The sequence below is a fragment of the Myxocyprinus asiaticus genome, chromosome 29, assembly GCF_019703515.2.
Source record: "Myxocyprinus asiaticus isolate MX2 ecotype Aquarium Trade chromosome 29, UBuf_Myxa_2, whole genome shotgun sequence".
Taxonomy (NCBI): Eukaryota; Metazoa; Chordata; class Actinopteri; order Cypriniformes; family Catostomidae; genus Myxocyprinus; species Myxocyprinus asiaticus.
The window spans coordinates 21,965,077-22,107,600 of record NC_059372.1 but is presented as its reverse complement, the minus strand read 5'-3'; the positions used below and the strand labels follow the sequence as shown (position 1 = coordinate 22,107,600).

The 142,524-nt window shown below is 40.0% G+C and overlaps 2 protein-coding genes and 1 long non-coding RNA gene across 3 annotated transcripts; 1 reads left to right on the top strand and 2 right to left on the bottom strand.

Annotated features, from left to right (window-relative positions):
• The first annotated feature begins 40,452 nt into the window (after positions 1-40,452).
• On the top strand, positions 40,453-58,597 carry olfml3a (olfactomedin-like 3a). Its single transcript, XM_051662071.1, has 3 exons — positions 40,453-40,697; positions 53,985-54,267; positions 56,515-58,597. Exons 1-3 carry the CDS (start codon positions 40,584-40,586, stop codon positions 57,303-57,305), a joined length of 1,188 nt encoding a protein of 395 aa, XP_051518031.1. The 5' UTR covers positions 40,453-40,583; the 3' UTR covers positions 57,306-58,597.
• Positions 41,330-44,375, bottom strand: LOC127420103 (uncharacterized). Its single transcript, XR_007893772.1, has 3 exons — positions 44,183-44,375; positions 43,894-44,061; positions 41,330-41,957 (listed from the first exon to the last, which is right to left on the bottom strand). It is a non-coding gene; the product is annotated as an uncharacterized LOC127420103 (long non-coding RNA).
• A 2,769-nt stretch (positions 58,598-61,366) lies between the features above and the next one.
• Positions 61,367-140,637, bottom strand: LOC127420084 (synaptotagmin-6-like). The gene is made up of 7 exons (XM_051662065.1): positions 140,465-140,637; positions 93,649-94,033; positions 89,107-89,665; positions 80,687-80,807; positions 73,126-73,297; positions 70,211-70,361; positions 61,367-62,147 (listed from the first exon to the last, which is right to left on the bottom strand). The coding sequence occupies exons 1-7, from the start codon at positions 140,481-140,483 to the stop codon at positions 62,076-62,078; spliced, it is 1,479 nt and encodes a 492-aa protein (XP_051518025.1). The 5' UTR covers positions 140,484-140,637; the 3' UTR covers positions 61,367-62,075.
• Positions 140,638-142,524: the final 1,887 nt, after the last annotated feature.

Here is a 142,524-nt window from a genome sequence, read left to right as displayed (position 1 = left end):
CTGGGCAAGCATGGCGGTCAGCTCTGCGGCGGCCTCAGACTGGGCGGGCAGACCCGAAGGTGGCCGCCCAGTCGAGTCCTCGGCATCCGACATCGCCAGTGCGCTCTCTGATGCAGCAATCAAAGATTGCTGCTCGCGGGCCCCGAAAGAGACGTCAAGGGAGCAAATGAGCGTGCTGGGGAACGGGAGGTCTGCGGGGAATTACCCGGCGAGACTGCACCCATTGAACTCCCCAAATCGACTCCAGCGCCAGCCGGGCCACCGTGGGTAGAAGGCACAGCACGGGGGGCGGCTACAGTGGCTTTCCCTCGGAAGAAGGAAAGCCGTGACCGCAACGTTGCCATGGTCATATCCTCGCAATGAGAACATGAACCATCCACAAACGCTGCCTCAGTGTGATCGCTGCCCAGACACGTGAGGCAGCGCCCGTGGCCATCGGAGGCGGAGAGATAACGACCGCATCCAGGAATCACACAAAAGCAGAAAGGCATCTTTATAAAGACTCGTCTTTAAAAAAACGCTCAACATCAATGTGTGTGCTCTAATAGAGAAAATATACTCTTTAGCAGGAATATACACTCTTTTAGCACTGTCGAAGTGCCCAGGGGCGAAATCTGCACTTGTTGTGCAGAAGGAGTGAAAGCTGCTGGAAATGCACCATATATCCAACAGCATATGCTTCTTAAGAGGTGAATGGAACAGCAGTAGAAGAAAAAATCTGAATGAATCCTGCATTCCAGCATTTTATACCTGTACGTCCAGGGGAGTGGCATGCAAATTCGACTTGCCAATTCTCATTGGCCTTTTCTCAAAGATTTGAGCTGATCGAGGCTCTCGAGAGCGACCCTTAGTGTCACTACATCGACACAACGTCGAGTGAGTGACAGAAGGGGAACACCAGCTTCGAAAAGTTAAGTGAAATTTATTATTTCATTTACCTGGGAAATTTTCTCAAATTAGCAAATAAATATGACAATGTTTTCTAATTTAGGATTGATACAAGGTAATGGATTGTAAAGATAAACAATCATAAATAATACAGTTGAAGTCAGATGTTTACATACACTGTAGCCAAATACATTTAAACTCAGTTTTGTCCTGACATTTAATCTTAGAAAACACTGTCTGTCTTAGGTCAGTTAGTATCAGTACTTTATTTTAAGAATATGAAATGTTATGATAATTGTAGAGAGAATGATTTATTTCAGCTTTTATTTCTTTCATCACATTCCCAGTGGGTAAGAAGTTTACATACACTTTGTTAGTATTTGGTAGCATTGCCTTTAAATTGTTTAACTTGGGTCAAACGTTTTGGGTAGCCTTCCACAAGCTTCTCGCAATAAGTTGCTGGAATTTTGGCCCATTCCTCCTGACAGAACTGGTGTAACTGAGTCAGGTTTGTAGGCCTCCTGGCTCGCACATGCTTTTCAGTTCTTCCCACAAATTTTCTATCGGATTGAGGTCAGGGCTTTGTGATGGCCACTCCAATACCTTGACTTTGATATCCTTAAGCCATTTTGCCACAACTTTGGAGGTACACTTGGGGACATTGTCCATTTGGAAGACCCATTTGTAACCGAGCTTTAACTTCATGGCTGATGTCTTGAAATTGTTCTTCAATATATCCACATAACATTCCTTCCTCATGATGCCATCTATTTTGTGAAGTGCACCAGTCCCTCCTGCAGCAAAGCACCCCCACAACATTTTGCTGCCACTCGCATGCTTCACGGTTGGGATTGTGTCCTTTGGCTTGCAAGCCTCACCATTTTTTTCTCCAAACATAACGATGGTCATTATGGCAAAAAAGTTCAATATTTGTTTCATCAGACTGTAGTAAATTTTTTCAAAAAGTTAGATCTTTGTCCCCATGAGCACTTGCAAACTGTAGTCTGGCTTTTTTATGGTGGTTTTGGAGCAGTGGCTTCTTCCTTGCTGAGCAGCCTATCAGGTTATGTCAATATAGGTCTCATTTTACTGAAGATATAGATACTTGTCTACCTGTTTCCTCCAGCATGCTGTTGTTCTGAGATTGATTTGCACTTTTTGCACCAAACTATGTTCATCCCTAGGCGAGAGAATGCGTCTACTTCCTGAGCGGTATGATGGCTGCGTGGTCCCATGGTGTTTATACTTGCATACTGTTGTTTGTACAGATGAACGTGGTACCTTAAGGCATTTGAAAATGGCTCCCAAGGATGAACCAGACTTGTGGAGGTCCACAGTTTCTTTTTCTGAGGTCTTGGCTGATTTCTTTTGATTTTCCCATGATGTCAAGCAAAGAGGCACTGAGTTTGAAGGTAGGCCTTAAAATACATCCACAGGTACACCTCCAAATGACTCAAGTTAGCCAATTAGCCTATCAGAAGCTAATTTGCTACTTGTCTAAAGGCTTGTCATCATTTTCTGGAATTTCCCAAGCTGCTTAAAGGCACAGTTAACTTAGTGAATGTAAATGTCTGACCCACTGGAATTGTGATATAGTGAATTAAAAGTGAAACAATCTGTCTGTAAACAATTGTTGGAAAAATTACACGTGTCATGCACAAAGTAGATGTCCTAAATGACTTGCCAAAACTATAGTTTGCTAATATGAAATCTGTGGAGTGGTTAAAAAATGAGCTCAACCTAAGTGTTTGTAAACTTCAGGCTTCAACTGTATTTACTTATAAGCTAGAGCATTATTTGTTTTACATGTTTGAATTAAGTACAAATGTAGAATTTACTTTTTCAAGTTCATGCTTAAACTAATTTATTCACTGTAGAAAGTACTTAATTTTTTTTTGCAATATTTACTTCACCACAATATATATATATATATATATATATATATATATATATATATATATATATATATATATATATATATATATATATATATTCAGGTAATGTACAAAAGATGATTAAAAAAGTTGAAAATAAATAAATAAAATTACTGATGACCAGTCACAGCACCTAAAGTACTTTCCCTTATAAATTCATATACAGTACATTTGTACCTAACCATGCTCATGGACAAGATATACACTGATCAGCCACAACATTAAAACCACCTGCCTAATATTGTGTAGGTCCCCCTTGTGCCACCAAAACAGCGCCAACCCCCATCTCAGAATAGCATTCTGTGATGATATTCTTCTCACCACAACTGTACAGATCGGTTATCTGAGTTACTGTAGACTTTGTCAGTTCGACCCAGGCTGGCCATTCTCTCCACAGAACTGCCGCTCACTGGATGTTTTTGGAACAATTCGGAATAAATTCTAGAGACTGCTGTGTGTGAAAATCCCAGGAGATCAGCAGTTACAGAAATACTCAAACCAGCCCCTCTGGCACCAACAATCATCCATGCGATTATGTAATCAGCCAATCGTGTGGCAGCAGTGCAGTGCATAAAATTATTCAGATATGGGTCAGGAGCTTCAGTTAATGTTCACATCCACCATCAGAATGGGAAATTTTTTTTATCTCAGTGATTTGGAACGTGTCATGATTGTTGATGCCAGATGGGCTGGTTTGAGTTTTTCTGTAACTGCTGATCTCCTGAGATTTTTACACACAACAGTCTCTAGAATTTACTTAGAATGGTGCCAAAAACAGGTCAACAGAGAAAAAGATCAACAGAGAATGCGGGTTTGTGCTGTTTTGGTTGCACAAAGGGGACCTACACAATATTAGGCAGGTGGTTTCAATGTTGTTGCTGATCGGTGTGTCACCTACCCCTAAATATATAATTTTTCCATCTAAATATGAAAGATTCCCCCTGCCATTATGACATAAAGATTAGCATCAATCAGCTAAAAATGAATCATCAGTTCAGTTGATGTTTGGAAAACTGTCATGGCCTTCTTACAGAATCTAATTAGTGATAATATTGCTGTGCTTGTGTGGTCCATATATCTAAAGATATCATTAAGGCATGTAAAGTCTCCGGAGAGTGGTTTGGTGTATTTTTACAAGGCTGTTCAATTAAATACATGTAAATGTGACTATGCACCTAAGCACACCCTTGATGTTGTGTCAAACACAAAAAACCATATATCAAAAACCCTTCATATCTGTGAAAATTGTAGCTTTGTTTGTTTTATTTTCACTCTTAAAAAGGCTATTTAATTTGTGTAACTGTCTCATGTTCTAGACATGATTACTAGACACGACTGAAATGTTTGAAAACATAGACAGCTAAACTCCACAATTTTGCTGCAAATTTATACTGCGGTTTTTGGAACATGTGGTTTTCAAAACTAACTATGCTTTGCCTGGCATAAAAACTCTTGGCTCAAGGGCTGCATGGCCATTTTCTTAGAATAACATTAATTGGAGCACTGAAACATGTGGTTAAGGACACTAAGATCTTTCAGTGCACTTTCAACAGTGTTAATTATAGATAATTAACTTATTAACTCTTTTTTAACTCTTTTATTAGATTTTAGAATGGACTGAAAGGTTAAACAGGAGTATTTACAGTAGCAATGCTAGCTACTAATCGAATTAGGCAAATGTACACTAAAACCTGAATATTAACAATAAACATGGTCGTAACAGGATGGTGCCTTGATCCCGCAATGGAAGAAAAAAATAAAAGGTATCTTTGTATCTTGAAATTGCGACTTTATTTCTCGTAATTACAAGATACGTACTCACAATTGCAAGAAATTACATTGCAATTGCGAGATATAAACTCAGTTATGAGAAATATTATTGCAGTTGCAAGATATAAAGTCGGAAATGAAAGATAAAAAGTCAGAATCGTGAGAAATAAAGTTGCAATTGCGAGATATAGCCTAAAGTCACAACTGCGAGAAGTTGCAATTACGGTGCAAAAAGTGCAAATCAATCCCTGAACAACAGCAAAGGACCCTGTGAAAATGCTGGAGGAAACAGGTAGACAAGTATCTATATCCACAGTAAAATGAGTCCTATTATAACATAACCTGATAGGCTGCTCAGCAAGGAAGAAGCCAATGCTCCAAAACCACCACAAAAAAGCCAGATTACAGTTTGCAAGTGCACATGGGGACAAAGATCTAACTTTTTGGAGAAATTTACTATGGTCTGATGAAACAAAAATTTAACTTTTTAGCCATAATGACCATCGTTATGTTTGGAGGAAAAATGGTGAGGCTTGCAAGCCAAAGAACACCTTCCCAACCGTGAAGCATGGGGTGGCAGCATCATGTTGTGGGGGTGCTTTGCTGCAAGAGGGACTGGTGCACTTCACAAAATAGATGGCATCATGATGAAGGAAAATTATGTGGATATATTGAAGAAACATTTCAAGACATCAGCCATGAAGTTAAAGCTTGGTCACAAATGGGTCTTCCAAATGGACAATGACCCCAAGCATACCTCCAAAGTTGTGGCAAAATGGCTTAAGGATGACAAAGTCAAGGTATTGGAGTGGCCATCACAAAGCCCTGACCTCAATCCGATAGAAAATTTGTGGGAAGAATTGAAAAGGCTTGTGCAAGCAAGGAGGCCTACAAACCTGACTCAGTTACACCAGTTCTGTCAGGAGGAATGGGCCAAAATTCCAGCAAATTATTGTGAGAAGCTTGTGGAAGGCTACCCAAAAAGTTTGACCCAAGTTAAACAATTTAAAGGCAAAATAATTCATTATCTCTACTAATATCATGACATTTCACATTCTTAAAATAAAGTAGTGATCCTAACTGACCTAAGACAGACAATGTTTTCTACAATTAAATGTCAGGACTTGTGAAAAACTGAGTTTAAATGTATTTGGCTACATTGTATGTAAACTTCTGGCTTCAACTGTAGAACAGTAAGTTCTAAGTGTTAATTGGTCTAAATCTTAAGCGTACTGCCCAGCGATGGCTTTTCAGCCAGGCGTCTTCCAGTGGCTCAAACAGGGCATTAAGTATTTGGGCATTTTATTCCCAGAAAATGTGTATGATTTAGTTAAAGTTAATTTTGACCCTTAATAAAAAGTTTTTCATGCGATGTGGGCAGGTGGGCTTCATTACATATATCTATGATTGGGAAGGTTAATGTTATAAAAATGAATTGTTTTCCAAAATTCAACTACCTGCTACAATATCTTCCTGCAGATGTCCCTCTCTCTTATTTCAAGCAATTTATAACATAGCGAAGTCCTTCATTGGGAATGGTAAGCGTCGCAGATTACATTTCAATAAGTTGCGTAGACTGACTGACAAAGGTGGGCTAGGCCTACCCAAGATTTTGTTTTATTATTATGCATTCGGTCTCATACATTTGGCTCATTGGTCACTTTCACCTGAGAAAGCCCCTCCCTGGTTTTGTATTGAACCAGAAGTTCTTGCCCCTATTTCGTCATTGCAAAACCTTTCTATCAAACTAACCAGAGAAGTTAAGTTACACCCCGTTTTCTCGCATTTGCACTTGGTATGGACAAAAGTGTCCAGAGTGTTTAATTTGGACATTTATTTAAATGTTGCCTCGAGCATATGGCTGAACCCAAAATTATGTATTAATAAATCCCCTTTCTGCTGGTCAGAGTGGATTGTGAGGGGGGTTGCTACACTCGGTGACCTATATGAGAGTGGAGTGTTGATATCCTTTGAAAATTTGGTTCAACATTTTGGGATTCCCAAATCTCCGTTTTTAGGTATTTACAGCTGCGCCACCTGCTCTGTACTAATTTTGGGAGTAGCTTACACCCCCTAAAGCGGCAGACTCTCTGGGAGTGGTGACTAATGCTTTTGGAAAAAGTCATGAGGCATCAGTGTATTACTCCCTGCTAATTCAGAGTCTGGGGGATGGAGCTTTAACTTCTATCAAGAGATTATGGGAGAAAGATTTTAACTATTGGAGGAGGGAGTGTGGGTAGGATTATAGAAATCGTCAAGTCTGTATCTAGAGATGCAAGGGTGCACCTTATGCAATTCAAGATTTTACACAGATTCTATTGGACCCCCTCTAGATTGTATAGGCTTGGTCTTTTTTTTCTCCACTTTTCTTCCCAATTTGGAATACCCAATTCCCAATGCGCTCTAAGTCATCATGGTGGCGTAGTGACTCACCTCAATCTGGGTGGCGTAGGATGAATCTCAGTTATGAATCTGAGACCATCAATCTGCGCATCTTATCACGTGTTACCCCATGTGACTCTACCCTCCCTAGCAACTGGGCCAATTTAGTTGCTTAGGAGACCTGGCTGGAGTCACTCAGCATGCCCTGGATTCATACTTGCGACTCCAGGGGTGGTAGTCAGCATCAATACTCGCTGAGCTACCCAGGACCCCTAGGCTTGGTCTTAAAAGACACACCCACCTGTTGGTGATGCCAATCGGAGGATGGAGACATGGCCCATGTTTTTTGGTGGTGTGCTGAGATCCAGGAATTTTGGTTGAAGGTTCAGAGTTTTGTGTGTGACGTGTTGGGCACTAGGGTTTCGTTTTGCCCCAGACTCTGTTATGACAGGCAGGCAGATTGTTTTAAGGGGATGGAAGTCAGCTGGAGCACCCTCAGTTCGGGAGTGGTGCAAGGAGATGGGGAAGGTGGCAGCTGTTGAGGAGGTGTCGTGTAGAAGGCTGGGGATCTGGGATTCATTTGATGGGAAATGGGGTAGTTATTTGATGTTTTTGGGGGACTCTTGGGGAGGGACTGTGGAGAGAGAGGCACAGTTTTAGATGTGTATGATTATTATATATATATTATTATTTTATTATATATTTATTTATTTATTTTTTCCCTTTTTCTCCCAATTTGGAATGACCAATTCCCAATGTGCTTTTTTAAGTCCTTGTGGTCTCATAGTGATTCACCTCAGTCCGGGTGGCGGATGACGAATCCCAGTTGCCTCCGCGTCTGAGACCGTCAACCCACGCATCTTATCACGTGGCTTGTTAATCACGTTGCCATGGAGACATAGCGTGTGTGGAGGCTTCACGCCATCCACCGCGACAACCACGCTCAACTCACCACGCGCCCCACCGAGATCGAACCACATTATAGCGACTACGAGGAGGTTACCCCATGTGACTCTACACTCACTAGCAACCGGGCCAATTTGGTTGCTTAGGAGACCTGGCTGGAGTCACTCAGCACGCCCTGGGATTTGAACTAATGAACTCCAGGGGTGGTAGCCAGCGTCTTTACCACTGAGCTACCCAGGCCCCCTATATATTTTATTATTAACTTTTTTAAACATTTGTGTGTGTGTACTTATGTGAGACCACAGGGATGTTCGTTGGGGGTCGGGGTGGGGTTGTTGATTGGGGAGGGGTAGTTGTATCATTTGGAAGGAAGTCACAAGAGCTGGATCTAGATGCAGCTAAAGTTTAACAGAAAATAAAGCAAAGTACAAAAACACGGTAAACACTGGAACAAGGTAGAACTAGGAAATAAAACAAACGGTACATCCACGATGGGAACCAATTCATGAACAACTGACAAAGACTGAACAGAAATCAGGGCATTATATACACAAGGACTAATGAGGGAATGGAACACAGGTGAGAACAATTGGGAACAGCTGACAGAGATGAGGGCAGTGCATTTTGGGAAGTGTAGTCTAGGGAAAACAGAAGACAGAGGATAAACACAAGGCAACACAACAGTGAATCATGACAGTAGTAGTGGGAGTTAAATACTGGTGGGAATCAGGAGTACAACCTCTCCCTCAACGTCAGCAAGACAAAGGAGCTTGTGGTGGACTTCAGGAGAAAAGACAGAGAACACAGTCCCATCACCATCAATGGAGCACTGGTGGAGAGAGTCAGCAGCTTCAAGTTCCTCGGTGTCCACATCACTGAGGAACTCACATGGTCTGTCCACAATGAGGCCATTGTGAAGAAGGCTCATCAGCGCCTCTTCTTCCTGAGACGGCTGAGGAAGTTTGGAATGTACCGCCACATCCTCACACGGTTCAACACCAGCACTGTAGAGAGCATCCTGACTGGCTGCATCACTGCCTGGTACGGCAATAGCACCGCCCACAACTGCAAAGCCCTGCAAAGGGTGGTGTAAACTGCCAGACACATCATCGGAGGTGAGCTTCCCTCCCTCCAGGACATATATACCAGGCGGTGTGTGAAAAAAGCTCGGAGAACCATCAGAGACTCCAGCCACCCAAGCCATGGGCTGCTCTCACTGCTACCATCAGGCAGGCGGTATCGCAGCATCAGCACCCGCACCAGCAGACTTAATGACAGCTTCTTCCCCTAAGCAATCATCTGAACTCTTGATCTCTCACGATCAATATACATCAGCACTGCACTTTATTAATCTAATTATCTCACACTGGACTGTCTTAAATTATATTCTCTCTCAACAACACACTGGCAACTGACTATCAACCGTCAGCCTGAATGTCAATACAGTACAATACAACCTACTGTATATTTTATATATACTATATATACTTTTATTTATTGTATAATGTGTATTCTATATTGTGTGTATGTGTATTCTATATTGTGTGTATTGTATACTGTACAATATTCTATATTGTGTGTATTGTATATTGTATACTATTATTTGTATATTGTGTTGTGTGTAATTATGTGTATATTAGATATGTAAATTGTGATGTGTAAATCTGTTTATTGTAAGTTGGTATATGTCTCATCTATGTCTCATCACTGTCACGACTGCTATGTTGCTCGGAACTGCACCCAAGACTTTCACCCACTATTGCACAAGTATATATGGTTGTGTGACAATAAAAGTGAAGTGAAGTAAATGTTGATTCATTGTATATATGTTTTGTTTTTGTTTCTCATCTCTATGAATCAATAAATATGTTAATCTTAAAAAAAATAATAAAAAAATGTGCAATTGTGAAATATAGCCTAAAGTCACAATTACAAGATTTTTTTTTTTTTTTTTTTTGCAATTGCGAGAAATAAATTCGCAATTACAAGTTATTAAGTTACAATTGTGTGATATAAAATCAGAATTATGATAAATAAAGTTGCAGTTGTGAGATATAGCCTTAAGTCGCAATTAAATGAAATAAAGTTGCAAAAACAAGATACCTGTATAAAATCACAGTTGCAAGAAAGTCATAATTGTGATATATAAAGTTAAAATGTACCATTTTGTAATTTTATTTATTACATGTCGGGATCAAAGCACCATATAATAAACATACATGTGTTGTGGATCTAAAGAAAATGTACACACAAAAGCTTTTTCTTTCAGGTTCCTGTGCACTTTTGTGCATTTAGGCTGGATTTAGGAATTTCATACCCATGAAATGAGTCACATGGTTGGCCAACAGCACTTGTCAAATGTTCTGTTATCTAAATTTTAATATCTGACATTTTAATAATATGTAACTTGGCAGGGGTCCTTAGTTTTTCTCTTATTTACATTCATGTCTCATTCACATTGGACACAACATTTAAATAAATATAACTAATTAAAAAGTGCCTCTAACAACAACTGCAGGTGCTAAACACATTTACCCCATATGTTCATGTTATGGAGCATACGGAAAGATTTTCCCCTTCATAATGACGATGTATTACCTATAGCCAACAGCAGTTAATATTGATCATCCGCTATTAACATAGTCAGAATAGTAAAGTAGTAGGAGAACTCACAGCTTTGTCCTTTTTATGGTGTTATGTTGTTGTTTTAAATATGTTTAATGATAGCTATGCGAGCATGCTTCAACTCATACACCGTCCTAGTGTGGAGTGTACAAAGCCTGCCAAGGTGGTTGCGAAACCGCCTTGCACCACAAACTCTCTGACAGGAATTTCCCATTGCCCCATTATCAGCATCAGACGAGCTGAGTGATCCCAATTACCTCTTGCCCAAATGCTAAGAGCAACTTTCTTTTTTTCAGAGAGAAGAGTGAACGTTTATGAATGGTTCCATTGTGAATGTGCGAGTTTCCTTGTTCGCTCAGCGCTGTATAAACAACCCTAGCATATGGCTGTAGCCTATAGGTTGAACAGAGTTTTTAATTAATAGATTCCTTATCCCCAACAACTGGACAGGTAGACAGATAACAGCATGGACTCACAGGGATTAACTCTCAAGATTAAATCAGGCACCGTTAGATGCTAAGTACCGACCCATAACCGACTTCCTCTTCATGAATCTATGCCTTCATTGTGGTACTGTACAATGCAAAAAATGTTCTTGGATAAGATCTGAATGGCAACCCTTATCAAATCCAACCAAAAGTGGCCAAACTAGACCTTTCAAAAATATTCTTATAAGTAAAACCCTAATTGACTTTTAGAAATTTTGTTATTGCATTTTTGATACACTATATGGGGTAAGTTGTCACAAGGGGGACCAGCTGTTTACTGACACTGATAGAATACATTTGTCTGAGATGAATACCTAAAATACTAAACAGAGTAAACAAAACTATTTTCTTCAACATGTATCTGCATTTAAACTTTATTAAAGGCTATCTGATACCTTTTCAGCTAAAATGAAACAATAAAACAACTATGACACCCAAAACAATAAAGTGAAACAGCAAAATGAAAAAAGGTAGCATACAAAAACACATTTAACAACTTGCCTCTTCCTGACATTTATGAAAAACTTCTTAAAATTTACTTTCAGAAGTACTTGAACCTTGCCTTATATACAATATTTTGTATGTATAATATATACCAGTGTGGTTTGCATTGTGTTCAGCTTTTTCAAATACTGGATTTTTTTGTTTTAAGAATAAAAATAAATAAATAAAAGCTAGGTCTTTGAAACCGAGATAATGGAAAAACTTGAGAAAACAATTTGATTTATACATTTCAAAACCTTATAGTTACTGAGATATAGCCATTGTGACAACTTCCTCATGTGACAACTAGTCCCGGCCTCCCCTACTATAGTGCATACTGCTAACTGTGGGCTTTTCAGAAAACACAAATAATTAATTCCTCCTATATATGCTCTCAGATCTGTAACCCAATGACCAAACCCTTCTAAATTAAAACACACAAAGTGTTTGTCTAAGAAACCTGGACATTATACAAAACCATCACGGCGGACTTTGCTTTTAGAATGAGCCATAATTCTCAACTATTGCTCCAAATTTCCTATTTGTCAGCATTTCCAAACAAGGCCACCTGTTGAGAGCAGAGCAGACAGAGAGACTCTCTCCCTGGGTGACGCTGAATCCCTGTATATTATGTTTTGTGCATGCTTAGGATTTTTTCGTGGCAACCCGAGTTACTCTAAACATCTCTGTGCAGCCACAGCCCCACTGATACCAGTCGCCACCAAACAAAACAGTTGCCATAGCAGCAGCTCAATCCTGTCTCTTTCCGGTCTAATGGACAAAAAACTGGGCAAAGCAAAATGTCTAAAACCTTAAAGCTGATGTGCGTAATTTTTTTGATGTTAAAATTCTTTCTCGTATCCCAGCTTAATATGCAGAGTCAAATCCTGTTCAACCATTTGTAGATTAATTTCACCTCAGAGTCTAACACTGAATCTGTAGTGCTATCAAAACTTCCCTCTGTTTGTTTGAGAAGCCCATCCAGCCCGACACAGCAACATTGGCTCAATCAATGGTGTGAGTTAAGGGCGTGGCTATCTTTTTGTACAACCAATAGGAGGCAGGGGAGATTGTTTTTGTTTTTGGAATCTGTTTGAAAATAGTGATTATTTTTGTAATTTCAATTGGTGACGCTAGTGATGCAGAAAATTGCTTCAGCTTTTAATGTCTCAATCATGCTGTCTATTTTACAGTAAGGATATTTTAAGTAACTCCTTGTCTAAAAATGTGCTCTATAAAATAAGTTTATTATTACTGGCATTATTATTATTTCACTGCCTGTCTCTAAGCCCCACCTGGCAAAATTTTTTCTTTCTTTCATCCTACTCTTCTTTTTAACCCCAGTTGTATTTGTGGTGTTCTGGATAATAAATTAGCCTGACAAGTCTCTCCAAGCTTACGTTACAATGTGCAGTACCGTAAAGCTTTGGAATGAGCAAAGTACACAGACAGTGAGCAACGATTGATTTTCCTATAAATTGTGAGCAGCTATTGCTCAGACACGGAGGCTCTGGTAAGACACAGAAGGCCTTGCCAGGAATGAGAACTACGCTCCTGTCTCTGTCTATTCCTCTGTCTCATTCTGCATGCAGAAAGTGTCAGATAGAAAGGGGATAGAAAGGTGTGGGATGAGTGCTTACCATTATGGGTTGTGAAAGGGGAACTGCTAAACTTATTTTCAGCATGATTGAGTTTGGAGATCTAGTGATCTAAGTGATCAAATTGTGTATACACTCACTTAGCACTTTATTAGTAACACTTTGGTCCTAATAAAGTGTCCGACGTGGTCTTCTGCTGTTGTAGCCCATCCACCTCAAGGTTTGATGTGTTGTGCGTTCTGAGATGCTATTCTGCTCACTACAATTGTACAGAGTTACTGTAGCCTTTCTGTCAGCTCAAACCAGTCTGGCCATTCTCTGTTGACCTCTCTCATCAACAAGGCATTTCCACCCATAGAACTGCCACTAACTGGATGATTTTTGTTTTTGGCACTATTCTGAGTAAACTCTAGAGACTGTTGTGTGTGAAAATCCCAGGAGATCAGCAGTTACAGAAATACTCAAACCAGCCCATCTGGCACCAACAATCATGCCACGGTTGAAATCACTGAGATTACATTTTTTCCCCATTCTGATGGTTGATGTGAGCATTAACTGAAGCTCCTGATTTTATGCATTGCACTGATGCCACATGATTGGTTGATTAGATAATCGCATTAGATAAACACATGGTGTACAGGTGTTCCTAATAAAGTGCTCAGTGAGTGTACAAAATCAAACCATTAATAATGTAAATGTTGTAATGTTTCAGAACACAAACACTTTTTTCCCCAATAATAATAATAATAATTATATAAATAATACAAACTGAAATGGCTCTAACAAAAAGGATGCAAAAAGCACCATAAAAGTATCATAAAAGTAGCCCATACTCAAGTCATGCCCTGTTTTCCGAGTCTTCTTAAGTCATACGATGTGTGAGGAAAATACAGAAAATGTAAGTCATCAAAATGATACTATGGGGAACAAAATCTCACTAGATCTTCTTCGTGTTTTTGTATCACATGTGGAGTTGATGGAGATAGGGAATGGCTCATATACAGTATGACATTGAGTGTGACACTAACAGTATAATGTTAAGAGTGACACACAATGACCAGTGCTTTTATGCCATTAGTATGCAAGGAAAAAACAGTACAATCTATATTTTTAATAAACAAAATACCAAATAAAGTTTCGTGTTACATTTTCTCTTATAGCATTAAATTAAATACATATTTTGGGTGAAAAAAAAAGCTTAATTCTTTATAATGCAGTGTATGTTGTTACATGAGCAAATAAAACTAATTTCAGGTAATTATAGTTATATAGTAATTATCGTTACAGCTGCACTTGCTACGCAAATCCATCTTGCATTCTTCTCCAATTTCATAATCTCTCAGACTCCAAAACTGCAAAGTAACACCCTGAGAAAAGACCTGTGACTCACATAGCCACATCATTAAGTTAATTACCCGACAAACGCACAGCGGCTGGGTATGTTCACTTCAGAATGGTGACTGTGGGATGTGATGACACAGGCTGTCTTTGAGAATGTCTTCATAATTGCCCCTGCTCTGACATGCATCTGTCATTGACACACAGCTCATGTTAATGCCCTTCTGTCCACAAAAATGGAGGGGGAAGGGGGCATTTAGGTACTTTAGGGTTGGGCAGGTTGCCCCTGAGAGACCGTGGGAGGCCCGAACTGGAGCCATTGGTTTAGATTGGTATCATGTTAATGGTTCCCCAGACTCCGAGAGCCACACTGGTAAACTGTAAGAGGCTGAAGAATGCAGATCTCCCAGAATCAGTGTCACAATTAGAGACAATTGCATGTACAGATTTGAGTCTTGCATCCAGACACAATTGTGCCTGTTGGAACAATTCTCATTTGTTTTCTGGAGTCTCTGTGTGTATATGCTCCCCTAATTCATCCTTGTGACCAGCCATACTTTACCCAAAAATGAAAATTATTTACTGACCCTCATGTCATTCCAAACCCATATGACTTTCTTCCCTGGAACACAAAAGAATGTTCTGGTCGCTCTTGTCAATGCAATTATAATTAATGGGGACTGGAGCTTAAAGTATGCAAAAGCACTATAAAACTTGCTTTTATAAAATCTTAAAAGAGGTTCATCCGACTGATGCACTACATTCCAAGTCTTCTGAAATTATAAGTTGCTTTCCATGAGAGAAATAGATTGAAATTTCTCCTGTTTTTCCCTGACAATTTTTCTCTCAAATGAGCTCTTAACTTGAGAACCGCTACTAATGTATCATTGTGTCAGTGAGTTCGGATCAGTTCAGATCATTCCAATTCATGAATCAATCATTCAGACCAGTTTTCTGAACCTGATCAACTGATTAATTGAAAAGTTCAGTTTCAGAAGATCAGTTCATTCATGAACTGGACATTGTTACTTTTCTCTTGAATGCACCAACTGGAGTTAGGGCAGATGTCAAGATTTTCAGTGAATAACGACTTAAATTTGAATCTGGTCCTTGCATATTCACTATCATATAGTATGTCATGGTATGGACCACTTATATTATATAGTGCTTTTTTGTCATTTTGGAGATTGACAACCCTATTCATCATTTAATTTCTTTAGATGGAAAAGTGGCTATGATATCCTTCGGAAAGAAAGTCTTATGGGTTTGGACATGAGGATAAGTAATTGACAGAATTTTCATTTTTGGGTGAACTGTTCCATTAAATGATGTCCAATGACCCCTCATATGCTATAAGATTCCATTTGTAGCATGCATCTTATTCAATGTATCATTCAGTCATCTGCAATGGTCAGGTAGTCACTTCCCACAGGCCTCACTCAAACCCATATCCAGGAGCAGCCATCAGTCAAGCTCATTGCTCAGCGCCACTGTGCTGGGCTGTTATGAGAAACATGTCAAGCATCTCTTATGAGGAGACAGGGATAGAACTAATAGCACTAATCAGGGTAAATCTGCCCCTATTATCTCAGCTCTGAGTGATAAGACAAGTAGAGGGGCTGTGGTACCCCTCGCCAGACTGATGAGAAAATGCAGTGGTGAACTTGACAGGATGATAGAGTAAACAAATCAAAAACCATTTAAAAATGTGTTGACGGCAAGGTTGAACATATCCATAATCTGCACCTCAAAGCTATCTTACAGATATTATTGTTTATGATTAAAGAGTAAATATTTGGTGTAATACAGGACGGCTACTTTAAAAATAAAAATAAAATTCCACTAGATTACAGAATACATGCTATTCTGAATAAAGTACATTTAAAATTAAAAGTAATGACAGTAAAATTCAAAGTAATCCCTTCAGTAATCTAAAGATTTTTGACTGTATCTAATCTGATAAACTAAAATAAGGGAACACAGTTACTGAGATTTTATATTTTTCAATAAGTAACATTGTTACATGTAATCTGTTTCTCTCCAACCCTGCCCGAAAAAGATATTCACATAATAAAACAAAGAAATGTTGCAATGCAACTCAGTCCTGTGGATTAATACATACTGAATCCGATAGTACTCTGAAGGTTAGTTTAGAGCCACTTGAAAATGGCTCCAAAGCGTCTGTGGTAAAGCTTCTTTTTTTTTTTTTTTCTCATGTGACTGTTAAAATGTCAGGGGCTTTTAGTGTTGAGTGAATTTTCATAAAATACAGCACAATAAAAACATTTCACTTCTGGGTCTGCCCAACATTCTGACAATTAAAGGCAGAATGTTAGCCTCAGTCAACATTAACTTTCATTGCATCTTTTTTCCATACTGAAAGTAAATGGTGACTGAGGCGGTCATTCTACCTAACATTCTAACTCATTTTGTTTTCCACGGAAAACAAACGTCATAGGGGTTTGGAACAACATTAGGGTGAGTAAATGATAACAGAATTTTCATTTTTGGGTGAACTACTCCTTTGAAGGAGCGGTCACACTAGGCTTTGACCACACACATTTTTTCAAACAACGCAACGGTCCAGGATATGATGTCACGTGGGAGGGTTTCTGGTGTAAGTTAAAAAAAAAAACACAAAAAAAAAAACACAAATAACATTATATAATTTGTTTATAAATATATTGTCTACTCACTGTCCTGCAGCAAAGAACACAGGTTTGAAATGTATTCTTTGAATTGAGTCAAGAGGTCAGGGTGTGACGTTTGATCTTCTGTTGGTCACAGATTCGTGGTTTTGGTACGCAGTGTAGTACGAAATTTCTTCAGATGCGTTTAAATAGGAGTGAATGGAGACTGAAGTGTATTGAGACCACCCCTCCTTAGTACAGCGAAATTCCGTGGGCAAAATACAGTCAATTTCACCTCGTGGATTTCGAGTTTGACAGGAGAATTTGCTGCGTTGACCAATAGGTAATTGCTTGATTTAGCAGTGGCCTCTGTGTGGGTGGCGGTTTGTACACAGCTATGCTGAATATACACAATGGATAAGAATTTCAATTTAGCGGCGAGTTTATACTCTGTGTGAGAGAGAAATTAAAGTGCAGCATTAAAAATAGGTTGTTTAGCAATTCTTATTTTGCTGGTTTCACACACGCTCAAATTCAGCTCAAACCTTCTTCTCCCATGAATTTCGCTGTGCAAAGGTAAACGTGACTAAGCTTTAAGTCAGGGATGTCCAAACTGTGGCCCACCGACTGCTCTGGTGCGGTCCGCGAGAGATTTAAGAAACCGAACAGAAATTGGCCCACTTTTGAGAAATTATATGAAATACATATTCTGAATACTGGATGTGAGCCAAAGATGCCAGGGCAGTTGTGTAAAGATCCATGTGCAGTTTAATAATAATAATAATGACAAAAGTAGCAAAATAAAGGGAAAACAAAAAAACGCAGGCAAGGGTTCGGTACACAGGCAGAAAATCCAGAAAAGGCAAACCAAGTAAATCCGAGAGGCAGAAGGGTTATCCAGTAAACAGGCAATATATCCAAAAAAAAAAAAAAACAAAACAAAAAAAAAACACACAAGCAAGCTGGGAAATACGAAGAACAGGCAGGAGTCAAAACATAGGGAAAACAGGAATGGTAAATAACACTCAAGTCTTGTTTGCCTGGTCTACATTTCTGTTTATATGCATTCACTGCAAACTTAAATAGACAGTTAATGTGGAACAGGTTGGAGTGTAATCAGTCTGACCGAAGGATTATGGGAAATGTAGTTCGTGAAAAGTTAGTACTCTGGAGATAACGACCTCTGGCAGCGTACAGGAGATAGCAGGTGCAGCAGGTGTAACAGAGCCCACCCCACCCCACGAACGGCTCCTGACGTGAGGAGGTTGTCTGCGTCAGGGTCTAACTCGACCTCTGGGAGCAGGATGATTATGGAAATTGTGGTGGAATTCAGTGATGAGAGCAGGGTCTAGAATGTCCTCAGAGTTAATCCAGGAACGTTCCTCAGGGCCATAGCCCTCCCAGTCAACCAAGTATTGAAGCGTCTGACCCCAGCGTCGAGAGTCTAGGAGCTTGTGTACCCAAAAGGCTTCCTCTCAATGAGGAATGGATGGGGTCTCTGGGGGTCTTGAGGGCCCTCCTCTCTCGGAGGTGCCACGGGTTTGAGCAGGGAAACATGAAAGGTGGAGGAAACATAGTAATTAGCAGGGAACAGAAGTTTCAATGATACAGGATTGATTGGACGAAGAATCTTGAAAGGGTCAACATACCTGGGACTTAGTCTGCGACTCCCGTGCAAGAAACTATTTGGTATATAGCCAAACCCATAGTCCTGGAGCGTATTTGGGGCCAGGGTGCCGATGGAGATTGGGCTGTTCTCCCTGTCAGCAAATGGCATGCTGCAAGTGGACGCGAGCTTGATCCCAGATAGCTTCGTATCGACTGCAGGTACATCAGACGGCTCCCCAGACCAGGGAAAGAGTGGAGATTGAAAACCTAGGATGCACTTGTAAGGCGTGGTTCCGGTGGCTGGTTTGAACAGTGAGATGAGCATATTCTGCCCAGAAATGACTCCAGTCGTACTGGTTGATTTGACAGTAGGCCCAGAGGAATTTACCAAGGTCCTGATTTAGTCATTCAGCTTGACAATTGGATTGAGGGTGGTAACCAGAGTTTAGACTCACATTGACGTCGAGCAGTTTGAAGAATGCAGACCAGACTTGGGAGGTGAATTGTGGGCCACGGTTGGAGACAATGTCTTCAGGTAGGCCATAAAAGGGGAAGACGTGCTGGAACAGGTTCTCAGCACATTCCATAGATGAGGAGCTTGGGTAGAGGGATGAATCTACAGGCCTTAGAGAAGTCGTCCACCATGGTTAAGATGATAGTGAAACCCTGAGAGTTGGGTAGATCCGTGATGAAATCCACTGCGATTATGGGACCAAGGACATCGAGGGGCAGGTAGAGGCTGAAGGAGACCAGACGGAAGCTGTTGAATAGATTTAGAGGTGGTACACACATTGCAGTTCTTTACATAATCAGCAACCTCAGTCGTTAGGTTCTCCCACCAAAACCAGTTTTGCACTAACCTGCAAGTAGCTTGAGCGCCTGGATGTCCCAAGCAGACCGAGTCATGAACCCACTGAAGAACCCTGTGTTAGGAGCTGGGAACAAAGACCTTATCTGGAGGGCAGTCAGCGGGAGTGGGTTCTTGGTTCTGAGCTTGGGTGATGTCTGCCATTATGTCCCATTGTACAGGAGTGACAATGAGAGTAGGTGGGATGATGGAAGTCACAGGGTTGTTGCCAGTAGTGGACCCATAAATGCAGGACAGGGCATCAGCTTTGTTGTTCTTGGAGCCAGGTCGAAAGGTGATGGTGAAATCGAGCCTGACGAGGATTTATGCGTTTATCAGACTGAATGTATTCCAGTTTGCGATGATCTGCGATTACCAGAAAAGGATGACGAGCTCCCTCTAGTCAATGTCTCCACTCCTCAGAGTTCTCGGTTGCCGACATTGTAGTTTCTCTCAGCAGCAGATAACTTGCGTGAGTAGAAGGCACAAGGTTGGAGTTTAGGAGATCCTTGTCGTTGGGAGAGTACCGCAACAACTCCTGAATCTGAGGCATCTACTTCCAACACGAAGGGTCACGCAAGGTCTGGATGGAGAATGGGGACTGTAGTGAAGCGTTGTTTAAGGTCATCGAAGGCTTGACGAGCAGGAGGTGTCCAGTTTAGTTTCTGGGATTTACCACAGAGCAATGAGGAGAGTGGGGCAGCCACACAGCTGAAACCTCAGATAAATCGTCTGTAGAATTTGGCAAAACCAAGCGCTGTAGTTCTTTGACTGACATAGGTAGTGGCCACTGCAGCACGGCTTGTACCTTGGATGAGTCCATGGTGACCCCCTCGTGGGAGATGACATACCAAGAAAGGGATGGTAGACTGGTGAAACTCACATTTCTTCATCTTGGCATACAGTTGATGTTGGATTAGCACCACTCTGATGTTTTGGATGTGCTCATCAAGGGAAGAGTATATCAGAATGTCATAATAGATTATAACCCATTTGCCAATGATATTGTGAAATGTCATTCACAAAGGCTTGGAAGACAGATGGACTGTTGGAAAGTCCAAAAGGCATTACCTGGTATTCATAGTGGCCAGTGTGTGTAGAAAAGGCTGTCTTCCATTCATCCCCCTCCCAGATGTGGATTCAATTGTAGGAGTTACGAAAATCCAGTTTGGTGTAGATCTTGGCGCATCATAACTGCTCTAATGCTGCTGGTACCAGAGGGAGGGGGTAGCGATACTTGATGGTGACTGACTACCGAGGCCTGAACAATGCATGGACGAAGACCACCATCCTTCTTTCCTACGAAGGCAGCAGAAGTGGATGGTCGAATGAATCCTTTTTCCAGGGATTCTGAAATGTACTCCTCCATATATTTAGTCTATGATAAGAGGTATATCCGTCCACGTGGAGGAGAGGAGCCTGGCAGAAGGTCAATGGCACAGTCACAGGGAGGAAGTTGTGTAGCCTTTGATTTGCAGAATGCCTCCTGGAGATCCGAATAACAATGTGGTAGGATCGAAATCTCCTTTTCAGGGAGGAATGTTGTGGTGCTTACAGGAGGGAGAGAGATGGGTTCAGGAAGGTTGAGGCAAGACTGAAAACAGGAAGCACTCCGAGTGACTTGTCCATCTCTCCACGAGATCTCAGGGTTGTGAAGTCTCAGCCATGGCAGGCAAAGAACAATCGGGTTCTTAAGAGATTGAGTGACTAGAAACTGAATTTCCTCATGATGAAAGAGTCCAACTTGAAGAGGAATGGGTTGAGTGATCTGTAGAATCTTGCCAGAGCCCAGGGGACGTCCGTCTAGTGCTGAGACATGTAAAGGAGGGACACAAGGTACAAAAGACAGTTTTAGATTTGTGGCGAGAGCCAGGTCGATAAAGTTACCTGCAGCCCCTAAATCCAAAATGGCAGACAATTGATGTTCACCATTTAGAACATGCAATGTGACAGAAAGTTCAAACTGTTAAATACGAATTACGTTTGAAAGTTATAAAACGCACCACCACAAGGGGGACGAGTTGTGCAGGCAGCCAGTAAATGTCCCGACTCTCCCCAGTAGATACATAATCTCTCTTGGAGACGGCATCGTCGTTTCTCGGAGGATAGAGGAATGACCCACATGCATGGGCTCGTGATGACTGGTTGAAGTGATGTCAAATTGACCATAGAGAACTGACTGGACGACAGGCTTTGATCAGGTTATCCAGGTGAATTTGAATTAATCAAGAGATGTCCCCTCATCACAACATGCTAGTTCAGTTTGAAGGTCAGGATTTAACCCCTGATGGAACAACCGCTTCAAAGTGTCCTCCACCCATACAGTTTGTGCTGCTAGCGTGCGGAAGGATAAGGCAAACTCAGCAGCAGACTTCTTCCCCGGTTTTAAACTAAATAGAAGTTCTCCTGGGTCCTTACCACCCTTGGAGTGCTCAAACTTCCCATAAACGAACTAGGAAGTGAGACAAGGAACACTTTAAAATGTTCTTACGATTTCAAACTGTCGTAGCCCAGTCTAGTGCCTTTCCTGACAGCAGTGATTCAATGAAGGAAACACAAGCTTAATCACTGGGATACATTTGAGGTAGTTGAGATAGAAAAAGCTCACATTGTAAGAGAAATCCTCGACACTTACTGGGTGATCCATCAAACTTCTCTGGAAGAGAGAGTAACTGTTGGAAAGCTGCTGGATCCAAGTTGGGTGAAGTTTTCTGTAGCAAAGATGCCGGGGCAGTTGTTTTAAGATCCATGTGCAGTTTAATAACAACATAAATAGTAAAACAAAGTAGCAAAATAAAAGGGAAAAAAAAGGCAGGCAAGGGTTTGGTATGCAGGCAGACAGTCCAGAAAGGCAAACCAAGTAAATCCGATAGGCAGAGGTGTTATCCAGTAAACAGGCAATAAATCCAAAAAACACACAAGCAAGCTGGGAAATACAAAGAACAGGCAGGAGTCAAAACACAGGGAATGGTAAATAACACTCAGAAATGTAGACCAGACAAACAAGGCTTCACAATGAATGCTATAAACAGAGAACTTAAATAGACAGTGTTAGCACTGCCGATTTGTAATAAAGGATAGTAATAAAAGTTCCAAATGGGAAGTGAGTTAACACAGGCTATGTTCAGAATGGAATACTAGATTGCTATTTTAGCTTGCTATACTGCATGGTTTTTTATTTTTTTTTAATTTTTTATAGTAAGTGTAACACAAGGAATTATTCCATGATAACATTTTCAAACAGTTCTAGTATGCTAAATTGTTGCCACAGCCGCTCTACGTTTGTCAGTTTCGTCCAGTGATCTTCTTGGAAATAAAAAAAGTTATTTCGCATTTTTAATGCAATTCTGTGTAAAAAATGTCTTCTGATCAAATAAAGAGAGCTCTGTTGTACAGTATATTGATTATTTTGGGAAATGTAGTAACTTATACAGGTATTATATACATATTATACATACTATATACAGCAGCAATGGTTAGAGAAGGAAGTATGTAATTCTGAACAAAGCCACAGTGAAGAAGGCCCAGGCTGAAACATGTATTAATCCCTTGTTGCATAGAATTACAAAATAATTTTCCGATTTTTTTTATTAAATCACATCCAGAAATCACCTATAGACATGAAGTAAACCTTTCTTTTAAACTGAACACCAGTCTATGATTATGAGTTCCAGGTTCCTCAAGAGAGAAGCAGGAGTAACACAGGAGTGAGATGGAGACAGCCAGAAGGAGAAAAATATGAAATATTGCCTTGTCTGGTCCGTAAAGTTCAATGTCAACAATCCAAAGGGATTTCTCATTCTCCCGTTGGTGATGGTATGTGGTGTAGTTTGAAACAGCTTTGTGCAGACCTCATACACACAATCTCCCCCCTCCTCCTCCAAGCCAGCCACTGTGTCAACACTCAATCATCTCCTTTTAACAGTGTTAATAAATGTCAAAAATATCAGTGCCTTTACATAAGAGGACAGCGCTCCCTCCATTTCTGCTCATTTCAGGAAAGTGATTGTAACGAGTCAGAGGCAGACACCGAGTGAAGATCTATGTGCAGAGTTTAATGCAATCATAGCTAAACAGGCAGAGGTCAAAACCAGGTAGGTAATCCAAACAAAGTAACAAATCAAAGATGGTAAACAAAGGGGTAATCCAAGGGACAGGCAATAATCAACACAGGCAGTAGATAAATATAACACTGAGAACCGCAAGACAGTGGGTAAATTAGAAAGACTTCAGTGAAGTGCAGTGAGAGCAGAGATTAAATACACTGGGAGATGATTAGTGAATGAGATTCAGGTGTGAGAGTCAATGGCGGGAAGAAGGGGATTCTGGGAAGTGTAGTCCATGTAGAGTTTAATTCTCAGGGGAAGGGGATCTTGTGTGAACAGACAGAGAGGATGTGACAGTGATCTTCTACAGGGTGATGATGGTGTGTCGTTCGGGTCATTTGGAGGGAGAGTTGCTCTGCTTCCCTCTGTCGATGCCTCTCAGCCCCTGCTGTGATGAGGGGAACAGTAGCCCAGAGAAGTCTGCAGGCTTTCTCTGAAGGAGAAAGGTGTGCATGTGTGTGTGTCTGTGTGTGTGTGTGTGAGAGAGAGTGTGTGTGTGGCAGGGTTATTACTGTTTAGTTTAATGTTTAGTTTTCACTGAAATAATTAGGAGTGGGGTTTACTTCAAAAAAACTTAGGAAACAATTTTCAAGCAGAAATTATTAGTAAATTTAACAGACCATATTTTCAAGTAAAGGCTACACACAATTCGTGGTGGCTTTAATAATTCTCAAATTAAGTATACTTTGCAATACTTTTGTTTCGGGTACATTTTACTCACTCCTTGTTTGTACATTTTACTCAAGCAATGTAAAACTGAATTAAGCCAAGCTTTTAAAAACATACTAGCATTTCAATGTTTTTTTTTTTTAAACCGAACTTAGTCACGTACCACATGACACACAGTAGCTTGCCATTGGGGGAGCTTAATGCATGCTATGTAGTCTATTAGACAACATCACCTTGCATTACTGACAATATAAACAAGATCTGAACACTTAGTGCACAAAACACGATGACTGTAACAATCCACAGATGTTTTTTTATTTTATTTTATTTTTTTATTATGAATGAGTCATTTTAAAAAGAAAATGAAGAAAATTCAGGCTTCACAAAACAAGAAGTTACCAAACATAACAACAAAATCAACAATAAAAATGGTGAAAATCAACTTTCAATCAGTCAAACAATGCAAACTCATGAATTATTCAAGCCCAGTGCATGCTGGCGACACCAGATTCAAAAAGTTAAGTAAAATTTACTTATTTTATTTACCTGTGAAATTTACTCAAAAAAGCAAATTCATATGACAAGGTTTCCTACATTAAGGATTGATACATGAAGATGATTGTAAAGATGACAAACAATCAGAAATAATATTTACTTATAAGCTAGAGCATTAATATTTAAATTTTTGAATTGAGTACAAATGCAGAATTTACTCAATATTTTTTAATTCACGCTTGTAGAAAGTAAATATTCTGCTATATTTACTTCACCACAAAAACTTTTTATTTCCATTTTACAATTTAGTTTAGTTTTCATTAGTTTTCACTCTACACTGAAAAAAAGTGGTCATCTGCAAAAATCTATTTCAACTTGATCTGATTGATGATTGACCCTTAAAATTACTATTGTTGGTGTGACCTAATTTGTCTGGAAAATTCAGTCAGATTTAATAACATATTTTATTTGAGTACAACCATTTAATTAATATGTTTAGACCACATGAATAATTTTTTTTTTAAGTTAGTCCTACCTCATATAACATTTTACACTGTATGACTGATAGTTTTAGTTTATTTAAATAAAGCATATTTTTTTCAACTATAAATGTATATCATTTAACTATTTTAACAGCAGTAAATTTCTCATGACTGTCTGTTATCGCTATGTACTGTATTAGTATTTTCATGTTTAATGAAGGTGGGTTGTAAAGGTTTAGTATTTTATCAGATATACAGTGTATCAAAAACCCCAAAATAAAATTAATTTGTACTCTTTATATTTATTTTTGTTTCATGAGTTTGCATATTCATAGAAACCTAAAATTTGATGAAGGTAAAAAGATTTAGCTTGCTGCCCAATATCAAGCACTTGAGATCGAGACTCAACTTGAGCACTAAAAAGCCCCCCTGGACTACTTAATAAATGAAGTAATGAAGTTAGATAAAATAAAACAGGAGATGGGGTGGTAGAGGGATGCTGGAATTGTCACACAGTCACAGTGATTGACAGGATAAAATGAACCAGCTCCTCCTGAACCTTCATTTTAGAATTCCATTAGTTTTTCCAATTATTTTAATTTATTACAATTAACAGATTTTATTACAGTTAACAGATGTTTTTTTCATTTAGTTTTCGATTTGTTTTTTTTTCATGATAACACTGGTGTTTGAACATTTATTGTGGAAATGAAAAGTGAAAGAAAATGTTCACAAACAAATTAAATATATTAGGCAACATAACCGTCAACCCATAATTTGCACACCTTTTAGCTCTTTAACTTTGGCCTTGGAAGTATTCACATACCATAGCCACATAACTGTTTCAATGCAGAGTGTACTACAGATATTTTCCCTTAACGTACAAGAGTGGAGTTTTCAGTTGCAAGGTCGAATGTGAGGTCACGGCTACGTGAGAATATATTGAAGTTGTGACTGATATAATGGTCTGGCTTAGTTCTCTATTTGTACCAGCTTTTCAGCTTATAATGTTGCCTTCACCACATGGTTGCAATAATGTTAAGGCTTTCCCCAAAATCCAGTGGAAGATGTTATAACTTATAAAATATAAATATGAAGTGCCTTCTGTATGATAGTTCTATGATCTATGTTTGCATTTTGAGGTACTGATGTGAGAGATATTGGGTTTGAGGGATCATTAATGATGCACTAGTTTTGATGCTTAGCAGTTTTTTTTTGTTTTTGTTTTACACCTAAAGAAATAATTTAATAGTGCTTCTGAAAAATGCTTAAAATCTTGTTCACTCATATAAAATGAAGATTCCACAATCCAGTCAGATCAGTGGACTAATGAAAACGTATAATTTTTTATTATTTTACATGGATCTGGGCTTGATAATGGGGGCTACCATGTCAACATGATCACACGGGAAGTACGCATGTTGTTTCTGAGAGTTTCAGTACCTTAGAATTGGCCACATTATGCTCACTGTCAAGCGCTATTTTCTACCAGACAGTTTTGCATCGGCTCCAGCATGTCTACCTTCCTCTGTGGTGTGACCGGAACCAAGTCGCGTTAGCAGCATGAGAGACCTGGGTTGCACACGTGCCCATATACCCAACATTTTTCCACTTTGGCCACTGGGGGCAGTGTTTGGAATGACTGTTTTTCCTCAATTGATTTGGCACATTTACTGAAACAAATTACAATTGTCAAAACTCCACAATCCTCACTTCACGTGGTACATTCAGCACACCACTCTGTGACCTGCAGAAGGTGATTACTCAAGAATTAACTCATGTTTCAAATGTAAATAAATGCATCAATGAAATTGTCATTAAAACAAAAGGTTCCTTTATCATTGCTTAGACCAAGACAGTCAAAATGCAAAGACATCTTGAAAAATAACAGTGTACTCTGAAAGTGTGATAGTTACCCACTATATAATATTGTCCAGTTGCTAACACTGTATATGTAGGCAGCTGAATAGTATTAATGTCAAAAGTCATGGCACACACTATACTTTCACAAATATTTATTCAAACATCTCATTGTATGTACACAATTTACGGTCAACTGAAAATACATAAAGCTTGTACTGAACCCCCCCCCCCCCCCCCACACACACACACACAACAGCAAAATTCAGGAACTACAATGTGCAGAAGAAAATATGCTGCAGCTTCAACCTCATGGGTCTTCCAATCTCTTCTCTTTGTCTGACCACAACATTTCATCTACATCACACCTGATAGCCTCCCTTGCAATGCAAGGAGGGGAAAAAAAATTTAGCCACCCCCTACAACAATCTGCTGTAATATCCTGACAACCAGCATCCATTGCACCCAGTAAGAACAACTGGTCGTGAGGACGGTGATCATAGACCTTCCATCTCCATGCACAAAAGAACTCCTCAATGGGATTTAGGAATGTGGAGTATGATAGGAGAAACTCAGTAAAAAAACGTGGGTGGGCAACAAACAATTCTTTGACTGTATTTGAATGATGGAAACTTACGTTGTCCCAAACTATAACATACGTTGGCAAGTAACTTCTTACAAACCCCCTTTCATTCTCAGGAATGAGATACTTGTAAAGAGTTTCCAGAAAATTGGGATGTTGTGTTGTAGGGCCCCAGTGATGGGAATGTGGTGGAGTACACCATTCCCACATATGGCAGCACACATTGTAATGTTCCCTCCACCCTGGCCTGGCACATAAACAGTGGCTCGGTGACCAATAATTACTGCCACGTCTCCTGAGTTTGGTCAAGTTGAATCCTGCCTCATCAACATACACAAAAATGTGTAAGGATTCATCAGCCTCCAGCTCCATCACTCTATAAAAGATAGGAAAGCAATTTAGGAAATAACTTACAGTAGATATTGTAAATCATACGGTTACACCTATCACACTTTGTGTAACATTCTGCATATACAGGTTGTACTTGTCAATACTGAAAGACAAGGAGATTACAGCACTGTGTAGTGTACAATGATGAATTCTTACCTGTACATACTGGTACCTCAGCTCCTTTACTCTCACCATTCCTCTCAAAAGGTTCCTTGTAGAGTTGCTTAATTGCAATCTGATTTCTTTTCAGCACTCTATCAGTTGTGGAGAGGCTGACGATGTTGACATTTTGAAAGATGCAGTCATCTTGTTTGACTGTACTTTGAATATTTTTTAGTCTAATAGCATTGTTTGCTACGACCATATTACAAATAAAGTTCTTGAGCAAAGAAAACTGATCTTCTGCCACCACCATGGGGCAGATGCTCAATCTTAGACAGAAAATACAGCACAGTAAAGTCAGTGTATTCTACATAAATCCTGAGACATGCATTGGCTAAGTCTCCTGGAATACCAGTGTGAAGGAATATTGCAGTACAATATTTGATTACACACCTGTTTTCTCTCCTGAATATCTGGACTATTGATGACACCGTGGACTGGCCCAGATTAGGCTGCACTCTCCGACCAGCCTCTGTCATACTTAGGCCATGGTTGATGACATGGTTTATAATTGTTGCCCGTATCTCATTTGAGATTTCTGTGCCTTTGCCTTTCTCTGGCTCCTCCTCGTCCTCTGTGCCCCCCTCTCCCTCTTCCTCTCCCCCTCACCATACCACCCCACACTCTAACGCCCCTTCCTCTTGCACGAGCAGGCTCTTGCCCCTGTCTGTCTCCTGCCTGCTCCATATTCCACAGCTGTGAAATTCAGTCCTATCCTTGCAGTATAAATGTGTTTGAGAACGGATAGGTTATGCGTTTCACCTGTCAGCTAAATTGGACAGCATTTGTGTTTGGTTGCTCTAAATTGTGAGGAAACTGAATTGTTCCTCATCTAGCCTAAGTCTATCCATCTGACAACTATTACAACAATACCACATAACTATTATGTATCTAATATATGTGTGACAGGTTATTGTGATTGTTGGTTGTTCTATTTAGCATGTAGGGATTTACACAATGAACATGTGTATAATTGCATTTGAGAGTAATATCATTCAATAGCAAATGAATGCAAACTATTTTGATCTGCAAGGCTTACTCAATGCATTTTGTGCCAAAGGAATTATAAATGACTATAGTCATGTGAACAAATGACCTAATGTTCATATAGTTAGTCATATAATTTGATGAAGTTTAATAGTCATTCAATGATTGTGCCAAAGCGATTGAGAAAAACTGTAATCATAGACTTATTTTAGCTAAAGAAAAGTCAACATACTGTGGACACTTTCACTCACAGAGTAAATTAATCTTTTTGGACTGTGAATAGTATATTTCTGCAATGGCATCGGTAACCAAATATTATTGTTGGATCCATGCCTTGGTGTCAGTATAAGTCTAAGATGACTGTCTTATCATCAGTGCAACATAAACAAAAATTACTGAGTGCACCTTTAAAGATAGATCAATTTGACTGAAAGAAAAACATCAAGCCACATGTACAATATTGCTCCTCAAATTCTTATTATTGTTTTTAACCAGAAACCTTACACTTATCTATTTATTTTACCTACTGCATAAGATAATGTGTTAATGCTTTTATACTAAATAAAAAGGGCCTGCAGATACTTTGGCAGCTAAATAATAACGTTTGGGGGGGGAAAGGAAAATTTGTGGACATAATTTTCCCAATGTGGGACAGGTTTACAATCTCATGTTAGCAGAATAGATTCCTGAAATAAACTTTCCAGACTCTGGGAGTGAAAACAACTCCCTTTCTTTAGTGAGTTCGACTGGCCTCAGCCTGATATTCATCAACAGGGATAACCTCTGACCCCTGGAATCATGTGATGCTGAGTGCTGGGGATCCTGTTGTAGCCAGACAGTCTGACTGTGTTGCAGCATCTCTTTCTCGCTTACAAACTCTCATCTTTCTCTTTTCTCCACTCTTTCTCCCCCCACTCCCTCTTTCATTCTTTCTTCTTCCCCCATTCTGTAGTTAGGTGCAAAAATAACACTATTTATATAAATATCACTATTGCTTTGTACATTTTCCTTCCCACCACACTCTTTTTCTTATGAAACTCCAGAACAAAAAGAAAACTGTGCAATTCCTTACCATGTGAAATTATGAAACAACTGCAAACAATCCAGTCATATCAGATCCCCTCTCCTCTCCTGGGGCCGGGCAAAGACAGTTTAGCTGAGATGGACCACTTGTATTAAAATGAATGAGAGATATTGGAACGTCCAATATGGCGGGTTTAGAAAAGTAAGTCCAGCCTTACATGTAAAAGATCTCCTTTTTGATAGATACATTGCCTGCCAGTTACAGTTTTTCTGAATGGCTAAAACACATTTCTTGGAACTTTCACACATTTTCTCACAACTTTAAACACAAATCTTCAAACTACATTCACAAAAAACCCTGACTCTTCTGGCAAAATCAAACAATCACCTCAAAACCATTTCATCTGTGCTCAAAATCAAACAATGCTTTTAGATCATACACACAGCAAGTCAAAATATAAACACTACAGAGCATTCATTAGACACTACATCAGAAAATGGAGAACACAGCATCCAGGGCAATTATTTTTTTTATTGTATATAGTAAGTGCATTTTGCAATTACTGTCAAAAAAAAAGTATAATAATCACAACTTACAGTAGTACAGTGAATATATTGTATACTGTAAGTACTGCAAGTAATACAGTATTGAATGTCTGTACATTCAGCACTTGCATACTGTAAAAATACAGTAGTCCAACTACAACCCTCCAAAGAACAAAGAAAACTCTAAATGAAAAACACATTACAGTACACTCACTCAAAAATACTGTGCAACTGCAATATCAAAGTCAATGAGAGATTAATTCTGCCTCAGCATCACGTTTCTACATCATTAGAAACAAGAGTGAACAATTTTGAGTCGTTGTGTGTAAACAATGACAACTGTGTTGCAGTTGTGTTTAACTTTTGCTGCCCATGTTTACCGTTTTGCAACACAAGTGCATCACAGTGTGAAATGTGTTTTAGTGAGTGAGAATGTGTTTAGAGTTTTGCAAAAAGAGTGATTGATTTGACAAATGGGTTTAGACCACTGAGCATTTGGTTCAGAGAATGGGGTTTAGTGTTTTAGCAATTCAGAAAAACTGTAACTCCAGAATGCACATGCGTATTAGCTGGAGCAGCCTGAAAAATACAGTTTTTTTTTTGTTTTTTTTTTGTATGATCTGAGCCTAAGAAGCACAATTTATGATTTATGAATTTAAGAACAATACGATAACTATAAAGATAACTATAACCATATAGTTTTAAAAATGGTTCTAACTATAGAATAGTGAGGTCCACGCCACGGCTATAACAATAACGACACAGTGGAACGATATCATTGGGATCACTTTCAGAGCGTTTATTTTTTCCAGCTGATGAACGATAAAAACATTGACAGCCATTCAAAATCCATCCAACTTTAAAGGGCTCAAGCCGCAACATAACACATTCAGAATAACACATTCCAGCTCCGGATCGCCACACACAATCGGAAACTCCTGCTCAAGAACCGGCAATGTTTCTTCTGCATTCTTCTTCAGAATTAATGGAGATGAGATAATGAAAAGCTAATGCAAGCTGGTAGCATAAAATTACCTCAGGTATCCAGAGCTAATGCTGACAACATTGTCTTGTCTCCTTTGAAGTTATATCCATGTGTTTTTTTTTGGTTTCTTTGTGAAACCTAGAACAGTAGCAGGTCATCTTCAACCATTTTCATGACTTTAAACATAACCGAAGCACGCGTTTAGAATAAACAGAAACTTATCGTCCGTTAGTATGGGTGCTAATTTAGTTATCATTATAATTTTCGATATCATTCTTGGTGTGAACGGGCCTTACACGTGGTCAGTGTGTATGACACATTATCTGAGCACCCGTGAAGCTACTGATATAGTGTTTTCAGAGACTTCTGTTCTTGATACACACAAATCTATCTATTTGGTGCCCCGCATGACAGATGTGCTCCGAGTCTGGTTCGGTGTGCTAATGTGCACTCATCACGATATATTAAAGTGCACTAGCTTCACTGCATATTTATGGACAGAAGGGGAGATGAGAGCATTTCACTGCACTAAAAGGCTGTAGTCAACTCATCTACAAACAGAAACACAAATGTCTTTTTTCATTTTTCTGACAAAATAAAGGCTTTCACTAACAATAAAAGCTTGAGGGACTGCTTAGGAAAGGAACGTGCAAGTTATTACAGAAATATAAACTCACTGAACACTTTATTAGGAACACCTGTACACCTACAAATTCATGCGATTATCTAATCAGCCAATCATGTGGCAGCAGTGCATTGTATATAATCATGCAGATATGGGTCAGGAACTTCAGTTAATGTTCACATCAACCATCAATATGGGTAAAAATTTAATCTCAGTGGTTTCGACCATGGCATGATAGTTGGTGCCAGATGGGCTGGTTTGAGTATTTCTGATACTGCTGATCTCCGGGGATTTTCACACACAAAAGTCACTAGAGTTTACTCAGAATGGTGCCAAAAACAAAAAAACATCCAGTGAACAGCATTTCTGTGGACAGAAACGCCTTGTTGATGAGAGAGGTCAACGGAGAATGGCCAGACTGGTTCGAGCTGACAGAACTCAGGTAACACAGATAACCACTCTGTACAATGTAGTGAGCAGAATAGCATCTCAGAATGCACAACACATCGAACCTTGAGATGGATGGGGTACAACAGCAGAAGACCACGTCGGGCACATTATTAGGACCATAGTATTCCTAATAAAGTGTTAAGTGAGTGTATTTTTATTGTAAAATATTAATAATAACAATAATACATTTTTAGATGCATTGAGTGTTATGTGCTGCAAAATTCTTACAAATACAGAAACTAAACTGCAGAAACCTGAAGAGACCTTGCATGTTTTGTGCCATTTTTGTTCCTCTGATCCCCAACCATCATAATCTGTATTCTGAAGAACAATTAAGCTTGTGATGCTGTTAATTGTATTATCCAGCATACACTTTGGACTGAATGAAAAAAACTCTGAAGCATTCCACATATGTTAGTCATATTACAGCTCTAGCACTAAGAGCTACACTATTGGAGTTGAGCGTGAGCCAACATGTTTGGCTGTCGTGCCCTATTGTTGATAGGAGAACACAAAGCTTTTCAGAGCAAGAACAAGTGTAGCACTGGCAATCCGACATCGCGGTCTCAGCCTGGTCAACTCAGTCTAAGCTGGCCATGACGGCTGGCCACTGACCAGCAGCACATATGAAGCCAACAAGTGGCTCCCAGCTGTAGCGGCGCTCTGCTTAAAGCGACACTTCACCTGAAATGAAAGTTCTGTCATCCTTTACTCATCAATATGACTTTCTTCTGAGAAACAGAAAAGGAGATTTTAGGCAGAATGTTAGCCTCAGTCACCATTCACTTTTATTGTATAGAAAAATTTTGCAATGAAAGTAAATAGTGACTAAGGCTATCCCTCTGCGTATTTCCAGTTGTGCTCCATGGACGAATGGGTTTGGAGCAACATGAGGTTGAGTAAATGATGGCATTTTTTGGGAGCACTGTCCCTTTAACTTGCTTCAGCCCACTTGTTGGAGTGCATCGGTGAACATGTGTGAGGTACGAGGGAACAGGTTTGTCTTTGATGAGAGAGTTTGTTTTTGGTTCTCAGTGAGGAGAGTGAGGTGGCGTAGTCTGGCCGCTGACGTAGCCTGTGGAGAGCCGAGACCGTGTGGGGGGTACAACAGATTTCCAGGCAGTTGTGAGCTCCTGTGCTGGGATGACTGGCCGAGGATTTAGCTCTCTGTGGACATGTCTAGATACTGTGTCTTTATTTCCAATGGCCAGCCCGCTGGACGGGGGCCTGTACTGTGTGTGCTCTCCTAAATGAATGCTGCTCTGTTCAAATTTCTCCAAGCTGTGCCAACTGTCCTCTGCCTGTATGATGTCTGTAATGCTGACCTAACACACATAGCTTAACATACAAATTAGGGGTGTTAAGATATTTCAAAAATGGATTTGGTAAAAGAGATGCAACAGTTTTTACTCAGCACGCAAACATGTGCTACATAAGCACCACTTTATTTAGTTCAGTTTACATAAATGCTCCCACATGAGCTAATTAACATTATGACACATGAAGGCGCCATCATTCTCAAACATGCTTCAGCAAGTTCTTCTGTTTTCTTTGAGGGTACTTTATTGCACAAGACTCGGTTTCTGTGACCATCAAGATTACGTGTGCAATACATTGTTTCACACCTCAATAAAACACACAAATAGGGTTTCTAACCATGAAACACACCAATGGACAATTTTATCAAAAATAATACCTGCCCACAGAAGCGTCATGCATGCCTATATAAAAATATGCCCTCTCAGAATTTCCACCTACATTTATTTTAAATGTAACTTTCAAAATAAATATTTCTATCTTTGATCATTACATTGCAATATTATTGTAGGTAAAAAAAAAAAAAAAAAGTTTTTCTGTGTCATATATCACACGTCTAAATTTGGTCAGTCCAGTTACAACCCACCCTCATTTAGCTTAAAAACTCATTTGACCTTTTCCTCGTGGAACACAAAAGGAGTTATCAAACCGTCCAAGCCACTCTTTTCCATACACTGAAATGTATGTTAATCATTGGCTGTCAAGTTCAGTAACAATTATGCTTGGTTTATAGAAAAAAAAAAAAAAAAATATATATATATATATATATATATATATATATATATATATATATATATATATATATATATATACTGGTGGCCAAAAGTTTGGAATAATGTACAGAATGACAACTTTGCAGATCCTTGGCATTCTAGCTGTCAGTTTGTCCAGATACTCAAGTGACACTTAACCCCACACTTCCTGCAGCACTTGCCATAGATGTGGTTGTCTTGTCAGGCACTTATCACGCACCTTACAGTCTAGCTGATCCCACAATCCCCTAGCTGATCCCACCTTTGTATGAAATCTTTTTTTTTTCAAGTATTGTATAGCCTTCATTCAATGATTGCCTGATGAGTTTCTAGAGAAAGAGTTTCTTTTTTGCCATTTTTGACCTAATTTGACCTACCTTAAGACATGCCAGTCTATTGCATACTGTGGCAACTCAAAAACAACCACAAAGACAATATTAAGCTTCATTTAACAAACCAAATAGCTTTCAGCTGTGTTCGATATAATGGCAAGTGATTTTCTAGTACCAAATTAGCAAATTAGCATTATTACTCAAGGATAAGGTGTTGGAGTGATGGCTGCTAGAAATGGGGCCTGTCTAGATTTGATCAAAAATTACTTTTTTCAAATAGTGATGGTGCTGTTTTTTTACATCAGTAATGTCCTGACTATACTTTGTGATCAGTTGAATGCCATTTTGGTGAATTAAAGTAACGATTTCCTTCCGAAACAGCAAAATCTGTACATTATTCCAAACTTTTGGCCACCAGTGTGTGTATATATATATACACACACACACATATATATATTAGGGGAGTACTGGTACATGTATTAGTCCCGAACCGTCACGGTACTGACGTCATGGTTCGGTGCATGCAGTCAGACGAAGAATACATCTGAGTCAGTCACAGGCGATCCACACTCAAATCCAGAAGGGCATGCGCAGTAATGCAACGATTTTTGCTAACTGCCACAACAGGAAAAAGAGCAGAAGAAGAAGACACCATTTATGCACCAACCCAAAATAAGAATGGCGAGTTCAGATGACACGCAAGAGCTCGAAGACCCATCTACTTGTTTTAAATCAGCAGTGTGGGAAAGTTTTGGGTTCCCAGTGAACTACGGCAGCAGTGTAGAGTGTGTGGTAGATAGGTTGAGGATGGTGTGTCTGCGTTGTAAGGCAGCTGTAGGGTATGTGAGTGGAAATACATCCAACATGCTAACACATATCAGACGACATCACCCAGATGTGCCAATCACCGGAGCTAGGCAGAAAAAGATGACAGGAGTGCAAAAACTTATCCCTGCAGCTTTTAACCAGCCTCTAGATGTGAGAGCAGACAGGGCCAAAGTCATTACCCAGGCAATTGGCGTATACACAAACAACATACAGTTTAAGTGGAACAAATGGTAACACTCCTTCTCCTAATGCACAAGTTTTATTTTTCATTATTCTATTTATTTTGTACTTTTAAAACAAAAGAGATGCTTTTCAGTTTTGTAGCTGATTGTGACCTTTTGTTTTTTATCAACCCTACAAAAAAAAAAAAAAAAAAAATGACCTGTGCAAGAGTTCATTTTGTTTACTGCTTAGTGCTTAATACACTAAAGGAGGCTGTACTGTACCAACTACCTCAGGGGGGACTAAATGCCGCTAGGTGGAACAAACTGTAATTTGCACTACTGTCTGTTCAAAATAAACGAAAAGAAACCTAGCATTTGGGATTTGTTGCTTTTTCCTGTTGTACCAAACTCATATCGAAATGTGACCCCAAAACCGAGGTACGTACCGAACTGTGACTTCTGTGTACCGTTACACCCTTAATATATATATATATATTTATATGATTTGAAACCAGGTGAAATGAAAATTTTACCACTACATTATCACATCTTAAGAAAAAGGAATTACTAATTTGGAAATTGTAACTACAGGAAATTTTTTTATGATTTATCAAATTTTAAATTACTGTTTCATTCTGGTTTCTAAGGACTATAAATAGATTTCAATTGAACTGAAAATGTTTCTCTTCAGGTTTATACATGTAACATAAGGCTACTCCAAAAAGACATTCCGTCAGCTTAATACAAAGTACATATTTCTTCACTATATTCTTTAAGATTTACACATTCCAATTTCATAACAAAATTCCATCAAACAGAACTGTGTAATTTTGAACTAAATGAAAGATTTAGATTTATTTCATTTTTTAAAGATTGCTCAGTTCAGTTTGATGGAATTTTGTTGTGAAATTGAAATGCGTAAATCTTAAAACTATGTTTTTGAGTGCTCGCAAGGAGGGAGATCAAGTTTAAAACCCCTGGTCTAGGGCATCAAGTGAGCCTGCCACTGGTGCCCCCTCAAAAAAAAAAAAAAAAAATAATAATAAAAATAATAGGTGCTTTAAGGCTCTGTCTGCCCTATAGTGCATAATTTTGAAAGAAACATATTTACAATAAACTACTTTAGTGAGAGAGCACTCCAGTTTAAGGTCCAGGAGACAAGCTCTCAGGCCCACTACTTGATTAAGAGCACAAAGTGTGCCTGAGATTGGAGTCAGACAAAATAAATGTCAGGCGAGCGTGCTGCTAATTATGCCTTGACTATTACCTGGACTGACAGCAAGAGAATGGGAGGAAAGGGGGTGGGTCCAGAACATCCAGTCAAGCAGAAAGTTCTCAAACGCCGAGGCTAACACAGGTCAAGTGATTTGGCGCCTCGGGTGTATTAAAGCTATTTACAAGAGGCAGAGGGATTTATGGTGCTTTTGCACAGTCTGTTCTATTATATGACCTGGCACTAGATGATCATGCTTTCTGACCTACTCAATCATTATTTCGAACCAATAAAAATCTTTCTTTTCATATGTATTTAGGCTGTATTTTAGGGGATGGAAAAGTGCTACCTGAGAATTGCTTCTCTGCAGGGACCATACTGACAATGAGACTGCCTTCTTTCAAAGTGGATCCATAAATAAAACGAAACAAAACTTTGTACTCACATAAATTGTTGTAGCGGAAACCCACGGTACCAACATGTGAGTCTTGGACTGGATGCTTATGTGCACTTCGTAATATGGAGGAAATAAAAAAGAAATATATATATATATATTTTTATTTTTATTTTTTATTTTTTTTATTTTAATAAATACAAAATAAAAACCTCAGTATCACTACTGACCTAAGAAAGAAAGTTGTCTAAGGGTTTAATTGTTATATAACTTTAGGTATTATATGAATCATATGAAAAGTTATTTGTGCAGTAAGCATCATTATGATTAATTTTCCTTCTTTTTTTGTGTGTTTATTTTAATGCTGTTTCATAACATGGCTGAACCAAATTAACGCTCATAAATGTATATGTTTTGTATGTTATGGAATGTGAGCCCTAGTGTCCTTGGAAACACTAGTATTCTATTCAATCATTTTTGCAGCTGGCTTATACTTCCATCTTGTGGACATAAAAGATAAGACAGAAAGAATCCAACAATGAAATCATCATCAAGGGCTCATGGCCTCAAGTCTGCAAGCAAGCAGCTGACAATGTTGCTATGACTACAGCTGCTGCACAAGTGAGGCATAAAAACAGAAAAACAAGAAAATTTTAAGAAACAAACACTCGTCAAGTGAATCCTTACAGCTCTATTTGCATATTTAAATGTATAAAACTACAAGACTTACTTGATATAAATGTAAATGCAAAAGGCTTTTAAAATATTATACAAATTTAAAACAGTTTGTGGCTGAAATAAATATTGATAATAAATGTAAATTGTAGGCCACTACTAATTCTATTCACTGCCTTCTTATTTATATAAAGGCCAATGGAGTGGAATGTTGTCTTGCTGTAGTTTGAATAAAAAGGTTTTAATTTCATTATTATTTAATTAATTGTAATTTTATCTAAGTTAGAATTAATGTTTTTATTTGTATTATTATTACGAATGGATATGGCATGGGCTTTGAAAGGAATGATAAATTATTATTTTTGGGGGGATCAATCACATGCAAGATAACAACAGAATTAAATCTATATTTCTTTTGAGTTTACCAGCATGTGTTGTGGCCATGCTACTTTAGGTTAGCTCTTTTCAGTGACACATAATATAGATTTCAATGACAAACTGTTCAATTCTGACATTTTATCCTCGGATATTTGGTATTGAGCTCAGGCTGTAACAACCCTTGATAAAGCTCAATTGTCTGTCAAAACAAAAGGTCAGGTTCTTCAGTCACTTAGCTTGGAGAGCACATTGACACATAGTCAAAAAATTGCACACAGAAAAAAAAGGGTAAAATCTCTGAGAAAAAGGTAAAAATGTCATGTACATAGTATTTAAAAACAAATTGAAGATGTTGACACAGTCAAATAACACATTAGTTTTGAACATACTTTTCAATCGCCAGAGCTTTTCTTTTGAGAATTGAGGAAAACTGACTTGGTAAGGAAAAGGCATTTCATTAAAATAACTCCAATAACAAAACAATCAGAAATGGCAAAAATGTGACTAAATTTCCCTCTGCATAATTCAGTTTGCCTTCCACGGAATCCTCACTTGCATTTAACTTTAAATTAACCAAGTGCCCTTTCGGTGGTATTTGCATAAGTAGGATGATGTGATTTCCTTATCCATGTATAATAATTTTCTGATTAGAAATGGTGTAGGTGGCAATGTTTAAATCTGATGATTTAAAAAAGGAATTCTGCATTCCTTAGAAGAAATTATAATGTTCTGGTGAGATTGACTTCACTTTCTCTATGTTTGGGGTCCCAGAGACCCCAGTCCTGTATATATAAAATTAGTAATACATTTTAAAAGCTTCAATTTCTTTTTATATATTGCTCTGATTTAATCAAATCCCAGTAGACAGTTATAAAGCTGTAACCCTGTTTTATAACAAAGAAAGCCTAAAATCTTTAGAAAGGTGATTGTTATCCAGTAATATTGTTTCTGTTTTGGGATCAATTTGACCACAGTAAAAACACATTGTAGAGAAATACAATAAACAACCTTAAAATAAAATCTTAATATGTGAAAATTCTTTATATTTTTTATGTTTTTTATTTTTTTATTTTTTTATCTGAGGTAACTGAGACCCAAAACTTTTAATGTAATAATTTTCACAGAAGTCATTTGAATTGAAGGTTTTTTTTTATAATAATTCCTCACAAGATTATGAAAAGTCATAAAGTATTAACCTGATACTTCAATGTTGAGTTTCCTTTAGGCTTTTAATGGGAATTTAGAGTCTCTCAGACTGCCAAAACAGAATATGGATATGACAGAATATGAGGGTTAAAGGAAAAAGATTGGCAGTAGAAATTGGAAATAATGATTAGTATAAAGTTTTCTTATTGTCTGAAATACATTTTACTGCACTTCACTGACTTCATTTGAAGCACAGTACATCGTTCTCTTATGAGGATAGAAAGAGGCCAGAGACACATGGCTCCTCCCTCAGTGTTAGTAAAAACATTCCAGCTAAGTGAGAGAACCAGTGAATTTGAAACCCTGCAAGTCCCTGTTTCTGGTCCCTTCTCCTTGTGAGCACACTTACTGGAGGACAAGGACGCTCCATAACCAGCTACAGCTCACATCAACCTCTCAGAATTTTGAATGTTCTTTTGTTTAGTGGAGTATCTTAAAAAAAGTGTCAATTGTCCATACCCACCATGAAAGCCACCATATTCTTCATACTCTTAATCATTTATACTCAGCATTCCAGAGGTCAGTACCACTACCAGGGCCTGATGAACTACTTGGAAAACAGGATGCTTGCTATGGAGGTAAGAATAATTGGGTTTGTCTGGCCAAATTCTTCCGTCTTGACAAATTGTGATGTCCAAGTCTACCGTCTGCATTCCTGCTCGTTTTCAGCCATCTTACAAAGACTTTCTCTGAGGCACAGTTATTTTCGTACAGCTCAAATTCTGTAATTAGTCACAATTTGGTGATTTCTTGGAAGGCCACTGAAGACATAATTTAAAATCTGAGACAAACAATCCTAACAGGATAATTTAGAGAATTCATTACTTTTATTCCATTCAATGACACTTTAAGGTTGTACTGTAAACATATTTTCATCACATTTTAATAACATCTTTGTTTCCATCCATTTAACTTTGTTCCAGAATTTATAGAGGGTTTTTTTAATGCTGTTTTCAGAGTTTATTTTCTTCAACACTAATTCAATTCAGTGTAAAAAAGTGCAATGAACTTATCACAGTAGGTTGTAACCTTGGCACCACTTTGATTTCACTAAGAAAGTTAGGCAGCAATTAAACTTTAAGTTTTCAATTTTAGTGTGTTAGAATTGTGTGGCTATATATGTTGAAGCATGAAGCATGCAAAGTGAGTGCATAAACTCACTGAAGTAACCTACATAATGCAACTTTCCTAAAGACACAGCGTGCCAACACAGCAGTGACTGAAACAATGTTTCTCAAACTAAAGATCCATGGAACTGTAGCAGAGTGATGGGACTAGAGGATAGAACTGTAGCACAAGCAGATGGGGGAGAATCCTGCTAATGCTAATATTTGAGGGAAAACCAATAGAAAAGTTGACTACGCCACCCTGTTGTTAACAGGGAAATACTAACCCAATTAAAAATAGAAAGGGCACACAGGTTTGTTGTTCCAAAACAAAAGGGCTAGAGACGTGGATACCAAAGTACAAAAATAATTCTTTATTTTAAGATACATATATATGAAGGGCACTGGACACTCAGTTATTTAAAAGTGTATTAAAATTATGAGCACAGGCAATCTGCTGGATGGTTCGCAATAGGCTTCACACTCAAAAGACAGACAAAACAAGCATATCTTTGCTTGTGCAACACAGAGGGCTGAGGCTTACCAGAATCAGGTAGGCTAGCCAAGCGCAGCGATCCCCCAATAAAAAGAGACTTCACCCACAGGTGTATGCTCACTTACACAAAGCACACAGGTGAATTAGTTGTGAGTACACAGCACTAAGCACATGACAGGGGAACCACAACCATTTAGCGGGGAACGTCTAGCCCACTGCACTGGGGCACTCAGCTCCTGAGAAAAGACAGAGAGAAAATTAACAAAGTAAAAGGATCATAATAAACTAACAAAACCAAGACAAAAACTCTGGACACAGTGCTAACAAACTCAACAAGGGTTTTTTAACCACTGATTTACAGTACTGTGCAAAAGTTTTAGGCACTTGGGAAAAATGGTACATAGTGAGGATGTCTTCAAAAATAATGCCATAAATAGTTTTCATTTATCAATTAACGTCATACAAAGTCCAGTAAACATAACAAAAAGCTAAATCAATATTGGGTGTGACCACCTTTACGTTCAAAACAGCACCAATTCTTGTAGGTACACCTGGACACAGTTTTTCTTGGTTGTTGGCAGACAGGATGTTCCAAGCTTCTTGGAGAATTTGCCACAGTGCTTCTATCTATTTCGGCTGTCTCAATTGCTTCTGTCTCTTCTTGTAATCCCAGACTGACTCACTATTCAGTGGGAGGCTCTGTGGGGGCAATGCCATCTGTTGCAAGGCTCCCTGTTCTTCTATTCTATTCTATTTGCAAAATAAATTTTTGGGAGTCTAAAATGTATATTTCCTATTGACACACTAAAGCTGAAAATATAAATAACCATCTTAAGACAAATCTTATGTGTCTAAGACTTTTGCACAGTACTGTATATATATAGAACTGGATCGCTTATGCAGCGTTAAACTGCCAGCAGGAGGTGAAGCCACCAGAAGTGTGTGAATCTTAGTATGCCCAAACTGCCATAGAGTATCAATGACTGACAGGCAAAAACACCCCCGTTTCACCGTCTCCAACCCGTGGATACAGTTGCATTTCGCCCTCTAGTGACAATCATGTTTAATGTTTAATTAGCTGTTATGGATAATATTAGTTACGAGGGAGAGGATATAAGCGGATCGCGATGTCAGAGCATTCACCTGCCCAGGTGTTCAGTCTATCAGTACAGCACAACAATCACCAAAGAAAGCAGCAAAACTATCCACAAGTTGTAATGCAAGTATGAAAAGCTGTAATATTTGCTTGTTTTGGGGTTACAACATGTCTGTTTACTAAAAAAGTAAAACTGGGATTTTTAATTCACCTAAAATGCCCGGGATTTGCCCGTTTTCATACTGAAGCGCTCACTGTAGTCATACATAGATACATGTCATAAATTACGTGTTCGTTTGCCATTTAAACATAGTGTATCTGATTAATTTTAACCAACTTTGCTTTGCTGATCTTCCTCTCTGCGCATGTGATAGAGGGAGAGAGAGTGTGCGCTCTTATTCAAGTGACTGCGAGAACAAGGCACTTTTTTGATGAAAATATAAAACAAGTAATTGAACACTTCGATTATCACAATAAATATGAAATAATGTCTGTTTGTATCTAACCTCAGTTTCAGTGAACTTGTTTACAATCAGCTGATCTGTTCGCTGATGAAGTTTGTTAGTGATGGATACTGTTTGATACAGATAAACATAACTCCCTCTGGCTTTCAAACAGGAAAAATTCTCGACTTTAAATAAATAAATAATGTCATGTAGGACGTTTGCATTGTAGGGATGTACATACAGATTTCAGATATAAAATCGGTGATTGAATGACTAATGTTTACTCACTGAAATGAGATGATTTCCTATTATGTCAGTAGGGACATTGGAGTGTTTGGGCATAGCAATATGGCGGAGGAGTGGCTTCATATGACGTCATGAGCAATCCAGTTCCCTTATGACTCAGTACACTTGACATTGCATTTATTAATGCATATGGGGAGTGCTTTCTTACACTACCTAGTTGAAAACTCTCTACAATAATGCCAATATTCTAATATTGGCTATGGTGTTTGAGCCCCGCCTGTTTTGGTGCAAAACTGTCCACTATAAAAACAGGTGCACAAACACCATTTCCTCAGAATTACTTCCTTCAAGACAGCGATCATCTGTTGTCTAAAAGCCCTCTACCTTCATCGTCGATATACATGAGTCAGCGGGCAGAATCTTCAGGGGAAGACTTTCCGCTCCCCAGCAGTGCTCCGGCGAACATCACACCACCTCGCCGATTGACGCTTTGCTGGTGAACGGGCCTCAGCATCCTGATTCCTCGCAGCGCTTCGGCAGGGTTTGTGTATCCTTACAAAGCAATTGTATATTGTGTATTGTATATTGTGTGATTTAAATATATATTCATTTATCTATCAGTGTATATATATATATATATATATATATATATATATCTAAAAGAGTCACTTACATGTTTGTGTCTTTTTAAAGATGTTGTTCCGTAAGTGTTCCTTGTGTGAGAGGCACATCCCGCCGTCAGATCAGCATGAGAGCTGCGTTTACTGTCTGGGCTGTGCCCACGCAGAGTCAGCTCCCATGGAGACAGACTGTCCTCACTGTGAAGGCATGAGTCTCAAGACACTTCGCTCACGAATCACCCTCATTCTGAGGGACGATTCAGCCTCATGCGCCCTCCCACCCGCCTCTTTTGTGATACGTGAGGATTCACACGAGGAGGCATGGCGGGGCCGCGAGGTCGAGCAGGATGACTTTGAGGTGGTCCTTGTGGCGGCACACGCCCTGCGAGCCCCTCAATGTGCGAGACGAGATCCGACCTTCTGAAAGAGTGGGCGGCCTTGTCTCGTGCAGTGGTTCTGATGCTGGGGATGATAATGATGAAGTTATGTCTCTCGCTGCATCAGGCGAGTGGTCAGTGGACAGGGTTGGTGAGTAATGGAATACATGTAATTGGTTTACGTTTAATTTAATTTCATTTAAATCACTGGTAATTAGAATACAGTTACATTCAAAAAGTATTTTGATTACTGAAGAGATTACTTTGCATTTTATTGTCATTTGTTTCATTTAATATTTAGTCCTTTCAGATGGAAAACATTTATACATATAAATGATGTGATCCAAAGTGCATTTGGACAGCGGTGAAACACTTTCTTATGAAGTGTTACATTCATATGAGCAGACAGAGAAGTTTGAAGTTTGGAGCAGAAGAAATTGAAATAAACCTTGTGTAAATTGTCAGCTTTATGCTAAGCTAAAATGCTATTTCTAGCCATTTTACATGCGCGTTACCAGGCACGATCATATTTTTTTTATCAAGAAAATTCACGTTGGATCATAATTTCTTCTTTTCTAGTAAGAAAAAAAATCATATTCTTGATAATAATTTTTGTATTGTTTTCCTGTAAAAATTTCTAAAAATCCTTAAAACAAGATCAATTTGATTTATCTTGTTTTAGAAACAACACTGCACAAGATATTTAGGTTTTTCAGAGAAAAACTGGCAGAGTTTTTATAGTCAAAACAAGTGAAAAACTCCACCAGTGCTGAAGAAGTAATCCAGAGTATTTAGAATACATTACTGACCTTGAGTAATCTAACAGAATACGTTACAAATGACATTTTACAACATGTATTCTGTAATCTGTAGTGGAATACATTTCAAAAGTAACCTTCCCAACCCTGTCAGTGGATGATTCTGCCGCCCCTCCCCCCCACGAGGGAGAGGAACGTGAACGCGCCACTGACAGGGAGATGCTTCATGTCGAAGAGCTTCACCTTGAATTGTCTCCCCCAGAGGAACCTGAACAGTCTCGCCTCGATGAATGGTTCCTGCAGTCCAGACACTGTCAAACTGCTGCGTCCTGCAAATCTGCCCCATTCTTCCCCGAAGTTCATAACGAACTAAGTCTTGGCATGTGCCCTTCTCAGTGCGCTCGCGCAGTGATGCCATCCTCTTTAATGTGGATCACGGGGAAGAAAACGGTTATGCCCAATTACCCCCTGTAGAGGAGGCGGTAGCGGCACACCTCTGCCCAGCGAGTAACAGGGCGTGGATATCGCGGCCCATACATCCTTCCAAACCGTGTCAACAAACGTCCACACTGGCAGGAAAAGCTTACGTAGCGGCAGGACAAGCTGGATCAGCACTCCACACAATGGCGGTGCTCCAGGTATTTCAAACCAAGCTCCTCAGGCAAATGGACAAGACGACTGCGATCCAGAGACATTCAAAGAGCTCCGCACCACTACAGACCTAGCGCTGCATACCATGAAAGTCACTGCGCAGGCCATCGGCAAGTCCATGGGCAACCTGGCAGTTCTGGATCGACATATATGGCTGACCCTCACAGAAATGACTGATAAGGAAAAAGCCACTCTGTGGAATGCTCCAGTGTCTCCAGCCGGCCTCTTTAGCGGCTCTGTGAATAAAGTTGCTGAGCGTTATGTTGCAATTCAGCAGCAGTCACAGGCTATGAGACACTTTATGCCCAAACGGAGTACATCACAGTCGGTTCACCCTCACTCTGTTTTGAGCCAGCGGCCAACTAAAAGCCCCATTCCTGCTGCCTCACCCGCACCTGTGTATCAGCATGTGCCGCAAAAGTGCTCTTGACTGGCACAACCCTTTGAAGTGGAAAGCAGAGCCCGCGATTCCCTCCGGGTCTGCTCCAAAAAAGGCTTGGTTGGAGACACAAAACATTGTTCCCCATCTCCCAACTACTGTTTGCCGGGAAAGGAATATTGTTGTTCACAGTATTGTTCAAAATGTTGTTTCTGTGTCTTGCACTCAAATAAATGCAATAAAAAATGCAATAAGTGCAAAAAAAAGAAAGAAAATACAGCATTTGTTGCAAATGCACGAGATGCTCACACATTCTCAATAAAGAGCCCTTTTTCCTCTTCAAAGCAAACACATTATGCGCAACTGCTTCCCTATCGTTAGCGATGCATTATATCATATGGTAAACAAACCGAATTGCCCTCTGTCCCGTTACGCACACGTGTGGTGAACCCTAACGGGTATGGGTGCAAAAAAAGGATAGAACATGGTTATACAATCCAATTTGCACGCTGGCCACCCTGTTTCAATGCTGTTGTCTTCCACGGTTTCCCCCAAAGACGCGCCAGTATTACGATTAAAGAAAGACGGCGGACTTCGGCCGATCCTGGATCTGAGACATTTAAATCACGCACTCACAAAGCATCCATTCAAAATGATTACTCAGAAACGAATCTTATCGCATGTACGCCCACACGATGAGATTATGTCGATAGATCTGAAGGATGCGTACTTTCATATCCAAATTGTACGACATCACAGGATGTTTTTGAGATTCGCGTTCGAGAGAAAAGCGTATCAGTTCAAAGTCCTGCACTTCGGACTGTCTCAAAGTGAATGTGGCAACTATATCTGCATATCACGCACATGAAGCTGGCGCCTCTATAGGAAAGCATGATTTAATCATAAAGTTCCTTAAAGGAGCAAGACGATTAAACCCACCTTGGCCGGCTACAGTCCCTAATTGACTTTAGTCCTAAAAGTTCTCGCAGGGCCCCCCTTCGAACCTTTGGACTCTGTTGATTTGCACATGCTCTCCATTAAGACCGCACTACTGCTGACTCTGGCCTCAGTAAAACGGGTTGGTGACTTGCACTAACAATCGGCAATTCATGTCTGGAGTTTGGCCCTGGACTTTCAAGAGCCACTGTCAAACCCAGAAAAGGCTATGTGCCTAAGGCCCTAACCATGCCCTTCAGAGCGCAGATGGTTCACCTTCAGGCCTTCTTCCCTCCTTCAGTAATTCGAATGAGGAACAATAATTGCGTTTGTTATGCCCTGTGTGGGCACTACACGCATACGTTGAGCATACACGCCAGCTCAGACTGTCTGATCAACTCTTTGTAAGCTATGGAGGATGCACAAAAGGAATGTCCATCTCCAAGCAAAGACTTTCTCACTGGACTGCCGATGCAATTTCCCTGGCATATGAGTCGCAGGGTAAGACTTGCCCAATTGGTGTTAAAGCACACTCAACTAGAAGCATGGCCTCCTCATGGGCATGGACGAATGGAGTTTCCTTACAGGACATATGTTTTGCAGCAGAATGGTCCTCTCAAAACACATTCGCGAGGTTTTACAACCTAGACATAATGTCTCTCTCTTCAAAAGTCCTCTCTGTTTAGAGCTCTTGCTATCCATTGGCCAAATACATATACTTATGCTCCTCCCTTTTAGGACGAGCTCCCCATCTTTTACACAACTGCCTGCATTAGGCCATTGTAATTTACTGTGAGTCACAAGCACTTACATTATAAATAAACTCCCTTCCCGACTGGGTTCGTGAAGGAGTTAATTCATACTTTATGACTATAGTTCATATATTTGTCCTGAGTGCTCCCCTCCTGGCCCAACACGAGGGTCACTCACTGCAGCAGGCTCTTGTCAGTCGCCGTCCCACGAGACTGCGGCGTCATGCTTCCTTTCTGGGAGGTTATGTCATGTAATGCGGCATGATGGGATTCTGTTCCCCATGTGCGTTAATAAACGCAATATCAAGTGTACTAAGTTGTAAGTGAACGTCTCGGTTACGTACTTAACCTCGGTTCCCTGAGACAAAGGGAATGAGACTTTGCGAACACTAGCCGCATTACAAGACTCAAGAGCTCTTGAGGTATGAGTGATGTGCTCCTTGTTCTTAGTCAGAAATTATGAGGAAATGGTGTTTGTGCACCTGTTTTGATAGCGGACAGTTATGCACCAAAACAGGCAGGGATCAAACACCATAGCCAATATTAGAATACTGGCGTTATTGTAGAGAGGTTTCAACTAGGTCGTGTAAGAAGGCACTCCCCATATGCGTTAACAAACGCAATGTCTCATTCCCTTCGTCTCAGGGAACCGAGGTTACATATGTAACCAAGACGTTCTATATCCATCTATCTATCTATCTATCATATATTATATTATATATATCTCAGTGGTTTTAACCCACACAAAACAAAACAAAAAAATGTGAAGAGCAGGGGAGAGAGAGAGACTGATGACAAAATCACCCGGCTACTATCAAATTCACACAAATGAAAATAGTTTCAATATGAACAAAATAACAGTTTTCAAACTCAGACAATCTCATTGATTCAAGAAGTACAGATACTTGTCTCTGTGACTCAAAACAGCGCTTTCAGAGCCAGCGACTGAGTTTTAAATGGAAACACAACAAACAAAACAAAACAAAAGCAAAACAGCAGCGCTGTAAGATTAGCACTACAGCTTCAATGCAGACAGACCCATTCTGACGAGCAGTTTATTTCACCGAAAATGTTGGAGCCATAACATACACGCACGCACGGCAAAAACAGACCCGAGGAAGGCAGAAGTAGGCCTGTGAAGCTCGGTACGAGCCTCGCACAAAAAAACCATCCGATACCGGAAATGGTGCGGCCATTAGACCGTGACGCGTGTCTAGGCGGCACAAAGCCACCCTAATATACACCACGAACGCACGCTGATAGGCTATCACTGAGGGGCGTGATACAATAAAACAGACAGAAGCGCTATTCTTATAAACACTGCATGATGCAGGTCGCATTACATTTAAAATATATTATGCATAAAAGGGAAAGTCACCATTATACACAATATAACTGAAATGACAAAACCAGGGACCAGCAGTCACTACAGAGCCAAGACTTGGATCAACAGACATTATCAACTGTAAGCCAATACTGTGGTGTCTGACATCTTTGAAGGTTCAATTCTTTATCTTAGTCTTCCTTTTGGACACTGCCTCGAGTGAAGTTGTACTCCAGAGCAGAGAAACATCCCTCTGATAGACAGAATTGTATACCAGAAGTTTTGTCCTCAGTGTAGCTGAAAAATGAGTACACTGATTCAGTAAGCAATATATTTGTCATGATTAAGTAGACACCTCATAAGACTAATACAATTTATTCAGTCAATCTCCATATTTTTCCATATTCAGGCAGGTATGTTTTGATAATGTGAATCAGCAGGAGTCCACTAAACTAATTTAGCAATCAGATGTTACGTAATATTATTATTTCACTGAACAGCAGTTACAAATTTACATGTCGTATTATTTCAATATTCCTATCATTTCCCATACATTTTCTTACTATAACTAGTATCTGGAATGAATAGCACATTTTTGACACTCTCTACCCATCATTTTCACAAGAACTGATGGATATCTAATTTAGAGAGACAATGATTTTATTTACATTTGGAGACATATTTTTATGTTGTACACTGAAAATGTTTTAAGCATAAAACATAAAGCATCATGCTAGTTCAGGCAGGTCACATTAATCAAGCTTGCAATTAGCTGATGTTCAGCTGACCATGACGTACCAAAACAATTCAGACACATATCAGAGTAGGGTGTTTTTTTTAGGTCTTCCATTCATGAATTCTCTGAGCTGCCTTGTGGGTGGTTTTGTCGCAGAACAGAACCAGACCACCAACACCAACAGATTGTTTCAATAAATCAGTAAATGTTTTCATTAGACAAAAGTGCTCCTGACTGAAATTTGGTAAGATCTATATTAACTGGTTTGATTCAGGTCAAAAATATTGGTTAACTACTTTATCAACCTGAATACATTAGGTTAAACCATCAGAACTAATTTTAAGCGTAGGATAGGTAAGGTAGAAATAGCCCCTTAGAGGAATATTTCAGGTTCTCAATCGACAGCATTTGTGGCATAATGTTGATTACCAAGAACATTTTATTTCAACTTGTCCCTGTTTTTTTTTTTTTTTTTTTTTTTTTTAAAGAAAAAAATCTGGATTACAGTGAGGCACTTACAGTGGAAGTGAATAGGGCCAATCCATAAACTATTAAATAGCCACTGTTTCAAAAGTATAGCCACAAGACATAAACAATATGTGTGTGAACATGATTTTGGTGTAATTAAATTGCTTACTAACTTTTTTGTGTAAAGTTATTTCCAATTTTACAACTCCAATTTTACAGCCATGACGACGTAACACTGTAAACCATGCAATCCTGGTAATTTCGCAGTCTGCCGCAAAAATGACCATTTAAAATTTACAGCTGAAATAATACACAAGTTTTAACAGAAGCCTTTAATGTAAGTGCTATTATAACATTATAAGCTTCACATTTCTGCCTTTAAAGCCTCCAAAAATTGGCCCCATTGTAAGTACCTCACTGTAACCTTTTTGCAGAGGGATGAGTCAAAATAATTTTTTGTGGTAGTCAACATTATGCCACAAATACTGTCAATTGAGTTTAACTTGTATTGAACCCAGAATATTCCTTTAAGGTAACAATTGCAGGTTACCACTTTTTCCAGTGTACTTTCATGAGTTTGTGCAAGTCCTTTGGTTATACCCTTGACATTACTCAGGTTCTCCATGTGCTCTAAATATTGAAGTACCTCTTTTATATGGAGGGAATAGGTGGGAAGGAGAGGACGCTGGCGCAGTTTGGTTGCTGCTTCTCCACCCACGTTTTCTGCGTTTTCAAAATTTTATTATTTATGTTTAGTGTTATTTGCTGACACTATGCAGGTTTGCTGTCCATTTTTATCTGTTTGTTGATTTTATGTGGCGTGTACGGCAAGAAAGTTCTTGAACACCCAGAATTCGCCATGTTGGAATACTCCAAGGATTAACTTTTTTACCGTGAACACCATTTGCCTCCTGATACCTCTGTGTTGGATGCGGTTAAATCGTTAAATCTACACCAGCCAAAATATGTTCACTGGGGTTCCCGTCGGAATCTTCATACAAGCGGCGCTGGTATCAACTCGATATGGTCTCGCAGATGCACGGATCATCGCTATTCAGCTTCACGTGGTCTCTGCTCTGCTAATCTCTCTTATCCTCAGAAGCATACTGCATCTAGTGGAGGAGTTTGCCTCAAGACAATAAGGTTTGCACAACTGAACACTCGTTCTATAAACAATAAGGCTGCTTCCATCGGTGACATTATTATGGATAATAAACTGGATTTTCTCTGCCTCTGTGAGACTTGGCATCAGCCAAATGACTATGTCAATCTTAATATGTGTGCCCTGCCAGGCTACACATACATTGAGCGGCCACGATCCACCGGTAGAGGTGGTGGACTTGCTGTCATTCACAGATTTTATGTTCTAGTTACTGATGTTATGTTGCCATGTTTTTCATCTTTTGAATATTTGGCGTTTAAACTGAATGGTCCTTCACTGGTTCTTGTTTTAAATATCTATCGTCCTCCTAAACTAAACCCGGTGTACTTCTCTGAGTTTACTGAGTTGTTGACACTTTCCAGTTCAATTTGCTCAGCTATTCTTTTAATTGGTGATTTCAATATTCATGTAAACAATGTGAATTGTAACAATACTGTGAGTTTTATGGATGTGTTAGAGTGTTTGAACCTCACTCAGTGTGTTAACTTTCCGACACACATAAACACGGTCATATACTTGACTTGGTTTGAACCTTGGGTGTGGCTATTGCCCAACTTGAGAGTATGGATGTGTGTTAAGTGACCACAAGCTTCTTACCTTCTGTTTAATTCCTCCTTCATTGCAGACTGTAAATTAACGTACTATTTGTTTCAAGAAAATCAGAGACATTGATCATGACCTTCTCACTCATGCCATTGGGGATCTATCAGTCATGTCCTCTGTTGATCAATATAATAATGTGTTAACATCGTTATTGGATGACTTTGCACTTTTGAAAAAACGTGTTGTTTCTTTTAAGAGGTCATCTCCATGGTATACATCTGAGCTATGTGTATTGAAGGCTCTTGGCAGGCAACTTGAGCGGCAATATAGGAAAACTGGTTTGACAGTTCATAGATTAATGTTTGAGCAACATCAAACTGATTACCATAATTCTCTTAAAACTGCTTAAACAGCATTCTATTCAACTCTCATCAGCAGTAGTGGTTCAAACTCTGGTGTTTTGTTTAGAACAATTAACAATCTTATTAAACCTAACAGAAATGTTAGTTGTTTTACTGCTGAGCAGTGCAATGAGTTTCTTAATTATTTTTCATGTAAGATTGAAAATATCTACAACTAAGAACTGCTTCTGTCCAATTATCTGACTTTGTGGAGTTGTTACCTCTTCATTCTCCGGTTCCTGTATTTTCAAGTTTTACTGTTGTTAATAATTATTTTATTTTAAAATTGGTTTCTATAAGCGTAGTTTCCATTCACTTTTCGCGCTTTTTTGTTATCGACAAAGAGAAAATGCGTAAAAATGTTTTTGCGAAATTTGCCGTCTTCTGCCTGTTTCCATTCAAATGGCCTTTTATCGATAAAAATGGTGTGCGTGATGACGTCATGCCTTAACGTCATGCACTTTGTTGCATAAGTTTTGATTTAGTGCAAAATAAATCTGCCCTGAAGCTGTTTCCATTCAGAAATGTGTGTTGCAGAAAGGCTTATTCATAACTTTTACATCCAGGCTTGATTATTGTAACTCACTTTTTGTAGGCAAACTCAATTAAGATGTTACAATATATACAGAGTTCAGCTGCTCATGTTCTGACTCACACATCTTCACGTCAGCACATTACTCCTATCCTTACTCAATTACATTGGCTCCCAGTTCAATCTCGTATTGATTTAAAATTCTTATGTTAACTTTTAAAGCAGTACATGGGCTGGCTCCAGTTTACTTTTGTGATTTGGTAACACCGTATACTTCCACCAGTTCTCTTCGCTCTGCTGGTACAATCGCACTATATCAGCCTCTTTGTAAACTGAAAACTATGGGTGGTAGGGCCTTTTCTTGCATTGCTCCAAAGCTGTGGAACTCATTACCTGTTTCCATTAGGAGTGCTCCTTCGTTTGAATGTTTTAATCAGGTTTTTTAATAATTTTTTTATGTGCTCTGATTGTTAATGTTATTGTAGATTATGTTGTAAAATTGTGATTGTAATTTACTGTAGTGCTTTGAGTACAAGAAAGGCACATAACAAATAAAATGTATTATTATTATAACAATAAGCGTAACCTTTCAATGAATTATCTTTTTAACCTTGCCCAACTATTGCCTAGAATAGGAAATAAAGAAATCTTCAGAGACCAACAGATGCTTTCTAGAGTAACTCTTCTGTACAGTTATTGCCAACAACCTTTTAATGCACAGAAAACTATTCAACTGTTTCTTTGGAAATAATTTCTAGCACACTTTGATCTGACAAAATCCAATTGTAGGCATTTTAAACAATTACATAACTCATTAGTTTTTTTTATACTTCCAGGAACGTATTGCCCTGTGGCATGAACAGAACAACCGCTACAATGCTGATCTGAAGGAATTTAGACAGCAAGCTGCAGACCTGTTGGAGAAGTTGGGCAAGGAGTACACTAAACTGCATTCAGACCTGGAGGGTGCCGGAGCACGGGTGGACCGCGTGGAGCGTGAGATGGACTACATTGAAACTAAGAATCCCCCAAAGCCTTGTGTTAAAGCAGCAGACAAGATGGTGGAACAGGACGCGGTTGTCAGGGAGAGGAAGAAGCAAGAGTTCTTTGAGCTCTCTGGTGAGTATGGGGAATGGTGGCTGAAGCTCAGCTCAAACCACTAGAAACCACTAGTTTCAGTTTTAGCCTTGAAATGGTCTTGGCAAAGAGGAGACTCGCTTTATTTAGCTTCTCGTTACATAGTATACCAGTTTGGAGGACATGTCTCTGGAAAATTGCGATGCTGGAAAATAGAAAGAAAAGAAATGGTGGAAATAGCTGCAACTCAATATAGAGAGGGTGAATGAAGAGCATGTGCTCATTTGTATATTTTAAGAATTAGCTTCCTAATTACTCTCAGCCATAATGGGATTGTGCTATAGTGGTTTGAAAGTAGGCTTGAACAGTTTCATTTTGCATTAATGGCAGGGTTACCCAAGGCTATGCTAATGCTTTCTTGTCCTGAAGATTTGCTCATTTAGAAGAAAGAAGTGGTGTGTCTTGGTAATTAGGAAACAAGGAACAAAGAAACAAGCCAGTCAGTTCACTGAAGATACTGACTTTATACTAACCATTTTGGCTTTTGTGGTCAAAATGTTGCACAGTTGATAGTTTTTTGTCCAATATGCTGGAGTAAAAGAAAATGAAGTAGGAAATTTGGCCATTAATCTGACACCAGTATCAATTGGATTATAGTGTTATTAACATTTTGGAGAAAAATGTTAATATTCAAAAAAAAAAAAAAAAACTACAGAGAACACAGTAGCCTGCAATGATGTATGAGACCAGAAGACAGTATTTATTCAAAGATGCAGTCTATATGACAACATACTTTTCTGACACATAAACAGAGACAGTTTTACAGAGATGGAATACTGGTATTAAAATAAATGGGAGAAATTAGAACACCCAAGGCCAACGGATTTAAAAAAGAAAGAAAAAGGGAGTGCTTTAGATACAGACATCGCCTGTCAACTCGAGGATGCGCATGAGCGTTAGCCGAACCAGCACAAGTTTTTTTTTTTTTTTAGCATGATCTGAGCTAAAGAAGCACAATTTATGATACCATTGTTGTCAGATTTTACTGCTGATTTTAAATATGTTCTTTAATCTTGACCAACCTTTTTGGAGGTTTCGGTCAGTCCACATTCAAGTAGATAGGAGCTGTACTATTGTGCTGCATGTTTACAAAACAGCTGCCCAGAAGCATTCCAAAGATGGCTGCTGAGTGGTATGACTTGCCTTGAAAGAAACTTTGCACATAAGTAACTAAAAGATGAAGTGTGTAATTTCTGCCCTTATTAGAATCACCAAAAATAAACATTGCTTTCAAACAGCAATTTTGAACACTCCCTTCTTCTGCACTTGATCAAACAAAAAGATAATCCCATCCTAGACTTACTCTATTGGTTGAGACAGTGTTGTTGTGTCAGGCTGGACAGGTCTCTCAAAACAAAGAGCGATTTGTATAGCATCATAAAGACACAGTGTTTACAGTTTTTGAGGAAATCAGTGTGTACAAAATGCTTGCTTATAGTTGTCTCTGCATATTAAGATGGAATATAAGAATATTTTAATATAAAAAAGTTATACACTTTGTACAAGCTTGCCTTTTATTTGTTCAGCATCAAAAGAGATATAATTAAAGCAGTGAAGATTAGATATTTGACAGAAAGTTTTGCACCTCTCCTACTCAAGATGTAAAATCCTAAAGAGATGTAAGATGTTATCTGCAAAATGTGACAAATCATGACAGAAGTGTCTATTAATGCCCAAAGCTTTCAATAAATCATGTGTCTCAGATACAGTACCCATGGTCTGTAATCTAAAACAGTAAGGCACCATAAAATCATGGTTATAAAGAACATTAAGCCATCATCTTCGCTTAGCACAATCTTCCACAATCTTCCCTAGCTTATATAATTACAGTAACGTGTGGCATTATAGGGTGGTCCATTAACTGTTGTGGATGGAAGATGGACATTATGGAGGCTTATAAGGCATCTGCTTGATGTTACTTTCATTTTAACTCCACTTCCAACAGGTCTTTTTCCCCTGTCATTTGCATTTGAGTTCTCTGGGGTTTTATTTTGTTGCTTCCATCAATAAAGAAAAAAAAAATCCAATGTTCTCTTCCAAGATCTCAAGGCTATGATCAGGGTTTAAACTCTCTAATTGCTTAATTTCGATTCCATTTTTCATGGTGCTGTCTTCCACTGCATGTGCAAAGCAAGATGCAAAGCAGACTGTTTAAATTGCTTCAAAGTTTGCCATATTAATCATAAAGTACACCACATTCACATTAATCATGTTTGTTTTCATTGACAGTGTGCATTAACATTGTTTCCAGTATTCGAGCAATGAAGATCCTTAAGAGGCTGGGGAGTCCCAAAGGTGTCTGGACAAAAGATGCCAGATCAGCAAAAGTTTATGTCTTCAACAGCACATCTGATAACACACTGTACGAGTTCAACTCTGTCCGAGAGCTCTCCGCATCATCAGGCATATCTAAAGGCAGGCAAATTACCCTGCCCTCTGTTTGGAATGGGACTGGTCATGTAGTGAATGATGGCTTCCTCTACTATGTCAGTGAGGACTCTGAGCTCCAAGTTATTAAATATGACCTCAACAATGGTTCAATTGCAGACAGTGCAGTGTTTCCCATAGAAGATCACACCCCAGTGTACAGCCTTAATTCAGAGACTCTGGTGGACCTAGTGGCAGATGAAGATGGGCTATGGGCACTATATGCTGCTGGAGACACAATCAACCTTGCTAAGATGGACTCCAACTCTCTAGACATTGAGCAGATGTGGGACACAGCATGCCCGAGAAACAACGCTGAAGCAGCCTTTATTGTCTGTGGCACAGTCTATGTGGTTTACAACACCAAGCCACCAAGCCGCTCCCGTGTGCAGTGTGTGTTTGATGTGAATGATATGGTAAGCAATGGTGAGGTCCCTCTGGTTTATTTCCCCAGGCGCTACGGGGCCCATTCCAGTCTTAAATACAATCCTGAGGAGAGGCAGCTTTATGCGTGGGATGACGGGTACCAGATTCTTTATAAGCTCGCACTGCAGAAGAAGCTATGGGCAATAATGCCACCACCTGAGGAATAAAAGGTGTGCCTTTGCAGCTCTTAAAGACCCCATTAAATTAAAATGAATGTTGTTGCTTTTAGTCCATGTGTGTTTGCTTTGAGGCTATTTGTATCCTTGTGTACTCATAAGTATTGATAAAATGCACTTTTAGCAGATATACACATTTAACCCTTTAAGCTCGAATCAGCCCGCCGGCAGTCCTAATGAGAAAAAAATATTATCAAAATATTAATAACTAAAGTCTCGACCAACGCAAAATAGGTATTGTTTTAAAGCTTAGAAGCTGTACTTTACAATGCATGTAGGCATTATGACCAAAACTGAACAAGTGCTTTGAAATTTGCAGACAAATCAGAAGTGTTCCGTTTTGATAATTTATTAAAAGTTTTGCACTGTACATGTTTTTGTAATCAGTACAAACATCAAACTAATCAAATAGCCATGTGTCATATGTCATATGTCGTTGGAAAGCTCTCAATAGAGTAGAATACAACCAGCATATTTGTTTTACAGACAAAAATATAGCGAGTAATAGTTAAGTATATGTCTTTGACATGCATGTTACATGTAAACAGGTAAGCTGCATTTTTGCTAATACCTTCAAGAAAAATAAACAGAAGATAAAATATCATATACCATTACTTAGAGGAGGGAATTCTCATTAAAATGAGCCAACACACAACATAATAGAATGCATAGACCATTAAATAATTCACACGAAGCACAATGTGCACACAGTACATACTGTAAAGTGCTATCTGACTAAAACACAGTAGCTTTCCTGGATCAGATGACTTCATCAGAAATTATTAGTACATTGTCCTGCATCATGGAACACTAAACCAATTGTATTAGGATTCAGTATGCTGCAACCAGAGGTGGAAGTCATCCAAATATGGGCAGAGAGGATCATTCACTCTAATTGTATATAGCTACCAGAAGATGGTGCCAAGTACATAACGGACTCAACGATGACTCAAATGACACAGAATGGAACTGAATGAGATCTCGTTACTCATGTCTGCATGCTTTGGAGAGAGAGAGCATACCTTTAGTCATCATTGTATTTGCATGTATAATTAGTTCTTATGTACAATTGTTATGTTTTATTTGTTTGGAGAGGCTTTTGGACACTTGGAGATGTTTTTGGACACTAGGATAAATAATTTTTGTAATGCTATAACTTTTGATTGTTTTGTCATATGAACACTAAATCTCACTTAGTTATAGGTGACATGATTGGGAACAAAACAAAAGCAGTTTTTTGGAGCCACCTTATTTGCACCCTGAAATATATAATGTCAAATCAGAAAAATAAGAAAAAGAGTTATTCCAGTTTTTAAAATTTTTTTTTTTTTTTTTTAGCAGTTTCTTAGGCTGAGAGTCTTATAATTTATCATAATCTATATCATTTATATTTTTTTTACGTTTTCTTTAAAATTATATCAAACAATTGACCCTGTTTGTTATTATTTTTTTTTTCTTTTCTTTTTTTTTTTGTAGCGTTAATTTTAGGCATGCCACTGAAACAGAAAATCTTTAAAACACGTTCTGAACTTAAAGGGTTAAATTACAGTCTTTCCCTTCCAGAAAACCAACCAAAAATATTGATGATTCATGTTACACTTCACAGTTTTTTGTCTAATCAAATGCTCTCTAGAATGAGAATGGCCCTCCCCCTGCAACTGAACAGCAAAAAAAAAATTTAAAAAAAAAAAAGCAAATCATGGTTCATGGCTTTGATTAAAATAAAGCATTTTGGCTAAACAAGGGACAAGCCCTTCAATATGTCCTGCCCAAGCTTCCTTTTTAAATAGGAAATATGTCAACACATTCAGAAACCTGTACTTGTCCAGCAATTTTATGGTGTCTTTAAAGGACTTGACATTTTTTGGCCATAAAGTGTTTTTCTTTAACTTTATCAGGAGACTTCCTATACTCGTCTATCTCAACAACTGACTGATCAGTGGATTTAACTCTCTCTTTTTGATTCAGTGATTGAACTTCACAAAACTAAAAGAGCAACTCTTCAAAAGAAATGAAAAATCCTTGACTGAACAAACATTTTATTTTAGCATTTTTTTAAATACAAGAACCTTTTCAAACATTACAAGTTATATTGCAAGTACAAATGACCAATACAAAATTAGAAAGTATTTTGATTCATAAAGGGGCAGAAAACATAGTTTGTTAAAACATAACACACAATAGTTAGCGGTGAGGTAAAGAACCAGATTGTATTTCTTAACCATATTATTTCACATTCACCTACAGAAGTACAGAGTTTTACAATATTAATTTTGTAAAAACAGGTAAGACCAAAATGTTGTACTTTGTCACAACCATTTCTTCAACAAGTTGACAGGGTTTTTTAAAGATTCTGTTAAAATATTAAATCTTACTATATAGAAATATTTTAAGCTTAACAATTACCCTATGAGATGATGGAGGATGTTATCTAAAACTAGCCCCAAGTGCCATATGTATTTCAAGATATTTCAACACCACCAACTTGAAATGAGTGAAAAGTCAATGCTCTGGAATCTTGAGCTGTGCCTACCATGTTTGGGCAGCACTGACAATGAGATTCCTGCATAGTAGGTACACTCTATCAGGGGTCATGCCTTTGTCAAAGCTGTTGCGTGCATTTAAATTGTCTGTATGCAACCTTTTTCTTTTTAAACATAAAAGTGTAAAGATGTCCAGGACTTTGAAAGGGAAGCTCTGATCTAATTCTATTTCTGTGCTGTCTGTAAAGGTTGTTTGTATGCAACCTTTATCTCATTTATTTTTTTACACGTAAAAGTGTTAAGATGTGCAGGACTTTGATAGGGAAGCTCTGATCTTATGCTATTTCTGTGCATTTATGTTATCTGTTTCCAACATATGCAGTAAATACTGTATTACGCAAATTTGAATGACAGGAGAAATTTGGACTAGCAACTTCAGTCATGTTAAATGAATAGTTCACCCAATATAAAAATTCTGTCATTATTTACTAACTTTCATTGTTGTTCCAAAATGATATGACTTTCTTCCAAATCTATCCTTGAATTCCACTGAAGAAAAAATGTCATGCACATTTGGAGTGACATACAGTATGGGTAAGTAAATATGACAGATTTGTTTTTATGTTTGGAAGAACATACCTTTTAATTTAGCAGCAGGGTGTGCCAGAGGATCTCTGTTTGCTAAATTTAAATTCTAATAGCATCTAAAAAGTAACATATTTACCTATTTTGACTGCTTTTAGCATTGTCCAGCACTAAACAGTTGTCCTTTATATATTATCATAATTATATTTCAAATTTGATTAATATAGATTTTCCATATGTAACAGACATTATACCACACCATTTTATACACATCCTTTCAATTATACATATTTTCTAAACATAATCATTGTAGTGTAATTGGTGTGAAAAGCAACAAATGCAAATCTTTATTAATAAGATGAATGTTAATTTTAAATACCTGTAATTTCATGATGTAATGTCAACCCTGCTCTTTTCACACAGACCTGAATATTAATCTATTTTAAAATTTGAGCATACATTGCTTACTCCAGACATTTTCTAGGAAAATATGTCAAAATATGGAAAACTATGATAGTCCAGTTTAACTCACAATAAAATTACATGTCAAAAGATGTCAGCTGAATAAGATGTCAACGGAAGAGTTTTAAAATGGAACAGCAGGAGTGTTCAAAGAGGAATAGAATCTGTTAAATACAATGCTACAAATATACCCCTTATTTACCGCCTCAAACCCATTTAAATAAAAAATGTGAGTAGAATATCTCACTTGAACCAAACAGATATATATGGATATTTCAGTGTTACACATTAGCACTGTTACTTTAAATGCCCAGTTTTGTACACCCGCTACTCACACACGAATATTAATGTAATAAAATAAATTGATTCAGCTACATGTGAAGTGTTTTTGTGTGCAAATGTTAACTAATTTACATGTAAACTGTCTTTGTTTTGGAAAGTATGAAAGGAAAAATAATTGTGCTCTGAAGAAATTCAGTCTTTTTTTGAACACATATAACATTTATATAACATCTATAAACTGATAAATATTTTAATATTCTTCATGAAATGTATACACTCACATGTTTTTGTTCAAACAGATTTTAAAGAGAAAATAGTATAGCACTTAACAAATCCATTTCCTTCTTCTCTTTTTTTCTTTTCTCACTCACTCAAAACATTGTCCTTTTCCCTCAGTCTTTGCTATACCTTCATCCTTTCTGACCATATTCTTAAGCAATCCAATCCCCCAGATGGTTGGTCCTGTTTTCAAAGTCTAAGATCTAAGCAAAGCCATCCACAAAGCACTGCAGTACACTGCGGAATCTTCTGTATGCACGCAGACTGTTTGTGGAACACCACAGTCTGATTTCAAATGCTTCAGTCTGGAGGAAAATTCAAAAAGGAAAGAAACATCTCTGCTGACGATACCAAGCTATTCTAGGAACACAAAGGTGGCATTGTAGAGTATTCAAGGTGTAGAGGTTTGCACAACAGTTCCAAGAACTGACTGAGAATCATATGAACTGGAAGAGCTTGAGTACAAGGAACATTGGGCAAACACAACAGAGTCTGACCTTAGATCAGTGTTCGGGAACCATTAAAGCAACTCGTGTGGGAATTTGGAAATAGCAGGGCTTGGAGAACATTTATGTCCCTCTCTCTCTTTCTCTTTTTTACCTTGGACTGCCAGACAGACAACGGCTAGAGAGCGAGGATGCCGAGCCTGTTGCTTTACGTATGGCTCTGATCAAGGGCTGGCAGGGGGTTTGGGGGAGGGGCAGGACCCTTGACTGTCAAAACTGGCCGTTCTAGCCTTCCACTGTAAGAGAACACATGTGAAAACAATTAAAGAGAGAATCAATGTTAGGGAACCTTCTTTTAATGTACAGTAGATTATTTAATGTAGATTTAGCTGTTTCCTAAGGAAATTGGTACTTTAATTCACCAAAGTGTCATTCAACTGATCACAAAGTATATATATTACTGATGTAAAAAACAGCACCATCACTATTTGAAAAAAGTCATTTTTGATCATATCTAGACAGGCCCCATTTCCAGCAGCCATCACTCCAACACCTTATCCTTGAGTATTCATGCTAAATTGCTAATTTGGTACTAGAAAATTACTTGCCATTATATTAAACACTGCTGAAAGCAATTTGGTTTGTTAAATGAAGCTTAACATTGTCTTTGTGTTTGTTTGTGAGTTGCCATAGTATGCAGTAGACTGGCATTAAGGTCTTAAGGTCAATATTAGGTCAAAAATGGCAAAAAGATACAGCTTTCTCTAGAAACTCATCAGTCAATAATTGTTTTGAGGAATGAAGGCTATACAATGCTTGAAATTGCCAAAACCTGAAGATGCAAAGGTGTACATTGAAGTCTTCAAATACAAAGGACAACTGGCTCTAACAAGGACAGAAAGAGATGTGGAAGGCCCAGATACAACTAAACAAGAGGATAAGTACATCAGTCTCTAGTTTGAGAAATAGATGCCTCACATGTCCTCAGCTGACAGCTTCATTGAATTCTACCAGCTCAACACCAGTTTCATGTACAACAGTAAAGAGAAGACTCAGGGGTGCAGGCCTTATGGGAAGAATTGCAAAGAAAAAGCCACTTTTGAAACAGAAAAACAAAAAGAAAAGGTTAGAGTGGGCAAAGAAACACAGACATTGGACAGATAATTGGAAATGTCTCGGTTACTGTCGTAACCTCCATTCCCTGATGGAGGGAACGAGATGTTGTGTCGATGTAGTGACAATAGGGGTCGATCTTGAGAACCCGAGACACCTTCAGATCTTTGAGAAAAGGCCAATGAGAATTGGCGAGCAGAATTTGCATGCCACTCCCCCCGACATACGGGTATAAAAGGGAGGCTGGAATTCAGATTCATTCAGGTTTATGTACTGAGGAGCCGAGACAAGGTCCCGGCCATTACAGCGGTGTAGTTCAGCCTGTGGCAAGAGGGACACAACTTCTCGTTCCCTCCATCGCCCTGAAGGCGAGGGTAAAAAAGTGGCGAATACGTCATATGGGCCTAAGGCCACACATGGAAGAGGTGCGGCGGTAGGTCCTGCCCTTCGTAGGGGAGGAGCTCTACAAATCTCACGAAGGTATTGGGTGTTGCCCAGCCTGCTGCTCTACAGATGTCTGCTAGAGAGGTGCCACTGGCCAGTGCCCAAGAGGATGCCACACTCCTTGTGGAGTGTGCTCGAACCCGCAAGGGGGTGGGCACAGACTGGGTCTGGTTGGCCAAAGTGATGGCGTCCATGATCCAGTGGGCAAGCCTCTGTTTGGAGACAGCGTTCCCTTTCCGCTGTCTGCCGAAGCAGACAAAGAGCTGCTCAGAGCGTCTAAAGCTCTGTGTGCGATCCAAGTAGATGCGCAAAGCACGCACCGGACACAGCAACGATAAGGCTGGGTCTGCCTCCTCTGGGGGCTCACCACCTGATCCCTAAAAGGGGTCGTGGGAACCTTGGGCACATAGCCCGATCGGGGTCTCAGGATCACGTGAGAGTCTTCCGGACCGAACTCCAGGCACTCTTCACTGACAGAGAACGCTTGCAGTTCCCCGACCCTCTTGATGGAAGTGAGTGCAGTCAGGAGGGCGGTCTTCAATGAGACGGCCTTTAACTCGACTGACTCTAGGGGCTCAAACAGGGCTCTCCATAGGCCTAAAAGGACCACGGAGAGGTCCCATGAGGGAAAGAGCACTGCCTAGGAGGGTTCAACATCCTGGCGCCTCTCAGGAACCTGATAATCAGGTCGTGCTTACCGAGAGACTTACCTTCAACAGCATCGTGGTGTGCTGCTATAGCAGCTACATAGACCTTGAGAGTGGAGGGGGAGTGTTGTCCGAGAGCCAGGTCTGGGTGGGCCAATACGGAGCCACGAGAATGACCTGCTCCTCATCCTCCTTGACCTTGCACAGAACCTGTGCAAATAGGCTCACTGGGGGGAACGCGTATTTGCACAGCCCCCGGGGCCAGCTGTGTGCCAGCGCATCTGTACCAAGGGGAGCTCCCGTCAGGGCATACCAGAGCGGGCAGTGGGAGGATTCTCGGGAGGTGAACAGGTCTACCTCTGCCTTGCCGAATCGACTCCAAATCAGCTGGACCACCTGGGGGTGGAGTCTCCACTCCCCCCTGAGTGTCACCTGCCGGGACAGAGCATCTGCTGTGGCACTGAGGTTGCCAGGGATATGAGTGGCCCACAGCGACCTGAGTCGCCGCTGACTCCAGAGGAGGAGGTGACGGGCGAGTTGCGACATGCGACGACAACGTAAACTGCCTTGGTGGTTTATATAAGCCACTGTCGGCGTGTTGTCCATCCGGACCAACACGTGCTTACCCTGGATCAACGGCAATAGCCTCCGCAGGGCGAGCTGTACTGCCAGCAACTCGAGGCAGTTGATGTGCCAACGCAGGCGAGGTCCTGTCCAGGTGCCCCAGCCTGTCTTGGAGGCGTCCATCGTAACCACGACGTGCCTGGACACTTGCTGTATGGGGACTCCAGCCCGCAGGAACACAAGGTCTGTCCAAGGGCTGAAAAGATGGTGGCAGGCAGGCGTGAGAGCCACGCGGTGTGTGCCACGGTGCCATGCATACCTTGGGACTCAGGTCTGGAGCCAGTGCTGTAGCGGTCTTATATGCATCAACCTGAGCGGCGTGACTGCTGCTAAGGATGCCATATGCCCCAGGAGCCTCTGAAAGTATTTCAGTAAGACCAACATTTCCCGCCTGGATAAGTTCAGGCAGTTCAGCACCAACTACGCGTGCTCACATGTGAGGCACGCTATCATTGGCACCGAGTCTATCTCCATGCTGAGAAAAGAGATGCTCTGAACTGGGGAGAGCTTGCTCTTTTCCCAGTTGACCCGAAGCCCTAAACGGCTGAGGTGTGTGAGCACCAGGTCCCTGTGTGCACACAGTAACTCTCAAGAGTGCGCTATAATCAGCCAGTCGTCAAGGTAATTGAGTATGCGAGCGCCCAGTTCCCTTAACGGGGCAAGGGCTGCCTCTGCGACATTCGTGAAGACATGAGGGGACAGGGACAAGCCGAACCTAGTACTGATATGCCCGACCGTCGAACGTGAACCGTAGGAAGGTTCTGTGTCGAGGTAAAATCAAGACGTGAAAGTGCGTGTCCTTCAGGTCTTCCGCCGCGAACCAATCTTGATGCCGGATGCACATCAAAATGTGCTTTTGTGTCAGCATCTTGTACGGGAGTCTGTGCAAGGCCTAGTTCAGAACTCGCAGGTCCAAGATTGGCCGCAACCCACCGCCCTTCTTGGGAACGATGAAGTAAGTGCTGTAAAACCCATGTCTCACCTCGGCTGGAGGGACAGACTCTATCGCGCCCCTTCTGTAGGAGGACCGCGATCTCTGCCCGCAGGACAGCGGCGCTCTCGTCCTTCAATGATGTGAAGAGAACACCGCGGAACCGGGGCGGGCACCTGGTGAATTGAATCACATAGCTGAGTCGGATGGTTCTGGCCAGCTAGTGCGACGGGTTGGAAAGCAATAGCCACGCGTCCAAACTCTGGGCAAGAGACACTAATGGAAGGATCGCATCTGATGTTCCGGGGGGTGGGGTAGCGGGGGGAGCAGGGAGTGCTGCGTCGGGGAGCGGTGCTCCGACCCGAGGCAGCCGCGCTGAGGGGACCCTCGAAGCACTTACCTTGCTCTGCGCGCCCGGCGTAAGGCGGGCTGGCGACTGAGGTGGAGGGCGTCTTGGGCTGTCCTCAAGACTTGTCACCACCGGCCGGCCGGGGGTGTGATTTGTGTGATGCAGCGGGGCACAAGAAGGCAGGGGCTGCGTTAGTGAGGCCCAGGCTGCAGGCGCTTGGTGTCAGGTAGCCATGGGGACAGCGACCATGAGCATTGACGGTGTGAACCGAGGAGAGAGGAAACTGCTCTTTTTTTGACAATGTGGGTACCGCAGCCCGTGCGGGGTGCTGCGAACAGAAAAAGGAACAAAAGATTTTCCTCCACCATGGGATGGAATGGTCTGGCTACCAGCTCCAGAGTTCCTGCAGACGTCTCGATCCTCGGGTGTCCCGTCTCAGGGGCACTTGGGAGCCCTCCTGGGGGTCTTCGCAGCCGGCCGAGAAGCGGGGGTGTCCCTCTCCTGCGGGGGGCTCTACGCCGGGGCCGAGGGCTGGGCTCGGGCTGGGGCGGAGCCGGTTGAGTTTGTGTCGCCACAGGGGGACGCCCTCGGCGAACAGACGGGGTGCGCACTCTTGAGCCGCATCGGGGCAAGATGTGCTGAATGGCCTCCATCTGTTGCTTCACCGCCGAGAACTGCTTGGTGAAGTCCACGATGGTGTCGCCGAAGAGGCCAACCTGGGAGATGGGCGTGTTAAGGAACTGCGCCTTGTCCGCATTCCTCATCTCGACCAGGTTCAGCCACAGGTGGCACTCCTGGACCACAAGCATGGACATCGTCTACCCGAGTGTGCGCGCTGTGACCTTAGTCGCACGGAGAGCGAGATCGGTTGCTGAGAGCAGCTCTTGTAGCACACCGGGATCAGAACTACCCTTGTGTAGCTCTTTCAAAGCCTTGATCTGATGGACCTGTTAGAGGGCCATGGTGTGCTGGGCGGAGGTGGCCTGACCGGCAGTGCTGTAGGCTTTAGTTGCCAGAGACGACGTTGTCCTACAGGCTTGGGAAGGGAGTGCCGGGTGACTCCGCCAGGTGGTGGCGCTCAGTGGGCACAGGTGTGCCGCGATCGCCTTATCCACCTGGGGTATCGCGGCATAACCCTCGGCCGCCCCACCGTCGAGGGTAGTGAGAGCGGACGAACTGAAGGATCGGGTTCAAGCAGCGAAAGGTGCCCTCCACGATCACGTCAGCTCATTGTGCACTTCCAGGAAGAAGGGGACTGGAGGGGGGCGTGGCCGCGAGTGGCGCGCCGAACCCAGAAACCAGTCATCAAGCCCGGGCAAGCATGGCGGTCAGCTCCGTGTCGGCCTCAGACTGGGCTGCCACACCCGAAGGCGGCAGCCCGGTCGAGTCCTCAGCGTCCGACATCACCAAGGCGCTCTCCGATGCAGCGATCGACATCTCATCCGGCTCACGAGCTCCGAAAGTGACATTAGGCTGGCACTGAGGCGAGCTGCCTGTCTCATCCCAGAACTGGACGGGTGCAAACGAGCGTACCAGGGAGTGGGCGGTCCGTGGGGGTTTACCCGGCGGAACCGTACCCATTGAAGCCCCCGAATCGCCTTCAGCGACCACTAGGGCGGCCTTGTACCCGTAGGTAGAAGGACCAGTGAGGGGGACAGCTGATGTGGCTTTCCCTCGAAAGAAGGAAAGCCGCGACCGCAACGTTGCCATGGTCATGTTCTCGCAATGAGAACATGAACCATCCATGAACGCTTCCTCAACGTGATTTTGGCCCAGGCACGTGAGGCAGTGATCGTGACCATCAGAGGTGGAGAGGTAACGACCGCATCCAGGAACTGCACAGAGACGGAAGGGCATCTTTAAAAAGACGCATCTTTAAAAAGACATTCAACATCACTGTGCCAATATACTCTTTAGAGGAAATAAACTCTTTTAAAGCGCTGTCAAAGCGCCCAGGGATGTAGTCTGCAGCAGAGTGCAGAGTGGAGAGAAAGCCGCTGGAATGCACCGTATATCCAACAGCACATGCTTCTGAAGAGGTGAATGGATCAGTAGTAGTATTCAGCTCGTTGAAATACAACCGCTCGGCTCCGAAGAAAAAATCTGAATGAATCCGCATTCCAGCCTCCCTTTTATACCCGTATGTCGGGGAGAGTGCCATGCAAATTCTACTCGCCAATTCTCGTTGGCCTTTTCTCAAAGATCTGAAGGTGTCTCGGGCTCTCAAGATTGACCCTAGTGTCACTTCATCACCACAACGTTGAGTGAGTGACAGAAGGGGAAAGAGTGTTATGGATCTTAACCCCATTGAGCATTTGTGGGATCAGCTAGACTTTAAGGTGCGTGAGAAGTGCCCGACAAGACAGCCACATCTATGGCAAGTGCTACAGGAAGTGTAGGGTGAAATGTCACCTGAGTATCTGGACAAACTGACAGCTAGAATGTCAAGGATCTGCAAAGCTTTCATTGCTGCACGTGGAGGATTTTTTTGATGAGATCTCTTTGAAGTAGTTTAAGAAGTTCTGAAAATTTTTCATAATAGTAATTTTTCACATTTTTTATGTCCTGACTATACATTGTGATCAGTACATATATACACACATATACATACATACTCACTCACTGAGCACTTTATTAGGAACACTATGGTCCTAATAAAGTGCCCGACGTGTCTTCTGCTGTTTTAGCCCATTTGCTCAAGGTTTGATGTGCTGTGCTTTCTGAGATGTTATTCTGCTCACTACAATTGTACAGAGTGGTAATCTGAGTTACCATAGCCTTTTTGTTAGCTCGAATCAGCCATTTCTCATTGACCTCTCTCATCAAAAAGGCATTTCCGTCCACAGAACTGCCTCTCACTGGATGCTTTTTGTTTTTGACACCATTCTGAGTAAACTCTAGAGACTGTTGTGCATGTAAATTCCAGGAGATCAGCAGTTACAGGAATACTCAAACCAGCCCGTCTGGCACCAACAATCATGCAATGATCGAAATCACTGAGATCTCATTTTTCCCCCATTCTGATGGTTGATGTGAACATTAACTGAAGCTCCTGACCTGTATCTGCATGATTTTATGCATTGCACTGCTGCCACACGATTGGCTGATTAGCTAATCGCATGAATAAGTAGGTGTACAGGGGTTCCCAATTAAGTGCTCAGTTAGTGTATATAAATTATACTATATAATATAAAGTGTATGTGTATAGTATATCTGTGCAATACAGATATAGATATTAACAGATACATTTACACAAAATACAACAATAAATACTACACTGTAAAAATGCTTACCTAAAAAAAATAGCTTCGTCCCTGCTAAAAAGACACCTTAACCACCATACAATTCCCATGCTGGTCTAGGCTGGTTATGCTAGTTAGTGCTAGGTTGGTGCTGGTCTAGCTGGTGGACCAGCATGACCATGCTTTTCACCAGCAAAAACTATCTGGTGAAGCTGGTTGACTAGAATGGTCTTTCTGATGAAGCTGGCTAAGCTAATTTAAAAACCTGGTGGACACACCAGCACACCAGCAACCCATGCTGGGGGATCAGCACCCAAAACACAACATAAGCTGGTGACCAGCAATACTGGTCTTTTCAGCAGGGATGTAGTAACATCTAAAATAACTGGTTTTTTATTCAAATCAAAAACTATATTTAACATCACTAGATCAACCTGAATACATTAGGTCACACCCCCAAAAATAATTTTAAAACAATTTATTTTATGGTTAGATCAGGTAGAAATACCACTAGAATATAACTACAATCAAAAACATATTGATAAATAGCAGTATTTAACTTAATATTTCACTACAAAAAGACACACAATGGCACAAAGGACTACATTATAGAGCACTGTGGTTTAAATGACTCCCATTGTTACAGTAAGAAGTTTTCATTGAAACGGTTGATTTCTCATGGTTTACTCTTGACCACAGGTCAGAGGAGAGGAAAGCATTTCAGTGTGTAAATTAAAACCAGCACTGACATATTCCACTCATGCATTATAAATGATCCACAATTCAAGTATGAGGAGGTGACTAGTGGGGTTTGAATGTTTACAAAGGGAAATTGGCAACTTGTTAGAAGTGGATTCTGGCAATGCAATTTGCTTTTGAAACAGTTCTTATATTTGTATAAACACTGATTCTGAGAGTTATTATATCTGCCCCTAATATTCTGTAGAATATTTGCTCTGTTCGTATTCACATTTGTGTTTGGATCTACATTTGGTGTGGGGGGACTTACCTCTTTTTCTGATTTCTTGGGCTCCACCAGGGGGTGCCAGTGTGCAATTGGCTTACGGGGGTAGGCGAGCATCTCATTCCAGTGGTCCCTACCTAAACCTTCAGCAGCACACCCCAAACGACACACACCAATTATCTCATTATGGCCCACCCTGCATGGAAAATAAATAAAAAAAAGTTTTATTATGGTTTCGAACTGTCTATACAGTATAATTGTAACCTGAGGGACTCCACCCTGACAGTGAATAATGGTACATAACCAAGTTTGCATAACACAGAAGGCTGAGGCAGAACCCAACTAAAGACCTGTTATACTATTGCAAGTTGTGAAGTACCCATTTTGTAGTAGGCATGGAGAAATAACAGTAAACAGACAATACCACTTTTCAAATAGAACTTTCATCATTCATACATTTTTTGTTGTCGAGATAATTACATGTGTTTGCCTGTCAGTGCAAACATGGCTCTTTTGCATATACAGTGGCCCCACAAAATATCTGGACACTTATAGACACTTAAAAATTTATGAATTTCATTTCATTAGACAACAAAATATCAAAATATGTGGCATCTGCAAAAAAATGATGCTATATATAAAATCAGTTTATCTTAAGTTCACCCAGGTGTCCAAAGTAACCACAGGCATATTTCCACCAAGGATAAAAAACAAAAGTAGTCCAAATACTTTTTGTACTTATTTTGAACAGTATTTCTATTGTTTTATAATATGAAACCTAGCAAACTTCCTTTGAAAAACACTTAAGTTGTTAGTGTTAACACTAGTGTTTTTTTCCTATGTTCCATTGAAATAAATGCCTCTTGGTTAAATATTTCATTTTATATAATGCAAAAATATTCATTCATTTTTAAGTGTGGCTTAAGTGTCCAAACACTTTTTGGAGCCACTGTATTTTTAGTAATGGGTTTTGACAAGAAAGACAATATGACCCCAAAACATACCTTTTCAGTTTGTTAGTATGTCATACTGAAAGACATACTGCTGTAATATGCATTAAGATATGTGCAAGTGTGTTTGTGATTTAGAGAGAGGAACTGAAGTGCCACTGGGGAAATATATCAGCATACATTTGCCTCAATGGCACAGAACTTTATGTGATTCCTTTATATGAACCCACAAAATGGAATTGTGAAGTAGCACTTCCCTACATGTCATCTAATGGTGTGTTAGTTTTCATCTTGGAAAGTCTCCATACTCCAGACCAAATTTTGAACACACTGCTTGAGACTTGAAAGAGTGGAGTAAATATGCTCCTGGTTCTTCCCCCAGTAGCTTGCCTGTAGAGACGTGAGCACTGTATGCCCTTACACCTGACCTTTTCATTCCCCAACTTAAGCGATGTACCCTGTAATCATTCAGACAGTTTGGTGCTCCTGCTATTCTAATATATCTGTACAGACTGTCATATGGGTCTCTGGTCGGTTCTAATAGAGTTGCAGAGAGCAGGGAAAAAAAAGAAGACGAAAGAAACACATTTTATGCGAGTATAGTTAGGATGGCAAAAGAAATAGGCTTATACATTTTTAAAAGGCTGGCAAAAACACTTTCCATACGTTCTGTCGTTGACATCAAAGTCTGTGTGTCCAAACAAACTCAACGATATTTTGGCCAAATTTATCTGTTACTTGGTTAAAGCTTGCCACAGTAGGCAGATGCCAACATGGACAGGTTACATGACATGCCCTTATCTTAGTAAACCATGAACAAAATGTAAATGCAAGGTAAAAGAAAATACGACCCGGACTACATAAAGGTTCACATGTAATGAAGATAAACATGGTTTGTGTCAACCATATTATTTTTTGTGCAGTAAATTCTCAAATATTGCTGCCAAGACATTTAATAACTAAATACTTAGACTGTATGTTAATCATTTTGCATATTGTTAGGCTTATGCTGTTCATGGTAATATTAATACATTTCAATGTTTTATTTTAAGGACATTTTTGTTCACTTTTTATACAATGATTTTATTTCTTTTGTTTAAACAAAGCCGGTTAAAAATCACTTATTTACAAGGTGCACTCAGTAACTTTTGTCTTTGTATCATCTTGGACTTACACTGACACCTAATGGCTTGGATGCAGCATAATTTAAAGTCAATAGTTTTCAGTTTCAGATGCCATTGTAGAAATTTATTATTCATAGTCATAGCCATGATTACTTTAATCAATGAGTGAAAGTGTCAAATAACAGGACGGTTACTGAGATTAAGCGAGTAGTATTTGGCTGGTCATGTGATTCTTACATGGCAGCCCCATGTAGAATAAAACAGCTTTTATAAGGTTACTGATATGACTGTAATCTTAATTTTAATATGAGTGGTCATGATTTCCTACATATATTCATTTTAATGTGAGGGGTCATGATTTCCTACATATATTCATTTTAATGTGAGGGGTCATGATTTCCTACATATATTGCAAAATTACAATTCATGTCTTTAGGAGTTAAACTTTTTTAATGCATCTTTAATGCACCATGTTTCAAGTTTCACAGTCAGTAGCAGATTTAGGCATGGGCGACATGTGCAGTTGCCCAGGGCAGCATCTTGCAGGGGGGCGGCACGAGGCACCCACACAGAACCCCCCCAGCCCGGTCAACAACTTTGGGGACGTGTTGAAGTGGGTTTCGCCCAAGGCACCATACAACCACAACTCCCCCCCACCCCCCCGTCAACAACTTTGGGGGTGTGTTGAAGCGGGTTTCGCCCAGGGTGCCATACAAGCTAGAACTGCCACTGTTCACAGTCACGAAAAACTTTGCGCAATATGCTGTATGCACTGAGGTTGTTGCACAAATGCATTAGAATAATTATTAACTCTAATATTTAAATGTCAGAAGCATTACAATTTTTACATTTTAATTTAAAAATGAGTTGAAACTGTGTTACATACAGGTCATAGTCCATGACAGAGATGTGCAAGCTGACTTGGTCCATGCTCTCAGGAGGAATGTCAAAGATAAGGGCCTCGTTATAAGTGGGATTCAGGGTGTTTTTCTTTGTTGTAGTCTTCTTCTTTTTCAAACGTCTCCCATCACAAATGAGAGATACTTTCACATAGGGATCTGCTCAGAGAGAAAACTGCTATCAATTCATATAGCCATGATATTGCCATTATAACTCTCTGACACATGGGAAAAATATCTTAACATGTCTTTGTACTTAAAAACAAAAATATATTCATTCATTTTTCTGCAAAATTAAGTATTTTGACAGAGTAACACATATGCATTTGTAATTGTAAATATCCCAGATATTTGGTGCATCAGCACTTTTGTCAGCCATGTTGAATTTATGTTGTCATGAATATAAAACACAGTGACATATAAAAAGGACAGTCATGTAGAGTTATGAAGAAGGATCTAAATTAATCACCCACAGTGGTTTGGATGTAATATCACATCATGAAAGATCAAAAACTAGCTTTTAAAGATCTGTCCACTTGATATGCACCAGAGGGTAAATTTCACATTTGTAGTCTAAACTTTTATCTTTAAATTTATTTTAATATTCACTATCTTAATTAATTAATCCTTTTACAATAGCTTTATGATATGACTATCAGATTATAAGATTAGAAATGAATGTTGAGTATCTTCACTGAGCCAACTTAATATTCAGTGCAAATGGATGGTCAATGAGATTTAGAGCTTTAATGAAATGACTTGAGCGCTGATTCTGACATGATGGCTGCATACTGATTTCTATCCCTCTCAATCATCACACTATTTGTCTGATCTATTATGCCTGTACATTAGTATGCCATAAACTACTCCAACTCAGGCGGAACAAATCATAAGAAAAGTACTTGTTCTGTCACCAAATTTGCTCGGGGCACTTCTTAATAGCACATACAAATTCAATTTCCCTTCAATGAAAAACGTTTACTCTGTGTGGTGTGTGAAATATCATTAAAAGTCAAAACCATGACAGTGTGAGATATTTATGTTATTGAAGCTTAAAATTGTTCACTGAATCAAATTTGTAACGCTACTTCAAACTTTCTTGCCTAGCTCTTTCACTGATGCTTTTGTTTGTTTTTGATTATATGAACAGTTTGAATGAAACTCCTACCAAGAAATTTGTCACATAAAACAATGTACAGTGGGGTTCAAACAATATACAGTGGGGTCCAAAAGTCTGAGAACACAAGATTTTTATTTTTAAAAAAATCTTTCATTATTTTTCATTTTTCTTTTTCTTTTTAAATGTTGCAAATTATATTCAGCATAATATTTTGAGTGAATTGTTGAATTAAAAAATAACATGAATTTTAGAGTTTCTTAGAATTTGGTTTAATGACAGCATGCACTCAAGCTGGCATGAACTCAGTGCTTGAAGTGGGGCGGTATGCAGTACCTGCACATCTCTAATTTTGTCTACAGAGTACCGGCAGTTTTTCTTCTCAGAGTCTCCTGGTACAATGTTATGTCTGTATTTAATGTAAGTCAGTGATGCGATGAGGCCAGCCAATCATTTTTATCTGAACTTCCAAATGATTTTGATATAATCGTGGCGGTAAACATCCGAGCGCTCTCTGCGCAAAACTCAGCGGTGAGTTTATCAACACTCAACACGTGCAACAGCATTGGTGCTCGTCAAGCGATCTGTGGTCCAGTGCCGGAGGAGCGTGCATGTTTAAGCTTGTCTAGCCATAATTCAATTACACTCTTCTCCAAAACAGGAACCAGCAACTTTTGGGTGAGCACATTTTATCACATCTTATTCACTCAAATGTATTTATGCAAACTGTTTAGCTGCTGGGTGCAGTCAAAACAGACTTAAAAAAAACTGTTACAGAAGTGATGTCAGCTCATATGCACAACCTTTTTTCACAAAAGATAAATCGATGATGTAAACCGAAGCTTCAAATAAAATACACAGGACAATCTGCATTTTATTCTCAATTCTTTTCTGTAGTGCTTGTAAAAAGATTATGTGAAGTGTCACTGAACTTGCCTACGCATCAATCCTGACAGTGTTTAGTTGTATACAGGTGTGTGTCAGCATTCACAATCCTGAACATCATCAAATCAGTTTGTTCACCGTTTGTAATGATTATATATTATCTGCACAAGTATCTGTCTCCTGTGTTTAAATTCATGTGTGCAGGACAAGAAAAGGCTTATTGTCCCCTCATTAAATGGGAGGATAATAAAGAAAAAGGAAAAACAGACATAATGCTCTTTTTTCAGTTTTAGGCTGCATTTTTATTATTATTATTTTGTGTGTGTGTGTGTGTGTGTGTGTGTGTGTAAAAAGACAGTTCTACATTTGTTTGCCATTGTTTTCTTATGTGGGTTGATAGTGTGGCAGATCTAAATGCTCTTCCTCAATTTTCATAAACAATAACTCTACATGGTATGTTTTTATTTTCAAAGAAAAGTTAATCAAAACCAGTTGTTATTTGAGGGTGTGAGGTCATGTTTGTTCTTCATTTACAGCCATACCTTAAATATATTAATTAAATATTTTCTATTTTAATGTAAATAAATGCATATTATTAACAGTTTTGTTTTTCATGTTAACATGTTAGTTCTAATTCCCCATCTGTCACTCACTCGACGTTGTGTCGATGTAGTGACACTAGGGGTCACTCTTGGGAGCCCGAAACACCTCTGGTCTTTGATAAAAGGCCAATGAAAATTGGCGAGTGGTATTTGTATACCACTCCTCTGGACATACGGGTATAAAAGGAGCTGGTATGCAACCACTCATTCAGATTTTCTCTTCGGAGCCGAATGGTCGATGTTCATTGAGCTGACTGTTCATTCACCTCTGCTGGATCTGACGGCGCATTTCAGCGGCTTCTCCCTCCTCTGCACTGGTACACTGCAGAGAATGCCCCTGGGCGCTTCGGCAAAAATAAAAGAGTATATTTCTCTAAAAGAGCGGCACACACGGAACATCTTTTTAAAGCACATTCATCTGCCCTGATCAGGCTTCCGGATGAGGCCGCCGGCTTGTCTCACAGCGAGTTCGACCTCTTGTTCGGAGCCCGCGAATCTGATGAGCTCTCGAGCGCAGCATCAGGTTTGGCGCTCCAGCGGCGGTCTCCCTGCGCTCCCAGCTGTGGCACAAATCCACCCCCGATGTGACTGTCTCCACAGGTCACGAGGACAGGCCTCTTCCTCCCCCGTCCCAGGCTGTTCCGGGGGTGGTCACAAGGAGCCAGGTAAGTGCTTCGATGTCCCTGAACCCAGCACGGCCACAACAAGGCGTGGCACCTCAGGCTCCACCCCGCCGCGAGGCCCCACCTGCCGGTATGTCCGATGAGATTGTCCCCCTGGTCCCCCTCGCCCGGAGCTTGGACGCGTGGCTTGCGCTTTCCAACCCGCTGTGATGGCTGACCCAGACCATCCGACTCGCCTACGCGATTCAGTTCGCCAGGCGTCCGCCCAGGTTCAGCGACATCCACTTCACCTCGGTGAAGGGCGAGAACACTGCTACCTTGCATGCAGAGATCGCTACCCTCCTACAGAAGGATGTGATACAGTCTGTCCCTCCGGCCGAGATGAAGAAGGGGTTTTACAGCCTTCATTGTACCGAAAAAGGCGGTGGGTTGCGGCCAATCTTGGACCTGCGAGTACTGAACCGGGCTTTACAAAGAATCCAGTTCAAGATGCTGACGCAAAAACACATTCTAGCAAGCGTCCGGCATCAAGATTGGTTCGCGGTGGTAGACCTGAAGGACACGTACTTTCACGTCTTGATTCTACCTCGACACAGACCCTTCCTGCGGTTTGCATTCGAGGGTCAGGCATATCAGTTCAAGGTCCTTTCTTTCGGCCTGTCCTTGTCCCCTCGCATCTTCACGAAGGTCGCAGAGACAGCCCTTGCCCCGCTAAGGGAAGTGGGCATTCGCATCCTCAACTATCTCGATGACTGGCTAATCCTAGCTCACTCTCGGGATGTGTTGTGTGCACACAGGGACCTGGTTCTCTCGCACCTCAGCTGACTAGGGCTTCGGGTCAACTGGGAAAAGAGCAAGCTCCTCCCAGTTCAGAGCATCTCTTTTCTTGGCTTGGAGTTGGAATCAGTCTCATTAACGGCGTGCCTCACAAACGAGCGCGCACAGTCGGTGCTGACCTGTTTGAAGGCGTTCAGACAGAAGACAGTGGTTCCACTGAAACTGTTTCAGAGGCTCCTGGGGCATATGGCATCCTCAGCGGTGGCCACTCCGCTCGGGTTGATGCATACTGTATGAGACTGCTTCAGCACTGGCTTCAGACTCGAGTCCCGAGATGGGCATGGCGCCGCGGGACACATCGTGTGGCCATCACACCGATCTGTGACTGCCTCTTCAGCCCTTGGACCGACCTCACATTTCTATGGGCAGGCGTTCCCCTAGAGCAGGTCTCCAGGCGCATCGTGGTTATGACAGACACCTCCAAAATGGGCTGGGGCGCTGTATGCAACGGGCACGCAGCTGCCGGCTCATGGACGGGCCCACGGCTATGTTGGCAAATCAACTGCCTCGAGTTGCTGGCAATTCTGCTCGCCATGCGGAGGTTTTGGCCTTTGATCCAGGGCAAGCATGTGTTAGTTTGGACAGACAACATGGCAACAGTAGCATATGTCAACCGTCAAGGAAGTCTGCGCTCCCGTTGTATGTCACAACTCGCCCGCCGTCTCCTCCTCTGGAGTCAGCAGCACCTCAAGTCGCAGCGAGCCACTCACATCCTGGGCGACCTCAACACTGCAGCGGATGCGCTGTCATGGCAGGTTACCCTCAGGGGAGAGTGGAGACTCCACCCTCAGGTGGTCCAGCTGATTTGGAGTCAATTCGGGCAGGCACAGGTAGACCTGTTTGCCTCCCAAGAATCCTCCCACTGCCCGCTCTGGTACACCCTGACCGAGGCACCTCTCGGTATAGACGCGCTGGCATTTTCCCCAGTGAGCCTACTTGCACAGACCCTGTGCAAGGTCAGGTAGGACGAGGAGCAGGTCATCCTGGTAGCACCCTACTGGCCCACCCAGACATGGTTCTCGGACCTTACATTCATCGCGACAGCCCCCACCCCCGGTGAATTCCCCTGAGGAAGGACCTTCTTTCTCAGGGACGGGGCAACATCTGGCACCCGCGACCAGTCCTCTGGAATCTCCATGTCTGGCCCCAGGACGGGACGCGGAAGACTTAAACGGCCTACCACCTGCGGTGGAAGACATGATCACTCAGGCTAGGGCCCCCTCTACGAGGCGCCTGTGTGCCTTTAAGTGGCATCTGTTCCCTAAGTGGTGTTCTTCCCAACACGAAGACACCCAGAGATGTGCAGTCAGATTGGTGCTTTGCTTCCTACAGGAGAGGTTGGATGGGCGGCTGTCCCCCTCCAACTTGAAGGTGTATGTAGCCGCTATAGCGGCACACCATGACACAGTGGACGGTAAGTCCTTTGGGAAGCACGATCTGATCATCAGGTTCCTGAGAGGCACCAGGAGGTTGAATCCCTTCAGACCGTGCCTCATTTCCTCATGGGACCTCTTTGTAGTTCTTCAGGGTCTATGGAGAGCCCCCTTTGAGCCCTTGCAGTCAGCTGAGCTTAAGGCACTCTCTTTGAAGACTGCCCACCTGATTGCGCTTACTTCCATCAAGAGGGTAGGAGACCTGCAAGCGTTTTCTGTCAGCAAAATGTGTCTGGAGTTTGGTCCGGGCTACTCTCACTTGATCCTGAGACCCCGACCGGGCTATGTGCCCAAGGTTCCCACGACCCCTTTTAGGGACCAGGTGGTGAACCTGCAAGCACTGCCCCAGGAGGAGACAGACCCAGCCCTGAGGTTGCTGTGTCTGGTGCGCGCTTTACGCATCTATTTGGATCGCATGCAGAGCTTTAGAGTCTCTGAGCAGCTCTTTGTCTGCTTTGGTGGACAGCGGAAAGGAAGCACTTTCTCCAAGCAGAGGATCACCCACTGGCTCATTGACGCCATAACAATGGCATATCATGCCCAGCCGCCCCCGGCAAGGCTACGAGCCCATTCTTCCAGGGGTGTAGCGGCCTCCTGGGCCTTGACCAGTGACGCTTCTCTAACAGACATTTGCAGAGCAGCGGGCTGGCCAACACCCAACACCTTTGCGAGGTTCTGCAGTCTCTGGGTGGAACCGGTTTCGTCCCGTGTAGTGGCACGCACAGGCAGGTAAGTCCGGGACAGCTGGCCAGGTGTATCGCTTGCGCATAGCGCCTTTCGCCTCCCCTGAGCTGAAGACGTGTGCTGTTGACTCCCAGTAATGTTCACAAACTGTGTTCCCTGGATGATTTCCTCCGAGCCCTGTGGCAGACGAGTTCGCAGAGAAACTTGCTGCTGGCTCAGTACATATGCTAACTAAGCCCTGTACTGGGGTAGGTGCTCCGCATGTGGTGGTTCCCCATAGGTAACCCCATGTGACGTATATCTTCTGCTAATTCGTTTCCCTGTTGGTAAACTGCATCTTCCTTGGGCAGAGGCCCCTCTGCCCCAGTCACCATGTTTGTAGAAACACCTACCCCGTAGGGTAGGACCTACCATGGGACTTCTCCACATGACATACTTCCGACAAAGCTCGGCAAGACCATGTGACATATTTCCACTCAAATACCCCCCCCTTTCTTGGCGGGGTGTGGTCTCCACGGTGTCTTCCCCTTGGGAGGGACACCCCCCCGACGTAGACCTGGTGGCCCCAGTCGTTTAATTCCTTTTTTTGGGGAAAGATAAAAAAAGAGGATAAGAGGCCATGATTGGGCTAGCCTGTCTCTATCTTTTGGGCAGTCAACTTGTCCCCAAAGGGCCATTCGACACTCATAACAGCGTTGGGGGAGGTTACGTGTCGGCCTGGTGCGCTGGCTATGAGGCACATAGTGGTCTGCCTGTCACACACCGCCAGTTCACGTAACACAGTTCAGCCAGTTGCGGCGTTTCGTATAGGGACCCCTAGTGTCACTACATCGACACAACGTTGAGTGAGTGACAGATAGGGAACATCCTGGTTACTTGCATAACCTCCGTTCCCTGATGGAGGGAATGAGACGTTGTGTCCCTCCTGCCACAACGCTGAACTACCTGCTGAAATGGCCGGGACCTAGTCTCGGCTCCTCAGCACAAAACCTGAATGAGTGGTTGCATACCAGCTCCTTTTATACCCGTATGTCCGAGGGAGTGGTATGCAAATACCACTCGCCAATTTTCATTGGCCTTTTATCAAAGACCAGAGGTGTTTCGGGCTCCCAAGTGTGACCCCTAGTGTCACTACATCGACACAACGTCTTGTTCCCTCCATCAGGGAACGGAGGTTACACAAGTAACCAGGACGTTTTCTTCAGTGTGGTCTCTCAGACTTTTGGACCCCACTATATATGAAAACAAAAGAGGTTTCCAGAAGATGGAAACAAAATGGAGAAAATGCCTTAAAATTCTACTTCTAGTCTCTTGTATACATTATGGATGCTTAAACATATTTGTGTTTTGAGTGCTAGAAATACTACCTGAGTATCCTGTTATGTCCATTGCCTTAAGGTTCCTGCACTTGATGACTGTAAGTGTTAATCTCCCTGCTGTAGGCAGATAGCAGAGTGAGAACATGATCTCTCCAAGGTCCACACTCTCCTGTCAGATAGAAAGACACACACACACACACACATGCACGCACGCACACACACACACACACACACACACACACACACACACACACACACACAAATCAATGTAACAACATGATGTATTGCATGCTCTGCTATAAAATTCACCTTTTCAATTAAGGAGCATCAGTGAGATAAGAGAGGTAAAACACAGTAATTGTACAGTACTGCATAAGTGACTTGTATAGAGAAGACACTGCATCTTCACAAACAACACAATCCTAATGGTCTTGATCAGACCTTTAACAAATGCTTTTGCCATGCATTAAATCATGAAAAAAGCATTAAAGATCCCATGAAATAAAAATTTGAGTTATATGGCTTTTGGTCCATGTCTATCCACCTTTTTCACAGGCAGCGAAATTACCCATTATGCTTAGCGCGTTCTTCCAATGCGGATGCAACAGACTTCCACTTTGCAGCTTATTCCCATTACCAAGCATTATAATATACTAACAACAGTAAAAAACGGAAGAACAGTCTGTGTTTACTTAATGTATCTCACTAATGTCTGCGTATGGACATTAGATTTCGACGGCAATCCCAAATAGATGAGAACACAATCACACACACATTTGCATGATAAAGTTACTGGACTCTAGTGCTCGCTGCACGTGCCCTGTATGTGTGTGTGAAAGAGAGAGACACAGACAAACAGCATGCACAGAGAGAGAGAATCCACAAATATGATGCGCTAGATTTCACTGCGTTTCTTGTTGTGCACTTGAATATGAAAACGGCCAAATCCCGGACATTTAGGGAATCTAGAAATCCGACCAGATGCTTTATTAAGGTTAGAAAAGAGGACATGTCTGTGAAAACAGGGTGTATGGTCATCATAGGTTCCATTTAAAAATCGTACGATTTATGGCATTATTTCTGCATTAACAAGTGCCGCCTTCTCACGCACTCTGCTGACAACAACTCTCCCTCATTCACCTACACACAGCACGACATGAGATATGAAACTCGTAAAGATGATTAATAAAAATAAATAAATAAATAAAAAATAAAACAACAACAAGGAGCTTGGTTTAAATGTTTTTCCATCTTTGTTATCTTTCAAAATGACAGACATCATTTGGAATTATCTGTCAATGTTTTAAAAAATGGCAAGTCGAAATGTTTCAGCATTGGCAGCTTTTGTAGGGGCTTATTGTTGTGACATTAATTTTACAGTAGTTTTAAAGCCACCTGTAGTTGTTAGTACACCCCATAACTGTGCATATTCATCCAGCGCCTCTGCTGCTCGCAATCACCAGTCACATTAGTCTAGCTGATAACAACAACTAAGCGGAAGTGTGGCGCATCCAAGAGGAAGTCTCTCGCCGTAATGGCACCGCCCATGGAGAAGTCAGGAAAGGTGGATATGCTAATATAGTCCTAAAAGTTACCAAAAGTAAGCTTTAGCAGATATACGTATTTCAAATGTACATTCTATCTCTTCTGGGAAAACATAAAAAATAAAAAATAAAAAATTAATGACTCCTCTTGCACTGTTCAGATTTTTGTCCGATCATATGCTCTCTAGAATGAAAATGTCCCTCCCCCTAATACCACATGCAACTGATTAGCAAGTTGCAAATCATGATTCAAGACTATGACATAACTAAAGCCTATTAGCTCATTAGGGATTAGCCTTGGATATGTCACACCCAAACTGTCAACACAAAAAAGAAAACTGCGCTTGTCAAGCGATTTCATGGGATATTTAAAGCACAAAGACACATCTCTGCTCTAATATCTTCAATAATGAGATATTAAAAGGTATATACTTAACAGTGTTGGGGGCAGTGGTGTAGTAGTGACTGAAGAGGTGGGCATACTGTGAATTTATCGAGGATAAAAATATCCAATTGCGTGTAAAACTAATGTTCTGATTGGTAGCTCAGCTGAGTAGGACTGTCAATTCTGACTGTACATTCAGTCTAGCGTTTCCGCCTCCCACTGCTCTGTGCGCGGTTAGAGAGAATCTCTGTACACTAATTTAAATAATAATAATAATAATCACAATTCACTCAACGGTGCTGCGGCATCACCTCAGTATAATTAAAAGTTATGGGTCAAAAGCCTCCTCGCTATTCTGGCGGCCATATGCTTCATAACTCATTTTAGGTGGGCATACACAAAATTATTTGAAAGATAGGTGGGCATACGGTGTATGCCTGCGTATGCCCTAGACAACACTACTGGTTGGGGGGTACCTAAAAATAGCGACACTACTAACTTAATTACACTTTTCAGTAGCGTGACAGTAGCGGTGCTATTTTTACAAGAGTGTAGCTTTTCCATTAATGAACTTCATTTTTCAACGAGGAGAGGTGTAGAGTCACAAAACGCTACATTTGTCACATTGAATTGCGAACGCAGAAATAAAGCAGAGGGAGTGAACAAACATGCTTACCTAAACTGTTCTCTCTCTCTCTCTCAAATATGTAGCACCAGAAAGACAGAATCCTAACAGAGCTGTTCAGCCATGACGTCAATTTGTAGGCAAACCTGTAAGGTTCCCTCAGGAATTGTCTATGGATTTTTACAATTGGGGTTTTCCATCCTGATCTCTTAAAAATAACGTGACCATGGAATTTTTTTTAAAAAGTGAAATGTCCAGTGGGGAGTGCCAAAAGCGAGGAAAATAGTATCATAATCAGACAAGGATTTTAAGGTGAATATTAGATGGAGGTTTTAATGAGTAAAATGCACTTCCCTAACCTAAAACTTTAACCTAAACCTAATCGATACTGTCCTAAAAGCAAAAGAAAGGTAAAAAAAAACAGATATCCTTACCCTAAACCAACACCTAAAACTAACCAATATTCTTCTAAAAGCAAATGTGACATGAAAAGCACCTTTTCTGAAGCAAACACATAATTTCGTGTCGCTTCTATGACACCTTCGGCTCACTTTCGGCTCACGTGTCAGTTTAAGTTTTGGCTGGGCTTGAGCCTCAGTCCTTTGAGTCCTAAGTCCAACACTCTATCAGGTGAGCAACAGCACAAGTTAATCACGTTGGAATAAGTGTGTAAATGTAGGTGGTTCTGTAATACGAGCATTAAAATTTATAAATGATGTGTTAGAGTAAAAGTGTTTCGATATAACATAGCAGTGTGTGAGTAATAGAGTGGAAAATATGCTTTTATAAAGTCGTAATCAACTGTTGTTGTGATTTGTGTCAAAAAAGTGAATTAAACGCACAATTATTCTAGCACCTCTAGTGTTAATTTCGGCATGAAACTGCGGCGAAAACTTAGAATGCGGCACAAAAATGGTTTTTCAATTCATAAGTAAAATAAGGTCTATGGTAAACATTATTTGAAGATACTGATGTTTTGTTCTACAACATAAATTACACACAGTCATACCTCAAACGTGAATTCTGAAGCTGTCGTGTTTTAAAAAAACATAGACAAGATACTTAATAAGGATTACAACTACCACAAACATATGAGTACACAGTATGTGCATGATGAAACTGAAAAAAAACCCCCACTGTAGTTCTTATCTAGCAACTTGTTAGCAAAATAAAACATTTTTTAAACATGGCGGCTTCAAAATTTACGTTTGGGTATGACTGTGTATAATTTATGTTATTAAACGAAGTGTCCAAGTATCCTCAAGTAATGTTTACTACAGACCTTATTTTACGCATAAATCCAAAACTGCCATTATATAAACCATAGGAAAATCCAGACAACACACAGCCTTAAAGGGAATTTACCACAAGTCATTGTCTTCTTTTTAGAAGTGAAATATTTATCACTGGATATAGCTTAGTCTTGTTTTTATGGTTCCTCAAAATTCACTAGCTCAGGAAGTCCTATCTTACGGAACACAGAACTTTGATGCACCAAAGTGTAGTAAAAACAAAACTCTAATGTAATTTCAAATATTATAATTCAGCAGGCGGAAACTTTTGTGATTGTTGCCTGAGCAACAATGAGTCACAGCCCTTGATCTGTATGATTCATGTTGGTTTACAACACTGAAGCATTAGTGTCGATCAGCAATTATTAACGTTTGTGTCTGCACTATGGCTGAATAGAAAAAGATCCTACATCAATAGGATGTCAGTGACATCCCTATGGCTTCACAGATATGTTTAACAGTTGAGTTTAATAAGCCTGTGACTCAATATCGAGGAATAAGGAAGTACTGTTTGGACAGATATAGCCACAGTGACCAATTAGCTGTTCTGATTCTCTAAATCGTGTTACTCTCCTGGACACCACTCCAGAAAACCATTAATTAAACGTCAACACTCCTAAACATTTCAGCTTTTCCACCAAGGCTAAGCTATTGTGCGTGAGCCATCATTTCCTCACAGCTTCTCCAAGCTTGTGTCAGGTTTAATAAAACAAATATATCCAGTAAAAATTCATAGGGAGAGTGAAAAGTGATCTCATGGTCGTTGGGTTTGCTTCATCCCTTCAGAAGTATTAAGATTGGTGTAAATATTAATCACATTAAATGAGCTCAGTGAGCCTCTCTCGGATGTACATATCCCATGACTCCACTCTTTGTGGCTTAATGTCTCTCAAGCCCTATAAGGTGATTATTTGCAGGTTGCACTTCAGTATTATCTAGGGGAGACTAGAGGGTTGATGTATGAGCCAAATACTAGCCTTTGCAGTAAACTGCTTTAAAAATATCACGCAAAAGTATTTGTAAAAGAAGAAAAAAAGAAAAAGAAAAAAAAAGGATACAGTTAACTCTATGGATACAAAAGTAATGGTGTCATTGAATATTGACATCGTCTCACTATGCGAAAGAGTATAAAGTGATACTGCTACAAAATGAATTAGTTAAGCAATCAGTTATTTTTTTATTTTTTTATTTTTTTACAGAGGAGTAAAAAACTTCTTTTGCTTTAATCCTTTGTCTCTGCTCATTAAAGGTGAAGTGTGTAATTTTTTCAATGTTAAAATACTTTTTCCTATCCAGCTTTATACGCAGAGACAACTACAGTATAAGTAAGCTATTTGTAGGTTGATATCTTACAATTTTTTAAATACTGTGGCGCTTTGAAATCATTGCTCTGTTTACGCATCCTGACCAGCCTGACATAGCAACATTGGCTCAACCAATGGCATGAGTTTGGGACTGGACTCTCTGTATGTCCGACCAATGACAGATAGGAGGAGTGTTCGGAAAACCTGTTTAAAAAAGTAATTATTTTTACCATTCCGTTAGGTGATGCTGGTGAGCCAGAAATGACACACTATTACGGATGTCATAAAATATTGATATATCGATTATTGATTGGCACATTATTTTATTGATATATTTTTGAGGCATCAATATATTAAAATTAGTCGACATTTAAATTAGAAGCCTAATTTGCGTGCTCTCCAATTCAGTCAGTTGGCCTCTGTTTAACAGTCTGGCGTAATAGTGTTGGGAGACTACAAGAGGGTGAAGCACACACACACAAACAGGACGAGCTGATGCAGCGTAGCAGATGTTAGTCCAAAGTTACGAAGGTTTTTGTACTTCTTCAAGAATGAACAAAGTGACATCGATGAATTTGCAGGGTAGCGTATGAAACTTTTGTAACTCCGCAAACTGAACGATTAGAAATGGTGACATTTATTATGCAATTTCTCTGTATGTAGCATTGAACAGGTCTTTCATTCAAGCTGTCAAACCACAAAAAGACATACTTGTAACTGAAAATACATTGTGTAGGCAATATGAAAGATACATTTACACAATATATCATCCAGCAATGGTAAGATTAAATAATATTTGTCCTTTGATAATGATTTGGGTCAAATTTAATGGAAAACTATTAAATGAAATTAAAGTTGTGCTCTGTGGCACTTTAGAATTTTGACGCTGAGTGTTGGTGGTGTGTGTACCTTCCTAGAAAATAACTGTTTCGAATTTTAGAATGCGCCATGTCAGACGCGTCCAGTGTTCCGGTGTGAATATCTTTCCATACCATGTTCTCCTTACATTGTTTACCTGACAATGTCTTCTGGAACATGTTTACTGTCTGCTAGCATCAACAACTTTGATAGTTCTGAGAAGATGTGCCTTATTTTCCACATTTAAATCTCCTGCCAAGTTCAATAGAATGTGTGCTTTTGTTCAAGGGGCAGCAGGCGTCCTGCCTCAAAAGCAATAACCAGAGGTTGATTGAATTGCTCCTCTGAGGATAGCTTTAAATCTAGAAATGAGAGAGAAATAAAACCCACTGAATGGCAGTTGGAGTTGATCATGTCTGCCATTATGGGGGGTTCAAGTAACCTCAGATGACCTCAATATACTTTTGAGGTTAACTTCAGCATTTAATATTTCAGCCTTTAAGCATGCTGTGATTGAACTGCTGTGATTGGCGGCACCCATTATTAGTGTCCATTTCGGGCAATTACTTTGTCCAAACACAGACAACCTGCATGCGCAGTCAACTTCACGTGTCAGTTACCAACTTATCTGTGTGCTAATGAGGGTAGATTCATGAATGCTCATTAATTTGTCTCTCTTGCCTTTTGCTGTTTAGCAGGTGTATAACAGACAGTGCTGAATGTTGGGATTGTATTTTGGAAGATATGTCAATAGCAAGCTAATTTACATTTCTTAGCAGGCATTGATACATTTAATGGCCTTGCTTTTTATTATATGGTTTAAAGAATAGTACATAAATCATGAAAATCCTTAAATTATTGACACTCATGTCATTTCAAACCTGTATGCTGTTTTTTCAGTGGAACACAAAAGTAGAAAAATTTGTAGAGCTCTTTCCATGCAATGACAGTTTAAAGTAGGGCTATTCAAATTCATAGACAAGTGGCAAGATGGAAAAAATCTCGGCATCGGGCCAATCCAGAATATTTTGTTAACGAAAAGCTGCTCTCAGATACTGTGGTATAGTAGGCCTATAATATATGTTCACTATATAAATAAAACATCAAGAGACAAATTGTCCAGCAGGGAATTCTGAAAAAACTAAAAAAACTAAAAAGTGCTTTAAAACTGGTCCATATCTGAGAGAGTAAATCAGTTTGATAATGAATAATGTATTGAAGAATAACAGTAAAGTTTGTTATAGATGCAATGATTTAAACTTTTGACTTTTCAAATGACCAAATTAATGAATAGAACTTTTCTTTTTCTCCGAACTCACGCTTGTCAGTCGTTCATGATTTTAGTTCTTTAATCTTCCCATTTCGTCAAAATTACGGATAATGATTATTTGTAGAGCAACCTCTGAAAGTGTCTAAAAACGTGGCTCTCCTGCACAAGACACTGTTTAAATATAGAGACCTGGTGAGACTTCCATCTAGTGCAAGTTTACATAAGAATACAAATGAAAAACAGTGTAATCAGACAAAAAATGTGTTCAGAATACCTAAGACAACTGACAACCTCATGCAGGCCACTGAAAATATCAAACAGGCCAGTTGAATAGGCCTGGTTTAAAGTTACCATGTCTGTCAAGGTACAAAAAAAAAAAAAAAAAACACACCAAAAAAACACCATTAAAGTAGTCCATGCATACTCTAATCGTAATCTATATTCCAAGTCTTCTGAAGCTGTGTGTTGTAAACAAATGTGACATAACATTTTTTTATCTGGATGCGAACAAGGCATGTGAGCTTTGGCAGAGGGGGAAATTATAAGTGAATAATGACTTAAATTTTGGTCTGTTCCTCACACAATTGTATGGCTTAAATGACTGTATGGCTTCAGAAGACTTGGAATATAGCATGTGCGAATATTTTGTTTTTGTCCTTTTTGGAGGTTGATGAGGTCACTACGAACTGTTGTCATATGGATAGAGCTGAGTGAAGATTCATTAAAAAGTTCTTCTGTTGTGTTCCACGGAAACAAAATAACAGCACATTGGTTTGGAACAAAATGAGGGTGAGTAAATAATGACAACAATTTGCAACCAAATTTTAATTTTTGGCCAGCTTTTCCTTTAAGAGTCAATGGCTTTTCTTATCTGCACAAAACACAAACAGTCTGACCAGAGCACTTTCAGCGGGGTTCATTAAGATTCTTCTCTCTCTTACAAACCACTGTTAAATTATTTGCTGATGACCAATATACAGTATATCAGCTTTGAAGCACGGTAGGCATGGTAGTTTTATATTATGTTGTGGTATATTGATATTTACATCTCTGATAAGCTTCTTTATTATACACCTATACATCTCTCCATTAAAAAAATCCTCATAAAAAAACCTGCCATTACGAAGTGTACTATGACAGTACAGTTAGGCCAGTACAACAGAGAAGATAAAATACCAGGGTTTTCTTACAGAGGTAGCATATTGAATGTCTCTCCAGATGGAGGTATCCCTTGAGAGATCAGACACTTCAAACAGATTGTCCAATATGACCTCCCCAATCATATCATGCCTTGAGAACCGGTCGAAGTCAAAAACGCTGAGATGGAGCTTCCTGACAGGCAGCTCATCATAGGGTACAGGAAACTGGAAGGACTCGTCAAATGTGGGGTTGAGCGTTTTGCGGTGGACGCGTGTCTGGAACTTCTGCTTGCGATCTGGTAGCAGGTAGATCTTGACATAAGGGTCAGAACTGCCACAAAGATCCTTGGCTGGTAGATCGAAGGCCTTGAGTATCTTGACGAGTAACATCTCATTCTCATAATCATAGCGTAGAGAAAAATGGATCTTCCCACAGTTTTTGCCACCTTGACTATTGCCCGAGTCTTCGTTCTCTTTGGTCATCTGTTTGTAGAGTTCCGGCTTGATGCGACCGATGCTGGTTGGCTGCTCATCCACATCATAGTCATTCCCCAGGTCCAGACTGCCAACCTGCATCTGACGGGGCAGGTGACGTTTGAAGGAACTATGCCTGGAAAAAACAATATAAAGGAGAAAAAAATTGAGAAACAGAGTAAAAATTAGGGAGTTGGGACAGAATATTGTTTGGAGAGAGCTGGATTACTGTTAAATGATTATGGTTAAAAGTTAGCCAAATTAGGCAGATGCCAACAATAACATATTGCGAGATATTTGTTGGGACTGTGTAGTAAATGGTAATGTTAATACATGTCAATTGTTAATTTGAAAGGGATAGTTCACCCAAAAATGAAAATTCTGTAATAATTTATTCACCCTCATGCTGTTATAAACCCATATGACTTTTTTATGTGGAGGAAAAAAAGAGCTGTTAGGCAGATCAGTCACCATTCACTTTCATTACATCTTTTTGCCATACAGTGAATGGTTTGTAACAACATGAGGTTGAGTAAATGATGACACAATTTTTTATGTTTGGGTGAACAATCCTTTTAAAATTAACCACGGATATGTATTAACATTACCATGAACTACACAGGCCCAACAAATATGATGATTAATTAATTTCGAGAGGACAAATACTGTGCCTTAATTAAGTGACCTGGAACCATGTCCAAATAATCAAGTATGCATGAGCAGCACTACTCTAGCATCCAGGGAACAGTTAAACATTCAACACGCCCTGACTTGACACAGATATACTGTACATTAAAGACACAGACTAAAAGAATAGACTCAGATGAAAGACTTCACTAGCTTCTTAACATTTATGCATCATCAGCTAAAAATAAAATCAGATTTCTAAACGTGCTATTGTTGTTTCTCAGAAGATTACACTTCACCTGCTCTGTAATGTCTCTGGGGCATTTTTCTGTTATGAGCTACTTGTGATTGATGATGCTTTCAGAGGCATTTCTTACTGCAAGAATCACTGTTTTGTCACGTCCACCTTGCAAACAGAGGAAAGTACACAACTAACTGTATATTCAGGGGTGGTGGTCTGATTTCAAATGAGTTCTGACTGTGTGTGTTGGGGGGGGGGGGGTGGTTCATTCAGAGATGTTTGGCTCACAGTTTGCATTGCCTTCAGGTGTATACACTTCTGTATGTGACTAATAGAAATTAAATGTGTAAATATGTACAGTGTATAAATGACTGCAGGCACAGCAGTCTGTTCCTGTAAGCATTAGGAACGTACTTGAATTTGTATAAAATACATGTTTGAGGGTGTTTCTCTTCAAATAGGGGCACTTTTATGTACCAGGGGTTGATTATTATTTTATTTTTTTACAATGCCTTCATCAATAATGTTTTTTAAATAAAAATGCATCAGAAAATATTAATTGTTACAGTATATTTGAAAAACTATGATAATCTAAAGAAAGCCTCATAAACAATTTCAATATTTATAGTGTGAAAATAATTGACATTTTTACACAAATTATGACATTTCCATGACAACCAACAATTTTGCCATTAATAAAAAGTTAGTGTCAAAAATGAAATATGAAACGTGATGTTTGAAGAAAAAAAATGAAGGGAATAAAATCACCTATGAACAGAATAGTTTTACTGTGCGTCATTTTCAATTAAAAAAATAAAAATAAATAATTTTGTCTAATAATGCTAAAAATGTTAAAATATGATTTATGTATTTACGAAACAAAAGAATTCTAGCTATGAAATTACCGTTAGCAAATCAAAGGAGTCAGCCACTTTATATTTCAAAAAAGTTTAAATTGTCATTTCCATTACCATCATTTCCACCACAGAATGCTGTTAAACAAAATACATAATTTGAGATGTGGTGAAAATTACATTGTGGAGGAAATGTTTGTAATGTTTAAAAAAAATGACAAAAATTACCAAGAGAGCATGTGAAAAGTCAAGTTATTTTTATTTGTATAGCACTTTTCACAACACACATTTCAAAGCAGCTTTACAGAAAATTATGCTGTAACAGGAAATGATGCTGTAACGTCTGTAATGTCTTAAAGTCCTGACTGAGCAGTTTAAATTAAAAAGGAGATTGAAAATTATGCTTTAAAAATTATTTGTCTTTAAGCATCCAGTGAGCAAGCCAAATGTGACTGTGGCAAGGAACCTAAAACTCCATAAGATGTTAATGGAGAGAGATAGAGAAAAAAAAAAACAAACCTTGGGAGAATCCAGGCTCAGCTGGGGGAGCCAGTTCCCCTCTGGCTATACAGCATGAATATATTGGCAATATTAGTTATCTATGTGTAATACAAGTCATGTTTTATTTGAGTAAACTAAGTAGATGTTGGTAGGTAATGTTTAAAAACTAAAGGATATTGATTGAACTGTAAGATTAATGATTAAGTGTCTTTGAAGTCCATCCTGAATTGACTTTGGAAGTCCATGTAGATGCAGTTTCCTTTTTTTCTTGGCTGATAAAGGCTATAGTTGGCATTAATTTATTGTCTATGAGAGTGTAGTTCATCCTTTGACCAAGATGATGCGTGCAGAGGTCAGCATGTGCCCCGCAGTCCAGCTGGAAGCTTGTGGCAGTTAATTTCCAGTGAAGTCCATCCTAAGTCCGAGGTGCAGGCAGTGGACAGTGAAGTATCTCTTTGTTGGAGTTGGCCATCATAATAGATTGAAGGAATGCAGACAGTGATCATCGAAGCAGTCCTCCCTGTCTAGTTGGAACAGGCTGCAGTTAGTAGTCATCGATCAACGTTACATAGTGGTGGGTATGGAATATCAGGCTTGAATGGAGCTGGATCTGGCAGGCTCTGGTATGTATCCTGAGGATGAAACAGGGAAACAAAAATAATAAAATTAGCGTAGATGCCATTAACTTTAAATCAGAGTTATGTTTCGTAGTTCGGGGAACAGACACAAGCTCTATAAGATATCTAGGTGATACAGTCTCTATGTGTTGTAGTTTACATGACCTGTGTGAAATATCAAGGCAGCTAGCAGATGGTCAGTTTAGCCAGTCTGTCTTCTTCCTGACCTGGGCTCTGGTGAGTCAAACACTAACACTTTTAAGACTATAAGCCTAATTAATAGATAGGAGAGTGGTAGCACCCCCGGAGGGATGGAGTCTGACTCTCTTTAACAGGTCAGGTCTACCCCAAAAACTCATCCAATTGTCTATAAATCCTATGCCTATCCTATGACATTATTAAGTGCACACACCTCTTTAACATTATCTATAGTGATCTCCGACTGGCGAAGCTAGACATCATTAGCTGATGTGAATAACAATCTTAGAAAATCTCTGTTTAGCATTAGCCAGCACTTTTAAATTTGCTCTGATGTCAGGCGCTCTCGCCCTCAGGGCACATTGGATAATGGCGGCAAGTGGCAAGTTCCTTAAAATAGAATCGCCTATAACCAGAGCGCTTTCAACAGGATTCTCAGTGGGTGCTCCAAAAGGACCTGGAAAGTGGTGTCGCTTTTACTGGGCTATGCCGCCAAGTCATCACTCATTTGCCCTGCTGCGGGGGCTCTACTACCGAAACCGAAAAGTGTACATGGCTTGCTGTACTGGCCACATCTGTAACAGTATCTAAACTCGGTAATCTTCTCTGTCAACCTAACTAATTCCTTGAATCCCTTACTGCTGATGGATTAAGCAATGCAAAAATTTGCCATGCTGTGCAGGTGACGTTAACATGTGATGGTGCCATTACTTACCACAGTTGTTTGTTGAAAAAGGTGTTGGTTGTTCCTTTTTGTGGTTCCTGAACAGCGGGGGTTTGAGATCGATTCAACATCCGTATAAAAATCACAGAATTAAAAATGGATGTACGCAGTAGAATAATGATACATCACAATAATAAAGCGAAGTGGAGAAAAAAGCAAAAAAAAAAAAGAAAAAGTGTTTTAATAGAAAGACAAAAAAACTAAAAGTCTACCAGCCCAGAAAACCAGTCAAAAGTATGTATATGGGTTACTCTTCTGAATGTTCACAAGGCTAAAAGAGCTCTTAGTTAAAGAAATATTCTTGAATATGTGTGAGAATGTGTGTGTGTGTTCCTGCATGCCTTTTGGATCGGTTACCTGGTGGATGACGCTGGCTCGGTGGTCTGTCTCTGCATGCGCTGTGTCCGGCGCAAAAAGTGCTCCCTCATGGACTGCTGCACCTCGGCGGGGATGTCAGGAGATGTGTGACTTATTTTAACAGCTGCCTCCAGTAAGCCCATCGACGCCAGGGGATACTTTTCCTTCTCAGTCGCCATAGCGACTTCGGATGGCTGAGGACTCGGCAGGAGAGATGGTAACTGGAGTGAGGGACAGTCGTCTGGGGCGAGGGCGGCAGAACTGGATGAAAGGGCTTTGTTCCTCCAAGGAACCCAGCACAGCTTCCAGGAGATCAATGCAGCAAGTAATAGCAGTGCCAATCCACACGCTATTATCACACAGATGGGGAGGCCAGCAGTTATGTCTAAAGCCAGGCAGAAGTAATGGGCCACACAATATGGACAAACAGATGGCCAAAACAGTGAGACAGATAGAAAGAAAGTGAAATTAGTCAAATGGGTAATGACTTTTATTTATATCACATAAAAATAACAAATATGGGGGTGGAATACACTAAGAATTGATTTGTGCCTACAGTGTTGTTTATTTGCACATGCTGTCTGCATTGTATTAGCACCACTAAAGAAATTGTGCAAAAACCAGGTAATTTTGCAAACGGCCAAAAATGTAGTACTGAACGCAATTTGCATGGTGCAATTCACGATATTGTGGGTCGGTTCTGAGTGCTTGGTTGTGGAGGATGCAGCAGACTACATGATCACTCCACCACTGTGAGGCAGGCAAGAAGTTGAACTATATTGGATTTTGCAGATGCCGATAACTTAGGTGTTGGAAGAAAGCAGATAACCAATAAAAAAGGTGGAAACATTTTCTTAGTCTTTCCTGTGCCCATATGTAAAGGCTACAAGAGTCTAAATTTAATAAAAATCCCAGATGCAGTTCATTGTACCACCAAAATCCCAATTACCAGAAAAAAGATTTGGTTAATAACGCGGGAATTTTATCTATACACAAGCTTACACGGAGATTTGGCTCTGTTACAAAACCCTACATGTAAGCATTCAACATATTAAGTTTTTATACATATGGCCTATACATTTTACCAGATGACTTTTTTATATTATTCAGCAGATATGAAGTTGGAGATACAATGTGCTGACTGGGGTTTCCATTCTCGCATTATTCTTTGCATGCCATGCTTCAACAATTGATGATTATGTAATCAAAATAACAAAATACGTATTAAACCGAGAATACAAATATGGATAAAGAACGGTGAACAACAGTTGTTTATTTTTGCTGATAAATAATGCTAAAATGTTTGACCTCTAATGCAAGCACCTGAATCGGCTCTTTAAAATGCAGTGCTCATCTACACTGTACATCTGGATATATGTCCGGTTATGATCATCATTTTATGAATTACTGTCATGATATAATACAAAATATACAAAACGTACAAAAATCTCCCTTGTACCGCCTGCTTTTAAACCATTTAGTGAATTCGCCTTATTGGGTTCATTTACTGTAACCCTTTGTCCTTTGATCAAGAATTAGAGAATTAGAGATTGTGCATCAGAGAACCGCATACACACACTCACACTGCAGAAATGATGAGATGTAATTAAAGTTATAGCAGATACTTGGAACAACAGTACAGGCCTATAATCTGTTTTCAAAAAAACAATGCTTGCGGGTTATGTTTCGGCAATATCAAGTGCTCTAACTGAAAAGTGTTCCACCCATGAATGGCTCTTATGCATGTAGGCGGAAAGGAGGCTCAAACTCATTTCTTCACGATTGTAGAGAATTTGCTTGCAATAGAACAAATGGACTGGAGACGCTCCCACACTGCTGACAAGTACAGTGTAAACATTAATTTAAAATAAAAGGGAGGAGGGAAGAGAGATCTGTCATTTTGTGTGGGAGCTTTATAGAAATACAGGTTCAATGGGTTTTATAATAATAATGTTGAGGTGGCAGTGGAATACATTTTTAAATCTTAAATGTGTTTTCACAGGGAGAAATACTGATCATGTTTTTTCCTAATATTTGTAAGAACGCTTTCTGCCCACTGCTTTGACTGGCTTGATTTATTTGAGATCATGCATGCTGATATCTCCCTGGGCTTCCTGAGGAGTGCAGAATGTTTCCTTGCTCAAATGGAATATAAATCTCTACTGACAGTTCAAAGAACTTGGGGGCAGATCTAATTTAGAATTTTTTTTAGAACTTTTGTTCTTCATTCAGTGTCATTACTTGACTACTGTAAGCACACAATATAAAGATGGTACTCAAGGTCAGATTCCAGAAGGAATAGGAAAATCAATCAAAACATGAGAAGAACCTTCTTGATGGATCCATTCAAATCTAGCAATGACATTTAAAAGCAAGGTTATGTTTTATGCATTTTTATTTAATGGTGGGTTTTAATGTGTTCCTGTAGCTCAAAGTATTGCATGGAACTAGCAATGCCAAGGTCATGGGTTTGATTCCCAGAGAACATCCTGTACATACTGATTAAATTGTATGCACTATGGATAAAGGTGTCTGCCAAATGTAACTATTTAATATAGAGCAACTAGAGAAAGACATTTGGTATGCTACTGTATGTCCAGATGGAAATGAGTATTAGTATCATCAGAACGTGCTGCTGTAGCTTCTCTAAAGTCTCTAATAGTTTCTAAACCACAAGCTGTATTTTTGCTGAAGTTCCTTTTTTTATTTTTATTTTTTTATTTGAATAAGCTGTCAAGAGCTCCCAATTCTTTAAACTGCTTTCTCTAAAATGTCCATTTGAAGGGCTCAGGGTTTATCCTGGAAGGATATGAAATTTCTAGGTCCAGGGATTTATGTGTTTAGAGGATTTTCGCATTCAGACCCTGCCATATAGCTTCGCTTTTGTCATCGAAATGATCCAGAAATACAGTATGTCTAACACTGCTCAGTCCCTGTGGTCTTTTGATCTCTAATAAGATTGGTTAGCACAGCTGGACAGTGCTGATAATGTCATGCTAATGTGGCAGTTTCAATTATAATAATTAAAGTAATGTAAGTATGTGTTATTACATGTTAATAACATATGAATAGCACCCAATTCGATAGTAAACGTCTTCAAATTACACTGTGTATGCATACTTAACATAAATCATGATTTTCATGCAATCAAACAGCAGTACAGAAGCATATAAGACATGCAGTAGTGATGCAGAGTGATCACTGGGATTGTCTTCCACCCAGTGAGATACAGTATGGGTAATAAATCTAAACAGTTTGACACTGTGACTCCCTATGGACCTGGTTGCCAGCCAGCATGAAATTCAACACAGCCCTGTTTATAATACTTGGTTAATGAGCCATGCCCCTAATGGTTTACAAATGCATTCAGTCATTTAGCAGAAATTTTACTCAGGGCTGTACAGGATAGAGGTAAGTCTTACAGTTTCATGCTAAGTTTAGTGGTTAAAGAGATCATTTTGTAAAATAAGTTTAATTAACATTAAATTAATTATTTATATTCAAATCTTGTGAAAAAAGCTCTCAGTATCCCAATGTTGTTGTTTTTTGTTTGTTTTTTTTACTAAATTAGTTTAGATTACACAAGTGTGGATTCTGTAGATCAGATCACAATTGCACCTGCAAAAGTGATTTTATCTCCTGTTCAAAGAGTAAACAATATTATAATGGGGCTATGATAATTAGATATGCATTTATTAACTCCCTTTTTAGCTCTGCACTCAAAATAATAAAAACAGTATACATGAGTACAATTTCCAGCCTAGTGCTGCAGGAACACAGATGTGAACATGCTGTCCTTTGAGATAGTACATCTCACACACACACACACATACACACACACACACACACACACACATATACACACACACCTTCTTCAGGCACAGGGTTCACCTAGGTTTTGCTGTGGCTGGAGCACTTGAGTAATATCAGAAGGCCCAAAATTCTATTAAGATTTGTCTTGAAACTGAGTCAGAGCACAAACTGGGGCCCGAGGGTTTTCCCTTCAAATGTCTTCAAAAGTAACCTGGTTTCCATAGATACCAAGCTGCAAGACGCGGTGTGTGCCCTGTCAGCTCGCATCATCCAATCCCCACCAAAAATACGACGTTTTGTTGTGTGCTCAAATGACAGATTGTAAAATGCAAAATTTTCGTGGGGGACAAAAATGTGAAGCAATAAACAATACTTTTTTGAAGGGTCGACTAAAAGAAATAAAGATTCTTTGTTTTGAAATACATAAAATCTTTTATTAAAAGGATAGTGCACCCAAAAATAAAATTAAATGAACGTGAACTGTAACTGTAGGCCCTAACATTCTACCTAAAATCTCCTATTTGTGTCCCATGGAAGGAATTCATATGGGTTTGGAACAACATAAGGGAATTTTCCACATTTCCAAATTTTTACCCCTCACAAAGGGCAATCACAGAAAAACAGAGACACTGTGTATTAACTCAACTCAGCGGCCCTTAATTACACACTCTCGTATGCCCACGCATCTCTGTGCCAGCTGATATTTTCAGGACAATGGGAGCCACACTGATAAAAACTGCCATCACAATGATAGCCACTATTAGGGAGAGCGCAGAAGCGTTGTCATATCATGCCTTTGAACTAGATTGCTGTTCCCATGTGAACACATGATTTAGAAAATAATATCAGTGTTGGAGCTAAAGGCAAAATGTTGGGGGAAATTTAAAAAAGAAATATGTTTTCCCCCTTGGAGGAATTTGACTATTATTGGCTACAGCTCTTGCAGGAGTGAGAGCTTGATTGGGTCTATCTCCTGAGGATGTATGCAAATATAACCATAGTAGGTCTAGCCTCCGAGTCAACCAAACCCTTGCTGAATCTCTCTGTTCAAGATCAATTACATCAGCCTGAATAAATCAATGTGACAGCTCGTTAAAGTGTGCTCTGTGATTTTTAGTAACAATAAAATTCTATATAAAAAAAAAACCTGTTACAGAGCCAATTGTAAATTGCTTTTAAAATGCTATTACCCCTTTAACTGACACTGCAAAAAAATGCTTAAGGGAAAAAAATATTTATCTTCATCTAGTGAATGAAATAGCAGATTCCTGCCCATTTTTTTCAATCTGACCTTTTATTAAAAAATTCTTGATCTCAACCATTCGGTTGAGATATATTGGGTATTATGCGATGTTGTTTCCTGCTTACTGATGCTCAAGCGGCACACAGGATGCAATGCAGTACAGATGGCAGTCCAAAGCTGTGAATATAGTCACCAAAAAAAGTTATGACGATTTTTGTGCTTCTTTAAGAATGAACAAAGTGATGTTGATGAGTTTGCAGTTTAGCGTATGAAACCGGTGCAACGCGCAAACTGAACGATTATTATGTGGCGCTCTATGGTGGCACTGCAGAATTTTGAACAACCTCTGGAGTCGTAGCTGGGCGGTGCCGACAGATGCTGAGTGGCAGCAGCAGTGTGTTTATCTTCATAGAAAACAATTGTTTTGAATTTTAGAACGTGCATTTGTGTCCGGTGTGTGACCCCCTATAAGGGCACTTTTAGGTTAAATCAACCTACTGTATAAATATTTTACCTGTAGTCGACTCTGCATATTAAGCTGGGATACGATGATTTTTAATAAAATAAAATACACACATCAGCTTTAAGGGAAGTGTAAAAGTGCAAGTGTAAAAATCAGTGTGCAACCTTGGGGGTCATTCCTTGCTTGAATAAACCACAGTGCATGATGATGCATGAAACCCCAGGCTTTGGAGGGGAGATTTTTTCCTTGGTTCTGTACAAAGGAACATATCGTTTCTGCCAGTAAATCTCCATGCAACATCCCATTTTTAGATTGCTCCATTTTATAGCTCCTTTTCCACTGCAATTTCGAATCCCCTAATTCCCTGGATCTCAAAATCCCGAAGCACCAGAGCAAACAAAGCCAGTGCTCTCAAACTGAAGGACTAAAGGGAGCAATACAGAATTCACTTTCTAAGACTTAAGGGGGTAAACAGTCACTCATAAAGCTTCAAGCATATATTCATAAATTCACTGTAATAACAGAAGATGCATCTATGGACCATGTTCCAAGGAATGACAGAAGAAACTCTTTTTATTACCTGCCAGAGTTTGACAGACTACAAAAAGTTTTTGAGAGTTTTTCACCTAGGGGAAATTTCTATCTGAGGAACATCCTGCTGGATACACTCATATGAGACTTTAATGTAAACCCAAGGGTGTAAGGAGAAAACTGTGAGCCTATTTAAAATATCATCAAAACATTTGAAGGCTCAGAACCCCACAGATTCTGTTTCTTTATAGTTAATGATAACCAAAAAGAAAAAAGAAAGAAAAAAAAAAGTGCTAGATCTTCACAGAATTATGTTCAAAATATTATATTCAGAAGGAGATAGGACATACATGCAGTCCTATCTCATATGCCACAGGAACATCTCTTAGGCTCAGGCTATCCATCTCATGAACAGTTAAATTGCCCCATTGAGCAATAACTATATGCAATACGCAGTTTAGTCTTTCTTATATTTATCCAACACATCCAACCTCTTCTGCAATTTCATTCCTCAAAAACATTTGCACTGTACATAACAGATTTGTATTTGCACTCTGCATAACAGATTATATTAGATTTGCACTACCCATGTGTATGTGTATGTATGTATGTGTGTGTCTGTATGTATGTGTATAAACCGTCTTGCTGCTGTTTTTGTATTGTTGTACACTGGAAGCTCCTGTCACAAAGACACATTCCTTGTATGTGTAAGCATACTTGGCAATAAAGCTCATTCTGATTCTCATTCTGATACAGCATCAATTTATAAAGGAAGACACCAAGAAATGAACCAGGGCTCAGGGTAAAAGTGCCACTGAAAGTTACAAAAATGTTGTATTTAAAATGTAGGTGCAAATATGCCCTTGTAGCAGTGCCAGTAATACATTTTTTATTAAGGGATAATATTTGCTCCAAAATTTATTTATTTTTTAAGGGGCACTTTTACCTTTATTAGGGCTTTTTTCTACTACGAATGACTTCTACTTTTCAACTAAACCAATAGTTTGGCCTAGAATAGAATATTATGAAATATATAAAATGTTTTATAAGGGGCAAATACTAACTACAGTGGCATTTCTTGGTGATGGTGCACCATTACCTACAGTAACTGATTTTGGAATATTTAATATAATATAATATAATATAATATAATATAATATAATATAATATAATATAATATAATAATAAAAAAATCAGGTATTTCACATTGGGTACAATTTGTATGTGAATGAAGAAAAAACAATGCCAGGGCAAATAGAAACAAAATACGTAGAAGAATATTTTATGCCGTTTTGGTAAAACAAAAGAAAAATATAATAATAATAATAATAATGGAAAGATGAAAGGAAAATCTTGTTCTTATGATAACATTAAAACTACTCTGTTTTCTGTTTTGCATGTATATCTATATACTCTTTGCAAATTTTCACACGATATACAGTACACTAATTGTTTTTTAGACATTTTGATAAAAACAGGACACACTGTTTGTCTCACGCATCCACGAGTGTCTGATTGGCAAGTTTCTAAAAACTTTAAACTGTTTAGATGCTGCTGACCGCAGGCCTACCACTCTGATGGTGTTCGCGTTTCATGGCATTGTAGCACTCGTGGGTGATACTTTTCTTGTTGAGCTTCGATGATTTTTAAATTCCACTATACCAAGAGTGCAAGAAAAAAACGAATTCTGAGAAAAATTACAGAGAAAAAAATACATTTTCAAAGACACAAAAAACAATATCAGTGAGAAAGAAAAAAAACTTTTGCCCAAGAAAATAAATACGAATTTGCAAAAAAAAATAAAAAAAAATAAATAAATAAAATAAAATTCAGAAAGGCATTAAGACACATAAAAAAAAAATGTTTTTTAAAAAGTGATTGTTTTTTTTTTCACTTTGCAGTTCAGGGCTTCCATAAAATCTAATTCAAATTTTTGAATGAGTAATGTCAAAGGAATCTCATAATTTATGTCCCCCAACCATATGACTTTTTTTTCTTATTTCTTTTTTTCCAACACAAAAGATGTTTTGATTAATATTGTGGTCTGTCTCTTCAATACAATTTCAGTGAATAGTGCCTCACATTAAAGATTAAAAACCCCAAAAGTAATTTTTCTTGATGTATGTTGCATGTTCATAAGTGTATGTAATAAGCTGGTTTACAGTGACATCCAAGTTTAAGTGAGAATGTGCATTGTTTTTAGTGCTAAAAAACAAGTTCTCATATGAACATGTGTGAGTGTGAACTATTTCTTTAAGCACCATTTATTTGCTTTTGTCAGCCCTATGACAACACCAGGTAATCTGCTTGCCTCCTACCTGCATGTCTCACAGGATGGTTCACTGGGCTTGGCAACAGACTACATGTACACACGCTATTAAATTTATGTTCACTTCTGCTCTCCCAGCCTGGATTTGACACAGTGTGATTGTCTGAAGTGTTTATCGATATAAATCTACCTCACAGACCTCTGCAAACGGTGTGAAATATCAAAGAGACTGCTGCTGTGCACCACCACATCCACTCTCTATTAGCAAATACATGCCATCACAGTTCATTTGAAGTGCAAGCCCAGTGTTTATGTGACAATGTGGGGACTTCTTTCACAAGCCAGTGGTTTTTCTGTATCTTAACAAAATGCACTGTTCTGGTACTGTGTTGGGTATTCTATTTGGCACCCAGTTAGAAATCTATGTAGTTTTTACCAGCAAAAGATGTAAAATATATATAATATCACATTATATAACATCTTGATTACTGATGTAACCTCTGTTCCCTGATGGAGGGAACAAGACATTGTATTGATGTAGTGACACTAGGGGTTCGATCTTGAGCGCCCCAATCACCTTTGCTTAAAATAGAAAAGGCCAATGAGAATTAGCGAGTGGAATTTGCATGCCACTCTCCGCCCCCGGACATATGGGTATAAAAGGAGATGGCGTGCACCACTCATTCAGATTTATGCTGAGGAGCCGATAGAGAGACCCGGCCATGTCAGCGGCTGGTTCAGCGCCGTGGCAGGAGGGACACAACATCATGTTCCCTCCATCAGGGAACAAAGGTTACATCAATAACCAAGATGTTCCCTCTCTGTCACTCACTCGACGTTGTATCGATGTAGTGACACTAAGGGTTCCTATAGGAAATGCCGCAGGCAATGAACCGTGGCACGAGGTACGGAAGACTGGACATGGGTAAACTGCTGCGTGCCTCGCAGCGAGCGCTCAACCACGTCGTGACCTTCCAGCGAGCTAGGTAAGGCGTCTCCCTAGTCCCGTTAAGGGGGAGAAGGCACTTACCCAAGTAGGCTACCGGTGGTGCCTCTCCTGATTTGCTGTTAAGCAATTTCCTGCCGAGCACTTTCTGGAATAGCGCTACGAAGTGCTATTCCCTCTCCAGGAAGGAAAGCACTACGGAGACCACATCCTACCGGAGGGAGGTTAACATGTGGAGAATACCTCACATGGACTTACCAATGGGGAAGTGTACATATGGAATGATACCACCGGAGGACCCTATCTACAGAGAGGGTACGCAGCCACAGTGGCCGAGGCAGAGAAAGCTCTGGCGAGGGGAAACACAGGGTTCACCTAAGGTGAAACCGAACAGTGGAAACTCATCATACGGGATTACCAAGGGGGAATCACCATGCATGGAGCACTGAGCAAGCACAAGGTCCCTGTGCGCACACAATAGATCTCGCGAGTGAGCTAGGATTAGTCAGTCCTCGAGATAATTGAGAATACGAATGCCCTTCTCCCTCAGCAGGGCCAGGGCAGCCTCTGCGACCTTGGTAAAGACGCGAGGGGACAGGGACAGACCGAAGGGGAGGACCTTGTACTGGTATGCTTATCCCTCGAAGGCAAACCAAAGAAAGGGCCTGTGTTGAGGAAGGATCGATACGTGAAAGTACACGTCCTTCAGGTCGATGGCCATGAACCAATCCTGATGTCGTACTGATGCCAGGATGCGCTTCTGCGTCTTGAACAGAAGCCTGTGTAAGGCTTTATTCAAAGCATGCAGATCCAAGATTGGGCATGACCCTCTTCCTCTCTTGGGCACGATAAAATAAGGGCTGTAAAAGTCCTTGCGCAACTCGGCTACGGGGACGGGCTGTATTGCTCCCTTCGCCAGAATGGTGGCAACCTCCGCCCAGAGGACGGAGACACCCTCGCCCCGCACCATAGTGGAGAGTATGCCACTGAACCTGGGCGGGCATCTGGTGAACTGGATCACGTAGCCGAGGCGAATCGTCCTGATAAGCCACAGCGAGGGGCTGGAGAGCGCTAACCAGGCCTCCAGATTCCGCGCCAGTGGCACCTAGGGGACGACTGGACTTACCGTGCCCAGGCAGAGTGTTTCGCTGCAAGGCAGAGCAGGTGCCCCGCCTGGAAGACAGCCCAGGGGGGACGTGCTGCTCCACAAGCTTGAGTCCGCTGACCTAGGGTGCGCTGACTGGGAATGAGGAAACTGGGGCTGGAGAGTTCACCCGGGCCAGACTGGTCGGAGTCAGTCACCCATGCCAGGGCTGCCTCGAAGCCCGTCCAGGTTTCTTGGGGGCCAGCTGATGGGGAGGTGGAGCTGACTTTGATCTTCTTCTCTGAGGCCGGCATACGGGCTACGATGGTACGGGAGCCGGGGCCGGCACCGCAGGGGAACGGCTCTGGCGAGAAGCAGATGGGGCGCGGGACTTCGGAGGCCTGAAGGCGGCCGAGTTGCGCCGCAGTAAGGTGTGCTTAATCGCCTCGATCTGCTTCCTCACCGTCGAGAACTGATGGGTGAAATCCTCTACGGTGTCGCCAAAAAGCCCCCCTTGGGAGATGGGCACATCGAGAAAGCGGACTTTCTCGGCGTCACACATCTCCGCAAGGTTAAGCCACAGGTGCCGCTCTTGGACCACAAGAGTGGACATCGTCCAGCCCAGGGCGTGCGCCGTGACTTTCGTCCCCTCCTCCCCTCGTGGATGGCGGCCATTTCTCTGCGTCCAGGCGGTCGGCAGCAACTCTTCTGTCCCACGGCGGATAGCTGCGGCTGCTCCTTTGGGTGGATGGCAGTGGCGAGGACTCCAAGACAGCGCATCCCTCCTCCTTTCTGGGTTTTGGCACCAATGTAACACGGTTACAGGTTGGGAAAGGAGGAGGCGGGAACCGGCTGAACAGTCAAAATAATATTTAATAAGAACTTAAACAAAAAGACACACAGAACATAAATGCACACATGGCAGCTGCATGTGGCTCTCTCTCTCCCGAGCTGCCGCATTCTGCTGCATTTATCCCTCTCCTCGGCTGATTAGCCCAATTGGGGGCCGGGCGTGCATAGTCATGGCCTGGCCCTGCCCAACTCCTCGTTACAGTAAGTTATCGCTATGACTAGTGTTTTAGGACATTTTCAGTGACTTAAAAACATTCAAATATAATACGGTTACACGTACTTACATGTTTTTAACTTAAAATCTTTTCAGGTTTTTATCCTTAATACGCTTTTGTGTGTAGAACTACTTTCTTATTCCACTGTTTAAACATAATGCAGCCCAAGCCTCCATTACTAGTTCTGTTATTGGAGTAGAAAGGATCCTGTGTGACTGTGCGAGAGAGAGAGAATCTTTTATATAATTTTAATGCGGATTCTTTTCACAAAATTGATCATAAAATACAACAGAGGGTAACAGGTGCATTTTATGACCACATATAGCTTTTGCACCATGAATAAACATGACAAATTACACAATCTACTGCTTCTAATGTGGATAGAATGAGGCAGAAAGGATATTATTTATAGAATATGCAGCGTGGAGCAAATGACAGCTGCAGTGCCAGTGACAGCTTTGTCTTTTCTATATTACATATAATAAACAAAAAAATACAAGAGATTGGAAAATATAGACAAACCATATATGACTGTTATAATTTATGTATTTATTTATGTATACATATTCCATCAGTCAAAACAATATGTTATGCTTAGGAAGGTTATAAGGATAATATTGTAATGGAATGGTAAGTGGAAATCCCTGTCATGTGGCCTGTGTGGTATGCATGAAGTAATAAATCCTTCTTCTAATGTCCATATTTGGCATGAAAAATGATAACAGAAGCTTCCCCATTCTAGAAGCATGTATGAGAATATTATGGCGCTTTTGTGCTTCAGAATACATAATTTAGTGCAAAATGGACATGAATGACAATTCTCTCTGATGAATTGTTAAGTTAAAAAAATTTGAATCTATCAATATGTCTCTAAATGTGCACACTTTTGGACTAAACATTCTACTGGATGTTGTTCACTGTTCACTGTTGTTCACTGAATGTTCACAAACAGTATGTTATTGCTTAGCTGTTTCAAACTTCTTTTTACCTGAGATCGAATAACTTCTCCGTAAGTGTGCTGGGTCCTTTAGATATCATAATACCCTATGCTAAGATATATTTTAGGATTTCTAATTCGGCACTTAAATAGATTAGATAAAAACAAAAATGTTTCAGTCAATGGCATTATTAAGTATAGGGGATAAAGAGAATTACAGCTTAGATTTAAAACAACACTAGAACTTAAATACACACTAAGAAATTGCTGTAAATTTACGGGAGAATTTCACAGCAAAAGTACTGTAATTAAGTTTTACAGTATTTTACAGTATTAAACAGTGCATTGTGGGATATGTAACATACAGATGGACTTCACAGTATTTTACTGATTTTATATACAGTGCATTCAGAAAATATTCAAACCCCTTCATTTTTTTCACATTTTGTTGCAGCCTTATGCTAAAATGCTTTAAATATTTATTTTTTTCACATCAATCTGCACCCAATACCCCATAATGATAAAGCAAAAACCAGATTTCATCAGACCAGAGAATCTTGTTTCTCACAGTCTGAGAGTCCTTTAGGTGCTTTTTTATGTGTCTTGCTCTGAGGAGAGGCTTCCGTCTGGCCACTCTGCTATAAAGCCGAGATTGGTGGTGTCACGGTCCTGTCACTCTGTCAGTCTGGGTTTTTGTCTGACAGGAGAGTGGCATTATCTTCCCATGTCTGTCTTGTGTTTCATTGTCTGTCTTTGTGTTTTGGTTGTATTCCCTGCTGTGTGCTCTTCGGTCTGTCTTGTTTCATGTCTGGAGTTTGTGTCTGGGTCCTGACCTCCTGTCTGGTTTGGTTTCGGTCTGCGTCGGGATCCGGACACTCATGCTCCATGTCTGTATGTTATTGACGTGGCAGCATGCACTCGCGTCATAGTTTATGTCTGTTTCTCGCTAACACGGGTGTGCATCGCGCTCACGTCTCACTGCGTGCCCGGGTCACGAGTTGTCTTCACATTGTGCTGAGGTTCGGTCACTTCGGTCTGAGATTTCGGGTTTGTGTGCAGCCGAACTCTCGCTCAGGTGTCCTGTCTTGTTTTTGTCGCCTGTTGCGTGCATCGCGTGGTGTTTGTCTCATGATGTACGCTCAGGTTTCGTTTAATGTGAGAATGCATGGCATCACTTTGTTTGGCATTGCTACGCATTCTCTCATCTTGTTTGTCGGTTGGCATGGGCGTATATTGCCTTATTGTCTTGGCGATGTGCGCTCATGACATTCGGGTGTTTTGTTGTCTTGTGAGAGCACGTGGCTTTGTTTTGTTTCTGTATCACCGCGTGTCTCTCTGTCGTAGGTCATATACCCCACCTCCTTGTTTGCCCATAATTAGTTTATTAGTCACACCTGCCCTGTCTTTTTAACCTGTTGATTTCTCTCCCTATTTTAGTCTCCTCGTGTTTGCTGTCCAGTGTCAGTTCGTCTTGTTTTCAGTCGGTCCTGTGTATTTGTTTGTTTATTCCAGTCAGTCAGTCTGTCGGTCGGTCTAGTTTCCTGTCCTGTTCATCCCTACCCGGTCCGGTCGGTCCTGTTCCCCGCTGCCTTCTGCCCCAGCCCTGGATTACCTTTTTCCCCTATGGGCTAGTTTATGTTTGTTTTTTTCCCCCTTGTGGGAGTTTTGGTTTGTTTTTGCCCTTTTTGTGTTAATAAATCCATTGTTTTTTAAACTTCGTGCTTGGGTCCTGAGCCTCATTCTCTATTTCTGACAGATGGAGTGTTGCAGTGGTGGTTTTCCTTCTGTAAGTTTCTCCCATCTCCACACATGATCTCTGGAGCTCAACCAGAGAGACCAACGGGTTCTTGGTCACCTCTCTTACCAAGGCCCTTCTCCCCCGATGAATCAGTTAGGCCAGGTGGCCAACTCTAGGAAGAGTCCTGGTTGTTCCAAACTTCTTACATTCTTACTTACACTCTTGGGAACCTTCAATGCAGCCAAATTTTTTTGTAGCCTTCCCCAGACCTGTACCTCGACACAATCCTGTCTCTGAGCTCTGCAGGCAGCTCCTTTGACCTCATGGCTTGGTTTTTGCTCTGATATGCATTTTTAGCTGTGAGAACTTATAGACAGGTGTGTGCCTTTCCAAATCATGTCCAATAAATTGAATTTGCCACAGGTGGACTCCAGTCAAAGTGTAGAAACATCTGAAAGATGATCCTGAGAAATGGGATGCACCTGTGCTAAATTTCAAGTGTCATAGCAAAGGGTCTGAATACTTATGTCAATGTGATATTTCAGTTTTTCCTTTTTAATAAATTTGAAAAGTTATCAAAAATCAGTTTTTTGCTTTGTCATTATGGGGTATGGAGTGTAGATTTATGTGAAATAAAAAATTATTTAAAGCATTTTAGCATAAGGCTGCAACATAACAAATGTGAAAAAATGAAGGGGCCTGAATACATTCTGAATGCACTGTATATATATACCGGGCTTGTATATATATATATATATATATATATATATATATACAAGCCTGGTCCAAACTCTAAACAGGAGTCATTGACCGACAGTGCTTGAAGGTCCCCAACACACTTAACTGAAGCCAAAGCGAGAAGCAGCACATTCTTTAATGAGAGTACACGTAAACTCACTGTATCCAATGGTTCGAACGGCAGTGCCGTGAGTGATTTTAACACAAGCGATAAGTCCCATACCTGATCAGTAATGTAGCAAGACAGTCTCAACTGCCTCGCACCACGTAATAATTTCACAGTCAAAGGATGTCTGCCAACTGACAGACAGCCTAGTGGGACCTGTCTGGTTGCTATGACGGCGACATGCACTAAGCGTAGACGGGGTGAGACCTGCGTCCAAGCGCTCTTGCAGAATGTGAAGTTTGGGATGAACAGCGCATTGTACAGGTACCTCGCCTCGAGAAGAACACCAATCAGCGAACACTCGCCATTTCAAGGTGTATTGGCTCTGGCCTATAATATGGTGTTGAGCACTGGTTGTGAGAGCCCTTCTGTGTCAAGTGGGCATCGTTCAGGAGTCAGATGTGAAGTTTCCACAATTCCATTTGGATGCCAAATCGTGCCACCGCCTGCATGAGCAGATCCCTGCTCAGTGGAATCCTCCATGGAGGGGCATTCAAGAGCGCTATTAACTGTGCAAACCATGGGCGGTTGGGTCATTCCAGCACAAATAGCAGTACAGTTTCCTCATCCTCCTGGATTTTGCACAATACTTGGCGAAGTGGACAGGAGGGAATACATACTTGCTTCCCACTGGCCATTTGTGGGCTAGAGCAACAAGGCGCAGTGGAGCATAAGTCAGGAAATACCATAGGTGACAATGTATTGTCTCCGGGGATGCAAATAGATCTATTTCTGCTTCCCCGAACCGATTATCCTTGTATAGCACCCTGTCAAGAGAGCAAATCAGCACTGCGATTCAGGTGATCTGGAACATGTGTTGCACGCATCGATAGGAGATGTTTCTCACACCAGAGGAGAAGCTGATGTGCCAAGTTCATCAAAGGGCGTGATAGAACACCCCCTTGGTGATTTATGTAACCCTCAACCGCCATGTTGTTGGTTCTGATCAGAACATGAAAAACCCTGGACGGCTGGCTGGAAAGCCATTAATGCTATAACTACAGTGAGTAATTACAGACAATTTATGTGCAAGGTTGTTCTGTCCAGGTGTCAAAGGCTGGGAGACCATCACACAGGGCTCCCCAGCCTATGTTCGAAGCATCCATCGTGACCACTTCGTGTCTGGATACTTGACAGAGTGCCATGCCTGTCTGGTAGAACTTGGGAATTTTTCATATGGTCAATGCAGCCAGACAGTAGAATGATACCACAAGACGTAAACGACTGTGACGCCATGAATGATGGGATGCCTTTGATCTGGGCCAGCACTGAAGTAGTCCCAGTGGAGTGACCACTGCTGTGGAGGCCATGTGGCCCAGAGACAGCTGAAAAAGCTTCAACAGATTTTTTTTTTTAAATAGCTTGTATGTGATTAAACACCGGTGAATGGAATTAATGCGTTCTTCTGTCAGGTGCACCAGCATAGATACAGAGTCAAGATTCATACCAAGGAATTAAATTTGGTGGCTGGGCATTAACACGCTCTTCAACTAGTTGACTTTGAGTAAAAAACGCTCCAAATGTGCAAGTAACAGGTCTCTGTGTTTGCAAGCTTCTTCCTCTGACTGTGCTAAAAGTTGTTGAAGTAATTCATAACAAAAACTTCGCTCAGCCTTAGCGGAGCGAGTGCCGCATCGACACATTTCGTGAATGTGCAAGGAGCCAGTGACAATCTGAAGGCAGGACTTTGAACTGGTAAGCAGTACCCTCGAAGGCGAATCTCAAGAATGGCTTGTGATGAGGGGCTGTGTACCTGAAAGTAGGCATCTTTCAGGTTGATTGACACAAACCAGTCTATAGGGTGAACATAAGACAGAATTTGGTTATGAGTAATCATTCTGAACAGAAACTTTGCAAGTTTCAACATCCAAATTGGGAAGTATTCTGCCATTCTTTTGGCAACTAGAGAGTAGCAGCTGTAAAATCCACTGTGAGTATTGTCGATCGATATCATCTCTATCGCATCTTTCATGAGAAGATTTAATATCTCTGAAAGGAGAACGGGCACATCCCTCACCATTAAAGTGGAGGAAATAACGCCATTGAAATTAAGCGACTGCCTTGCGAACTGTAGCACGTAGTTGTGGTTTGTGTCATGAAATAAACTTGTTCCCAGCTTGCAGCGGCTTTAAAGTGAAATTATCATTAGGTGATACATGGAGGTGCCTAAAATCTGACATGTTGCCAACGTGTTTAATAAGCACCGTGAGGCAACAGCGCCAGAGACTCTCACTGAATAGGGAGAAAGTCAAGACATAATAAGCGGTTTCGTGCAGCCCTGGAAAGAAAGGCACCAGTGGTGAAACTCTGAGGCACGCCAACATGGTGAAAACTTTTTTTTTTTAAGTCTTAACCAAGAAAACTTCAAGCATCACCATCTCAGAGGCTGCTTTGTCCCGTTTTCCCACCCGCGGGGGGAAATTACGTTCGGCGTCTCACCAGAACGTGTACATGTTTCACTAATGAAGCCCACTAAGTATCCCCAACATAATCAACACCGTGAATGATTGCAGCACACCGAAGCAAGCCATCAATCGTCACAGAACAGGCGATGCCGCTGGAGATGGTGAAGAAACGCAGGCTCAAGCAGGCGAGAATCACCCTCATATTCTCCACGCTCTGCATTCCGTACTCACTAGATATATGGAGAAGTGGGGAACGGCTTCAGCTTCCTCAGAAGCAAGCCCTTGAGCAAAGTATTTTACTATCATGCGCTCACAATAAAAACGGTCTCAACGAGCATTGCGTGTCTGGCAGGGATACTGTTTGTGAGATAGCACCCCTCTAATCATAAACTTCACCGAACGTGATCACATCATGTGCGCCACGAGCAGATCATCACGACCGTAATGGGTCAGCGAATCCACTTTTGGAGAGGAGAAACATAAGGCATGAGCCATTGAAAAATCATCCACAAGTTCTCCGTGCTCTATATCCCATCCTTACGCGCCTACTCTGTGTGGTCTCCAGTGAGCCAGACAGAGGTAAATGTGCTTGTTTACATGTGCTTGTGGAAACATTTGCAAATTGCCATCTTTATAAAGATGTCGTAAAGTAAACGGCTCTTTTACTCTTGTGAACAATATACAAATACACACAAATGCAATCAGGCTGTAGTGCTTATGTTACATGCTACAGAAAACTTCAATAAAATTCCAATAATTCCAATAATTTAAAGCAGGGGTCGGCAACCTATGGCACACGTGCCAGCATTGCGGAGGGGTAATCACTGGCACGCCAGCAACGGCGAGAGAGGAATAGACTATTTTATTTATATATATTCCGCACCTGCATTCCAATCTATATCTTGATGTAATCCTTCCTCGTGATCACGCTGCGTGTTTTTATGAGCTGAATGGGAGGCTAAACAAAAAGTTAAAATGTGACGAGACTGCAGTATACAGACTTGTGCAGCGCGTGCAAGCCATTTGCGCATCACGAGCCGGTAGCGCTTCACTTTCTGTTAATCAAACGAATAAACGCGCCCGCTTTGCTTCGGTCAGACTGCACGGATGTCAGCCTACATTCCATGTTTCATTTGTTTCTTTTTGCTTTCAGAACAACACACAATGCAATAAGAAATACACCACTATTAATCCTTGAGATTTCCAACCCAGCATACAGGTACACCCTCTTTAAACCATGGACATTCAAAATTACATTAAACGATTAAAAGAGAAAACATAAACCCACATGGTGGGGTTAAAAAATCTGAGTCTATTCAAAATATAAATTAAACCTGGAAATAAAGTTTTAGGATTTTGCAGGTGCGATTAACTGAAAAGGGCTAAATAGTTGATTGGCTTGTGATGTGCAAATGGCTTGCATGCGCAGCACGAGTCTCGTCACACTTTTATTCTGTTTAGCCTCCCATTCATCTGAGGAAAACATGCTGTGTGATCATGAGGAAGGATTAGGCTACATCAAGATGTAGATTGGAATGCAGGTACAAAAAAATAGCCTGCTCCTCTCTCGCTGTTGCTTGCATGCTAGTGATTAAATGATTACAGTGACATAATATAAGAAATATTTAAGATTCCACACAATTTCGTGATCAGTCATCAAAATAAGCACATTTGTGACATTAACTTTGTTAACTCATAACACAATAGGACAGGTTTTCTTTCATTAAAGCCGGCACAGCCATTGACCAGGAAAATAAAAAATGCCACTCTATGTCAAAAAGGTTGCCGACCCCTGATTTAAAGGATACATTCCATTGAGGCCCACGGGCCATAGAATAATCTGATCTCTGTGAGGCAAAGCAGCAAAGATGTTTCGTCCGTACGCTGTCCCACAGGAGGAAATTCCTCACGTCTGACGTTCAACGGCAAATGTAGGATGTAGGTGATCGCCGGAGCACCTCAGGGAGTAGATGTAAACAGCGATCCATCCGCTGTGACGGTGCATATCTTGATGGCAATTCAGTAGAGAAAAATTCAGTAGTAGTGCAGAGTACAAGGAAGATATAACAGTACCCTGAAAAGAAAGTGTGTTGCCCGATGATATGCGCGGGGAGGCGGAGCACAAAGCGCTATCTGCCAATTAAAATTGGCGAGATTTTAAAGAGTTTCAGAGATTGGTTACACCTGCGGAGATAACCCCATAGCGTCAGCAACGCAGCATTGAAATGACCGACTTGAAAGGGAACCAACTTATATCCTACTCTCGCAATGTCTATTGAAATCGAACATTATGTGCTTATGCATATATCTTACTACTACTACAGGTCAGGACAAACGGATCACCAAGTTCCATAGATACTGTTTGTGTCTCCTGTGTGTGTGTACCAAAGACAGTGAGGCAGGCATTCCGCTGAGATATGCTACACTAGTTTATCCTACTATCAACACCTGCTATAGCACATCATTCTGGAAAAACATTGTGGTAGGCTCAGCATGGGAACATAAGAAAATGTTTCATTCCAGTCCTCCAAAAGCTAATGGGTTATTCTAGGTCTCTGCATTCATCTACATTTAAAACAACCATTTCAGGATAGAAAATTAGTCAGAATGACTAAATAATCCTTGGTTAATTTGTAAAATATTAATTCATCCTTGTTTTTTGAACTTTCATTTAAATACACCCACTTGTAATTTTGCAAAAACACATTTTGTAATAACAGACGAATTGGCAGAGGGATGGAATAAACATCAAAGGATATTTTTAGTATTTTAAATGTTCTGTATTAATATGCTAGTCATATTCCATATGGGCTCAACAATCAATTATTTTCACTTTCATATCCTCTTTATATAATATAGAATTATGAAATATATGAGACATATGACAATTGGCTGAGCTCAGTCTGAGTTTGTTCTGCTTATTTTTAGCTGTGCAGCTTCAGGTGTGCTAATTAAATGCCTGAACTGGCAATAAAAGAATTGCTGTCTGTCCTCGCTGCTCACCGCTGCATTTACAATCCCCCTAATTGCTGACCCAAATCACACATGACTTCCTATTTCATATATCCTGGACTTTAATTGGTTCTATCAGGAGTGATATATTATATATATATATATATATATATATATATATATATATATATATATATATATATATATATATATATATATATTATAGATATTTCATTGAGAGCAAGAAGACATCCCAAAAGATAAAGGTGGGAAATAATGGAGGCAGATTCCATCATATTGTGTGGACACTGGAATTGGGAGCAGTATACGATTGTGAGAAGATTTAAGTGACATGGGAAAGGTGATAAAGTCTTCTTGGGTTTGGCGCACACCCCCTGCTAGTTTATCACTGTTTTTCAGTTTTCACTAGATCTCATTTCTGATCTGTAAAAAAATAGATTAGGCTAATTTAATGTTTCACATCTTTTTACAATACCTGACATTAAAATGTTAAGCCCTGTCTGTCTTTGGGAGAAAAAGCCTACTATGTATAATATTCTCCAGACACTTTGCTAAAATGAGTCATACATCTGCCAGCTTGGTCTTATGACACTGAAAAGTGCAATTGTCTAAAGGCATGGAACATGGGTAGATGTTATCGTCTTGCATTTGATTGTATCCAAGAGAAAAAGAATGTGAACCTTTTTGACAAACCAAGCTGTTTTGACTTGCCATTCATTTTATGTGTCATACAGAACTCTTGACTGAAATGGATATTCAATACACTGTACCTACAAATCTAAAAGGAGAGATAAATATTTTGCTTGTAACATGCAGAACTCACAAGCCCATTGCTTAAAGACCCCATGCAATCTCTTCTCAAGCACAGTTTTCCTCTTTTGACTGGTCCATTGCCCTGTTTTGGTGTCTTTCCTGTCGTAATAGGAAATATGGGCAGGACATATCTAAGGACTTGTCCCATTTTTTAAAAATAGCCAAATAGCCTTTAATTTCACACAAATTTCAAGTTAAACTGCAGATTTTCAGTTCATAAACACATACTTTTCACCCTGTTCCTCACACAATGCTATCTTATGACATCTTAACAATTTTACTATAGCCCATGACTTGTAAGGAGATACATTTTAACGGTTTTATTTCATAACAAACTACATTTACATACCTGTTCGAATGTGACCAAATTGCACAGTAGCTTAACTGAGAGAGTGTTACACTTGAGATGCAAAAGACCGGGGTGTGAGTCCTGAAAAGCATGCAAGTTGACACATGAGTCAAAAGTGTCATATAGCAGCACTGCAAAATGGCATGGTTGCTTCAGCAATTGTTTTTCATGTCACAATTGCTTTTTATGACACTATCGGTTAGGTTAAGGGTAGGGAGGTAAATTTTGTTGATTTAAAACTTGAGAGAGCATAAAAAAAATAAAAAAATAAAAATAAAAAAAAAGAGAAAATTTAACTTGCTTTTAGCGCAACAGAGTGGACATTTCACCTCGGAACTGCCTCAGTATGTGTAGGGAACCATGTAATACCATTTTGCAACAATGCTGCCACAGTCACGTAATTTCACGAGATCAGTCAGCACAAAGCAGTTGTAGTGTGCATGCGTCGAATGCATCTGTACAAGCTCAATACAGTACACTTTGAATGCTCAACCGTGCACGAGATGTAACGGCAGGTGTAAAAACAAAGCATACCTTAGGCTTAAGGGGGAGGGACATTCTTTTCTGGAAAAGAAAGGCTAAGTTTGGAATAACATACTACTCAAACAAATCAGCCTGATCTCATGAAATTTACGTGACAATGGCAACATTTTTGCAAACCAAAATCACATGCTTCATTACACGTTTGGCTGCAGCTTCCTAGTGAAATTTCAAGCAGTGTGTGCCAAAAGTGAGTGAAATGGTATTATAATCAGACAAGGTTTTTAAGATAAGTATTAGATTGATGTTTTCATGAGTAAAACGTACCTACCTCACCTAAAACTTTAACTTACACCTATCCAATAGTGTCCTAAAAGATAAATGAGAGGTGAACAAAACAGACATCTGTATGTAAATGTAGGTGGGTCTGTAATACAAGTGTTACAATTTATTGTTTTTCAAATGATGCATTAGAGTAAATGTGTTTTGATATAATTACATAGCAGGGTGTGAGTAATAGTGCGAAAAATACGTGTTTATATAGTCATAAACAACCATAGTACCCCTGATTTGTGTGAAAGTGTATAAAACGCACAGTTGTTGTAGTGCCTCTAGTGTTCATTTCACCAGGAAACTGCAGCAAAACACAGAAAGTGTTATGTAAAATTCAGTTTGCAAAAATGTAGTTATAGTAATGTTCTTTCTATGAGACTAGGTTGGAAAAATAGTAGGAGTAGTATGCTATTCCTAATTTAGCCAAAGACTGCAAATTTTAAATGTTGTCTTGCTAAAAGTTAATTTTGTAAACTTTTAAAGAGTACACTGGCAAATGGATAACTTCACTAGACATGTACGCTTATAGACATGGATAGAAAGACACAAAAATTCTAATTTTTATTTTTGTGCAGTCTAGACCCCCATTTGGGGAGAATGTATACTATGTGAAACACATTTAATAACAGGACAACTAATTTTTGTTGCAGTACTCTGCTTGTTACGGTTTCATTTGTTGTTGAGGAATTTGAGGAACCAAGAGTGTCAATAGAAGGTAACATCAGAGCTTTTCACAAGCCTCCCTGTCAAAACTGTCTATGTGAATTACTCACATCAAACAACCCTCATGCTTACTTCGGATCAGGGCTCATTTGAAGGTCACAGAGTCATTCCAATTTTGAACTTTTGCTCATTAAAATGACATTAAAGCTTTTTCAATTGCTGACTAATCAGTTCCAGAGGTGGCCCAGTGTCTTGGTTCCTTCTAGCCTTTGGCCTGTGACACGAAATAAACATCATGTCAGCACAAGAGAACGATGCATCACTCCACTGATCCGTGACATGACAGTGGCATGACAGTGGGAGGCGTGGGGCTGTTGGGCAAAATATCATAGTGAAATAGGCCTGACAAGAAGTGGGTGGGGAGTCTATTTTGCCCATATTCACAGAAAGCACTAAATAAGGAACAGGAATCATATGCAGTGACTGTCTCATCAAGACTAAATCCAGGTTTAAGCACTAGCACTATTTCCACCATGCTCTGTGCAACTATTCCTTATTTACCACGATTCATTAATGATGGTGTAACGAAGTTCAAGGAATGCATGGGAAGGAGGAAGCTGGGACCAGCTTGACAAACACGTAAACATTTATTATACAACTTAAAAAACCAAAACAAATGCACTGCTTCCCCGCAGTCACGTTGCACACACACAGGTCCATGCATCTCTCTCTCCCCGTCTTCCGCTGTCTCCTCTCTTTAAATACTCCCGCAGCCCCTCACTGGAACGCGAGACCGGTGTGGCACACAGGTGGAACTCATTAACCACTTATCTTCCTGGCCTCGCTCTGACCAGACATCGCTCGGCCCTGCCCTGCTCGCCACAGATGGATTTTCTGATATTAATCAACTGTGAAAAAATTTGTTTATTGGCCACAGGATGTTCTCCACATGAGAGATAGGGTTAAAGAACTTGCCGCTTCTAAGCATTCTGGTTCGACCGTGTCCTTAATGTTGCTCACGAGAGAGTTACCAATTAAAATAACATGAGGAATTAATAGTGCATGAGTAAATTATTAATCTGCACAATACTGCCCTACAAAGGCAAAAGACCTTAACTCGCTAGAGTGTGGAACTGAGAAAAATGACTTTAAAGTTTTTTAGTTGTCCAGCCAAATGTATTATATGTAAGACACTGAAAATCTGGCAATTAGATGTTTTAGTAATGAAATTTATCTACATAAAAAAATCTTGAGCTCAAACTTTACTTTTGACCCCTATTTTGAAGTTACTGTACTCTGCCTTTGTATTGTCTGCAAAAAGTGAGAATTCACGCCAAGGCAAAAGGCAGTAACTTCCACATTATCAATATTTTGTTGCTGATCACCATTTACAGAATCATTATAGTAACACCTATATAAAATCTAGTGATCATGGCATTTATTTTGGATGATTTACAATTACTTATAGCCATGTACTTATTGCTATGCTGTGCTTTGGTTGTATTCTGATGGCATTTTTAATACATTAGACATGACACATACCTCCATAGCGGTAAAGAATATCTTCAATTGGTGTGCAGCAAAACTAACAGGTTGACTGCAGATAGGTGACACTTAATTATATGAATAAATACAAGATAAGCATATTTCTAATGAGTAAACATAATAATTTAATTAATAATGGAATGCAAAGATATAACAAATCATGTACAAATTTAAAATGCATGGATTGGAATAAGAGATAATAAATACAGCCACAGGCCTACAAGTTAGTGCCACAGCTGGTTAATCAAGGGTTAAATTTAGCTGCCATGCTCCAGTGCACACCTTTCTGACTGGTGGACTGGACTGGCCAATCTCAAAGGCTATAATATAGAGTATGTGACTATATTTATTGTTTTTCTGAATCTGACCGTAACTGACATCCAGACAAAAAGTTATACATGTGGTTGGATACCGTTTTGAAACCAATTTATTTATTGCAGTGTTCACTAACATAAAAGGATACAAGACATAAGTTAGCCTAAGTGATTTTACATCGAATTGAATGAAAGTAGCCTAGCCTAAAAGATCGACTTGTGGATTGATGTGAACGCCAGCAAGTATGAATAATACTCAGAAATCAGAATGCTTGTGGATTGTTGTGGATTAAACATCTGTGATGACGTTCATTGCCATGGATTTTATCAGGTTACTAGAAAAGGTAGGACAGATTTAATTGCAAACTGTTACTACTGATTTTATGTGTGATCATGCTACGCTGTCATGGCATTCGAGTCCACACTCGTGCAACTAGTGGGCAGCCCCAGACTCACTGACACTGATGTTGACAACAGTCACTGATAGGCTGGCACTGACTGAATAATCTACATTATGAAAAAAAAAAAAATAATAAAAAAAAAAAAACTTTGAGAATATTTACGATTACTTATTGCTGGCAAGTTATCCAGTCTTTGCTTGTTTACAGTGCTTTGTTATATGGAGCAGTTTGGTAGCCTATTCATTGGATAGCCAAGTAGCCTATTTATGCTATAGGCTGCTAGCTAGCTAAATGAAGTAGATTGAGATCTATCTATCTAATTAGTTTGTCTAATGCATCTTTTGTGTTACACACTTTCTTACCTTGACCTTTATGTCGGCATTTCAAAGCCATCTCAACCATCATTTTCCCTTAAACGCTATAGAAAAACACTCAATATTTGTTTACAACACTTTTATTCAGGTATCGTGTGTGTCAGATTGCTTCAATGACAGATGTATGACAGTACACAGGCTACACCGTAATTAAAACGTGGTAAACTTTAATGTAAAAACAAAGGCAGAGTACAGTAACTCCATGCCGGCACAGTAACTTCATTTTGACGCACGGCTAAACAAAGGCAGAGTACCCTAACTCAATTTGAGCGTTCCAAAACAAAGTCAAAGAGTGGTAATTGGAGTTACGGAGTTCTGCCTTGGTTTCTCTTGCGCTTTTGGAAGTTACTGTTAAGACAACCCATTATTTTCTCGAAAAAACAACGGAATTGACTCAAGATACTTATCCACATGATAAAGGAGGTCTTGAAAGTCTCAAAAATATCAATAACTCATTTTCGACCAAAAACGAAGTTACGGCCTTTTGCACCTATTGTTTTCATTATTATTATTATTATTATTATTATTATTATTCCTCCACAATGGGAGTCCATGGCCGCCCACAGAACCATACATAGGAAAATTATGAAATTTGGCACCCTGATAGTGGTGGTCATGAATAGCCCCCATGCCAAATTTGGGGTCTCTAGGACATACTCTATAACACCACCACCATGTCAAAAAAATTAACTTTTCTTTTGAGTGTATCGTTTGAATCATTTGGCCTAGAGACACAATTCTTTTTTTTTCTGATTACTCTCGATGATTCAAATGGACCCCTTACATTAAAACTCCACCCATTACAATGGCCTCCATCTTGGATTATGTGATTCATTGTTTTTTCACTACTATTCCTTCAAACATTACCAAATTCTGCCAAGCAAGGTCTCAAAATAATCTACAGACTGAGCCACACAGATTTAATGAATATAAATTTTTATTTTTGCCTTTGTTGAAAAGTTACGCAAAATCGTAGATAACGGGGTGGCTGTGAAAACAGATTTGAGGCTGTATCTCGGGAACACTTTGTCCTATCGAAATGAAACTTGGTATGCTTCATCAGCACCATGATCTGAGGGCACATGCAGAGTTTCACGACAGCACCACCTATGGGAAAAAAGATGTGAAAATGCCTATTTTTGCCCGTAACTTTTTAACCGTATGTCGTAAAATCATGGGGTTGGTGTGGATTCTGTGGATCATGAGGATTTCAACAATACCAATTTTCCACTTATCAGCTATATTGTCTCTCCGCCATACTGAATTTTATAAAAAAAGTGATATATCTTTTAAATACATTGTTGGATTTAAAAGGGCATATCACAGATCATTTCTGTTTGCAGATATACTTATTGTTCTTCTTTGTCTTAGTGTTGTTCTCCTGATATATAAATGAGTGACATCTTTTGAAAGGATTGAGAAGTTTGGAGACAGCATCACATGTAGTTCAAAAGAACATTGTCTGTTATCATGCTACATGCTATGATAGCTGGGTTTTCTGTCTTATAAGGCTATTTGATCACAATGCTATCCGTAGGGCAACAATAGCTTAGCATGCTAATCAGTTAGCATGCTAGCCTATACATTTGTAAGGCTATTTGATCACAATGCTATCTATAGACAACATTACCTTAGCATGCTAATCAGTTTGCATGCTAATTAGTTAGCATCTAACCAGCACATTTGTTAGGCTATTTGATCACAGTGCAATCCGTAGGCAACATTAACATACCATGATAATCAGCTAGCATGCTAATCAGTAAACATTTTCAATATCAGCCATGTAGTCTCTCCGCTATATTGAATTTGATAAAAAAGTGATAAATCTTTACAAAAATTGGTATGCATCATCAACATCATATCCTGAGGATAACTGAGAAGTTTGGAGACAGCGTCACCTATAGTTCAAAAGATAACCTACACTTGTGTGCTGACTTTAACCTAAGGAAGACTCTTTTAACAGTAAGGCAGCATGTCAACTGAGTGATCCAGTGTGTTAAAGCCTTGGTTTATAGTTCAAAAGGTAGTGGGTTTGAATCTCCACCTCTTCAAGTCATTTTGTAGTTGGTGATTTTTTTTTATAGGTTAATGAATGGTTGCTGGGCTGTTCCACAGTCAAATTCTGAATTTGATCTGTGATGTAATGGATAGCATATTAACGTGAGAAACAGGAATTCAGGGGTTCAAATCTGTCCAGAGACAATGTGATGTGGACTTGTTCTGTGATATCTTTGGATTGTGCAGTGGGTTCCATGCTGGTGCTTGGCCCTGTATTTACTGCTTGCAGCTATATTTATAATTATTATTATTATTCCTCCCCAATGGGAGTCTATGGCAGCTCATAGAACCATTCGTAGGAAAATGATGAAATATGACACACAGATAGGGGTGTTCATGAATAGTCCCCATAGAAAATTTGGGACCTTTAGGACAAACTCCATAGCACCACCGCCAGTCCAAAAAATTTCTTTTCTTTTGCATGTATCTTTTGAACCGTTTGTCCTAGAAACAAAAGAATTTTTTGTCTGATTACTCTCCTCTTCATGTTTCAAATGAACCCCATACATTATAACTCTGCCCATTACAGCAACTGCCATCTTGGATAATGCTGTTTACAGTTTAAAAGTTTCACATTCTTCAAACTTTGTCCTATTTGTCCAAACAATGGCTCAAAATAATCTCCAGATCAAGCCGCACAGAAATGATAGTAAAGAATTTTGAATTTCACCTTTGTTTAAAAGTTTCAGCAGCGCAAAATTAACGAGGTTGATGTAAAACTGGAGACAGCACCACCTCTGGGTCAAATGATGTAAAAAAAAGGCTATTTTGGCCATAACTTTTGATCCCTATGTCCTAAAATCATGGGGGTTGTGTCTGTGGATTCCTGAGGTCATGTGAATTTCAGTTTTTCTCATGCCAGCCATACTGTGCTTCCACCACACTGAATTTGATTAAAAAGTGATATATCTTTTAAAAGCATTGTCAGATTTACAAGAAAATGTTTATGTATCATAAATATCATATCCCGAGGATACCTGAGTAGTATTGAGACAGCGGCACCTATAGTTCAAAAGATAATCCACACTTGTGTGATGACTCTTACCTTGCAATGTCTCTTTGCCATCAGCCTGAAATGTTGACTCAGTGTGTTAAAGTGCTGGTCTGTGGTTTCAAAGGGTGTGGGTTCAAATCCCCAAATTGTGCAATTAAAACTTCTGTTGTTACAGAAATCTTTACAATAAGCTTGCTAAATGGTTGCTGGGCTTTTCTCCAATCAAATTTTGATTTTAATTTAGTTGTATACTGTAGTTACATGAATACGAAGTTGATTATGGTGACTATGCTGATTGGCTTCAATTGCTCACAGTCAATTCTGTGGTGTAGTGGACTGTGCAGTAACCTGTTGAACAGAAAGATGTAAGTTCAAATCCATCCTGAGGTGGTGTGTTTGATCTTTGGGTTGTGGTTAATGCTGTGCAATGCTTGATATGGTAATTGCTGCTTGAAGTTTTATTTTTCATACTAAATTGTTTTAGATCTTCAAACGAGAGATAACATTATATATATATATAGTTGTGCTCAAAAGTTTGCATACCCTGGCAGAAATTGTGAAATTTTGGCATTGATTTTGAAAATATGACTGATCATGCAAAATGATCTTTTATTTAAGGATAGTGATCATACGAAGCCATTTATTATCACACAGTTGTTTGGCTCCTTTTTAAATCATAATGATAACAGAAATCATCCAAATGGCCCTAATCAAAAGTTTACATACCCTTGAATGTTTGGCCTTGTTACAGACACACAAGGTGACACACACAGGTTTAAATGGCAATTAAAAGTTAATTTCCCACACCTGTGGCTTTTTAAATTGCAATTATTGTCTGTGTATAAATAGTCAATGAGTTTGTTAGCTCTCATGTGGATGCACTGAGCATGCTAGATACTGAGCCATGGGGAGCAGAAAAGAACTGTCAAAAGACCTGCGTAACAAGGTAATGGAACTTTATAAAGATGGAAAATGATATAAAAAGATATAAAAAGATATCCAAAGCCTTGAAAATGCCAGTCAGTAGTGTTCAATCACTTATTAAGAAGTGAAAAATTTAGGGATCTCTTGATACCAAGCCAAGGTCGGGTAGACCAAGAAAGATTTCAGCCACAACTGCCAGAAGAATTGTTCAGGATACAAAGAAAAACCCACAGGTAACCTATTTCAGGAGAAATACAGGCTGCTCTGGAAAAAGATGGTGTGGTTGTTTCAAGGAGCACAATACGATGATTTTTTGTTTTTAATTGAAGCAAAAAAGTTATTCAACACCTGTCCCTTAAACCTAATAGCTGGTTGTGCAAATTTTATCAGCAACAACTGCAACCAAATGCTTCCGATAACTGGAGATCAGTCTTTCACAACGCTGTGGTGGAATTTTGGCCCACTCTTCTTTGCAGAACTGCTTTAGTTCAGCCACATTGGAGGGTTTTCGAGCATGAACTGCCTGTTTAAGGTCCTGCCACAGCATCTTAATCGGGTTCAAGACAGGACTTTGACTAGGCCGCTCCAAAACTTTAATTTTGCTTCTTTTGAGCCATTCAGAGGTGGACTTACTCCTATGCTTTGGATCACTGTCTTGCTGCATAATCGAGTTGCGCTTGAGCTTCAACACATGGACTGATGACCGGACATTCTCCTTTAGGATTTTCTGGTAGAGAGCAGAATTCATGTTTCCCTCAATTATTGCAAGTCGCCCTGCTCCGGAAGCAGCAAAGCAACCCCACACCATCACACTACCACCACTGTGCTTGACCATAGGTATGATGTTCTTTTTGTGGAATTCTGTGTTTGATTTACGGCAGATATAACGTGACCTGTCTTCCAAACAGTTCCACTTTCAACTCATCAGTCCACAGAACATTCTCCCAAAAGGTTTGAGAATCATGAAGGTCTGTTTTGGCAAAATTCAGATGAGGCTTAATGTTCTTCTGGGTTAGCTGTGGTTCACCTCACCACTCTTCCATTTATGCTATTTTTGGCCAGTGTCTTTCTGATAGTGGAGTAATGAACAGTGATTGATGTGAGAGAGGCCTGCAGTTCCTTGGATTTTGTTCTTGGCTTCCTGGATGAGTCGTCGCTGTGCTCTTGGAGGAATTTTGGAAGGTCGGTCACTTCTGGGAAGGTTTACTACTGTGACAACTTTTCTCCATTTGGAGATAATGGCTCTCACTGTGGTTATTTGGAGTCCCAGAACCATTGAAATAGCTTTGTAACTCTTCCCAGACTGATGTATTTCAATCACCTTTTTCCTCATAATTTCTGGAATTTCTTTTGACCTTGGCATAGTGTTCTATTGGGTGAGACCTTTTAGCCAACTTCATGCTGCTGAAAAAGTTCTATTTAGGTGTTTATTTGATTGAACAGGGCTGGCAGTAATCAGACCTGGGTGTGTCTAGTCCAGCTGAATCCCATAATGAATGCAGTTTCATAGATTTGGGGATTTAGTAATTAAGGGGCCTTTACACAACATCGTTTTCAACTAAAAATGGAAAACTTTTTATGCATTTTGGCTGTTCGTTTACAAGACAATGGTGTATTGGGGTCTGAAAATTTTTTGAAAACGATGCTGTTATCGTCTCTGTGTAAACATACAAAAAATGCGAATTTGTAAAAATGGTGATGTCATGCGCACACGTATTACATGTTCAGTCTATAGGCATGCACGCGAGTACTTCAAAACAAAGCACGAGACATTAAAAACTACAATGGCGGACTACAGGACTTTGTTTGTGCTGCTCAAGATTTTGAGTTTATTGACGCTTCTCCAGCAAAGTAATTGCAACCTCATTGTCCGTCCAGACAAAATTGCTTGATGCTTTCGCCATCTTCATTGTTTGTATTCACCGCTCTGTGGAAGAATGCTTGTGCGCAGGTGCATAGTGTTTCTTTACAAAGTGACATCGCCAACTACTGACCTGACATGCATAATACAGTGTTTTTAGTCGTTTTCGTGGATCCGTGTGAACGGGGATCGTTTTGACAATGTTGTCATCTGTACACAAAACATTTCAAAAACGCAAAGGAAAAACTTTTCTGTTTTAAGTACATCCTTGTCGTGTAAAGGTTCCCTAAGTGGGAAAACACTTTTTCACACAGGCCCAGTTGGTATTGGATAACTTTTTTGCTTCAATAAATAACATTATCATTTAAAAACTGTATTTTGTGTTTACCCAGACTGCCTTAGTTTTATGTTAGATTTTGTTAATTTTTTAAACAATTTAGTATGAGATACACACAAAAACAGAAGAAATAAGAGTGAGTGCTGTGAAAATGTATTTGCCCCATTCTATTAATTCTATTTATAAAACATTCTATTTATTTCCAGGTTTAAATACAAATTTTAATCCCAGATTTTCGATGTGGTCTCAGTCTTTTGAACCTACTGTATATGTATGTGAAACATAATAAAAATGAGATCCATTCAAGTTAAATGTCTTCTCATTCTCACATAAGCACTGAAGAAAACTGTTAGAATATGTATCTGCATCTCTTGTCATATTTTACTAGCTATTTTCAATAATTTTCCACTCAAGAGTGAAGATTTGCTCTCATCCAGACCCCATAGTGATCACAGTGACAGCCCTGGAGAAGAGCTCTACTGTGTTTTACAGTCATAAGACAGATTGCTCCTTTAACGGTTCTCCAGGGAGCATACGCACTCTGAGCACATCTCACAACCTCAACACTAGCATTTTGCCAGTACAGGCCAGTACAGGCTTTACAAGCCACGAAACTCATAGCATCTCGCTAGATTCACACATCCAGCTGTTGCATGGTGACTCTTAACAGTTTTGTCTGACAGTGAAATTTTGATGTGAAGCACTAAAGAATACTGCAGGGCATGAGCCATGGGCAGCCATACACCTAAAGCCCCGTTCACACCGCCAGCGACACAAAGCGACAGGATACCATTCATTTTCAATGAGAGCATGGAATGATGTGTGGAAAACATGTCCAAAACTGTTGGCATTCTGAGTGAGTTTGATTCATATATTGATAGATCGTTCGTCTTGTCAATGATATGATGCATTGAGCACTCCTGCAGGTTATATAAAAACACTCTGCCCTGCAGAATGTACATTTTTTTTGAAGCAAGAGGACTGCTTCCTTTTCAAATTAGAAGGATATTTTAGTTTTACCAGTAGTACATCTCAGGTTGTTATCAAAGTCACTGGGGGTGTGAACGAGGCTTAACACCTTTACTTCGATTTTAAAAGACTTTCTCCTTTCCCAGCTTAAAATGCAGAGACAACTGTAAGCCAAATTTACAAGACAACTATAAACTAAAAGCCACTTGTTGGTAGATTTCCTTGAAAAAATGTAAACACTGAGACCCGTTCAGCCTGACATAGCAACACTGGCTCAACCAATGGCATGGGATTGGGGCGGTCCTATCTGTTTTGCCAGTCAATGAAAACTTGTTTGAAAACAATCATTATTTTTTAAATTTTGTTAAGTGATGCTTGTGACACAGAAATTACACACTTCACCTTAAAGACCTGTTCATAAGAATTCAACATCAACAGCAAGACAAAATTACATGAAAATTAAACTATTTTCATAACAAAACTATAATATTGGTCATTCTTTAAATGGTCAGTGACAATTAAAAAATATTGACCTCGCCTCTGAATAAAAAATGACAGATCATCACAGTATGCTTTACAGGAGCTTGTTTTGTTTTTGATGTGCATGACATTCGTGCAGAAAATGCTTGGTGCGAATAGGCCTAAGACGAAAAGGAGGACAGACAGAGAGAGAAAATAAGAAACAGAGTGAAAAAGATGCTGAAAAAAATGTAGTCAGACTAATCAACCCCAATCATGTCAGTGACTGCGTTAATCAGCATGTGATCTGCCCTGTGAGAGCACTTAGCATCTGCACCCACTGCTGATCTGATAAGATGGACCTCAAGTGACCGCACGAAACAAGTGGGCAAGTGTCACCGCAGACATGCAGAGCATCACAACAAACTAAATAGAGCCATGAGGTGCAGATCCGCTCTGTACTACCATCAGCACCGAAAACTCTTTCTCCTCCATGCATAATGCAACACTATTGATTTATAGTAGTGCTGTATATTTGGGAGGTGACAGAGCCAAAGTTTGCTCACTCTGACTGCACTGCTGCACTGCTGGAGGAAGACGGTCTCTCTCTATGGAACAAGGGTGTGATGGTGCTGGTAAGTGCCAACACTGTACTTCACATATGGAGTAGCATATTTATGGGGTGTTTCCTGCAGGGTGAGAGATTGAGAATGCCCCCAGTTGATCAGACTTTGAAAACAGTGAGTTTTACCGGAGTTTACACCTACCAATGCACTGATCTCAATGTGACACTAGGAACTGGTCTGTGCCGGTTAGTTCTGGTTTGGTGCTGGTCAACCCACATAGCCGTGATGTTCACCAGCAAAAAATGATGATCAACTAGCATGATCTTACTTGTGAAGGAAATCTTGCTGGTAAAGCTAGCTAAAGTTTCTTTAAGCAATTTTCGCCATACTTAGCCACTGAATTAGACCTTCAACCACTCACTCATAAAACTTATGTGACAATGGCAACATTTTTGCAAACCAAAATGACATGCTTCATTACACGTTTGGCTTCGGTTTCCCAATGTCCAGTGGGGGTAGCCAAAATAGAGTGAAATGGTGTTGTAATCAGAAAGTTTTAATGTGAATATTAAATGGATATTTAAATGAGTAAAATGTACCTACCTAACCTAAACCTTTAACTTAAACCTAACCAATAGTGTCCTAAAAGATAAATGATAGGTGAGCAAAACAGACATCCTTACCCTTAACCAGCACCTAAACCTAACCGATAGTGTTCAAATAGATACATGAGAGGTGAACAAAACAGACATCCTTACCCTTAACCAACATCAAAACCTAACTGATAGTATTCATAAATATAAATGAGAGGTGAACAAAACAGACATCCTTAACTTTAACCAATGCCTAAACCTAACCGATAGTGTTCAAAAAGATAAATGAAAGGTGAACAAAGACATCCTTACCCTTAACCAACACCAGAACCTAACCGATAGTGTTCATAAAGATATATGAAAGGTGAACAAAACAGACATCCTTACCCTTAACCAACACCTAAACTTAACTGATAGTGTTTTAAAAGCAAATTTGACATGAAAAGCACATTTACTGAAGCAACCACATCATTTAATGTGGCTTCTATGGTACTTTCACTTCATTTTCACTTTCGTTTCGAGTGTCCTTGGCTGGGCTTGAGGCTGGGTCTACGAGTCCAAAGTCCAACTCTCTATAATGTGAGCTACCATGGAAGTCAATCACAGTGGAACTGCAGAAACATGTAGAAAGTGGCACAAAAAACTCAGCAAAAATGTACTTATAGTAAAGTTAATTCTATGACACTAGGTTGCTTTCTTTTCAAAACCTTGATGTCTTTAAGTCAATCTGATGTCAGCAAATTTTAATGCACAAAATGACTGACAGGTAGATAACATTTCTGATTGGCTAAAAATTGGTGGGCTGCTACCCTAACACTTTTTTGTTGTTCACTGAGCTTAGGGCTGTTACAAAGACAGGTGTTATTTCTCAATACACATTTTTGAGAAATATCTGTCCAACATGATCACACGGGAACTAAATATGTTGCTACCAAATGTTCCAGTACCCTGATATCAACCCCATTCTTCTAGGTTACTAACAAGCGGCATCTCCCAACAGACATTTCTGCATCAATTTAAATGTCTTGACCTCTTCCTGTGACGCAGCCTCAGAGAAACTTTTTCTAGCTCATGGAAACCAGGAAGTAATCACGTTCACATAATCAGTCATGAACGTGATTAAGAGGTTGAATTTTTTCACTAAGATTAAAATTTACTCCACTGATGGTTTGGTTTAGGGTTGGGGTTTTGGGTTAGGGAGTACGGTTCATGAAAAATGCTTTAATTTTGACTGTATTATATAATTTATCCCTGAAAACTTCTCGCATTAGAGCTCACTTATGGTGCCACTCTGTGGACTTTTCACCCTGAAACTGGAGCTCACACAAAGGCAGACCAGAGTTTCTGTTAAGAAATTTTCAGTGAGCGGATTAAGACTCCGCAAGCTTCGGGAAAGTTTAAACCTCTGTGGCAGCGAAGCACTGGTATTATTTGGATGGCGTCACACTGTACACTTGGGGCATCAACTAAAGGGGTTGCTGACACTTCGTGTTAATATTTTCACCGGACATTGTGTCCGACAATTATGGAATTTGTCGGACATTGCTAGTAAGGAAGCACAGAACGAGTTCAGCTGAAGAACTTTCCACCTACCTCCACTGAATTCACAGTAGGGCTGTGTCGATACAATCAAATATCGATATATCGCGATACTTTTCCCACGATATTGTATCGATACTTAGATTCATGTATCGTGATATATCGTGATATTTTCAGTGCAGCCGGAGACGCTCCTATGAGGCACGAAAGAGGCAAACTGATCCTGCAAGTTTCATGGTTATGCTGGACCTCTCTCACGCGTTTAGATCTAGGGCAAAAATATAGATTTTCTACTTAATCTTCATTTGTACGATCCCAGTGTCGATTCTTAAAATGCCAACATTGCTCTTTCTTTCTGTCTACAATCCCCTACAATCATATGTGCGTGAATACTTCCCATATGCTACAAAAAATTTCTGTGATTAGCCACTGGCTGGTAAATTGTTTAGATTTCACTTACCAGTGTTTGAGTGGTGTAGTGGCATAGAAGTTCAGCACAGAGATAATTTCACTGTGTGCTGAGAGTAAAAGTTTTGACACAAGTTTTTGATGTGTGTCCCAAGACTAGATCCAAGCAAACCATTTGTTGTTTATAATGTCTCTTTTAATATCCTTTCTGTTCTCTACAGTCAGTTATTTATCAAAAACAACAAAAGAAACATATAATACTAACCACATATTGCATGAATGCTGTAAAGGAACCATTCGACCAAACAAATACAATACTGTCAAAGTCCCTGCCACAGGTCTTAAAGAAACAGTACCGTTTTAGAACTTGTTCTACAGATCTAAGTAAATACATGTAAATAGTACAAAGTAGGCATGTAAAAAACAAACATGTAACAATATATTGTATATATGCAATATAATATATGCAATTTTAATACATCATGTTTATTTATATAATACATGGACTATATTTGAAGCTAAGATGTGACCAAAATGATTAAAAAAATTAATGATAAAATACAATTTGTAAAACTGATACTGTATGTCTGTAATTTAACAAGTTAGAAGGTCCCCTGTATAATGAACAACAGCATTAGCTGAAAGATAATTTCTTTCATACTGTAAGCAAAATAGACATTATAACTGAAATATTCCCAAATTAATTGAGATTAAAAGCTAAATCTGATCATGATATCGTGACGTATCGCTATATATACTGAATCATGACATGTGTATCACAATACGTATCATATTGTGAGGTGGCTGGCGATGCCCAGCCCTAATTCACAGTGTGATCAGTCTGATCTTTCTGATAAAAGTGACATTTTGCTGAATTTTAAAGAAGTCTCTAACACCTTTAAGAAGCCTGGTGGTGACACCAGCACACCAGCATCCCATGCTAGGGACCAGCATCGAAAACACAACAGTGCTGGTCTTTTCAACAGGAATGATAGTATGGAATACAGAATATTTAAGATAATATGCAGACTAAATAACTCACTTAACACACACACACACACACACACACACATTACCAAACAAAAACCCAAAATGATACAGTACTTGCCTGTATATTACAGTCCCTATGTGTTGCTGAGCACATTTCACCTGCCAGGGTACAAGATCAGTATGTTCTCTACTGGCAGCTGAGATGGAAAGAGCTTATGAAAGAAAAAAAACAAAACAACAACAAACAGAATGAGGTGTGAGCAGAAAGCCCTTTGATAAAATATTCTCAAAACCTCTTGAAAGGGCAGGGGATAAAAAAAACATGTTAACCTATAAGTCAATGCCACTCAATCATCATCTGCTTTCAAAGTGTTCTCGATAAACCAGGGAGATGGGCAGAGTCATAAAATAAAAGCATTAAAGAATGTATGGAGCTGTAACAACTGCATCCCTCCTTTGATGTGATGAATGCTGCATGCACGTGCACACAGGCACACACACATACACGTAAGAACACACGCCAAATAGTAAATGTGCACACTGGCACTAGTTCAGATAGTTGTAAATTAAAGCAGCATGTGCTTTCATGAAGCCCCCATCTGATTAAAAGTCTTTGTTTTTCTGTATCACCATCAATGCGCATGCAACCTGTTTCCCCTACAGTCCATTGATGCACAAATCCATTCAAAAATATTTTATACATAAGCCATTCAAATAACTGATACTCAAAACTACTCCATAAAGATTTAACACTTGTGTACTTACCAGCTCTTATCTCTCTACACTTTATCTTTTCTCTTACTCTCTCACTCTCTCTCTCGATCCCTGCGATGCTTACACTCGGCAGCGCCCAGACAGAATGAGCCTCCGTTAAGAACCCCGTTTCTATGGCAGTGAGAGCAAGCCAGTAAGCGAGATACGGCAAAAGGTTGGGGGTAGATCCCTCACTCTGCTCTACGCATACTTACAAACCCTCCACACTCATACAATCCTTGTGGTGTTACACTGCAATACATATCACATGGGGCAAAGACCTTCTGTCACAAGGGCAGTAATACAGAGATACAGCAAACAGCTGTGATCTTATGCTCAACAAACTAGAACTGCAAAGCAGCAGTGCTGCATAAGTTTGGTGCATGCATATTGATGAGGCGACTTCAAGAATATCAAACATATTTAGTGAATGGATGAAGCACCAAAGAGTTTTAGTTCATCTTTATTTAGAGATTAAATAAGATTACACAAATGTGTCAATGGATGAAAAGGGAACATAATGATGCGCTATCCATGCTTTTTTCCCACTGATTAGTTAAAGGATAGTTAACTTAAAAAATAATAATTTTGTCATCATTTACTTGCCCTCATGTTGTTCCAAACTCATTTTGTATTCTACCGTGAAACATAAAAGGAGATGTTAGGCTAATAATAGCCTCAGTCAACATTCACTTTCGTTGCATGGAAAAAAACATGCAAGGCTTTCAGTCACTAATATTCAGCTTAACATCTCTGTGACAAGCTACTTATTCAGGTAGGAAGGAGGAAGCGGGAGCCGGATAAACAATCCACATAAGGTTTTATTCACTTGTTTTATCACTCAGTTTAACACACACGGTTTGCTTTTAGCAGGTCACCCACACACACTCAGGTCAGTCTCTCTCTCTTCTAGCGGTCTGGACTGCCCTTATATAGCTCTCCAACTCTCACTGCAACACAAAACAGCTGTTAGAGATAATTTCCCACAGGTGTCAATCCTTCCTCTCCCGGCCTTGCTCTCCACAGAACCTTGCTCGGCCACGCCTCCATCTCCACAATCTCCTTTTTTGTTCCATGGAAAAAAGACAATCATACAGGTTTGGAACAAAATTAAGGTGAGTAAATGATGACATCATTTTCATTTTTGGCTGAACTATCCCTTTAAAGACAAAGCCATGCGACAGCTGGACAGATGGATCAATGGAGAACGTGTGTAAGACACGCCATTGCGATTCAATATGTCAAAATGTGTCACCTCAGCCTGCAGCCTCTGCGGTGGGTTCAAGCCATTCTGCAGCACTATCTTCCCCCAAGATGCTTGCCTCCTGCCTCCCTCTGTCTAGATTACCACCATCCAATCAGCTACATTGAGCAGAGCAAACTGAACAGACAGCACAATCAAACCCTGGGAGCACTTTCCTCTTCCTGCTATCTTCTCTGTCAGGGACAAACCTCATGTACCTCAAACTGGAACCATTACAACAGCTGTGATGAACAAGAGTCATTTTGTTTCAAATAATATATGCAACACTACACAAGAGCTCCTGAGTGATTTTAGCAGCATAGTGGTGGAAAATTGCATGTTGTTTTAGGTTTGCAAGTACCAAATTTATTTCCCTTAATTTGTGGAATTGTGAGGTTGAAGAAAAATCTGTTTTTAGACACCAAAAATATAAATGTAAAATCAAGGTATGTTCTCATTTTATTTTAATTTTGATGAATTACAAATACAAAGCCATTTGAGTTGTCTTAGGAAAATTCATAACAAGTTTTAAGTAGGACTGTCGATTTAACGCATTAATTCAGTGCGATTAATTATACAAAAAATAACGTTAAAACAAATTACACAATCATGTCCCCGGACCATAATTCAAGCTTGAAGTACCACTTGTATTCTCTAGGGGGCAGTAATCGAAACTCCAGCTGTACAGGCAGTGCGCAGCTTATACAGAGAACAAACCACACACACTGACAGCAGAAAGCACAACATAAGTACGGACACATGCTTGTTTAAACACCTTGATGGAGGGCAATTCCGAATGCAGGGATCTCAAGACATGTTTTTCTAAGTTTCAAACTACATAAACTTGACACAGCGACAAAAACTCAACGCAACTGAGACACTCCAAAAGCGTCCATCTGATGCAGGTGTGCACTTACGCGTCCTTAGACCAGCCCTTATAATAAATCTGTTTCGGACAGATTGACGAATTCAATTGCAAAATGGATTGCTTGTGAACTGTAGGCTAATGATTGGCTTATGTTCAATAATATGGAAATTAAAATATATTGGATTCTAAAGCCATTTTTTGTATTGACATTTTGGTAACACTTTACAATAAGGTTCCATTCTTTATCATGAAAAACAATTAACAATACATTTTTTACAGCATTTATTAATCTTTGTTAATGTTAATTAATACAAATACAGTTGTTCATTGTTAGTTCATGTTTGTTCATGATGCATTAACTAATGTTAACATATACATCTTTCGATTTTAAAAATTACACAGTAATATGTTGGTATAGTTATATATAGCATATTAATATATATGTTGAAATTAATATTAACTAAGATTAATAAATGCTATAAAAGTATTTTTCATTGACAGTTCATGTTAACATATGGAACCTTATTGTGAAGTGTTAGTCTTTTTTAATGCTTTACTCGTGTGCCACAATAAATGTAATGCATTTTATTATCTGAATTAATACTTTTTATTATATAGTTTATTTATAATTATTTAAATATAACTATTTATAATTATTTAATCATTATATATAGATTTATTGCTGTATGAGGGGATTTCTCAGCAAATATTTATATATGTGATTAATTGCGATTAATTAGTTGGCACACCATGTAATTAATTCGATTACATTTTTTAATTGATTGACATCCCTAGTTTAAAGCTATGGTATGAAATATTGCTGGTGTTAAAATCCTTTTTCCTATCCTAGCTTTATATGCAGGACTGTCTGTTTTTCTACCAATGGAAGAATTGAGGATTGTTCTGGAAATCTGTTTGAAAACAGTTATTATATTGGCTTGACAAAGTCAACATACTGTTATTTTACAGACTTGGGTTTTTTTCAAAATCCCTAAACAAAAACCAAAATTTCTGACTATTCTTTTCTAACTGATGGGTTTTCAAACAGTGAATGATAAAAAAATTGGAAAAATCCCATGTTCAAATAAAAAAATTAAATGTAAACAAACCCACAAAAGGTCTTATGTTGCATTCACATCACATTGGAATTACTGTAATTAAGAGATGGCAACTCAGAGATTGTACCCGGAGCTGCTCACGCTCTCGAAAGTTATTTGTTTCTTTGGCAACACTCATAACTCCAAAACGGCTTTAATGTAAGTAAAACTAATGAATTTTACTAGACAAATAAAGGTTGTCATTCCATTACATGTACATTGTGATGTCTGACATAGCTGCATTCCTATCCGTCACAAACCGCTGACCAAACAGTCCTCCCGTACTAATATCATTGATTCAAATTTGAGATTCCTCAATGTATAAATAAGAAATACCATATGGAGATTTTTTAAATAGATCGAATGTTTACAAGAGTGAACGTCTCATAGACAGAATTTTAAAGCAAGCCCATCATTACAATATTTATGAAAGCCAAGCACTCAAAAATTTTGTTAATGCGCAAAACCCATATACTAGGCAAAATAAAGTCTGTTAGTTGTTTGTTTATATATACTGTAGCACTGCAATATATAAAGTACTAAACAACTTTTTATCTTGCTATATAATACATCTATATACATATGCAAAGACCGACACTGTGAACAGTTTCACTGATGAGAAGCTGTGTGCACAAGAAAGCCTCATACATTTTATAAATGTCAGACAGATGTCTGGAAGTTGTTGCATTTTATTTTCAAGACAAGTGAGAAGGTTTTCTAGATGTCAATAAAGTACATTCAGAATGTTTCAGAACAAAATTGCCTGAGAAGTTCTACTGTGTTAAAGCCCCTCTAGGGAAAATATGGTGCCTGCATGTGAAATGGGAGCAATTTTGCTCTGAACATGCAAAAGCTGTGCTTGCTGGCTCCAGGATCAGGCATCACTGGACATGTCATTCATCTTTCTAATGAACCAAGCATGACACAGATCTGACAGCACCTGGAAGACTGCTAAAGGATTCAGGCAAGAGGTTGAAAGGGGGGAAAAGGCTCAGACTTGAAGCTTCATCCTTTTGGAAGAGTAAAAATCTAAATCGAAATCCACTTGGTTATTCTCATATGGCTTGGGAGAGCTTTAAGCCTCGCTCAGAATCCGCCAATCCCTTAAAAAGCAAAGACGGACTGGCACTCGCACTTAAAAGGAGGGAAGAAGGTTAAGGACCAACTTGATGTGAAAACAATCTGAAAATAGCAGTCACACTGTGGGAAACTGGAAAGAAGGCTGTGATTCTTATAGAACAACCTTTCATCAGATCAAAGCTCCCAGGGAATTTATGTCACTGTGTTTTGGTTTCTTCATGCACATTTGTGACGCAACGAGTTTCGTTGTCAGTCCTGTTAATTTCACAGCAAATAAACATCCAAATTAAAGCTCTTGGTATAGGGTAGCTAATGGGACTGAACAATCATTTCACAGAGCTCCATTTCTTTGTTTTCCCTGATCAAACAAAGCAAGGTACTGCTGTTTTTTTTTTTTTTATAAAGAGAGAGAGAGAGAGAGAGAGAGAGAGAGAGAGAGAGAGCAAAGGATAGGCATTGAAATGAATCTGGTTGAAAAATGACATGGTGGACAATATTTAATGCATTGAATTTTCTATTGAATGAAATCCTTCAATCCAGCTGATTCCAAAAGGGACAGAGACTGAAGTGATTCTAGAGCCTTTGACAGTAATCTTACTTTCCTTTTCACATTTTCTCGATTTTTGGAGACATAAAACATCACAGTCATGTTACTGACTCTCAGCGTGTTTTTGCCAGTTCAGCTTGTTCCAGGCTAGAAGTCTTTTGCAGTGTTTTTGTTCTCATGAATACTTGAGAGAGTGCCACAGTTTGCAGAAATTCTCCATATTGTTCAACTAATCTACATGAGCTTCTCTGGATTGATCTCCTATCAGACAATGTCAGCCATGACCCCAAGGAGTTACAATCCTTTCATTTTTAACAATCATTAATTCTCAGTACAAAAAATGGGACTTGCACATCAAAATGTTTGCTGTGTGATCTGTAAAGTTTTTACAAAAGAAAACTGTGATAATTGCATGCCCAATGAGGTCTAGATTGTCAGGAGAAAGCTATCCTTTAGTATTCTCCTTCACCCCAACCGAAAGTACGCCACCTGCTTGCTGCATTTCTTCGCCTGGGCCAATCACCTAAATGCCATGTGACCAATTACTCAGGAGTCGTACAGAAAAATGACATCATGACAATGCTGATTGACTGATCGTACCACAAGAATGAAAGTGGATTTCTTGCTTTTAAATGAATATTCCGGGTTCAATACATGTTAAGTTCAGTCAACAGCATATGTGGCATAATGTTGATCTTAACTTGTCCCTCCTTTTCATTATACAAAAAGCAAAAATCAAGGTTACAGTGAGGCACTTACAATGGATGTTAAAGGGATAGTTCACCCAATGTGTATGACTTTCTTTCTTCTTCTGAACACAAAGACTTTTTAGTAGAATATCTCAGCTCTGTAGGTCCATACTATGCAAGTGAATGGGTGCCAAAATTTTGAAGCTCCATAGGCACATAAAGGCAGCATAAATGTAATCCATACGACTCCAGTGGTTAAATCCATATGTTCAAAAGTGATATGATAAGTGTGGTTGAGAAACAGATCAGTATTTAAATTAAATTATCAATCTCCACTTTCACTTTCTTTTTTTTTCTTTTTTTTTTTGCAATTTGTGCATATCGCCACCTACTGGGCAGGGAGAATTTATAGTAAAAAAAAGAACTTAAATATTGATCTGTTTCTTACCCACACCAATAATATCACTTCTGAAGATATAGATTTAACCACTGGAGTCTTATGGATTACTTTTTAGCTGCCTTTATGTGCATTTTGGAGCTTCAAAATTTTGGTACCCATACACTTGCACTGTATGGACCTACAGAGCTGAGATATTCTCCTAAAAAATCTCTCAGGCCAGGGCCCTTTCTACAAGGCGGCTGTATGCCTTGAAGTGGCGTCTTTTCACTAACTGGTGTTCTTCCCGTGGGGAAGACCCACAGAGATGCACCATTGGGTCTGTGCTGTCTTTCCTTCAGGAAGGGCTAGAGACAGCTGTTTCCCTCTATCCTGAAAGTGTATGTGGCTGCCATAGCAGCTCACCATGATACACTGGACGGGAGACCCTCACAACAGTGCGACCTGATCAACAGGTTCCTCAAAGGCCCAAGGAGGTTGAATCCTCCTAGAACACACCTGATCCCCTCTTGGGATCTCTCTGTGGTCCTACCTGCCCTACAGAGAGCCCCCTTTGAGCCCCTGGAGCAGGCCGAGCTCAGCACTCTGTCCCTGAAGACAGCCCTCCTGGTGGCGCTCACTTCCATCAAGAGGGTGGGGGACCTGCAGGCACTCTCTGTTACCAGCGAATGCCTGGAATTCGGGCCAGCTCACTCTCACGTGATCTTGAGACCCCGGCCCAGTTACATGCCCAAGGTTCCCACCACTCCTTTTCGGAACCAGGTGGTGAACCTGCAAGCACTCCCTTCAGAGAAGGAAGACCCGGCCTTGTCATTGCTTGGACCGCATGCAGAGCTTTAGATGCTCGGAGCAGCTCTTTAGATGCTCGGAGCAGAAGGGGAAAGCTGTCTCCAAGCAGAGATTAGCCCATTGGATTGTGGATGCCATTTTTCTCGCATACCAATCTCAGGACTTGCCGTGCCCCTTGGGAGTCCGGGCGCACTCCACTAGAGGTGTTGCATCCTCCTGGGCACTGGCAAGGGGGGCCTCTCTAGCAGACATATGCAGAGCTGCGGGTTGGGCTACACCCAATACTTTTGCAAGGTTTTATAACCTATGCATAGACCCAGTTTCGACCCGAGTGTTACGCGGTAACAGCAGGTAGACCAGGTGGCCGGTTGGGTGTACCTCTTGCAGTGCGCCTTTCCCCTTTTTTTCAAGGGTGATAATGTGCGCTTTTTTGTCCACAACAGTTCCCCGTACTGGTGATATACGGACGCGTCTTCGATTCCTTAGCACTGTTTGGTGATGAACTCGCCGGAGGAGTAACGCCACCAGGCCCAGTACTCGTGGTATTCCCCTTTTCAGGTGAGCCCGTGTTTTTGGGCTCAGTGCTATAGGTGTGGTGATTCCCACTTGGTAATCCTGTATGATGAGTTTCCACTGTTTGGTTTCCCCCTTAGGTGAAACCTGTGTTTCCCCTCGTCAGAGCTTTCTCTGTCTCGGCCACTGTGCTACGTACCCTCTCTGTAGATAGGGTCCTCCCGGTTTCATTCCACATGTGTACTTCCCCGTTGGTAAGTCCATGTGAGGTATGCTCCACATGTTATCCTCCCACCGGTAGGATGTGGTCTCCGTAGTGCTCTCCTTCCTAGAGAGGGAAGAGCACTTCCAAGTGCTATTCTAGAAAGTGCTTGGCGGGAGATTGCTTAACAGCAAATTAAAAAAGGCACCGCTGGTAGCCTACTTTGGTAAGTGCCTCCTCCCCCTTAACAGGACTAGGGAGACGCTTTACCTAACTCGCTGGAAGGTCATGACGTGGTTGAGTGCTCGCTGCGATGCACGCAGCAGCTTGCCCTTGTCCACTCTTCCATGCCTTGTGACACAGTTTAGCGCCTGCGGCGTTTCCTATAGGAACCCCTAGTGTTACTACATCGACACAACGTCGAGTGAGTGACAGACAGGGAATGTCTTGGTTACTGATGTAACCTCTGTTCCATGATGGAGGGAACGAGATGTTGTGTCCCTCTTGCTGCGGCGCTGAACCGGCCGCTGACATGGCCGGGACTCTCTATCGGCTCCTCAGCATAAATCTGAACGAGTGATGCACGCCATCTCCTTTTATACCCGTATGTCCGGGGCGGACAGTGGCATGCAAATTCCACTCGCCAACTTTCATTGGCCTTTTCTGTTTTAAGCATAGGTGATTGGGGCTCACAAGATCGAACCCCTAGTGTCACTACATCGACACAATGTCCCTCCATCAGGGAACAGAGGTTACATCAGTAACCAAGACGTTTTCAGTTTCAGATACCATTGTAGAAATTTAGAGTACACAGTCAGCCATGATTACTTTAATCAATGAGTGAAAGTGTCAAATAACAGGACGGTTACTGAGATTCAGCAAGTAGTTTTCGGCTGGTCATGTTATTCTAACATGGCAGCCCCATGTGCAGACCCTCTCCATGTAAAACAGTTTTTATAAGGTTACTGATATGACTGGAGTCTTCAATTTAATGTGAGTGATCATGATTTTCTACATATATTGCAAAATTACAATTAATGTCTTTAGGAGTTAAAAAAATTACTGAGTGCACCTTTAATTTGTATTGAAAGGTGTAGTTAAGGCCTCTGCCAGCAAGGGGTAACTGTCCCATACTAACCAGCCAAACCCTGACCCCTTGGCACAACCTATTCCAAAAATTATTTAATTTAAATTATGTACAATATATATTAACAAGGTTACTTTTTGCGTTGCTGCTTTTGCTCTTTTTTTTTTGTTTGTTTGTTTTTTTTAGACAGGCAGGGCAGAGGACTCACCTTGTTTTAGAAACAGCATTCCTTTTTGACATTCATATCAGACAGTCGGAGCAAAATGTTCCCTTCACTCTTGCTACCCATTACTCCTCTTCCCTGTTTAACATGCAGTGAGGGTCTCATAGCGACCCCCATTCTTCGCCTCCAACGCCTCTTTTAATAGGTTGTGCATTCAATCCAAGATTTTTCCTGTACATCACACACTGTCTAATTACATTACATCTATTTAGACCTGCGACTCTCTCACGGATGCAGTCTGCATGAGGTGTGCCTCTGGTTTGGTGAAGAGTGCACTCCAAACTCAATTCAATCCACAGTGTCATTATGTGAGTGCTTGTGTAACAGTTTTCTTTTGGACCACTGTGCCATGCTCAGCTGAACAACACAACAGTTTTGATGTTTAATGAACTGAAATGTCTTTCTGTAAACAGATGAAGGGAGTTGGCATTAGACATTGTGCTGTGACTGAACAAGCGTGTTTTGTTTTTCTTACACGGTTTAAAGCTTTAGAGCAGCGAGCAGCTGATGAGGAACATATCACTATCAATGCATGAAAAAACATACACTACTTAACTTGCTTGTAATTACACACCTCACTAAGATTACTTTTCGGGGAAAGACAACCATCAAGAAAAAAATGAATTATTCTGAGGGTCCTGTGTGTTGGAATTGTAAAAGTAAACCTGAGGGTCACACAACCATTCATTCATGAATAAAGGTGGTCACAGATTAAATTAAAACACAGTATAAAAAAGGTGAAGATTATGCTTATACTGTAGGTGTGTTTATTATGTAACTAATTTGCATGACTAACAAGAACATATTAAAGTCATAAGTGTTTAAGTGATTTTTCACCTAAAAATTACAATTCTGTCATCATTTACTCACCCTCATGTTGCTCCAAAGATGTATGACTTTCTTTCTTTCATGGACCACAAAAGGAGATGATAGGTAGAATTTTAGTTTCAGTCATCATTCGCCTTCATTACATAGTTTTTTCCATGCAATGAAAGTGAAGGGTGACTTTTTCTCCTTTTGTGTTCCATGAAGGAAAGAAAGTCATACAGTTTTGAAACAACATGAGGGTGAGTAACAGATGACAGAAGTTGTATTTTTTGTGAACTATCCCTTTAAGTTCACTGTTGCATATCGTAGTCCGCAAAAGATGAATCTATGCTGCCTTTGCAAACCGACCAGATGAAGGCTTTGTAGACAACATTTTATTAGACAGGATGCAAACACTGGATTCGAACGTGCCTTGTTGCATATCTCTGTATACTGCCTATGAAAGGAAATATTTTTAAGCTTTCGGGGGAGTCATGTCTTTAAGTCTACCTCTCTTGTAAAAGCAGCCTCAAACTAAACAATTGGCTTTGTATTAATCAAATCAAACAGGCCTGTCTTGCTAAAGGTCTATTCACATGCTATTTGATGCTCCCATTTCCAATTACTGTCTGTTTGCCATAGATAGTAAAAGATCATTTCTGTACCTGTGCAATTTTCCTGAACTAAGATAAATAATCAAATAAAAAATCCACAAATATCTTCTTTCTGTTCTTGTGGAAGATTATTCATACATGATCTATCTTTTTATTTTTACCCCATTGTGTCCTGATATACCATGATATTACAGTTTTTTCATTCTTGTGTAGATTATGCTCATAATGGCAGCCCCCACGGTGGTGGGTATATCTGCAGGGGTTCCAGATAACACTTTAGAAGAAAACACAGCTACAGCTTCTCGAACGCAGTAGATGCCAGGAAACCGGGAAGATAATATCTATGAAGCTTTGTTGTTGTCTGAGCAGATGCTTATGGTGCACCATAACAGCCAGGCTGTCTGTTAACACAGCATGACACAGAACTAGAGGAAGGGTATGCTGCCAAATATGCTTCCTCATTTGCATTACACTGACAAGGAACATATTACATGCCATATAATGTATTTAAAACGACTGATGGCGTTTATACAGCACAATGAATAATGAGTACACAAAACTCAAATCTTTTCTGACAGTAGTATGTCTTTGAATTACTGTTGTGAAAAAGATGCTTAAAACTTT

Coding starts and splice junctions, on each gene's coding strand:
- olfml3a (XM_051662071.1), top strand. CDS start 40,584: ATGAAAGCCACCATATTCTTCATACTCTTAATCATTTATACTCAGCAT. Junction 40,698..53,984: donor ACAGGATGCTTGCTATGGAG/GTAAGAATAATT, acceptor TTATACTTCCAG/GAACGTATTGCCCTGTGGCA. Junction 54,268..56,514: donor AGAGTTCTTTGAGCTCTCTG/GTGAGTATGGGG, acceptor TTTCATTGACAG/TGTGCATTAACATTGTTTCC.
- LOC127420084 (XM_051662065.1), bottom strand. Junction 73,298..80,686: donor GGACATAACAGGATACTCAG/GTAGTATTTCTA, acceptor CTCTCTGAGCAG/ATCCCTATGTGAAAGTATCT. Junction 62,148..70,210: donor CCAAGAAATCAGAAAAAGAG/GTAAGTCCCCCC, acceptor GTTCTCTTACAG/TGGAAGGCTAGAACGGCCAG.